General features: G+C 41.3%; 1 protein-coding gene across 5 annotated transcripts; it reads right to left on the minus strand.

The window, feature by feature from the left end:
* Positions 1-30,697: 30,697 nt before the first annotated feature.
* On the minus strand, positions 30,698-87,754 carry Rmdn2 (regulator of microtubule dynamics 2). Of its 5 annotated transcripts, none has more exons than XM_032908851.1 (12): positions 87,552-87,754; positions 81,473-81,943; positions 74,947-75,879; positions 54,902-55,076; positions 54,137-54,239; positions 48,301-48,361; positions 41,843-41,918; positions 40,716-40,793; positions 38,075-38,173; positions 36,169-36,222; positions 35,991-36,071; positions 30,698-31,214 (listed from the first exon to the last, which is right to left on the minus strand). In XM_032908851.1, the coding sequence occupies exons 2-12, from the start codon at positions 81,925-81,927 to the stop codon at positions 31,161-31,163; spliced, it is 2,169 nt and encodes a 722-aa protein (XP_032764742.1). In that variant the 5' UTR covers positions 81,928-81,943; positions 87,552-87,754; the 3' UTR covers positions 30,698-31,160. The 5 variants fall into 5 exon arrangements, with proteins under 5 accessions (XP_032764742.1, XP_032764739.1, XP_032764738.1 ...); XM_032908848.1 differs by lacking the exon at positions 74,947-75,879 and having other exon boundaries at positions 30,698-31,047; positions 31,165-31,214; positions 40,716-40,790; positions 87,552-87,743; XM_032908847.1 differs by lacking the exon at positions 74,947-75,879 and having other exon boundaries at positions 30,698-31,047; positions 31,165-31,214; positions 87,552-87,742.
* Positions 87,755-144,179: the final 56,425 nt, after the last annotated feature.

The following is a 144,179-nucleotide window of genomic DNA, read 5'->3' on the forward strand; positions in this document are numbered from 1 at the left end:
GAATCTGAAGATTGTCTTGGGAGGTTGTTTAGCGACTGCTTGGGGAGACAGCAGAGACGGCTAAAATCCGCTCTTATTTAGGATGAGCAGCCGCTTCCTGGTAGCTGAGAGAGGAGAAATATATGTATTTGGATTGTGTAAACAATCCGAAAGCCTGTTAAGAAGGGTTGGATGAGTGGAAAAGTAGGGACAGGGTGAGTGGGGGGGGGTTTCCCATTTCTATTTTCACTGCAATTTAGACGGAACAAAAGAAGCCCACGGCACTCAGAGAGCTTATGGTTGGCTCTGTTTCATTAAGCTTCTTGGAATTTTCCTATCAAAATTACAAAGGAAGGAGTGTGTGATATTCCTTGTGTGCAGAGGCCAGAAGCTGACAGACAGAGAGTGCATGAGCAGGAGAGAAATGTTTAAATGGTCCCCATTCACTCCAAATTAGTCTCTTGACCTGTAACATTTGAGGCATGGATGTTTAGAAAAAAAGGAGTTTCAAGGGTCAGGTCTTACCTTCAAGTGTCTCTTAAGACTGGCTGGAGACCAAGCCCTCACCCTCTTTCTCCCCCATCCACATCTATTTTGTAGTTGGAGATTGAATTATAAAAAATATAATGTAATCCTTATTTAAATTTCTCACAACAGAACCCCTTGAATGTGAAACACAGGCTGTGTCAGTATTTTCGAGGCCTTGATTTCAACTACAAAAATTAACTCTGTAAACATTTTTAAGTTTTTCAGACATTTTAAAAGCATGCACCTCAGTAAGGTCGGGACAGTGATTTGAGCTTCCATGGCCTCTTTACTATGAGAAATTTATAAGAGTGAAAAGTCTTCATGAACCAATCTGGACTCCTCATTAAGCCAACCAGACCCAGAAGTTTTGTGAATGTAGGGGTCATGTTCGTCTGATGCTTTCAGCAAAGGGGAAAGAAGGGGGCTACTTTGTATATATTTAGAACCCAGTGAAAGGAAGGAGGATACAAGTCAGGAAAGAGTAACAATTGTCATATTCGGAAGCTAATAGATTACTGGCTTAGTCGGAAAACCTGCCTTATTCTACTACAGAGGGATTTCTTTTGCTGGTCACCATCTTCATCAGAGTATCCACCTCCTGTCAGGGCAGCAAAAGTATGTTTTTATTAAATGTCTCCCTTGCACAGTAAAGCTTGGACTATGTCAGAACGTTGCTTTTTTTTTCAAAAACAAAAAAATATGCCTCAGGTGTGTTTTATGAATTACTCAAAAGAGTTCATGCCCCAGAACTTAGCCTGTACCTGTGAAATATTACCACGCCCTTATGTATTCGCACCAGGGCTGTGCTAGATTAAATAGAGATCATTACCGTGTATGCTAATTACTATGTTTTTAGCAGTGACACAGTTATGTAACAGAAGGTGTATGTTACCAGGTGATTATAACCCAGAAATAATTCCCTATTTAACCTCTTCTTGTACTTTTGTACTTTGTCACGTATGTTCTTAATCTGTATATAGCTGATACAGTGCACACAGATCCTCTGCACACAGAATTAACTAATGTGATATACCAACATTTAACATGTTCTGTCTTCACTGTCTATCATGAAACAGTGTCACCTAAACAATAAAAACCACTGTCATAAATCTGTGAAATTTCTTTTTATGTTGCAGGAAATACAGTCTAATTGGTCATTTATTTCTACTATTATTTTGTGCCTTGCATTGAAACACCGTGGTATACGGTTCTAGCAGTCCCTACACGTGTTAATTAAACTTTCACACCACTATGTGGTCTGTATATACATTCAACACTGTTATATATCAGTGCATTAATCCCTAATGGTAAAGAAAAAAGTGCATTACAACACGTTTTCTTTGATCAACCTGTACCTTAGCCTCTTTTCTCTTTTATTTTTTCTATTTTTTTAATTCAATAATTTTTCAGCATCCAGTTTTCTAGCAAATCCATGATCTTTACATTATTAAACAAAGAGTTAAACTTGCAATTTTGAAAGATTGCACTGTGTTCTTAACATGCTGACCTAACATTTCTGCTCCATCAGAAGAATTCGGGCTACATTTATTTCCATCAGCAGCACGCTGACCCTTTTTTTGAGAATGCGATTAATTCATTTTTAAGATTTGTGTGCCTTGATAGTAAGAGTAGCTGACACCCAGTAAAATAGAACGATGAGAAAATTCTCCCATGCGCCATGTGGAAACATCTTTCTGAGGACCTGTTTATTTCGTTAAGTGACTCGGTGTCACAGGACCCATAGCCAGGGCCTCACTGTTCTGAACACATAAGCAGAAGGGCCCTACAATGCCAGAGGTCCTCATTTCTTCCAGACAACCACTCCTGTTAGTAAGAAAACAGGAAAACAAGTAGAAAAGCCAAGACAGTGCTTCGTGCCACCGATTCTTTGGCTGGGGACATCAGTTTAACAGCCCCAAAGGGATGGCTGAGTTGGATTTAAGGAATAGTCAACTCATTTTTCAGAGAAATGATAAAAAGTTCTTGGAAAATGGTCATATCCATTCAGGACAAGTGAGAGAAATAATTAATTGGGGGGGGGCTAAAATCAACATGGGATCAAGTTTCTTGTTAGGGTGTGGGAAGGCGGGGTGTGTGTGTGGGGGGCGGGGAATAAACCCAATAAATCTAACAGAGTCCAGGTTTGGTGTGGGTGGGAAATGAGGGCAGCTCTGGGCTTCAGCTAGATGTGCTCCCTGAAAGCTCGCACGGCTTATTCTGAGGCACTCCGCCTTTCCACATACATGCTCCAGAAAGTAACTGGTTCTTAGCCCTCTCTTATTCTAGCTCAGTGAACCTTTGCCCTCTGCCTTGGTTCTCTTAGTTACCCCTGGGAAAGGAGGAAAAAGAAGGAAAAGCAAATATATTCAGTTACAAAACCAATTCTGTTTTAGTTTGGATTAAAATATTTGGGGAACGAGGGGATGGTTCACTATGCAAAGCGCAAGCGCGAAGACTTGCGTTTGGATCCCCAAATCCACACAAAAGCCAGGTGTGGCAGAGCCCATCTGGAACCTTGGTGCTAGGGCGTAGAGATCAGGGGCTCCTCGGGCCAGAGATCAGGGGCTCCTCAGGCCAGAGCAGCCAGAACGGTGAGCTCTGGGTTTAGTGAGAGACCCTGTCTCAAAAAGCAAGGTGGGACGGTGCCTGAAGACATCCCAATGCTGTCCTCTGGCCTCCAAACACAACCACGCCAGCGGTTATGCACACACAGGCACCTGTAACAAAACACATGAAAACTCCACGCACTCTCTGAGCATGCGCTTCTAACTCCTTTACCTGACAAGGCAAACACAGACTTTGAGAACATTGGTATTACTGCTTTTCAGCTTGTTTCAGGTAAGAGAGTAAGAAACAGATGGAAGGACCATGGGACATTTAGGCGTTTTGGATCAGGGTACTAAAATAAGCGTGAACACATCCAAGTACGGAGCTTTGCATGAGAGTACCAGCATAAGCTTAAACACACTCTAGCATGGCAGTCTTACGGACCGGTAATAGACAAATTAACTCAGAGGCATGCTCTTCTTGCCCATCCCTGAAGCTGACTGCCTTGCTTTGGTCCCATCCATCTCTTCCCAACTGGCCTATGATTGGAAGTACAAGGTCATTTGTCAGCCTTTGAGACTGTGATCCTTAGTTACAGCCGTTTCCTTCCTCTTGGGGGACACGCTATTGCTAATGTAGCCCCTCTAGTGGTTACATTTATTTATTTTTTTAAGCAAACAGACTGGCAGAAGTAGGCACCAGGGGAAGTGTGGAGCTCCCAGGATTCTCACCCAGTGCTGAGGGGCACACAGAGTCATGTGTGACCCTACTCCAAGGCATTTGTCCTACAGAGAGGAAACAGGTCCCTGCGGAAGCTATTCCTAATGTTTATGGTGGCTCTATTCGGAATTCACCCAAATTCGAAACGACTGTTCTTTCAAAGGTGATTAGCTAAGGTGAGTGTGGTACAGCCACACACGAGGATGGGACTCACCAATAAAACAGAATCGCTGCACAAACACAGCGTCTGGATGATTGCCAAGGAGTTATGCTGGTTAAAAAAAAGGTCAGCCTCAGATGCTTGTGGGGGAGCATGCCTTTAATCCCAGCACCCAGGAGGCAAACGCTTTGAGTTCAAGATCGGCCTGGTTTACAGGGTGAGTTCCGGGACAGCCAGGGCTACACAGAAACAGCAGCAGCAGCAGCAGCAGCAGCAGCAGCAGCAGCAGCAGCAGCAGCAGCAGCAGCAGCAGCAGCAACAACAACAACAAAAACAACAGCCTGAAAGGTTATCTATATGATTCCACTCATGCAATAGTTCAGTGAGGGAGAATGGTAGACTTGATTCTTACTTATGGAAATAGTTACATGGCCATATAATTTTATTTATAATAACAAACACGAAAGTTAAAATAATTTAAAAGGACAGTTGGTGTAAGTGAGCTTCCATGGACTTGAGGTAAAGTACCAGAGTACGTGAGTGTTATTTCTGCTTGAGCAACAAGATGGACGCTCTGACAGAGGAGGTCAAGGGTCAAGCCCAGGTGTGTGAAGAAGGGCCAAGGCCTGTGTTAACGTCCTTGCTGTATGGATGGTATGTGTGGGGTGTGTGTGTGTGTGTGTGTGTGTGTGTGTGTGTGTGTGTGTTTCTGTGTGTCTGTGTACACGGGCATGCATGCCAGATTCTCCAAATTCAAACGGGAAATGGACCACCAGCTTTTGAGGTAGAACCTCCTACAAGTCAAAGAGATTTTATTTTGATGCCATTAGGGTGTTAATTGTGTACAAACCAGGCACTGTTATGGGCAGGGCTCCTGGAGTCAATAATCTTAGTGGGATGAATGGGTGTGTGGAGGTAAATATAACATTTCCAGTTAGTATGTGATACAATCAATAAACAGAGTGGTGTGTGTGTGTGTGTGTGTGTGTGTGTGTGTGTGTGTGTGTGTATGTGTATGATGTATGCAGTTGTGTGTGTTCACATGTTGGGGGCTTGTTTACAATGAATAGTCAGGGAAGGCTCTATAGGAGGCAACAGCAAGGGGCAAGCATTAAGGGTGTCAGCCTCATCCTAAGTCGTCCTCATGAAGGAAATGCAGACCGGGAGTCGGCAGACAGCACGCTAATCACCCACAGCAGTAACAAAAAGGCTGGCTACACCCATTAAGTTGATTTCATAGTCACTTAAAATCTGGGCAATTGGAAGTAAAAGAGTGTGAGCACACCCTGTGACAGATGTTGTGGGCAAGCCCTTAATCCGTCTTGGCTTCTGTTTTTGCCAAATGGTGCTAGTGTGGTCCAGACCATCCCTTGACTTCACTGGCTCAATCCAGAAAGGAAGATCCAGACAGCAGGCATCAGAAGCCCGTCTCCTCTTCAACAGTGCCTTTAAAGTGACATGTTACGGAGGATCTGGGTACACGCCGCAATCCTAACCCTCAGAAGCAGAGGTCGGAGTCTATTAAGAGAGTGGCAGAGGCTACTACATACAGTGAGTTTGAGCCTGCGCTGCTCCAGATCCTCTCTCTGAAACAAAAACAAACAAAAAGTGTGTTCTAAGGATCTGTGGGATTTTTTTAATGCTGTATGTACCAAATGCTTCCAAATTGATTCTGTGACTCTTTTTTTTTTTTTTTTCTGGAATACTTGACATTCTGTCTCTGTGCCCTATGAACACACTTTTATGATGTCTGGCTGAATAGATGCCACCAAACCCCCCTGGTTTGCAGAGACTGGGTCTCACCCGGAGTAAGACCGCACAGGAGATCACAGGTCCTGCTGGTCAGCAGCCTGTGTGGAGGCTTCAGAGATTGACCTTTTTGTTTCACCCACACGGTTCCCTTGGGACACCAGGCATCGGGTTACATCCAGCTCAGAGAGGCCTCAGGGAAGGCTATGCTGAGGAAGTGCAGGATGTTCTGCTCCCCCTCAGAGGCCATCCATTCAGTTCTCTTGGCTCAGGTTTCCCTGCTGTGCTGATACAGTCAGGCTAAAGGGCCACCTTTGTTCTCTTCCCATCTCCCTGGGCATCTTCCTTTACATTAAGGCTCTCTGTCCTAGGATTCCACAGAGCCACAGCAAATCCTGCTGCTCTGAGTTTGGATTTGACGCTAAAAGGAAGCCTGGAGACAATGGACAAAACAGTAGAAGAAAGGGAATGATAACTCACTGTGTTTTGCAATGTGGCTTCCAGGAACCAGTTGCTATGGAAACAAAGTGAGCTTGTCTGCCTCTTCTTCTAACTTCAAACCTCTGGAAGGGGTTCTAGGAAGATCTACTGAGAGTTTGTTACCACCCCCAGTACATCTTAGAGTTCATTTTCTTTGAGACGGGTGTTGGGAGTTGGACGATCATATAGACCTGCCACTGGCTTTGCAGAGCTCAGCACTGAGCTCCTTCTACTCTGTCTGCTCTATCCACTCTGACTGGGGTATAGATCTCACCTCAGTGAAGCCCCTCCCTAGCATCCTGTTTAACACCTATTGGTTCCCTTTTCTAGGCTCTTTCAAAACCCCAACCCTGCTCTATTCTTTCCCTGTGGGCCAATCCCACTATGTATCTCGGGGCGGCCTAAAGTTAACGATTTTGTTTTGGGTTTGTTGTTTGTCTCCAGTTCCGTCCCACTCCTCAGAGTGTCAATCTGTGTGTCTGATGCCCCCACTAGAACAGAGCTTGGGAAAACAGATGGGGCCACCATCCTTCCGATCCTCCCCGCAACAGGCTGAGACGATGCCGTCGCAGGACTGATGTCTCTAAGGTGGCTTCTTCTTGCAGGGCTAAGCACGAAAGCCTTGACCTAAAGCCTCGTGAAAGGATAATGAGCAGTTGGCTGTGGTTTCTCATCTATTCGGGATGCCCTTCTCTGGAAACTTCCATCCCTTTCTCCTATGCCATATGGTCGACTCATTGTGATGTGGCCTTCACCCATAGGGAGACAAGCCAACATCCCCGGTGGAAAAATAGACTCAGGTCAAAAAGAACAAGGCATGAGGTAAACATAGCTATGTTTAAGTTGAATTTGCAAGAGCTAAAGTCTCTCAAATACTGCCATCATAAGTTGGATGCTTTCCTGAGTCGTTCCTTTGCTATGGTGGCTCCACTGGCTAGCACACATCTTAAATGACATCAGAGGTCAACAAACTCTGGTCCCTGAACCAAGTGTGGTCCAGCACCTGTGTTTATACAGCTTTCGAGCTAGGAGTCGTTTTACACTTTTAGATGGTTGAAAGGAAGCAAGAGACGAATAATATTTCACAGCACAAGAACATGTTATGAAATTCAAAATTTTATATCCGTGAATGAAACTAGCTGGAATGCAGCCACATTGATTTGCTCTCTTATGGTTGCTTTCATGGTACAACGGCAGAGTTCAGTAGCTATGACAGATACCATTTGGCTTGCAAAGCCTACAATATTTAGTATCTGGCCTTTTACAGAAAAATCTTGTCAACCCTGACCTACGCGATCAACTTCTCAGGGCTCTGACTAACAAGGATAACAACCTCTTCATGCTTGGAAGCATGTTTTGGTTGGCTCAGCATTTCCATGTGATTGTTTCTGCCTGGGTCTTGGCTGGCCTTGGAGTTGTGCTAGCATCCTGGCAAGCTGATGCTGCCTCAGAGAGAGACACCCACCTCCCCCCAAAGCCAAGATCCCCAAAGGAGGCACCAAGGAACAAAAAATACATCAAGCATGTTTTTCACAAAAGCAGTATTTCAGACTCTTTGAAAATGTCAGCACTGTATCAGAAACTGAGGAGTCTAACTGCTAGAGGGCAGAATTCAGACCCATGTGCAGGCATTGTGGGTATTTATCCAATGCCCACCATTCTTCCTGCTTGCTAATAGAGTCTTGGGTATAGACCGTATAGACTCTTTAACCTCTTGAAAAGTGTCAGTGACAGAAAAAGCAACGAATTAAGCTGAAGGAGGGCTTGTGGCTTGGACGTCTTAAAGGCCTATTTTCTTCTTGATTCTGACCTTCTGATATTTTTAGGGCTAAATTCTTACCGTATTCTATTTCTAACCAACAAATAATTTTATACATATGATGAAGTACAAGGCAATGATTTAGCACGTTGTTTATTGACTGGTGATCAACTCTGTAACTTGCACAGCCATCATCTTCAAACCTTCTTCATTTCTTTATGGGGAGAACATCCAAAGTCCTCTTTTTAAATCTACAGTAGTTGATGTTACTTGTAAAAACTGAGACTAGAGTAGTCATGAGGGGAGCTTCGGAGAGTAGCAGAGAGAGGGTGATGGGGAGAGGCCAGACAATAGACCCAACACTGAAACTAAGAGAAATAATTCACAGTATTCTATGGACTCCATGATTTTATAGCTTCTGTGGTGGGCTATAGCTTCAAATTCTTGTATGTAAATTAAGATGTTCGATGGTATCCATCAAATATGTTTCGTACTTTAATCGCGAGGAGTACTCTGAATTGTGTTTTGGAGAATTCTCATATGTTCTTACTGTTTACAAATACAGTATAATTTTACATGCAGCCAGGTTCATCCAGACCATCACTTCTTCAGAATCTAACTCATGTTTCTAGGTGTTATTCTAAAGTGCTATGAAACTAAATATTATAAAACAAGCAAATACATTGACTCAGAGGTGAGGTGCCTTTTCTGTTTGAAGACATGTATTTAAACATCCCTAACACAGTCTGATGAGTGTTTTAAGAGAGATTATGGATTGTTTGGGAACAATGACCAAAGAATACCACGAGCTTGTGAGGAGAGGCTCCAACAAGGAGGTGCCATGATGTCATTTGAGCGGAGGTAAAGAAGACAATTTGCAGTTGATCAGAGAAATATGATGTTGAGGTGAGAAGAAAGGTAGGAGGGTTGTGGACAGCCCTGGGGAAATTCAGTCTCACAATTCCAGAATCCCACTTCACACTGCAACACTGCCACCTTATGGTGTTCAGGAAAATAGCTGCAGGCCGAGTGACTTGGATGTGCTTGGGGTAGTAATGGTCTAGGTGTGGTAGGGGACCCATGCACGCGTTTCTATGGGCTGAAGGGTATTGTGGGTATTTCTTCGACCCCCACCATTCTTCCTTCTTGGTAGCAAAGTCTTGGGTATAGGCTGTATAGACGTTTCAAGGTTCTGGAAAAATGTCAGAGACCTAAGGCTAACTGTCACACATGACATGACCTGCTTTCTCTGGAATGTGAAAAGAACATTTTAAAAGCTGAGGCTCATGGGTCTATGGAATGGATTCATAGTTGAGATGTATTTTAATGGGTAATATTTAGGCACATGCCCATACCGATTCAATGGGGAGAGAAGAAAAGACGCATGAAATATTTGTCTGAGGAAAGCCCTTGGGGAGGAGGAAGACAGGATGTCTGATATATCAGGACATGAAACCAAATTCATGGGGCTTGTGCAGCATGGACTTAAGGGCTTTCTTCAGTTCCAGTTTTTAAATCCAGTCTTTTTCTTGTTTTGAAAATGTGTGAATTGGCTGTTAAGTTTAACCTTTTTTTTTTTTTTTAACCTTTTTAAGTGGGTATTTCCTCTTGGGTACAATGAACTTTATAAAGCCTTGAGTTTCTAGAGCACTAAGTTTTCTAGCAAGCGGTGCATGCTAAAGCCTTAGCTCAGTGGTTGCCGTGGAGAAGCATGGAACAAAACAGCAGCCACCACAGCTGGAGCAATAATTATTATTGGGAACTTTAGGCCTAGAGACTAGGGAAGCAAACAAACAAGATATGTAAGCATGGTTTGCCAATGGAGATTTCAAAATTCAACCTGTAAGAGAAATATGTGAACAGAATTGTTTAGTCTTTTTAAATAGAATTTTAATTCTGGAAAGATGGCTTAGTGGGTAAGAGTGCTTACTATGTAAGCATGAGGACTTTAAACCTCTAGCACCCATGTAAAATTAGACATGGAAGTACTCGTCTATAACTCCAGCATGTCATCACATTGGTCTTTGGCCTCTTTGAGTGAAGACCTGCATACATGCTCAGATTACACACACACAGACACAAGCACATACACACAGATACACACACACACATACACACACACACAAACACACACACACATGCACATACACACCCAGACACCCAGACACACACATGCATGCACACTACACACTCAATAGAAGTATACGTTTAGAAAATAGTGCTTTTTTTAGTATTTTTCCATAGTAAATTTTATAAACACACTTCAGTAATTGTATTGTTTAACACCCACTTTTAATAGTGAACAGATAAAGCAATTAGAGACTCAGTGTTGATACAGAAGATCACAACTGCTCTAGCAATGATCTGGGACTAACTGATACTTGTGGACCACGCTACACAACACAGCACAGTACGCTTTCTGTATAAGATCACATGGAACATTCACCAAGACAGACCACACTTCAGTTTAAAAAATATTTTAAAAATTATATAAGGAAGCCATATAATATAGGTTCAGCCTACAGAATAATCAAGAAAAAGATTTAAAAAAAAGAAAAAGATAGCTAAAACATAATAAAATAAAACAAAAACAACAAAACAAAACCAAATCTAAACTCTAAATGAGAGCCATCAAGTGAAGTTTAAAAAAATACTTTGCAACAAATGAAATTAAAATGCACCTTAAATAATGTGTGGGATGCAGTAGAAGATGATAGAGAAGGCCCAAGAGATGGCTCAGTTGTCAAGAGCACTTGACGTTCTATTAGGGAACATGGGCATGGAGTCCAGCACCTATATTTGGGTTGCTGACAGCTGTCCATAATTCCCATTCTAGTGAAGCCTTTGTGAGCACCAGGAAAGCATATGGATTCACAAATGTAGCTGGTCTTTTGCTACTTTTGTGTTCTTCTTTCTTCCATACTTCTCTATCCTTTCCCTACCCTTTCAACCCCCTAACACTAAATAGGAGAGCAAAAAGGATAGAGGGGAAAGGAAAGAGCTCCCTGAATAAAGTCAGGGGCCAGAAAGGGGGTGACATTACTGTTAGACTACTTCCTGCTGATTAGGGGCATCAAGTTCCTCTGGGCAAATTTCATTAGGATATCTAATCTTTTTCTTTTTTTTTTTTTTTTTTTTCCGAGCTGGGGACCCGAACCCAGGGCCTTAAACTTGCTAGGCAAGTGCTCTACCACTGAGCTAAATCCCCAACCCTTCTTTTTCTCTTTTTATATCTTCTTTGCACATGACTACTTAACAAATCACGACCAACAATGATCAGCAACAACTAAAACCCAACAACAACCAAACAACAACACCACCAACCAGCCAACACCAACCAACCAACAACAACAACCAGCAAACAAACAACCAACAACAACCACCAACCAACCAACAACAACCAACCAACAACCACCAAACAACAACCAACAAACAACAACCAACCAACAACAACCAACAACCAAACAACCAACAACCAACCAACAAACAACAACAACCAACACACACCAACACCCAACCAACCAACAACCAACAACAACCAACCAAAAACCAACCAACAACAACAAACAACCAACCAACAACCAACAACAAACAACCAACAAATAATAACAAACAACAACAACCAACCAACAATCAACAAACAACAACCAACAAACAACAATCAACAAACAACAACCAACCAACCAACAACCAACAAACAACCAACAACAACCAACAAACAATAACAAACAACAACAACCAACCAACAATCAACAAACAACAACCAACAAACAACAATCAACAAACAACAACCAACCAACCAACAACCAACCAACAACCAACAACAACCAACAAACAAAAACAAACAACAACAACCAACCAAAAACCAACAAACAACAACCAACAAACAACAATCAACAAACAACAACCAACCAACCAACAACCAAACCAACAACCAGCAACAACCAACAAACAATAACAAACAACAACAACCCACCAACAATCAACAAACAACAACCAACAAACCACCAACAACCAACAACCAACCAACCAACAACCAACCAACAACCTACAACAACCAACAAACAACAACACCCAACAACAACCAACAACCAACCAACCAACAAACAATAACACCCAACCAACAACAACCAACAACCAACAACAAACAACAAACAACCAACAAACAACAAACAACAAACAACAAACAACAACAAACAACCAACAACCAACAATAACCAACCAACCACAACCAACCAACAACAACCAACCAACAACCAACCAACAACCAACCAACAACCAACCAACCAACAACAACCAACCAACAAACAACCAACAACTAACCAACAACCAACCAACAACCAACCAACAACAACCAACCACAACCAAACAACAACAACACACCCCCTCCTCTTGGGGCCCTAGCATTTGTATACCCTCTGAAAAGTCCCCAGAATCCCAAACGTCACATAATTGCAGAAGCTATCTGCAGCTGGCAAAATCATGCCCCTGATAGTGCACGAGGCAAATCATAGTTAACTGCTGCAAAGCAGCCCCATATCCCCACGCCCAGGATTAAAATGAAAATATATTATAATATTTTTGTGTTTTTTTAAAGAAATCAAAATTCCAGAATTCTCACCACACACAAAGGCAAACATTTAGACCAAAAATAGATAAATCTTTAAAAAAATAGAAATTTACAAACTTCGATGCATTCATTAGAAAAGAATAAAGTCTCCCAAATCAATAACTAAGTTCTACTTATGGCCTTACAGAAAGGAACAGCAATAAACCTAAAGACAGAGGAAGCGACAGAAATTACCACAGAAATCAATAAAGTTTCCACTTTGTAAAATAAAGACAATTTCAAATGACTAAAGTCTTACAGGGCAATCTTAAAGTGAGGCTTTATCACTGTAGAGCAGGAATAAGGATTAAAATGGTATCTACAAAGTGCTCCATAGTACTTGGCTTATAAGTGTTGCTCAGAATTATTTGTCACTTGTCAAGCTCAAATTAGAGCACAAGCACACTTTGTTCGGCTATGGCCCAGTGAGACATGCTGGGCTGGAACAGTTATGAACAAGTGGAGGAAAACCTCTCAGGGTATCATTGTTTTGGGATGCTAAGAAGTGACACTGTGGCCCCCAGGTATGGAGTCTATAATCAGGTTTGATGAGACCAAGGCATCTCACCCCTCCCCATCACCACACATCCACCAGTGCCAAGCCCATGTTTGTGATAAATGCTTTTTATAATTAGCTCCCATTCTATGTTGATTCCCTGGTGCCTGCTCTGGGGCAGATTTTATTCTAGAGGTTTTGGATGCAAAAATTGAAGAGCTGTGTTTTCCATTTGGCTATAGACTACCTCAGAAGATGGAAGAATACAGCCTGATCCCAAACGCTGAGGTACTTGCTAAAAGGCACAGCCAACTCCAGGGGTTAGGTTGCAGACAGAGGTAACCAGCCATGAACCATACAGGAGACATTTCAGACTTTCCCAGAAAAGAACTCACTCTGCAACGGGTGTCAAGTTTCCCTTTGGCCCTCTCCCCTGAGCGCAAAGATAACTGAATCAGTAACACTCAGCTTATTAGATTGTTGGGAAAACCCAAAAACACCCTAAGGAAAGCAAAGCCAAAGTGGTGTGCACAGAAAGAATCACAATGAGCAGACTCCTCTCTGGGCTGGAGCCCTTGTGTCTCGGAGACCCTGGGCCGGCTTCCTCCAGGGGCTTCTATGTCCAAGGCAGAGACAGCCAGTGGAAAATCCGTATCGAGGCTTCACATTGCTGTGGGCTAAAATGGAGGCTTCCAAGGTCTATGTGGGCAAAGAATGGGAGAAATGAGGAGACTTAAGTGTTGTTGAAAATTGGGAAGGTGGGTGCCGATGAGGGTCCTGAGGGTCAGGCCTGTGTGAGTAAAGAGAAAGAACACCGGGTTCCACAGTTCTGCCAGGCCTCATCCCAACAGCTCCCTCTCACCATCTCATGCCAAACTATCAGCTCATGACTCTTGGCTCTGGTGGTCTCTAGCTCTCGTGGTTAGCGTGACTTATCTAACCACAATTTGTTTTTAATCAGCTAGACAATGGGATCATGGCCCATGGGGATTAAGAGAGCCAGAGTGTACAAAGTACTTTGGGGAGTTCCTTTCTTGAGCTTCTTACTCGTCCCCCGTAGCCGATGGGAAGCGGATAGTTCACACTAAGAATTCTGGGACTTAGTGATAAAAAAAAAAAAAAAAAACAACAAACAAAAAACTGGCATCAACTTACCAGCTAGGAGTGTGCGGCTCATTCCCTGTGCAGTGGTGAGGGGGACTTTAGGCTTTTCCAGAGCCCTGTGGTGTTACCAAGCCCTTCTGAGACACTGGGCAGTGAGCCCATGCTGAGCGTTGGTGTGTGGGATTGAGGAGAGCTCCTCTCCTGAGACTTGCGTGGAGCCCTTCTGAGACGCTGGGCGGTGAGCCCTTCGCTGACTCTTTCTGAAGACATCTCTTAAACAAGCAGGATCTAGGGGAACAGTCAATGTGTTTTGCTAAGTTCTTGTATGTGAGTCACTTTAGCAGGGAATCGGGGGTGCGTGGATGTAGAAAGCAAGCGGGGGCATCTGTGGAGGGTATAGGGTAACAGAGAAATGCCTGTCCCCCTGGGGGAAATGCTGGGAAGATGTCACCCATTTCAAGGTGCTAATTATTTTGTGCACACCTATCTACCCCTTTAACAAAATCTTTCACTGTGGAGATTTGGATTCCCACTTTTCAGAGAGCTTAGGAATCTCTTAGCCAAGTTCGTGCAGGTACCATGTACAAGTCCTGGATTGGAATCGGGCTCCAGGGTAATGTGCCCCTTTCTCCTTTATACCATGCTGCCTTTCCCTAAAAACCCGTGTTTCTAGATTGATAGACTCTCGTGATAAAGGAGACATGTTCCTGTGTTCTATGCTCTTGGTCCTAGTTACTCCCCACACCTTCACTGGACTGCTTACTTAGCAGACTTCAGCAGAGAACCCTGTGTTTGCCAGCTCAGTAGTGCTCAACCCTGGCCCAGCCCTGTTTGTCCCTAGCAGGAACCTAAGTATTTGTCTCAGACCTGCTAAAACAGTAGCTCTCGACCTTCCCAACGCTGCAACCCTTACGTACAATTACTCATGTTTGGTGACACCCCCCACCACTATAAATTATTTTTGCTGTTATGTCATAATTGTAATTTTGCTACTGGTATGAATCGTAATGTAAGTATCTGTGTTTTCCGATGGTTTTAGGTGACCCCTGTGAAAGAGTCTTTTGAGTCCCCAAAGGGGTTGAGAATCACAGTATTCCACATGTCAGCACAGGACAGCAGAGATTCAATGTGAATTCTATATCCAGGAACATCCTCACTGCTTCCTGTTCTGGTTTAACTCTATGCCTGTCATCACTGCCTGCTAGTATGATTGCAAATGGAGCAGAAGGCTTGCAGGCAAAGCTGCTTCCTCCATCGGTGCTAGCATAGAGCATCGTGAAGATGCTGACCAGTCTATGGCTCCCAGACTTAACTTTCATTGACAAATTATGGGGACTACTACTGGGTCTGTCTGGTCCAAGTCACCCAGGGCTCCTATGGAGGTAAAAGATAAGAGTGAAGTGAGTGCTTGTCACAAACAAGACTCATTGCTTGGGCACCTTCAGGGCTTGAAAAGTGTACTTCCATTTGTCACTTAAATGTCACATAATCCCTGTGAGCTGGATGCACACGGCTTGCTTGAGACCACATAGAGCCATGCCTATGGGTCCTGATGTTACGCTACTTCAAGGATGATGTATGTGTTCCTCTCTGATGACGCATTGAGCATCTCTGTGATGAGATCTCCATTATTCGCTCCTACAAGCATTCCTGTATGTTCACATGTTCACAGAAGGTTCCCGTGAGTGTGTCAAGCTAGGCTATTCTCTTCATTACACCCCCACCCCATTTCTCTTAAGCCTTGATCTTCTTCCTGGCTGGCATTTTTATGCTGCTGTGTTCAGAGTTACCATACACACCTGTCTCCTCTACTGATCAGCTACTGTGTCGTGATCCCTCATAACAGGTCATTGTTGCTGTGTCATTGTTCCATGTGCTTGGAATGTGGTGGCGAGGAAGACGCAGTTACTGCCCATCAGTAGACCTAGGAGCCTTGTGCTGCTAGGAGAGACTTCACCCCTTGAATAGTTCTTTGACATGCCACTCTTACCATGTGCTTTTTAGCCTATCGTGTCAACTTATCTACCCACGCACTACGTGTCTTTGAGGACTATAGTTTTACACATTTTATTTTTTAGTCTCTATAGCTCACCACATTCCTCTATGTGACGTTTTCAGTGCTTTTACCATTCTTCTTGTTACCTTTCCTCCTGGAACAGAAAACAAAAACAGTTTGGTCAGTCCTTGTATAGAAAGCACAGGCCATGCGTAGCCTACATGAAGAGTATTTGGTGATTTTAGAACGCTGTCTTTCTTATCAAAATATTGAATGTCTTTATGGTTGTTAAAACCTTTGGGGTCCTTCAGTTTTTGCTGGTTTATTGTTTATTCCAAGATATTTGATTTTGCTTAGGTTATGGAAAATGAGGTCCTTATTCTCCAGGCTTTCTTCTTTTTATTTATTTATTTATTTATTTATTTATTTATTTATTTATTTATCCAGGCTGTCTTCTAATTGGTTGGTCTGTTGCTGATGGTTACTATTTTTATACATTATTAATGAATCCTTTCATACCTGAAACTAGTTTTGTATTTAATCCCCCAGGTTTTCCCCATACATAAGTTTATCAGTATAAGAACAGCATTTATTGTATTCTCTGTAATGTTGTCCTCTACCTCATTAGTTGTTTTGCTCATTTCTCTAGGACATTGTCATTGTAGTGACTTCAATGTAAGTGCTTGTCAAGATTTGGTTCTTAAGCCTGGTGACTTATATTAAGCAAAAAACTATTTTCTCATGGGGAATTTTCAAAATAAAAAAAATTTATATTTATCCTATAAAATGTTCTCTCTCTCTGACCCTTTGTGTGTGCGTGTGTATGATGTACATACGTACACGTGGAGGCCAGAGGCCAATGTTGGGGGTCTTCCTCATGCTTTCCACATGTTTTAGAGCAAGCTCTATACTAAACCTGAATTCTTCCAGGCTAGCTGGGCAGAGAGCTCAGACCCAATTTTTCTCTGTCTCCCTAGTACAAGAATTATAGGTGTGCACTGCCGTGCCTGGATTTTTATGTGGGGGTTGGAGATTTGAACTCAGTTCCTCATGCTTACATAGCAAGCTCCTTCCCCATTGAGTTATTTTCCTGCCCCCTAATAACATGTTTTACATTTGTGCATGTTTTCTTATGAACATTTTAGTATGTTATTAATATTTGTAACTTACGAATTAATACATCTAAATGCATTAGGGAATGTCAATGTTTTAAATTTTACATCAATAGATGGAGGGCCAGCAAGATGGCTTATGCTGTACTGTCACTGCTCCAAAGGTGGTTGGATCTGGGAGAATGGAGACAATAAACGAGGCAGGCTAAGGTCTCATGGAGCAGCCAACTTTATTCAGGGCCTCGGACAATTTATACTCTGAGGGGGTAAGAACATTCACATGGGTAAAGTTCTCTAGAGTTCAGGAGATATACAATCACAGAGACAGGCAGCACATGGCAGAAACATGTTTTTCCATAGAGGCATATAAAGCATAGTTTAAATATTTAATTGACGAACACCTGCAAGCAATAATGGGTAACCTGAAGTAAACTCTGCTACTCCTGGGAGGAGCACAAAACACATTCCAAGAACCAGTCTGTGTTTTGAAGAAACTGAGCTTGCAAGACTTGTTTTCTTGGAGTGTTCTCACAAGCTCTCAGAATTCACAAGCTTCTCATGAGTCCAGTCCTAGACCATATTTTGACACTATATAAGCCCAAAGACTTAATTTTATCTCTGGAATCCATGTGAGACTGGAAAGAGAGAACCAGCTCCATAAAGTTTTATACACACACACACATACACACACACACACACACACACACACGTAAACACAGGAATAATAATAATAATAATAATAATAATAATAAAAATGAAAATTAAAAATATTTGGAAGCTGAGTATAGTAGCATGTGTCTACAAAGCCAGTAGTCAGGAGATCTAGATAAGAGAACTATGAGTTAAGAACTGTATTGTGTGACCTTGGCTCAAAACCAAAACAAAACAAGTCCCCAAAAATCCCCCCAAAACAAAAACAAACACCCAAAAATCAAAACCAAAACCAAAAACCAAACCGAAACACCAACCAACAAACTAAAACCATTGGAATAGAATGTCAGCATATCACCGTATTAAATATTTTAATTATCCTCTATAATTTAGTCTTTCTTTGACAATACAGGATGTCTTTTGGGATCTTGAGTGGTTCTTGATAATTTATGGCTATTGGCTATCTTATCGATTGGTAGAAAGTCTGTTGAGAATCGATCACTGGAGACCCAAAGTTCTCCTCTGAAAGAGTCTGGTTTTCATGCCTGAGCTTCCTTGATCTGGGATAGTTTCAAGGAAGCAGCTAGAACTAAGCTTGCCAGAACTCAGTACCCTTGCCATTTAGCCACCAAGCTATGGTGCTGTTAGGGGTACAGGGTTGGGTGGTCTAGCCTGGGTCCAGTCTCTGTGCATCATGTCTAGCACAAGTCAAGTGTCTGGCTGAAATAGACTCTTTTTTTTTTTTTTTTTTTTTTTTTTTGCAGTGACAGGGTAGGAGGGGACACATCTCCAGGCAGAGCAGGAAAAGAGTGGGAGACATCCAGACCTCATAAAGACCCAGTGCCTAGCTTCTGCACAGTGGTGGCTTCCTGTCGGGACCCTTGCCAGAGCATCCCCAAGGAGATTCTGAAAAGTAAAGAAAAGTCAGTATTTATCGTCATCGTTGTCATCATCATCATCATCATCATCATCATCATCATCATCATCATCATCATCATCATCAAAAGAAAAAGAGAACTGGAGGCATAAACATCTCATTAAAAATCCCTTTTATCTGGATTTCTGCATGTGTTCTTTTAAAATTACTAGCTGCAGTGAAGAACTTAAACCAGTGTGCTGACTCTTTCACAGAGATAACACCCAGGCCAGACGAGGTTTGTTTTACATTGTCAACAAGGGCGAGAGGTTGGGGGAGGAATCCCATATAGGGATGAAGTTTCGGGTTGCCACGAAATGACTGCTCTGACATGTAGAACACATTCTATCTTAGACCGAATCTCTCAAAAAGAAAAGGAGGAGAGCTTTAAACGTAGGTTTTGATCAGCATAAGAGCACAGATAAACGGAGTTATCTCTTGAATACCTAGGAAATGGGCGAGTGTCCTTACCAATGAGGTAACAATTCATCCAAAGCATGTCACTGAACGTCAAAGGAAGAGGTCAGACAGTGTTGTTTGAGGTCACAGGACAGACTGGCTGACGGGATTGAATTAGTGGAAGGTCCTGTGCACTTGACTAAACAGCAAGTTCACACTCCATCTCCTCACAGAAGACTTAAAGGTCACGTTTGGTGATCTCAACCTGAGGTGAGAGGGGAGGAAGAGCTGCCGGCTGAGTTACTGACAAGAATGAAATGTTTGGGGAGAAAAACCCATATAACAGTCTTCTAGCACCCAAAAGGACACCTTTGGTGGTTGTAGAGTTAATCACAGTTGGTGTCCTTGAACTAGTCAGTATCACGGAGTTAAGGAAGAAGATACTTAAAGGGACATCAGCAACCAGAACCATATCTACAAAAGCACTTGAGATACAGCTCCTAGGATGTGTGAAATTAAAGATGGAGGACGTCAAGAGCTGGCGAGCATGTGCAGCAACCAGGAAGGGGTACACATGTTTGAAAAGTAGTTTGGTGACGCTTATGACGTTAATACATGCTCATTATGAAACAACACTGCCAATCCCAGTCTTCTACATTTTTCTGCCTATACACTTAGCAAAAACATGTCTGAAAAAACAACCAACCAACCAACCAACTAACCAACTCACCAACCAACCAACTAACCAACCCACCAACTAACCAACCAACCAACCAACCAACCAACCAACCAACCAAACAAACAAACAACCAAACAAACAACCAAACAACCAAACAAATCTACAGAAAGATCTGTGCATGGAAATTCAAGTCAGCTTCTCATAATTCTAAGCCGCAAGTCACCCCACCCAGGTGAGACAAATTTGGTGTTTTCAAGCTAGAAATGCCACCGAAATGAAATAAAAATTTACATGTCTCTATGTCATATATGAATCTCAAAAATACGGTCAGCCAAAGAGCCATGTTTAGGAATTTACATGTGATTCCATTTTTTTTTTTTTTTTGTGGAGTTCTAGAAAACAGTGAACCCAGGTGCCGGAAGGCAGATCAGTAGTTAAATGGGTCTGGGATGAAGGTGGATGGGGGCTTAAGTGGGAGAGGGTGGAAGGAACTTTACAAACGATACAAGCAAGAGATCAGCATTTTTGTGTATGTAATCTACAGCTCAATACATTTCATGTGAAAATGAGACAGCTTTTGCATTTTGAGAAAATCAGAGATAGCCTTCACTCAAAAGAACTCCTGGAGATGCTGGTCACAGTACGCAACTGATCCCCAAAGCCACTATCAAAAACATTGAGTCACAGGTACAGCCATTGCAGTAGACACTTTGCTGGATGATCTGTCTAGGAACCGACCCAATTAATCAGTTCTCTCTCGGACCGGACCTTAAACAGAGGGATAGCTATTTATGGTCACTGCATTCCTCATAGGCCCCGTGCTTCCTGTAAAGGTTCCATTCTGAAACTATGTCCATCCTGGTGACCTGGAGGAAGGTCAGGAGACGATGTGGAGGATGTGGAGTTACTGGACACAAGTAAGTTGTCCTTTGTAAAGAAATGGGGTGCTGACAACACTTAGCCAAGCAAGTTTTGGGAAGCTCAGATGAACTTCTCCCTTGCTTCTAAGATTCTCTGGCCAATTCATGGCATATTCTGGTGGGGATTTGCAAGCATTAGACAAAACATAACACCAAACATGTTATGAAGTATAAATCACAGTTCTGCAGCAGTGAAAATGTACATGTTTTATGCAAAATAAAAAAGGGAGACAATGTATAACTGAGAAACATCTCATGGAGGCATCTCAGAGACAAGTATACTCCCTATGAGTTAGGCACCTTCTAGGCTATTCCCATGAATTCATGTCATATGGCTACCAAGCTCTCTTTTCAAAATTCCTCTGAAATTACTGTTTTCCTTCCCGGCGAACCACCTCCGCAGATCCTCCCTCTCCCATGGTCTTGTTACCATTCTACAGAGTTCATGTAGATTTTTGTCTTTTATTTTTTAACCGTTTTAATTATTAGGAAATAGAAACAAAGTAAAGGGAAGTCGAGTTAGTCCCTGAGGACATTAATCCTAAGTGATTTGAAGTTGAATATTCTGCTCCAATGCGGTTTATTCTAGTGCTGTCTAAAACAGTGTTGGAAACCAGGCCCCTGGGTCTAGTTTCCTGTTTGAATGAAGTAGGTTTATGTCAGCATCAAATCTATCTTTTGTTCCAGATATTTATTTCTATGATCCCTTTTTTAACCTATCCCAGGGACTAAACACTTTCACTTCATTATTAGATGTGATACGTTAAAAAACTGGCCTTCTCAGCACAGCAGCTTGCTGTCTCTTACTCGACCCACCTGCGGCTTGCTACTCCTCCCTGCTCTGCCCCTTTGCTTGCTTCTCCCTCTATGCCTGCACTCTGCCCCGTCCCCTGTCACACCACAGCCAAGGAGGGTGGTGGCTCTCAACTTTCCATTTTAGGATGCTGGCTTTGTTTTATTTGGTTTTACAAATGTCAAATGAGCACATATGGATAGGCGCTGTGAAGGTAAGTGACATACTTCTGTGTCACCTCACTGACATTGCCTGGGCTAAAAGAAGACACAGAAAAGTCTTCTGGCATTGTGAGGTGAATGGGATCACATCTGATGACACAGGTCCTGAGGTTTTGATGGGACCTTTCATGGAGGAACCAGGCTTTGACTTCAATGGGCAGTCATGGGGGGATGGGCAGTCATGGTGGGTATGACAGTCATGGGGGATGGGCAGTCATGGGGGATGGGCAGTCATGGGAGGATGGGCAGTCACGGGGGCATTCATTCCCATAGGGAATAAAGCCAAGCAGTTACCAGAAGTACCAGAAAGCTTTGAGCAATGACCAATCCAGTCTGTCTGGCATGCAGACAGCATATGCACGAGACAATTCTGGAGCTCTGTTAGAAGGACACAGCTGCTTCCATATTACCAGTAACAGCCCATTTCTGAGGGTGTGCATGGGGCTTCAGTTCCTGATTTTGACTTCTAAAGACAAGATCTTGCTTCCCTGCTGAGGCTCCACCATGACCTGGGTTTCAAGGATCACTGGGACCCACCATGGCTGCAGATGAGGTGGGTGTGCTCTGGAAGCAGAGAGGTCAGGCAGAGCTGGTCCCATCCCTGTGGCCCCATCCCTGTGGCCCCATTCCTGTGGTCCCATCCCTGTAGTCCCATCCCTGTGGTCCCATCCCTGTGGCAGCCTAAGGATTTTAAGGGACTGGAGAGGTCAGAGGGATCAATTTACAGAGAAGGGATGCCAAGCAGTTTTACCACGAACTGGGGCGGTGAGGAGCCTTTCTACACCATTTTCAATAAAACACAAATGTTATTCCATTTCCTGAGAGAGGCAAGATCAATGGCATTGAAAAATGTCCCGTTAAGAGAAGACATGAACAAAACATACATGGCCAAACATTGAAGTATAACAGAACTCTGCCAGCAGTTGATAATAATAAAGGTTCCCCCCCCTGGATTTTTATGATAACTATTGTATTTTTAGCTTTTGAAATTTTATAATTTGTTAGAACATCTCCTGCATTGTAAAACTCGTACTTGTGTTTCTTGTATTTTTCTACTGAAAGTTCCACAAATTATATATACTTTAGGTCCTCATAAAATCTGGATCAATGTTTGGCCTTTTAATATTACCTCAATAAATGTTTGGTTAATTGTAATGGCAAGAAATCCCGAGCTCCCAGAACTAAAGGAAACAAATACATTTCAAACAAAGAATGAAAACAATTCATGCTTGGCTATGAAATTGCTATCTTTACAACTGAGACCTTTAAAAAAGTATGGCAGTCAGCACTGTGGGCCAGATGCATTCTGCATCCAGCCCTGTAGGCCCAGTCTCCCTGGCCGGAAGGGACTGTCCAAGTAGGGCTCTGTGGGAGTCACAGCTGTGTGGCATTCATAAGGTCCAACGCAGTGATCCCAGCAGATTATTCTCCTGGTATTACATCTCTCAACTTTAAGCTGGTTTAAATGAAGCAACATGAAAAGCTCAAGGAGGGGGAAAATAAGACTTAACTCCTCATAAACAATTAATTTTATTGCCAAGAAAAGAGTGCTGTTTAAAAACCAAAGCTCAACTTCATAGGTGATTTAGTTGTTTTATTTTATAAAGTAGACATATTTGAAACATTATGAGCCATGTGACAAAGGCATGTGGCACTTTTGAGTTTGCCATGTATATCATAAAGTAATTGTGGAGAGTAGAAAGTCAACGAGTGTTTATATGCAGTGGAGCATCTTCACGAAGTCTACCGTGTGGCTTTCTGCACGGAGGGAACACAGGCAGAAATGGTTTTAAGATAATGTACAGAAGAGAAGGAAGAAAAAATTCCTGAGAGACGGCCACAGACAAACCCCACATCTGCTCCAGCTCACTGTCTTGAGGGTTTCGAGGCCTTGGGGTGGGAACCCAATTCTGCTGACTTGAGAAAGCAGTGGAGACCAAAAGAATTAAAAAACCTGACGACACTGTCATCCAACTTAACACAATTGATCTCTAAAAAATATCTTTTCTGCCAGCAATGGAGTTAATATTTATAGCCCTGGCTACTCAGGAAGCTGAGGTAGGAGGATGACAGAGTTTGAGACATTTTTCTCTCTCTCAAAAAGAACACACACACACACACAGACACGCACACACGCAGACACATACACACACACACACACACACACACACACACACACACACACACACACACACACACACACACACACACACACACACACACAGACACACACACATACACACACACAGACACACACACACATACACACAGACACACACACAGACACACACACAGACACGCACACACACAGACAGACAAACACACACACACACACACACACACACACAGACACAGACACACAAACACACACAGACACACACACACATACACACAGACATACACACACACATACACACACACACAGGTACACACACACAGACACACACACAGACACACACACACACACACACAGACACACACATACACAGACATACACACGTACGCACACACACACACAGACACACACAGACATACACACACACAGACACACACACAGACACACAGACACATACACACAGACACACACAGACACGCACACACAGACACACACACAGACACACACAGACACACACAGAGACACACACAGACACAGACACACACACACACATACACAGACACACACTCTCTCTCTCTCTCACACACACACACACACACGCACTCTCTCTCTCTCTCTCTCTCTCTCACACTCTCTCTCTCTCTCATACACACACACACACACATACACAGACACACACTGAGACACACATGCACACATACAGACTAAGACACACACACACACAGATATACGCTCACACACACACACTCTTACACCCACACCTACACACACACAGACACAGACACACACACACACACACACACACACACAGACACACACACAGACACACACACACAGACACACACACACAGACACACACACACACATACAGAGACACACAGACACACACACAGACACACACACACACAGACACACAGACACACACACAGACACACACACACAGACACACACACACACACACAGACACACACACACACACGCACACACAGACACACACAGACACACACACACACACAGACACACAGTGTATACTGACCACTAACCAAGTGAGACTCTTGCACCATAGTCTCAACAAGTTAAAGAGTTCGAGACACACAGAATGTTTTCTGATCACGATGGAATCAAAGCAAAAGCCAAGAGCAGGAAGATCTCTGCAAAACTCTTCAAGAGGAGGAAACCAGATTTCTAAATGACTCACGCATTAAAGGAGACAGCAAAACGGAAATTAAAAATTATTTTCTTCGAATGAAAGTGGAAAACTGTAGTCTATAAGACACTCAGAAAGGAAGGAAAAGCCCCAACTGTTAGGGTTTTCAAAGGCATTTGGAAGGACCCCTGCATGGGAGGACTTGGGTGTTCTCGGAGATGAGTTATTAAACGTGACTCTCAGTACCAGGCATGGGGCATCTCCAGGAAGTGACCGCTCAGGCCCAAAGGCCAGGTCCACTGCTCACTCATCAAGGCTAGATGATGAGCTCAGGGCTGAGGACTCTATGCATTTTGGTTGTAGGACATAGAAATCAGTCTTGAACTGAAGAGGGGTGGTGATGAGGAGGACAAATAGCATGTGGTTGGGAACAGGGACAGGATTTGACAGGAGGGACTTCCTCTGCACTGGCTGGCTTCCATTATGCCAGAAGGCGTCACTGTAAATTGAGCGCTGTAGAATTTTATGCAAACATGCATAGCGGAACTCTTTCTATCTGACTTCTTCAAGCATGACTATTTTGAGATTCACCCATTTGTGTAGCGTGTAGCAGTTCATTCCTTTTCTACTCTGAGTTTTTTTTATCCCAGGACTCAGTCTACAGCAATGGCAAGTGGGTCAGTGGTTGCCCGTGACTGCAGCAGGGAGCAAGAGGCAAAAGAAGAAGGGAAAGACAGACTCTCAAGGGCATGGCCTAGAGTTCGAGGTTACAGAAATGTTCTTGATTGAGCTGGAGATTTCACGGGCGTACGCATATGTCAACATTGGTCAAATGATGTGTGTCAAAATATATTTGATTATTTGTAGGTCATTAATATCTCAATAAAGCTATTTTAAAAAAGCCCCTCATCCTTTTGTGACTTGGCCGCAGGAGCCTAACACAAGTTATGTGCTGAGAGAGCCGAGATCACCGAACCTCGGGATAATAACTAAAGTCTACCTTGTCTTTGGGAAGGAAGCCAGTCTTGTTCATCACAATTAGGCTACAAAGTCTACAACGAGGCTCTTCCTATACACAATTGGTCGTGTTGCCCTTGCTAGGCCTCCCTACCCTCTTCTCTTATCTAGGGGAGGGAGCTAAGGTAAACATATGAGAAAAATTAACATTAGGAGATTATGCAGTAGGTTGTCAGAAATCTACAACACTAGAAAAATCCACAGCTAATATAATAAATATCTTCCTTTACTCTTCTTACTCTCCCACCCTTTTCCTTACCCTTCCTTCCTGTTTTAGTGCCTTCTTGCTACTTTCTATCCTTCTGCCCAGCCCCCTCTCCCCCATTTACGTGACAGAATGCAGCTCAGACCACAACCTGGATCCTGGAGCATTCCCTGCTACTGGTCTCCTGTTCAGGGCATCATAGTTTATATCTTGTGTTCTGGCGTCTACGACATAGACAGGACAAAATCAAGTGACCTTTTTGCATAGGGTTGGTGTGTAAGTAACAGTGGTTCTCAACCTGTGGGTCACGGCCCCTTTAGGGGGGTCACATATCAGATATCCTGTATATCAAATATGTACATTATGACTCATAACAATAGCTAAACTACAATTATGAAGGAGCAACATGATAATTTTATGGTTGTGGGTGGTTACCCCAATGTGAGGAGTGGGGTCAGAACATTAGGAAGGTTGAGATTCACTGGTATATAAAATAAGTTAATACAGGAAAAACAACTTGGGAGTAATTATTAATCACCGTGCAAGTTACTATTCTCAGAGCGTCCATTCTGTTAGGCATGTTGGACTCCAGTAATGACATGTAAACCGCCCTAGGCTCAAAGCGGGGTTGAGAATACCTGAGATTCCAAGGTCAGGATCCCAGTCCTGGCTTGGCCAGCGCAATTCTCTGGCCCCGACTATGTTCCTCTTGTATCGGAGCTTAAGCTATTTATTTAAAATGGAAGGTTTGGTGTAGAAGATGTATTGATGGTCCTGTTCAGCTTTAACCAATGCATTTTCTAACTCAAAGTATAAACACATTGCCAAATAAAAGCTTGAGCTGTAAGGTTGGGGCTCAAGTGACATGACTCCATTTTTATTACAGCGAAGGCCATTTGTCCTGAAGGAGGAGAGCTAACAACGCAGACTAAGGAACAACACAGCACCGAGATGTCAGAACACTGTTCACTTCTCTCGGGGGTTATGAGAAACTGTAATACATAGTTTTGATTGGTGTTTTCAAAGTATTGGAGTATCTTTGAGTCTTGGAGATACTCAGAGTTCTGGATTAGAACTCTCTTTGCCCAGTACTGTACGTGAAGTCTCCTGAGAAGTCAGACTCTCTGTCCTTCATCTTTAGGTGGAAGGGGTCTCGTTAGTCTGGCCTCAACACCTGCACGCTGACCATGTTCTGGTTTTTCCAAGGTCCGGTATTCTGAGTGGTGAGTGAAGCAACCACAGGAAATTGGCACTCAGAATGCCCTGGAGGGAATGTAATATTCTACTTGTAACGCAGTAGGCTATACAGAAAAATAGCTGTTACAAGGAAAAAAAAATGTAGGCGCTTGGGTTGGTCCTGTCACATGTGCCTTCTTGCTTACATGGTTTGGTGAGGACAGCAGCCACACTAGATGTGTGTGTGTGTGTGTGTGTGTGTGTGTGTGTGTGTGTGTGTGAGAGAGAGAGAGAGAGAGAGAGAGAGAGAGAGGAAGAGGTAGAGAGAACTCATGCTTGCATGACAAATAGATATAATAGTTTGTTTATAAAATAAAAGCTTTGAACAAATTAAATTTAGAGAGCTTAAATGAGCAAAGAACATTTTACAAATCAGTCAGCTCAAAACAGAGGCTCAGAGACGTGGGCTGGTGGTATGTGTACCCAGAAAACGGAAGTGACGTATAGAAATGGCAACTGTTACAGCTTCGTGCTTGCTTCCCTTGAACCTGTTTTGAATGCTGGTAATTTTAGGAGGTGTGACTACGGTGGGGTGGAATGGAGGACTTTCCTCCATTAACACTCTGTGAGAGAAACTGCCACATGGTCCGGAAACCGCCAATACTCTAAAGACTGAAGTGGGAGTATAACACTGCTACTAGACCAAGGACTTCTCACCCACAAACTGCCGCGTGAACTATCTATCTGACACATGAACTATATGACCAGTGGCTCCCAACCTGCCCATTGGAGATGCAGTGACGGCCGGGGCTAGAGTCTCAAGTCCTTTCTGTCTGTAAGGGCACTGTTTCTCTTTCCCATATTCCTTAGAGGAAGCCGGTGAACTTCAGCGTTCTGTGGAAGGAACTGTGGAGCTCTTTCCATAAAGCCTATGGTGTGCTAATGCCGGGCCGTTTACTGCTAGCCGGAGCAGCCTGCCTCAACTTGCATATTATTAGTAGTAGTGTTTATTATTTTTCAGCTTTTTAGAGATTGCCAGTCACTGTCAATAGCACTGTAGACACTGCCAGGCCAGGTGGTGCCCCTGCTTGCTTTCTCCCTGATCTAGCCTGTAGACCAGCTGTAGAGAAAAATGAATGATCTGCTACCTCAACTGGCCCCTTGATGAGAGAGAAGAAACAGTTCCATTTAAGGAACTGGCGTCTCTAAGTGAGGGCTTAGGAGTTTTGAGTGTGTGTGTAACTTAAATTTTTTCAATTTTTTAATGGTGGTTCTTAAATGCTGTAACCTCCCCTTTAGCCCACCACCTACCAGAGGTAGTGGGAAAGAGAGGATGCAGGGAAGTGGATCTGCTTCAAAAGGTTCTTTGGAGCAACTCCTATCTCTGTTGCCTGGAAATCAGCAGTTCAGTTCACAGGTTAGCAGGCAGTGGAGGCTCCATCCACTCAAAAACACTTTACAGATGCACCAGTAGTCCAGTTCTGTAGAGTGAGGTTAGCAACAGCAGTGACAGGACCTAGCAGAGACAGCCAGGCCTCAGCCTTGGCACGAGTCAGCAGGAGGGACACCAGGAGAAGTTCTAAGCTGTGTCTCTCTCAGGGAAGCAAACAGCAGTGAGGACGCGAGACCCACAATCGTCGCACAGTTAGCTGTACCAGCAAGCCAAGCTCTGTCTCCGTCACTCCATCGAGTCCTATTTATACCTCCAAAGGTCACGGGTCCTCCACATGCCTTGCCTCAGCATGGAGTCCATGGAGTTCTGACAAATGGAGCTCAACTATGCAGTGCAAGATGGACCAATACATGCATGTTGTTAGCAAAGACTTGATCATCTGTCCTGTCATGTGCTTGCTTTAGCAGGGCATCCCCTCTTCTGCGTCTGCTTCAGTGAAACATGAGTCTGCCTTAGCCTTTCACCTGTGTGCACATCAGGAAAACCTGTGTCCACTTCATGTGTCTGACGTTGCAAAAGACCATCCAACACAACCCACTCTCCAAAGAACCCTTAACTTTCCACCTCTCGTGTGTGTGTGTGTGTGTGTGTGTGTGTGTGTCTCTGTGTGTGTCTGTGTCTATGTGTGTCTCTGTGTGTGTGTGTGTCTGTGTGTGTGTGTCTCTCTGTGTGTGTGTGTGTGCGTCTGTGTGTCTGTGTGTCTGTGTGTCTATGTGTGTGTGTCTGTGTGTGTGTGTCTGTGTGTGTGTGTCTGTGTGTGTGTGTCTGTGTGTGTATATGTGTGTGTGTATGTGTGTGTGTGTGTCTGTGTGTCTGTGTGTGTGTGTCTGTGTGTGTGCGTGCGTGCGTGTGTGTGTGTGTGTGTGTGGGTGTGTGTGTGTTGGGGAGAGCAAACAGAAGATTCAAGTTTTCCTTTGATTTCTAGGATGGCCGAAGGATATATCAGAGAATCTTTATCAATCATTGATGAGTAAACTTGGTTTTTAAAAATTGTGTTAGTTTATCACTAAAAATTGGGAAATACAGCAAATAAAAGAATCACAGAAATAAAATTATTATTTTAGTTTATTTCTACTAATACTTTTCTGGCATATTTTCACACAGTTGACTTTACAGCTATATACCATTTTGTCTTGTTCACAAACATTTTCCTATAATACACACACACACACACACACTACACACACACACACACACACACACACACACACACACACACACACACAGAGACACACACACACACATGGCAGAATCTTGCTTTTTAGCCCATGTAGGATTCATGATCTTCCTGCTTTTCCCCGTATCATAGCATATCATAGGGTATCATACCATAATCATACTATCGTACATGTGTGTATAATTTTTGAGACAGGCTCTTGCTTTTTAACCCAGGCTAGATTAGGACCCATGATCATACTCCTCCTGTTTCCAAGTGATAGCATTTATGAATGTGCCACCATGATGAGCATATAATTATTTTCAATATTAAAGTATTTCTATTGTAGTGAAACTCTAGTATGACTGACTGTTCTTGTTAGGCATAATGTTGGAGTGCACGCCACTCGCATGTGCTCTCTCTTTAGGATTATTTGTATGATGACACATGGCAGGATTAGACTAAATATTATTTTTTAGGCTTTAGATATACTTTAACCAGAGGATTGTAGCAAAAACACTCTCATACTATCAACATATAAACACATTTTATCTTACGTTATACTACTAATATTAGCCACTTCCTAAAAATAGAAAAAAAACTTCCAAGTTTGATAGTAAAACAGTATTTTTATTGTAATTCTATTTACATTTCTCTGATTACTTGGTGTGCTTTCTTCTTTTGTTCTTCTTTTTCTAGCAACTGTGCCCATTGCTTACATTCTCGTCATGAATTAATTATTTTATGAAGTCTATTGAAACAATGGTAACATTCACTAGGGTGCGTTTTATTAAATAGGTTTAAGTCTTGGTTACACAAACACTCTTAAGGCTGTAGTTTATTGACATGAATAAAACGAAGTATCCAGAGATCATTATACGCTAACATTAGAGTAAGCACTGTCTTCAGAGAACATGATTTGTCTCATGGTGCAGTGGCTGTAGAAGGCAAGGCTAGACCTTCAAATCAAATGAGAATACATGATCTTTACATTAAGGAGAAAGCATTATAAAAGTACAATCTGTTAAAGTCTAGAAGACGTATTGGATTTGCTGAAGAATAAGCTCTTTATTTACCTCTTCAAAGAACCAATTATTTTCTTCACTTCCTTGTGTGCATCCTTGTCCTGTAAGAAAATCCAAATGTACAATGAGATGTCACACACTTGGACTGATAGTCTAAGTACTTTGAAATTAACCATTGTGCGATGTAGGAATCTTTCCTGAAAGGTTATTACAAATAGACTGTGTATTTCTTAGGAGCACACAGGTTGCAGATGTGTGAGAATGTAGTTAATGTGGGCACTGTTTCTCTATGAAATCTGGAGTGGGATTCTGGGGGGTGACAGTCTCCCACACAGCCTGACACATGGTTCGACCAGTGTCCTCGAAATAGTGCTGCCCCCCTTTCTAAGAGACATGAAGAAGCCATAGCCCAAGCTGCAGGATTTGATGTTACCTGAGATTACCCAGGAAGAGCCATACATACATAGACTGTGTGTATGTATGTATGTATGTATGTATGTATGTATATATCTTGCATTATATTTTCCAAATGTTATATATTTCATTATTGACTTTATCAAGTAGTTTATACTGAGATTACTCTCCCATGAGTGATTTACATCATCTGAAAATATAACAATTTAAAAGAAAGTTTAGTGTCTCTTTCACTGCAAACCAAAGTATAATTTCCCATCTGAGTCTTCTCAGTACATGCCAGGCTGCTGACCTTGGATGCTGCCCTTAGGGGAACAATGGTAAGGCTGTTGAAGTAATTATTTCATTCAGCAATCATGGCATGGTGCCTTAGACATAGGAATTCCTTTTATTTTCTGTTTTAAGACTGTTTCTTAGGGTCTGTGATTAGCTCCTTGAAGTGAAGAGACGCTCACATAAATACTGGAAATACTGCCCTTTCAAAGTCTTGGAATGTAAGCATGTTGGTACACATTCACTTGGGCTTCAGGGAGCAAATGGCTGACAGTCTCAGTAGCAACTGGATGTGTGGTAAGTTTAGAATGTTCTGGTGAGAGGCAACAGGCACAGCTACGAAACAACAGAGAGAGGTTACAGTGCCACAGAACTGAAGGATGTCATGAAGGTGCCCAGGCAGGGCTGGAGTGGAGGCAAGCCATCTTCATTGGAACTCTTGCTGCTGATAACTTAGCAGTGAATGAACTACTTAGAGAAATCACCAACTGGATCTATTTCAGACTGAAAAAACTTTCAGAGACAGGTGGGTCTAGGAATAAATCACTTCATCCTATATTCTTGACGAAGAGGAAACTGAGTTCCTAACCACACACCCGATTTAGAAAACAATTTAATAATACAAAGGAAGACTAGAAAAATAAAAAACATGGTGGTTATTTGTTCGTGTTCTTTCTTTCCTATAAAACTGTTTTCCTAATGTCCAGATTTTGAAGCTACAGTCACCCGTAGCACTGCTCACTGTCTCCGCTGACACTGTCCTTTTCTGTGAATGGGAGTTCTGCTTCTTCACACCAACGCTTCCTGAGTGCTATTGTGCTCGACAGTATCCTTGGCACTAGGAATACAGTGGCAAATAAGATAGACATTTGTATGGAATAATCATACAAATAACTGTATGGCCACAATCGTCCTACATGGTCTGAAGGGAAAATAAGAGAAGCTCTCTTGCCAAGGGACATTAGGTGGTCTGTTGGAAGACATGGGCATTTGGGGACCAGATGGAAGGGTCTCCTGATCTGTAGACGAGGAAGAAGCTGCTGGTGCTCTGCTCCGGCAGTGGAAGTGGAGGCAGTGCCAGCGCAGTGGCTCTAGACATGTTTTAGAAGAATTCAGAGATTTGGGTCACTAGGTGTATGCCTGTCTAGGTTTTGGGTACAGAGGGCAAATTAGGCATTAAAGATAGTTCAAGGTTCCCCAGCTTGTGTGCTGTTCATAATGAGGAGGAGTATGAATAGAGCCAAAGGTCTGGTGATGAATTGAATCTGCGATGTCTGAGAGACAGCTAAGCAGAGATGTCTGTTAAGTAGGAAGTTAGTCTAGAACTCAGGAAAGAGGTCTAGGGGTCAACCTTGAGGAGCCCTGGTACACAGATAATATTGAAGCCAGAGAGAAGATGCAGGATTATGGGTGGGAAGAAGCCTGGAGAAGAGACAAGAGACCTCCAGACTAATGCTAACCCTGAGGATCTTCAGTGTCTGACCTACCTGTGAAATCTCCGAAGTTTATGCTCAAACACTTGCATGTCAAACGGGCATCTCACCTTATTATCACCTTTATTTCTACTCTTACCTTCCAATAAGAATGCAACAGATTCTAATAAGAATCTAACAGATGTTGGTTTTAAATTACTGTGTATAATCCAAATTGTGCTAGAAGGCAATAGGGTCACCATTATGAACAGAGAGCAAGAAGCCAGAGGGACAAAATCCATTGTCAAGTGAGCCTTGTAGAGAAAGATTTCCAGGACCTGAGCGGCTCTGCATCTTCTGTTTTCTAAGAGGAATCTCTCTAAGGACTTGCCTTGTCCAGAACTCCCTCTGTAGACTGGGATGGCCTCAGACTTACCGTGATCTTCCTGTGTCTGCCTCCAGGGTGCTGACATTATGCCCCGCTAACTGGACCTCTTCTGTCTATTTTACTAACTGATGGAATCCACTAGCAATGTGTTAGGACAACAGACCCAGTGAGAATCCCAAACACCCAGAAGATACAGTGTAACCAAGCTCAGCCCAGGTGGCCGTGGAAGGGCCCCTGGGGTTGGGCTGGCTTTAAGCCCAGAGTTCCTCGGCGTCTTACTTAGCTCCCCTTTCAGTCTTACTTCAGTGACCGCGTCCTGCCTTCCTTCCTGTCCAGCTAACATCTTTGCTTTCTCATTCTGTGCTTATACTCACGACCTGAGGTGTCCTCTGCCCACACTTACACATTATACAGATATTTCAAACTCTGTCTCCGGTCTGTCCTGGTCTCTGCTAGAAGAAAATGATTTCTCCCTTTGAAGTCTTTAGTAAGTTCTCTGTACCTCTTAGCACTCTGTTCTCTGAACCTTGAGGCACCAGTATCTAGATATGCACTATGTGTTCTCTTGCAGTAGAAGCTCCCTGGGTTACAAGTACAAACCAAGGCATGTAAGAAACATGTTTTACTTTTTATTTCCCCACATCACAGCCCAGAATGGTGCTTTCCCCAGGGCATTTCCTTTCCTCTGAGAATGGAGGGTGACAATGTTTGGAGCAGAAAAACATTTATTTATTTCTATTCATTCAGAATATAGATGATGACTCACAGACACCCAGACTGGAATGCTAACCCCGAAGAATGCCTGAAGCTATAGCATTTCCAGAATTGTGAATTACTAAATAAATGGCAAGACACAACACAGGAGTGTCTTTTTAACTAACGAAGTCCCAGAAGCCCAATAAAATTTAACACACATTATTATTATTAGTTTCCTTGTCATGGAGGGTCACGCTCGGTTGTGCCCTAGGGACTGAGTATGATAACGCCTTGGATAGTCAATGTGCTTTTAATTGGCAATCTGACTAGCTTTTTTTCCCCTGACTGTTTGATCAACTTTCTCTTTTGTGAGCATGCATATGTGTTTGTTTTATGTGTATATGTATGTTATGTGTGAATATATGTGCATGCGTATCTATGCATGACTGTTATGGGTACATGTGTGTATATATATGTGCATATATATACTTGTTATATGTTATATGTGTGTATGTGTATATGTTTGCTATATGTATGTGTGTATGTTTGTTATATGTGTGTATGAATATATGTTTGTTATATGTGCATATATGTGTGTTATATGTGTGCACATATGTTTGTTATATGTGTGCATGTATATATATTTGTTATATGTGTGCATGTGTATATATTTGCTATATGTGCATATGTCTGTGTTATGTATGTGCACATATATGTTTGTTATATGTGTGTATGTGTATATATTTGTTATATGTGTGCATGTGTGTGTTATATGTGTGCATGTATATATGTTTGTTATCTGGTGCGTGCTGTGTATAAAACTGCAGGAAGAGATTAGGGAGATGTCTCAGTGGGTAAAGTGCTTAGTGTACAGCCAGGAGGACTTGAATTCAGACCCTCACACCACAGTAAACATAGTGCTCAGTGCTTCATGCCTGGGACCCTAACACCAGGGTGTTTTAAGTGGTAGTTCATGATTTGTGTCTGCCTTAAAGGTTTGGGTGATTTCCTAGTGACAAGTTATTCTACAGAGATTTAGCAACTTTTAAAACTTTAGTGGACACACAAAATCTGATTGATAAAATTGTATTATAAAAGAACATTTCATCACAGGGTAAGAGAATAGCCATGATTTTCAGTATTTTCCAATTCCCTTAAAGTGGTTAAAGGGTAAAAGCTTCATTTATGAGTAAGTTCTAGAAATGCCCAGCATGTTGACTATAGTTAGCAATTCTCCATCAAACACATAAAATAGGAAAGAGAGCACTCTTTGGTTGTTTCAACAATGAAACCAGTGGTGTGTGGTGAGGCATATACCCTTTCATTAGCTTGATTATAGTAATTGTCTTACAGTGCACGTGTATCTAGGAGCAGTCAAAGAGAGGTGGCTCAGCGGTTAAGAGCATGGATTGCTCTTCCAGAGGTCCTGAGTTCAATTTCCAGCAACCACATGGTAGCTCAGAACCATCTGTAATGAGATCTTATGTCCTTTTCTGATGTGTCTGAAGACAGCAACAGTATACTCATAAATAATTAATAAATCTTTAAAAATATGTATGTATTTGTTAAATATACTCTGATAAAGTGCAAATAATAAAATAAATAAATGTATTAATTGATAAAGAACACTGGTTGTCCATCACTGAACCTCAGTACCGGTGAGTGTCACACACCTCTTCACTGCCTAGACTTACCTCTTTGGTGACGATAGGCAATAACAATGCCAAGTTACAGAATTTCCAAGCCTCCCGAGATTCCCCAAGATCAACATAACACTAGAAATGAAAAGAAACATTGATATTAAAGGCAGTCCACATTTACTGCAATGTGTTCAGAGTGGTCTCTAAGCACTTTACGTGATCTCTGCCTTACCTTGGCCACATACATATAGTTGGACACAGAATACCCAGGTTGCAATTCTTCAGTCTGAAATAAGAGAAAGCAGACAAGGATAACAGCAATGTTACAACAAGAACACCAGTCGTAAAGAAAAGGGGCACTTCAACAAATCAGACCTAGTAACCAAACTGCCCCAACACTTGGCTGTTTCATGTTTGAATACTGTTCTTGGTTTAAGTATCTTTGTCTAGGAACAGCCTTTAAAGGAAGCTATTAAAGTGGATTGACATTTCTATTTATGGTCACCAAGCATCTACAGCAACTAGGTTATATCTGTCCTCATTTGTTTTTTTTTTTTTTTTTTTTTTTTTTTTTTTTTTTCGGAGCTGGGGACCGAACCCAGGGCCTTGTGCTTGCTGGGCAAGCGCTCTACCACTGAGCTAAATCCCCAGCCCCCTCATTTGTTTTTTAAGAACAAAAACAACAGGCAACATCCTTTCCTGAGACAGGTCCTACACATACCACAGTCTGTTTAGGAAAATGGGAGTAGGGCATGGCTCTCAGCCCATGGCAAGCATCTTCTACTAGATTAAGACTTGGTTGCTTATGGGCACATCACATGACTTCAATAACCCCCAGAATCTACCACATGCAGTGCTTTTAAAGGAAATATAGGATCCACGAGACTGCTGGTCCAAGGAGAAGGCACTATTAGTGTGTCCGTCTCTATTTGTTCACCCACAGTTCCTAATCTCTCAGGGATAAGAATTCCTGTACGGTTAGGGTGGCAAACTAGCGCTCTTCTAAGGACCCAAGTCAGTCTTTGCCTCTGAGCCACCTTTTGCTGAGGTGGTTGGACATGTAAGCTCCCAACCAAACTCCAGTCTCCAGCCTGGAGGAACGCACAACTTAAGGGAGGACTTTAAACAAAGAGAAAACTAGAGATTCAGTTATTTACAACATTTCAAAAGGCAACTTTCTCCTTTCTAATTTTATTCTCAGCTTCAGTCACATTCTCCAGGAGTGCCACCATCCACGGTCATCTTATCAGATGACTCATTGAATATAGAAACAGAAGCAATTAATATTTTGTAAGTAACACTTATAATGGGTTTTTTTTCTATACTTTTCCCCTTCCTAGAACCACAGATGAACCTTCATGTTAGTACACGTAGATCGACTGCACTGGTCCTGAAAGCTGTATTTCAAAGTATGGATTTACTATCATTAAATTAAGGCTTTCCATTAGACCTTTACATTGTTCTCAACTTTTACTGTCGAAGAACACCCTTGTGTATGTGTGTGACCATGTCTGTGGGAGAGCCTAAGACTGACAGTGAACAGTGTATAATAGCCTCGGCATGGGAGAGAGTACAGAGCAGAGGAACAGATCAGAGGAAGTTGTTTCCTCAGCCCTGGCTAGGGGTCTGGATGTGCTATTGAGCCTGTAGAGTGAAAGGGCCAGGTGAGGCACCCACGGTGCTGACGGGCTCTGGTTGACCAGATGTTTCTCCTCCCTAATCACTTCTACCTCAATATTTCTCATTTGGTAAGAATCTGTGAGTTATTCCAAGAATGACTCAGACTAGTCACTCAACTGCTCCCTTCTTGTCTTAGCTCTGAGAAAACCTCATCTGGATAACCTCCACTCATGTGCTCTTCTCCTTCATCCCCTGCTCCAAACAACAAGATAACTGGAATGTGTGTAAGGACCTTCACCGGCGGGGCATTTCTCATCTGGGAACTGGAAATCCCACATGTGTCAGGTTTGGGAGCTGACAGGAAGCATTGTTTAACTGGTTTCGGAGTAAGGCAGAGTCGAGGTGAATAGGAAGTAACACAGAAGGTGGATACACTACACGCTTAGCCATGTGCAATACTGCATTCAATTGTTCAAAGTTGTATCAGCAAAGCACTTACACATGACAGACAAACACACCTTAAGGAAGTTATGCAAAGCTTCATGAACCGTTGAAGATGGTATTTCCCCAAATAGAGTAGCAGCCATTTTTTTCTCAATCCAGCTGAGTTTTGAGACCTACACATGGAAAGGAATATTACTCTTAGAAATGGATGATGTCTCTCCAGTTAGTTACATGTGTAAGCACATATGTACTTATGTGCATATACATACAACAGATGTTGATGAACATACTTGTAAGAAAGATATCAGTATGTAGTGGCCAGCCTGCCTCTGCTACTCCCGCCTACTTCATGCTGTCCTCCCGAGTCAGCGCTTTCTTAGGTACGGCTACGTAGCATGATTCTTAGTGTGGAGGGAGTGCAGGGCTGAGCAGACTCATTCACTAGTCGGGCACCTGAGAAGCTCTCTGTAGACGGTCCTACACCCATGCACACACACACACAGCACTAAGGGAGCTCGGTGGGTTTAAAGAACAGGAGCATTTGAAGTTTGGAGGAAGAGTGGTAGGAAAGACAGAAGAGAAAGTGGAGAGGAAGGGATGGGGTGGATTTGAACAAAGCAAGCAGGTATGAGTTGCTCAGATAATAAATTATAGTAATCAAATCCAGTTTCATATTGCCATTTGCTTTATTTTTTTATTTTCCACAAATATGAATATTGGGCGTGTATCATATTTTAGAAATGCTCAAGGCACTCAAAGGCACTGTTGAAGGTCATGTTCTCTCAGAGAGTCAAGCATTTTCTCAACCTACTTTTAAATTTCTTTCTTTTTAAAAGAGAGAAAAACAACAAAACAAAACCCAAAAAAACCAACGAGCAAAAAGTGAAAGCAAACAAACCAATGGAACAGGACCGCTGGGCTAGAGGTGGCCCCGCGGTGGAGCACTTGTGAGTGTGCACAAGGCGACGGGCTTAGTCCTTGGTGCTGACTATGTGCCTTCCTACGCAGGTCTATTTATCAATTTGCTCAAGTTTGCTTTTTAAAAGCTTTGTAAAAAGTGTATCGCACCATTTATTTCCTTTTGTGATTTTTTTCACCTAACATTACTTTAATCTGGTTGATGACATAATTGAAGTTCTGTCACTCAAACACATTATTAAATGTGGAGTTTAATATGTTTATTATGTGCTTTACAATGAAGTTTTTGAATTCTTGATCCTTTAATTATCAAAAAAAAAAAAAAAGGCAGGTTAGGGGCTGGGAAGATGGTTTGCTATGCAAACATAAGACCCTGTGCCCAGTGACCAGCACTCAAGTAAAAGGTAAGGGGCTCGACCCTTGACTGAGCTCAGCAATGGGCTAAGGGTTTGGATGGGGTAAGACATTCCTGAACATTGCTGCCCAGCCAGCCTAGAATTGGTGAGCTCCAGAGAGAGAGAGAGAGAGAGAGAGAGAGAGAGAGAGAGAGAGAGAGAGAGAGATCTTGTCTCAAAAGATAAGGTGGTGAGTTACTGAGGAAGACATCTGATGTCAACCTCTGGTCCCACAAGCACATGCACACATATGCACACATATGCACACATACACTACCACTCACGCCCCGCTGAGAAGCATGTGAAGTCTACCAGGATCTTTTCAATTTGCAAATATATGCATATTTGCATATTTTGGTCAGTTTTTATTTTTATAGGTTTGAGGCTGCCATTAGGAGCATATTAAGTTACAAATTCTTTTATAGTTAATTAAGCTTTTAGTTTTATATAGCTACACTTTGTAGCTTTACAAATAATTGTACTTTAAAATAGATTTAATGGGTTTATATTTATATAATTCAAATTAAATTATATTTATATTTAAGAACTAAAACTCATAAAATGTACACGTGGCATACAGTGGGTCTCCAGTAGAGATAGCCTCTTCCTTCTCTTCAGTCCTAGCCCCTTAATGAGAAGGTGCCTGCTTTTGCTCGCTCTCATTTCCTTACAGACTGTAGCTAGCGGGGCTGCACCTTTTTCATGCACCTCTTCAGGCATGTTTTTCCATTCTGCAACTCTTCTGTAAGCTAATGTATTATTCAAGACACTGGGCCTTAGGCTGATCAGCTGCCTGTATCTGAGCTATTTCAATGTTTCGTATCCCATCAAGGTGGGTTCCAGTATCGTGTTTGAAGGTATTCTGGGGGACTGCAGGTCAGTGGTGAAGCACTTGCCTAGAATGTGGAAGGTGGTTCTGAGTTCGATCCCTAGTAGTATAGACTGGAATTTTAAAGAAGAAAAGAAAAGGAAGGGGGCGGGTATTTTACGGCCAAAACCAAAGTCATTGTCTGGCCAATAACTTAACACATAATTTATGCTCAATAATGCTGGTTAATAAAAATAGATATTTCCAAAGAACCATGGTTGGAATGCTTGGACACAAAACATGTGTGATAGCTGACTTCAACCTGCGGGAGCCCAAAGTATATTCTATGGAAAGACAAGAACTGCACACACACACACACACACACATACACACACACACACCTAAATACACAAAGTGTAAGCTTATAAATGATAGCATATTATAATTTAAAATTAATATTCAGTTTTAAAACATGTATCATACACTAAAAACTAACTTTACAATGCTCACTCTAGTGTGCAATAGGCTGTTGAAAATGTATCTAGTGCCCACGTGGCATTCAAGTAAGGGTTGTAAGCCAAGACAGTAACTTACAGTATAACAATATCTTCCCTTGAGGTAATATAAAACGGGTTCTTCAGGCAAAAGCTGGATGGCTATATCTAGATGCTTCTGAAAAAAAAATTTTACAGAAAAGTCACCTAGTTTCAGACACGGCTGAACAAAGCCCAGGGAACCCAGTTGTCTCCCACGGTCTCAGCGACTTCCCCATCCCACGCCATGAACACAGTTAAGCCTCAGCGATAATCCATCAAATCTCCTGCCCGTGGAACTGAAGCTGCGACTGAGCCTTCGCGAGGCCATGCTTAAGTGTGCTCAGTGCCTCAGAGAAACTAGCATACATTACATCAAATGTCTCTCGGTCCAAGACTTCCCCAGTGAAGATATAACCCAGAAGCAAGTTTCTTTACCAGATGGCATGAAGCGGGATTGAGTGTAAGGATACCAGCAGCTCGGAAGAGACCAGGGATCCACACCCACCTCAACCTCCCTCGGGCACTGTCACAGTGAATACCGGAAGCTGGGGTTTAGGGAAGAGCCGTTTTCTTCCACCACAATTACTGAGTCAGACTGATTTGTCAGTGGGTTACGAAAATTAACAGCAAAAGTACATGGTTGTGCAGGCAAGCTGCTGGGTTTGCTCATCCCCCGCGGTAACCTTGAACTTTAGGCTAGACCCTTTGTTTTTAATTTCTGGCCCCGAAGGCAGGCAGTGGTTCTCAACCTGTGGGTCACGATCCCAATAGGGGTTGCATACCCAATATCCTGCCTCTCAGATATTTACATTACAGTTAATGGCAGTATCAAAATGACAGGTCACCACTACATGATGAATGACCGTATTAAAGGATCGCAGCATTGAGAAGGTTGGGAAATACTGTAAGTAGAGACTGCTGATTCCTCTCAGTCGTATTTTATGATGCCAGTGAGCTCGTGACCAAAAGGCTAATCTTCCATCTTTGGAGGGAAAAAGGTCACACTCCTCTACGTGGGTACCATCTTGTACCATCTTGGATAATATTTACCCTCCTCCCCAAATGATTTGATTGCTTTTGTTACAGTATTAGCTATTTCATATTCTGTTGTCTAAACATCAAAATAAACCCCTGGTGTTCAACATGCTGAGTAATCTCATAGTTGTTAGTGAAATGAAGCTATACCTTGAATAGATGTCCACAGTTAATTTTATTTTGCAAGCCCTCAAACTCAGATACATAACCACACAAAACTGCATACCTGGAAAGAGAAAAAAAAAAAAACAAACAAAAAACAGTGTCTGTCATGTCAAATTTTCACCAAACGCCACTATCATATAACACTTAAAACATGTGTCTAAAGCACTTACTTAATGTTTAACGGAAGCATCAATAGAGATGCAAGGGCCCGACAAGTAGATATTCGACATTAATGTGAACCTGGCTTCTGGAAGCATTAACGGGGCATAGGAACACTGTCCGTGCCCTACCCATGGTGAGAGAAAACAAGTTACAGAATGTGATGTGATTTGAACAATGCCTGGCAGGTAGGGCTTAGCCAATGCCAGATGCCATAATTAGGTGCTGGGCTCTCAGAAAGAGTCGAATCTTGTACTAAATTAGGTAACAAAATGTTAACAGATTTATAAAATTTAAAGCATATTAAAACCAGTAGTTAAAGACCATTGCCACTTAAAAAATTTCCTGACTTCCTTAAATGTCACTGAAAAAACTATCACGATTAAAATCAAATAAAACTGAGGATAATCTTACAACACACTTCAAGAAAAATTCTCCATTTCTCTCAATTTTATCTGGAAAGAGCACATTAGTACAAGAGTGGATTCATCCTGCGGCTAACTGATACCCCCATCCCCACTGGTTATTTGACTGTAGATTTGACACAATGTTTCTTCAGCACCTGGCTTATTTACTTTAAAAGTTGAGGATACACTGTTTTTCACACCTGTTTCTGTCTGTGCACGTCTCCAGAGGATATCAGAATGCTGCTGCCTGAGGCAAAATACACACATTTAACTATGTTACCAGCGTGATGACAGTCTTATATTGTTATAAAAACCCAGCTCCGGGATATGGTTTTTGATGCTATTTTAATCATTTCCCTGAAAGAGCATACCTTCTAAGTACAAAAATGACTGGACAATTTCTTATTACTGTTACATGGGAGACAAAAGACAAGTGACAGAAGTCAGCCACTAACCACAATCAGTGAAACTCCTCTTTCAGCGGTGACTGCTCTTTACAGCCAATGAATGGAACCCACCGCAGTAGAGGCAGGAAGAACAATCAAGTCAGCCTATGAGAAATCACCCGAGAACCTAGAGCAAGGCAGATCACTACCCAAATGCTCTAAAGGAGCCTGGATTTTGTTCCTCTGAACCCAGAGGTTGGATATTAAAAGAGCAGAGCAGTCCTAACCCCTTCGTGGAATCTGTGCTTGTTGTCTGCAGGTCCCAGGGTCACTGCTGCATCCAGGTTGGTGCGAGTGCAGAGCCGACATGTTGCTTCTCAGTTTTACCTGCTCCTCTAACTCTGACTGGGTGTTTTTGTGTCTCTCTATAAAATGTGTTCATGATATCACAGATAAGCTGACAGGATTTTGGCTGGTAGTGTACTGACTCTTTGGACCATACTGGGAAAACGGACATCTTGACAGTTTTGGGCTATGCCCCTCCAGCAGGAACTAGCTCTCCATTTAGGTAGTTCTCAATATCACTATGAGTTTTGCGGCTTGTCTCATAGAGAACTTGTACATATTCTGTAGGTATTTTAAAACCTACATGTTGGCGTTGGGGGGGGGGTCATGTTAATGCCAATGGCAATGTATTTTAATTTCAAAGTTCAATTGCGTATTTCTAGTATATGTAAACGTGTCTGAGTTCTGTACACTAAATTGGTATCCTGCAACCTTGTGTTGATGTAAATTCTAGCAGTGTAAAGGCTGTCGCATCTTCAGCAAACGAGTTCTTCCTTCTTGGTCCGTCTCTCTCACATCCTTCTGAGCATTCTCCATAAGTCTCAGAAGAACTAGAAGGGCCGTGGTGTGAGGGGCGCCCCTACCCTGCCTCACCTCCCATGCTTGCATGGCAGGAAAGCAACTCTCTCACACCAGGAATGGTGTTAACCATAGCTGCTCTGGGCTTTGCCTCTGCTAAGCTGAGGACGTTCCCACTCTCCTAGCTTTTGAGAGGCTTGGTTTGCTTTACTTTCCACGAGTAATAGTTGTCTGCCCACTGTGCTTCTCTGCATCTATTGATGTCAGCACAGTCTTTCTCCCTCTTCAGTTTGTTAATGTTCTAACTGATTTTTAGCTGTCAAACCAGCCTCTCAAAAGCCCAGGAGAGAACCCACATGGTTACTGTTTTCCTACATTGCTGAGATTCAGTTTGCTACTACATTTTAAAATGAGTTCTATACCTACAGTCATGAAAGATACCATCCGGAAGGCTTCTAGTGACATTTTCATCTTGGTTTAGATGTACTATAGTGCTGGGACACATAGAGGAGTTCTGGGAGAGCATGCAGGAATGTGGTGTTTTCTTCCTTAAATATGTGATAGAATTACCTGTGGATCCTTGTATTTCCGACTATTATTTATCCCATGTCTTTAACAAACAAAGGCCTAAGTTGACTGCTTATTCAACAATTCAATATTTTTGAAATGCTAAAATTCTGCTGCATCATTCCCTCCAAAGACTTCTAGACTATGGGGTATTTTCAATCCTTCTATGTTACTGTGAGTGAAGAGAAAGGACAAAGAAATTCCATGGAGTATAAACATTAGAGGAAGTATTATTTTCCTTTCAAATAATATGTCCCTAGAGACTTAGGATATGCATGTTCTGTTCTGAAATCTGTCTTGAGTCTGAAACATTATTTGTTTTCCTGTGTCATAAACTCCAAGGCCACTTGTTCACTTTCTCCCAAAGGTTCATCACTTCTTATAATTAACTCTATGCTATTTTTACAGTGTTCATTTTAAAATGTAATTTAATATTTTATTTTCTTAATTTATTTTTATTTTTTTCTTAAATTTTATTTCTCAAACTCAAGCCTGATGGGAATCCTGAAGAAGTTACTTACACTATGGTGAATTACCTCCATCTAGAGGTTATTTGAAGTATTGTTGCTTTCACAAGACTTGATTTTATACACACACACACACACACACACACACACACGAACATGCACATACACACACATATACACACATACACACACATATACACTCACACACATATACACACACATAGACACACACAAACACATACATACACACACATGCACACACACATGTACACACACTCACACACACATGCACACACACTCACACACACATACACACAGTCACACACAGTCACACAGTCACACACACATACACAAACACACACATACACAAACACACACATACACAAACATGCACACACACATGCACACACAGTCACACACATACACAAACACACATACACACCCATGCACACACACTCACACACATACACACACAGTCACACACACTCACACACACATGCATTTGCATTGATGTTGAATATACTCTTAATAAGGGTCTGTCATATGATCTCAATGACGTCTAACACTACCCCACTCCTCTCTTGCCTATTTGTGATTCACACTACCACTGCACACAGTAGGGATCAGAGCAGCCTCTGAGAATAGAGCGATGGCTGAAAAGGTTGGATTGCAACATCTAAGTTCTGTTTCTGCTTTTCTACTCATTGTGGGGCTCTGCTTACTTATCAGCACACACACACATATGAACACACACTCTCACACACATATGCACACATGCACACACAAACACACATGCACACACATACACACACATACAGCTTTGTTTCTGTATTTAGACAACAGAAATAGACTGTTGTGTGACTCACATGCTATAAGGTGTGTAGTTATAACTCAAACAGTAGAGCGCGATAGAGGGTGACTCACGTGGAAGGTATTTTTATACCTCCAGCCAGACCTATTTGGCCGACATATTATGAATACATTTTATTCTCTTGATCCCAGAGTATTTTAGGTTGGTATGATGAGGGCAATCTTATAAAGTGCTCTGTAGCCTTGAAATTCCAGTAGGGAGGATCATTCCCAGCTGACCTGTGACCCCAGCTACCCAATAAACATCTGCTTTGCAAAAGTGATGGGTGGATTATCCTTCATACCAAAGTCCACCATTCTTGTTGACTGAATGAGAAAAGCTTTACTAATGCCTTGATTTACCCTGAGAGACTTCAGAAGAAAAAGATTTTCCCTCAACATTGGGAGGGCTAGCTATGAAGTCAGTTTACCTAAATCCACGAGTTGTTTCACAAGTCAAAGCTTAAGATTCTCTTTCATCATTGAATATTTGATTTAATGAAGGCCTTTCTAATGAGTAGATAGATTAAGAGGAAATGTTAAACTGACGTTAAAATTAATTAAATTTCCATCAATTGAATTGATCTTAACATTTTAAAGTTAAAAATTGATACTGAATAAAAAAATCACACAAAACAATTGGACTATTACTTTGTGATGATAAAACTTAGTCTGGGAATTGAGTCCTGATGTCATAATCAAGGCATTACATTTACAACAAAAAGGGAGAGGGTGGAGAGGAGGTTAAGGGAAGGCAGAGTTGGCAACATACTGAGGGAGATTTCAGCCCCGGCTACCTTAGCAAGCCAGGGCTCAGGTACTTACAGAGCCCTCAGAGAAGGTTCGATACTGTTTCTCTGAAAACTAAGAACTCACACTGATAAAAGTCCTCCCTGAGGACAGTGTATAATTTCTTCTAATGTGATTGATTCCTCATGGGTCCAGAGGACTGCGGGACAGAGGGAGAGCACAGAAAGGCGAAGAGGAGAAGGGAGGGGAAGAGGAAGGGAAGGAAAGGCCACGGAAGGAGGAGAGAAAGTCAGAGTGAAGGGGGACACAGTGCTTGTTTTGCACCCTGATCTGGGTAACCAGGTCCCACAGAACCCCAGTTTCAAAGGAGCTAAGAGAGGCTAGCTTTCTCAGTACAAACTCATGTCAAGTACTCCTCTATGTGAAGGAACAGAAGTGCTTTAACACGCATGTCAAGTTTAAAGGATACAAGGTGATCTAGGCAAAGTAAGTAGAGATATAAAATCCAAGACTCCTATACATTACAGTCATCTTTTAAGTCCGCAACCCCCTTTCGTCCGGGCTTAACTGAAGCACCAACGTGAGCACTGCCTTACCACTCACTCTGAGAGTCGCCTCTTCAAGGGGCTGCCAGAAGCATGCTGAGGAGTGAGTCACATGTTCTAGCTCCTAAAGTTCATCTCACATTTTGGCGTGTGTTTCTTAGAAATTGGAGTACACAAAAACTACTGTTTTTTTGTTCAAGAAGTTTAAGCAAGTCCTCGCGAATGGAGCGCCCCCTGCTGACGGCAGAATAAACAGACAGTTCTGCTCTGGGGGAGCATGGGGACAGCGAAAAGATAGCTGTTTCAGATAGATTTTGCCTAGGGATATTCCTAAAGAAACAAAATAACCCCAGAGAGGGTACATTTATGGAACGCTACTGTGGTGGCTTGATTATGCTTGGCCCAGGGAGTGGCACTATTTGGAGGTGTGGTCTTGTAGGCCTAGGTAGTCTTGTTGGAGGAAGTATGTCAAGTGGGCAGGCACTTTAAGACCCTCATCCTAGCTGCCTGGAAGCCAGGCTTCTGCTAGCAGTCTTCAGATGAAGATGTAGAATTCTCAGCTCCTCCTGCACCATGCCTGCTTGGATGCTGCCATGTTCCCACCTTGATGATGATGCACTGAACCTCTGAATCTATAAGCCAGCCCCAGTTAAATGTTGTCTTTATAAGAGTTGCCTTGGTCATATCACAGTGTCTGTTCACAGCAGTAAAACCATCTAAGACACCTACATTCAAGAAATGACCATAAGCTGATTTTCTGCTGTACCCAAGGTAACTGTATATTCACACAGCCGTGAGTGGTGGCAGCAACAACTAAGAATCTAAAAATGTAAAACCGAACACAAATAAAAAGACAGATAATTTAAAAACAATATGCTCCTTTTATTTTTCTTTTCTCTTTTTCAATGTAGAAGGGGACATCTCTATTTAAAAAAAAAGGAAAAGCAAACAGAACCATAAAGTGGTTTTCCACCTTTGCTCCAAAGTTCCCCATGCTACGCCCACCCAAGCCTTCCTTATTCGAAGACTGATTTCCCTTGACCTGTGGAATTGTTTCCCGTGACTCATCAGGGTAAAGAACACACCATCCACTCTTCCAAACTTTGGAGCATTTGTTCCACATTTTGCTTAGAAACATGTCATAACTTTTAATATATGTTTTCAAAAAACTGGTATATTTAATTAAAGTATAGTTTACCTTCAAAGACACGAGACTTGTTAGGTTCCCAGAACTACTCACATTTCAGACATAACCTAATGAGAAATCCGTGAGAACAAATGTAACAGTAACAGTTGCCGCACTATACCCACTATTGTTTTCTGTGAGCGAGCGTGGCTGGCCAGCTCAGTGCAGTAACTGTGTTCTTTAAAACTACTCCCCCTGGAGCAGAGAGATGACATGCATGTGTACCGGGAAGTTAGGGCTACAGGGGACCCCCACGTGCTTACCACAGATGGCAGTGTCCATTCATAGGCGCTCTGGTAATAGCTCTCTCTCCTAAAGTTTTTCCTGAAAGACAAAGAGACTCAAGTTTAGTGTCATAGGAGCGGGTTGGAAGCGGAGTCTCCAACCAAGCCAGTCGCTCCTAAGTAGGGTCCTGAGGTAGAAAGTGTCCTCCCCTCTTGTTCTTAGAGGAGGACACTTGCCCCTGGGGTCACTTAACTTACTCTGGGGGTCCGTCCTGATGATCTGCGTTTTACCAGCTTCCAAGGACTGTGTCATGCTCAAATTTAAGACCCACTGGATGAACTGATTTAAGCCAGGACAAAGAAAGTTTCTTACAAATAACGTAAACACATTATTTACTTGTAATCAATTCAAACATCGTTTTCTGAAAGCTTATTAGCTGTCATAGTGTGTGAACATCTGGGGAAGTCCATGACTTCTGGGGCCCACAGACTTCAGTGTACAGCAGATCCATAAGCAGGTAACTTGACTGAAAAGGATGATGTCAAAGGAGGACAGTGTGTGTGAGGGGGTGGGAGGGGCCAAGGAGCTTGGCCTGCTCATTCACAAGAACGGGTTCAGGGAATAAATGGAGCCCTTCCTTTATTATCCTCAGTTTATCAGCAAGGGTATCTTTATTGTTTGACACTACTAAAACATAGGAGATTGTTAAAGATTTTAAGTAAATTCGGACTGTCACTACAGTTCAAATTTGTTGTTTCCTGAATTAAAGAGTTACAGTGATTTGAAATTGAGGTGAATATTAACAGGGTGGTGGTGGCATATGCCTTTAGTCCCAGCACACAGGAGACAATCAGGCAGATGTCTGTAGATTTTAGGCCATCCTGGTCTACACAATGAAGTCAGGGCAGAACGTCTGCTGATGAGATAAAGCCAATCGCAAGGGCAGTCTAAATCCAAAATGACACATTGTTTTCCTTAAAGGTACTATGTAAGTTTCTGCTCAATAATAGGTAGAAATGTCCTTAGTAACTCAAAAGATAAAGTATTTCAATCTTAATTTTACATAAAGAGAAATGGGAATATAGGTATATTTATCCACATAAGATATATTTATAATTTCAGTTTAAAAGATAATGCTTTTTCTGTTGCCAAAAAAGCATTTCCCCCCTAGGAAAGATCTACTCTGCTAATCAATGTAGGGTCCCAGAGGTAGGGTTAGGGCAAGGCTGTTTGGTTTTATCTTCCCAGGAGAAGAAAAGCACCCAACTAAGGAATCCGAAGACCATTGGCGAGAACAAAAATAATACTGTTAAGCTTATTAACTGTATTGCATGTTAATTTTCAGCTTGGAAATACAGAACACAAGTGCCTTTTGTCTGAGGAGATAAATAAATCAAATAAATACTTGATCTATTATTATTAGAGACAATGTGATATGTTTTAAATGTAAAAAGACAGGGTTTAATGCCAACTAAGGTCTAAACGTGATATCACATCATTTTACACAACTAGATAGACAGACAATGATATAGTTTGAAAGTGTTTGGAATGGGGACTTGCTATCCATTGTTAAGTAGGGTGTCAGTGCTGCTCTAAACAGCCAGCCAGTCTCCTTGGAAAGTGGGGTTCCACGGGAGAACTGATGGCAACTCAGCCTAGCATGAAATACATAACCCAGGCCAAGCCCTCCGAGCGAGTACACTCTGCTTGAGGGTGTGCTAGGGCATGGAGGTAGAAAGGAGCTTAAATAACACTGGGAAGAATATTACATTAAAAGAGAAAAATGGAAGGCTAGACACATCCACATAAAGAGAAATCTCCAAAGAATGGAAGAGATAAAAATTGATATAAATGCTTTCAAGGGTACATAGGTACTAAATAAATAACTTCATGCCCTTGATTCCCATACTTGGGAAACAGACAGAGACAGACAGGCTCCTTGTGAGATTGAGGCCAGTCTGATCTGCAGAACAAATCAGAGTCACCCTAGGCTGCACAGAGAAACCCTTTTCATTAGGTAATAATAAATGCATGTCACTGTAAAGGAGGGTATTTGGATTCCAGACAATCATTTAGAATTATCAAAATGAAGAGGATTGTATGCTCAGTGTAATGGTGATATTACACATTTCTTTGAGAGGGGTCAAAATGGACAAAATGGAGTGGACCTGGCTAAAAACGGGGCTGCTAGATTGGATTGGAGACTTTAACATAAAAGGGGAAAGGCTTTGGAGTCCACCCAAACTGATAAAAATCAGATCGAGAGAAGGAGACCTCCGGAAGATCTTGGCAGCAGAAAGAAAGAAGAAAGTCAAAAGGACAAAATAAACCAGTAGTGTACAATGCTAAGCTCTCTAGTTGAAACAACTCTGAAACTGACTTCAGCTAGAGCTTCAGCTTAGCATGGCCACTAAATCTTGTTGGCTACAGTATTTTTATGACTTATTTATTACATGCCATCCTTTTGGATGGCATGAATGGAGTCTTATATTGCAGTGTGGTCCTCTAGTTCAACTAGTTCAGAAAGAAAGACAGACGGAGAGGAGAAAGTCATCTTTGGCTAAACTGTGTGCTTTGCACATCCCATACATTGTTGGTACTGAACTGTGCATTACTTGTAAGGAATTATGTTTTCAGAAAATGGCAACCAAGGAAACAGCATTAATAAGATCTACCCTGGAGAATGCTTGGACACCTGATCCTGCCTCAGATTGCATCGATGCCATTCCTCAAGAGACTTGCTTTCAAAACAGCTTCGGGGAGAGCTGCTGACCCCAGATGACCTTGGTTTGTCCAACCTTACAGACTGACCCATCCAGGACTTCACTTAAGCCTGAACTTTCTCAGCACAAAGAGACTGGACAACAAATGATGCCAGCTGCTTTCTTTTGACCATTTTTCCAGTTTCCTTTGAGCACACCCGAAGGAATTCTTTGCCCCAAGTCAGCAGGAAGCAACTTCGGGAAATCATGGTCCCATTCCCTTAAGATGGGGTGGATAGTTTGGGTCATTTTATGAGTTTTAGGTATATTCTCAATTAAGGGGATGGTTATACATAGTTATGGTCTTGGACAGGGAAGAAACAAAATAGAGAGCTTAGACTCAGGGATTTTTATCTTTCCTTTTCTCTGTCCTTTCTTTCTAAGGTAAAGGAAAGGGGATTGAGAAGAACAAGGGGAAACAGAATTATCATACTCAGATAATATTTATTCCTTTTCAGATCACTGATGGTGTTGGAGACTAGGGAGTCGCAGTCCTACTATGAGCATAGGATGTTTAGGATTTGAGAAGATGATGATTTTAGGATGGTAATACAAATTAGGATAGAAATTGATTTAGATACAACTTCTCATCAAGATAGGATAGATGGTAGAATACTTTACCTAAATTGTCAAATATAAACAGACTGGCTTTTAAATTTAACTTTTACCTAATAATTTTCATTATTGTTTTCTAATTGTTCCACTGTATGTTGCTAATTATTATAAGAGAAAGAGCCTTTTTATTTAGTCAAAAAGGGGGAATTGTTGAGGTTTGGTGTGTTGCTGTGTATCGTGATGCTAAATTCTGTATGTGAAGGTCTAGTTGCTTCAAGTCGACTGAATTCTCACATATGCTACCTTCTGTTGTGTAAACCTTGCTTGTTAATTTACAACTATTGGTTAATTAAGATGCCTACAGTCTGTAGCTGAACAGGAGAGGTAGGCAGGGCTTCAGTTCTTGGGCTTGGGTTCAGAAGAGAGACCAGAGGAGAGGAAGAAGAGGAGGAAGCAGGAAGGAGGAAGGCGCCATGGGGCAGGTGGATTGTGAGCGCACAGCCGTGAGGGCTGGCCTGTTAGAGTAGGAGGGGCTAAGGAGGAGCATGGAACTGACAGGGAAGTAAACAAACCAGCACACGGGGTGACACCTGCCTAGCTCTAATGCTTTAAGGCTTATTATAGATAAAAAGATTTTGTATTTTTTTTTAATTTGGGAACTAAATGATCTAAGGTTGGGTAGAAGTCCCCAAGTAATATTTACTGGAGAACTGAATTGTGTTGCTAGTCATTGGTCCTTTCTCTAGTGTGGCACTGTCCTACTCACGTGTCCCTTGTTGCACCTCTCTTCACACCTTGCCACACTTTATTTTAACACTGTTCCCCGACACTAACACGTTTAGTTAATTTCTTAAATGTACAAATAAGAGTGATCCTTTTTGCTTTACTTCAGTATGTGAATAAATTCCTTCTGTGTGAATGAAAATAGTGCCCTCTTCTTGTGATATGGTAAATTTTCTTTGTAAGTGTAAATCTCATTTTGACCCCATGCACCACTCTGGCTGCTAGATCTCCTTCCTGTTTCACCATCTCGTACACTGACTCCTGTTCTAGCTTCATTTTGTGGCTGGCTTGTAGGTGCATGCTTACCTAGCTTTCTTGTTCAGTCCTGAACTATCTGCCCAGGGATTGGCACTACCCATAGTGGGCTGGGCCCTCCTACACTGATTATCAACAAGGACAATCCCCACAGACAAGCTCACAAACCAACTGATCTAGTAAATCCCTCAGCTGAGATCCCTTCTCAGACAACTGTAAGCTTCGTCAAGTTGACAGTTAAAGCTAAGAAGGACAACTCACTTGAGTTCTTGTTCAATTTAAAAATCTCCAAGAAAATTTCCCTTCATGAGCCTCTAAGCTTCTGCTATGGACTCCTCTGTTTGAATCTTAAAATAACTCTTTGTCCCTTTATATGTTATGATGTGAACAGCATCACCTTCCCAACAACGTCAGAGGCTTCCCTCCTGATTATGCACTCTTAGTCCCATCTGCTAACAGAACACACAAGCGGAGTGCTAGAGAGAGATACATTTCTGCTGCTGAGTGTCAAACAGTTTTCACACCAATATGCTTTATTTTTTTCCAAACAGATATGAATATAAATCCTTTCAGGCTCTGGTTGAAATTTTCTTTTCTTTGAAATTAATCTCTCCTCTAGAACTGCACCATGGATAGTATCTGATAATTGGATTGCTACAGAAAACTGCTTTCCAGAAGATGCTGGAAGGTGGTGGGTAAATAGCACAGAACAAGGGGGGAGTCCCCCATCGTCTTCCAGTGAGGAACACAGAGGACACTCAGCAAGGAAATCTAGTGGCAAAAAGACCACCACAGGTTCTGGTCATATGTCCTTCGTGGAAATAAAAACAGCGGAACTGGAGGAGTTCTCACATGCTACTTCTTCCTTATACTACCCCAGGAAGGCCAGGAAAAGAGAAAGCTTTGCAACAAAAGGAGGATAAAACCTGAGGCTCAGAGAGATGGGTGCTCAGGAGCTTTGACGTGAAAGCGTCCTCATCCAAAGAAACACAAATACAACAACCAACAACCTGGTCTTCATTGTGGTTACTGTTGTTGTGAGAAATGTCAAACGTATGCAAAGTGTACACACCACAGTGTGAGGTGTGGCCATTTTGGAAATCCCTGACAACTGAGAGGTTACTTCTATGTGTTCCTGGCCTTCCATGCCATAGGAAGTGAGTTGGGGTTTAACTGATAGGGTACAGCTGGAGACCACAATCCTCCTTGGCTTATTATTGTGCTTCAAATGCTAGAACAAGTGTTTTAGTTTCCTGTGATATCATAAGCTCAAAAGGTGAAATCAGAGTTTTCCCCTGCAGTTCCCTGCCTTAGTACTGTTAGCTCAGTTGCTTTAAAGGAGCATACACTACTTTAGTCCCAGAAGACCACTTTGTTCTGAGGTTGTGTACAGTTGTTATCAGAATGTATTGAAATGGATTGAGCCTTTAACTTAGATGATTTTGCTTGTATTAAACCCATTGATGTTTTACTGCAAAACCTGGCACCTGAGAACCCCCAGTCCTGACAAAGTACTTACCAACATTAGCATAGTGTTTCTTTTCCTGCGTGTTTGTAGATAGGTCATACATGTCTCCATAGGCACGGACAAGCCGCCACAGAAACTCTATTTCTTCACTAAACTGGGAAGATAGCATTGAACATTAGAGTAATACATTAATGTGTCCACACTGACCATAATGGCTTTCATGGTACCTTAAAAAATTTAGGCAGGTACAGTGGTATTTATAGATGACTGAATTTATAAGTTTTTAAGTCCAAATATTTAAGGATAAGAAATATGACCAAATATAGTGTTACATTTAGACCTTAAAGCATTTAACATTGTACAGATATCATGACATATTCCCCCGGACCAGGCTTTCTCTCTTGTTATCCTTTGTAACTTATCTACTATCAGCGTAAGTAGCTTCCTGAGCATTTAAGTAGTACCTGTAAATTGAAGTGTAGATACTCAAAAAGACATTACAATTTTTTTACCTAAATGATGCAATTATAACTGTAAATATTTTAAGGTTTTATTGACAGATATTCCTTGCCCATCTTCATACACTGTAGTCCTATCTTTGGTATATTTGTATATTATGTGTTGATCAGTTTGGGCTCACCGGTTTTACACAGTTAACTCACACTTAATTTTAAACAGTGACTCATTTTGTAGGGGGGGCCTCCTTGTTCTCTCCCTATGAATTGTGACACAGTACTGTAGCTTCAATAGGAGCAGGGTGGTATTTTAATAAAAATTGAAAACTGTGTGAATACGATGCTGCCTCGCAATTCTTACCTTCTCTTTGTGGTCACAAAGTAGCTCGAAACTCTCCATTTTGTGAGCCTCGTTTAGCCGTAAGTGGTCTACCTTCTGAAGGAGGACATCCAACTTTAGATCCTCTATGTGTGTGTTAAGAGCCTTAGGGACCGGGAAACTCTGTTCTTCTGTGTCAGTGTTAGCTGTAATATACCTAAGACGGCAGAAACAATCACCAACTCCCTTTTAGACTTGCACATAATGACCAGAGCAATCCTTTGAAAAGGCAAGCTGAATTATTCCACGCTGTGCTAGAAAATGTCACGCAGAGAAAGGCCCAAGAGCTGGCTACTTTTAAGGACTCGGGCAATTTCTGACCAACCTTCTCAGCCACTGGCCCCTTCAGCCTCAAGGCATTTACCTGCTGTTCTCTCTGATGGGGTGTTCTTTTCCCTAGGCAGTAACATGGCGTCTACTTTTGACTAATGTCTACAGCAATGCACCTGTCTTAGTGTGGTCCACCCAGATCCTTCTACCAATTCTTCAACCCTGAATCTTTCTTCCTCTTCTTGATATGTTTACATTTTCCCCTCCATAGCACATATTCTTTTTAATGTGCTATTAATAATGACCCCACTGCATGTGTTTATAATCTACTTTTTCAGAATCAGCTCTGCTAGAATGCATGCTTCTTAGTGGTAAGGTTCACTAATGGAAGTATCCAGAGTACATTCATTAGATGCTGTTATAGATCATACCAAGCAGGGGGGATTGAGCGGCACTCAAAAATGTGTGCGTGCATATTTGCACATGTTCAGGTATTCTTCCATAGTTGAACATGATGTTCTGATTCTGTGTGTGTGTGGTGTATGTGTTCATGAATGTGTGCACATGTACAATGGGGTGCACACGAATGGTATGTGGAGGCCAGAAGTTGACACCAAGGATCTCTTAGTCACTCTCCACCTTGTTTTTTAAGACAGTGTTGATTATTTCACCTGAGGCTCACCTTGTAGCTACACTGGATGTACAGAGAGTGCCTGAGACCCTCCTGTCTCCATCCCCTCAGTGCTGGGATTACAGATGGCTGTGCCAGCATTTACATTGTGTATGGGGATCTGAACTCGGGCCCTCACATTTGTGTGGCAAGCACTTTTCTGACTGAGCCATTTTTGTAGCTCCCACGGTTTTAGTTTTTAAAAATTGATACCACCTGTTTATGCTGGCTAGTTTTATGTTAACATGACAAGCTGGAGTCATTTGTGGAGGGAACATTACTTGAGAAAGATCCCCACCAGAATGGCCTGTGAGGTTTTCTTGATTGATGATGAACATGGGAAGGCCAAGCTTACTGTGGGTGGTGGTGCCATCCTTAGGCTGGTGGTCCTGGATAGTATTATAAAGCAGGCTGAGCAAGCCATGGAGAGCAAGCCAGTAAGCAGCACTTAACTGGCCTCCTCAACAGCTCCTGCCTCCAGCTTCCTTCCCCGACTTCCTTTGCTGATGGACTGTGATGTGAAAGTGTAAGCCAAACAAACTCTTTCCTTCCCAAGTTGTTAATGGTGTTTCATCACAGCAAGAAAAACCTTAACTAAGGCAGAAATTGGTACCAGAGAGTAGATTATTTCTGTTCAGACCTGAACATATGCTTTTGGGGAGACAATGGGAGAACTCTGGAACTTTGGGCTGGGAAAGGTTGAAAGATGGTGTAAGCAGCAATGTGGCACAAAGAAGTGACAAGGGGACTGCAGACTCGTGGGTGCCTAGGAATGAGGGCAGTGGGCAGAGGAATGAAGCAGAATGTTTAAGCCTCTAAGAAGACTCGTAGAAAAATAAAGGTTGAGTGTATGGTTAAAAGTGGAAAACCTGTAAGTCCTGTAGACCTGTAAGAAACGCCTGCTCCAAAAGACTGGAAAAGCCCTGAACTTTAGCTCCACACATGGAGCCAGCCCACAAACATGAGTGTTCTTTCAAAATTTCAATTTTCAACAAAACCCGTGAGATGGTGAAAGGTAGTCAATTCAAAGAAAGAGAACACATCTCTAGACAAAGACGCAAAAGAGGTATGTGCTTTAGAGTTTAGTCAACGATTTTAAGACAATAACCTTAAATTTAATTAAAAAGCTAAGGAAAGAAGGAAGGAGTAAAAAGGATAAAAGAAAAAAAATCACACACAAACTGAAGTGTTAACAAAGAAACACACATTAGGGAAAAGAGCCAAACATAGGCTATGGGGCTAAGACTGTGAGAAAGGAACCGAAATCTGCTGGAAGCAAGCAACAGGAAAATGTGACACGAAAGCAAACAGGCAAACCTGAAGATGTTTTCTTTGAAAATGTTGTGAGGAGTGAAAAAGAATAAAGAATGAATGGAAATAGACAAAATCTGAAGGGCCTGAGACACCATTTTGTTGACCAAATGCATATGATAAGGGCACGGGAGAAAGCAAGAAGGGACAGTAGGGTTACTTGAAAAAAATAATTGCCAAAACCCCAGATCTGAAGGATAAGCACACAGAAAGCTCAGTTGAGTCCAAGTAGAATAAACCTAAGGAGGGACACCCAAGTCACCTTACACTTAAGCTGCTGATAGACGGAAAGAGCAGTTCTCAACTTCATATGGGGAAAGCAAAACAAAACAGGATATCTAAAACAATCCTGAGCAATAAAAGAAGTTCTGGAGGGATCGCCATCCCTGACCTCAAGCTGTACTATAGAGCAATAGTGATAAAACTGCATGGTGTTGGTATAGGAGCATACAGGTTGATCAGTGGAATTGAACTGATGACCCTGAAACAAACCCACACACCTATGGACACCTGATTTTTGACAAAGAAGCCCATATTATACAATAGAAAAAAAATGCACCTTAACAAATGATGCTGATCTAACAGGATGTCATCATGTAGAAAAAAAAACAAACACATCTTTACCACAACACTCAAGTCCAAGGGGATCAAAGACTTCAACATAAAATCAGATACACTAAATCTAGTAGAAGAGAAAGTGGAGAGCACCTTGAACTCATTGGTACAGGAGACAATTTCCTGAACAGAACACCAATGGCTCAGGCTCTAAGATCAACGATTGCAAAATGGGACTGCATGATACTGAAAAGCTTCTGTAAGGCAAAGGACACTGTCAATAGGGCGAAATGGCAGCCTAAAGATTGGGAAAGGATCTCGACCAAACCTACATCTGACAGAGGACTAATATCCAAAATTTATAAAGAACTCAAGAAATTAGAAACCAACAAACCAAATAACACAATTAAAAAGTGGGATACAGAGCTGCACAGAGAATTTTCAACAGAAGAATCTCGAACGGCCAAGAAACACTTAATGTTCAAAGTCCTTAGTCATCAGGGAAATGCAAATCAAAAAGACCCTGGAATTCCATCTTACATCCATCAGAATGGCTGAGATCAGAAACTCAAGTGACAGCACAGCTGGCGAGGATGTGGAGCAAGGGGACACCCCTCCATTGCTGGAGAGAGAGGAAACTTATACAGCCACTTTGGAAATCAAAGTTTCTCAAAACCTAGGAATTGCTCTACCTCTAGACCCATCTATACTCCTGGACAGATGCCCAAAAGATGCCCCACTATGCCACAGGGACACTTGCTCAACTATGCTCACAGCAGCTTTACTTGTAATAGTCAGAAACTGGAAACAACCTAGATGCTTCTCAACTGAAGAATGGATGGAGAAAATGTGGTACATCTATACAATGGAATGCTATTTAACTATTAAAAACAAAGACATCATGAATTTTGCAGGCAAATGGATGACACTGGAGAATATCATCCTAAGTGAGGTAACCCAGAGCCAGAAATACACATATGGGATGTACTCATTTACAAGTGGACATTAGTCATGAAGTGCAGGATAACCATGCTACAATCCACAGACCCAAAGAAACTGGGTAATAAGGAGGGCCCAAGGGAGAATGTGTGAATCTCACCCAGAAGGGGAAACTAAATAGTCATCGGGGGTGGAAGGAGAGAGGGAACTGGGTAGGAGAGGGGCTGAGGAGAGGAACAGGGGTGGTGATCAGGTATGGGGTTAAGGGGGTGAGAGAGGCCTGGGAGTGAGAATGGAAACAGGGGAGGGGTAACTCAGGTGACTAGCTGGAAAGCCAGGATGGGAGAGGATACAGAGAGTCTATGGTGGTGTACTCTAGCTTAGATCCCTACCAGCGGGGGATACAGAGACTAAAATGGCCACCTCATATAGCCAGGCAGGATTTCCAGAGGAGGGAAGGTGACAACAATCTACTCACAAAATCTTCAACCCAAAAGTTGTCTTGCCTACAAGATGTGCAGGGCTATAGATGGAGCAGAGACTGAGGGAACAACCAACCAATGGCTGGCCCAACTTGAGACCCATTCCATGTGAGAGAGCCAACCTCTGACACTACTAATGATATTCTGCTATGCTTGCAGACAGGCACCTAGCATAACTGTCTCCTGAAAGGCTTCACGCAGTGGTAGATAGAGGCAGACCCAGAGACCCACAGTCAAACACCAGGCAGAGCAGGGAGTCTTGTGGAAGACTGGGGGTAGAAGTGAGCAAGTCTGAGGGGTCAAGGACACCACAAAAAGACCCACGGTCAACTAACCTGGGACCATGGAGACTCACAAAGCCTGGGCCACCAACCAGGGAGCATGCAGGAGCTGGATCTAGACCCCCTACACATCAGGAGCAGATGCGCACCTAGGTACTCATATGCTTCCCCTAACAAGTGGATCTGGGGCTGTCTAAGTCTCTGTTCCCTGCCATTGGAGCTCTTTCCCTCCTACTTGGACTGGCTGATTGGGCCTCAGTTAGAGAGGTTGTGCCTATACCTGCTGGGACTAGGAGCTCCAGAGTGATGTGGTACCCGAGGGGGCTCTCCTTCTCTGAGGAGAAGAGGAAAGGGTAATGGGGGAGGGATTTGTGAGGATGGGACTGGGAAGAGAAGAAGGAGGGGGCTGTGATCAGGATGTAAAGTGTTTTTTTAAAGAAAGAAAGAAAGAAAGAAAGGAAGGAAAGAAGGAAGAAAGAAAGTGGCAAAAGAAACTCAGCATGTGTCAAGGCTCATCACCTTTAGCAGACTTCACAGCAGAAGCCTTGTTGACCAGTCAGCACTGGGGTGTTGCATTTTTAATACCATAAGAAAGAAAGAAATAACAAAATAATTCTACAACCAGCAAAAATGGTCCTTCAAAAATAACAGAAAGCTTGAATACTTATAGAAAAAAAAGCCAAGTTTATTGTCTGCTCTACAAGAAACTCTAAAAGGAGTCCTTCAGACTGGTTTCACATAAATAATCTGAAGCAAATAAAAATGTAAATTTCTCAGGCTGGGGATATTGTTCAGTTGGTACAGTACTTGTCTACCTCTCATGGAGTCCTGGGTTCAATTCCCTATTCTACGTAAACTGCTTGTGGCAACACATCCCTGTAATTCAGAGGAGGCAGAAACAGGAGGATCCTAGATGATGTAGTGCAAGGTCACACCTCACAGTCTAGGCTACAGAGCATTCTCAAAGCAACAGCAACAACAACAGCAACAATGGCAACAACAGCAATAACAGCAATAACAGCAATAACAGCAACAACAGCAACAACAACAACAACAGCAACAATAGCAACAGCAACAGCAGCAGCAACAACAACAGCAACAACAACAACAGCAACAACAACAGCAACAGCAACAACAGCAACAACAATAGCAACAACAACAACAGCAGCAGCAACAACGACGACAACAACAACTACATTAAAGAATGTTAAGTTTTTTTTTTAGTAAAGGTAAGTACATGAATAAATACTAAACCTAGTATTATTAAAATTCTGTTTACAAACTCTACTTTTTATTCAGGATTTTAAAAAAGTATAAAATTATGAAAATATATTAATGCTTATATAATACAGATATAAACTGTGACAACAACAGGAGAGTTAAGAAGGAATAGAATTTTTGCATGTAATTGAAATTTAGACAAGTTGAAAATCAATTGTTTTTTTATTGGAAACAACAGAGAACCATCCAAAGAATCTATTTAAAAAGAAATCTATTTAAAAAGAAATAACATATCATAATTGAAGAAATGAGTGTCAAAAATACTATAACACACAGAAAAAAAATAGCACCAATAAGTTCTTTCCTATTCATAATTATTGTATCAAAAGTAAGTAGATTTATTTCTCAATAAATATATATATATTGGCAAAATAGATTTAAAAATTCAGGATCCAATTATATGATGCTTACCAAACTCTATAGATAAAACAAGTTAAAGATCAAAGATGGAAAAAGATATTCCATGCGAATGGTGTCTAAAAAAATAGGTAAACGGTAACTATACTAATAGACTTAAAGTCAAAATCTGTGACAAAAACTAAATAACACTGGAACTGGGTTACTCAACTCTGCATTTTGATTAGTTATGGTTTTCTGTGATGGTCTCCATCTATTACAAGATGGCTCCTTGATGAGGGGTGAGGCTTATCCTTATCTACGAGCATGAGGACAAAGATTTAGAGTGTAGTTAAGGGTTATGCTGGCTTAGTAAAGAAATGGTGGTACGTTCTTCTCCAAGAGAAGATCCAAGACACATGACTTCACTAGCCCTGGGTGGTTGGAATGGTTTCCAATATTAGGCATGGTTTCCCTTTTATTGAATAGCACTTAATTCTAATTAGAGAGCTTCTGGTTACCATCAAGGTAGGAGTGAGTGCCACTACTGCCCAATGGATTCTTCTACAAAACAACTCCTGTACCTTAGGAACAGGGAATGTTGCAGAAGCGCTGAAAAGATTGTGAGAGCCAGAGGACTAGAGAATTTTCTGTACCCATCAAGTCTCACCAGCATGACTATCTAAACATGAGTTAACCAAGGACAACAACAACAGATATGCCAAAGTAGATGGGGAAAGACCACACAAAGACTACAGGCAACTAAGGAATGCTGAGAGTGGGACACAGTCTTGCCTAGGGATTGTCTAACACCAAAATGGTCACTCCTGAAACATACATGCACGTAACATCATATGGACTTAGCTGGTTATACATAGGAATAGATACGTGTATATGAATATGTACATACACATATATGCATATGAGAAAAATTAATGAAAAAAGAGGCCATGAATTTGAAGGAGAAATATATAGAAAGGTATGGAGGGAGGCACAGGAAGAGGGAAATGATGTAATCACATTATAATCTCAAAAATAAATAATTTAAGAAGATAAATAGCAATACATAGCAAAATGATCATTTATTAGGAATAAATTACAAGACATCAGAGCTTCTGAATATATAAAGCAACATTTGACAGAATTGAAGGAGAAAGTAACAGAAGAGTAGTAGAAAGAACATCAGTGTCCTTCATCTCTTCTTGTAGCACTAGGTGCTGAAACCAGGGCCCCACATGTGTCATGCAAATGCTCTTCCATCAAGCTATATCCCCAACCTTCATGTCCTACTTTTAGTAATGAATGAAACAATAGCATATCGGGAGGAAAATTGATTGAAAAATGATGTAGACATTACTGTAGACCATGGGCCAAATAAGGCCTCCATAAAATAACAGACTACACATGTTTCTCAGGATAAACATTCTTCAAGACAGATCATATGTTATACCACAAAATAAGTCTTAATGAATTTAAAAATATTTGCGGTGCATAAACTGTCTTTTCTGTCTCTTGGGATTCATACAAGTGCACCAGCATCATATCTGCAACAGACTCTCTTTCTGATCACAATAGAATGGAGTCAGAAACCAACAGAAAGAAGACTGAAAATCCAAGGATATTTAGAAATTTAACAATATATTTTTTGTGTATACATGAGTACGGAGGTGGGGCAGGGTATATTCATGGTATCCAGGTACATGTGTGTATGTACATACATGTGTATTCAGGTGCATGTGTGCATGTACATTCATGTGTATCTGGGTGCATTTGTGCACGTACATACAAGTGTATCCAGGTATATGTGTGTATGTACATACACTTGGAGCCCAAAAGACAGATTTGGGTGTCCTTCCTCAGGATGGCCCACCTTGGATTTTTTAGTTTATTAATTACAGTTATTATGTGTGTGCATGCAGAGGAAGTCGGAGGAAAGCTCTATGGACCTGGTGCCTTCCTTTCACAGTTAGGTAGCTCTGAACTCAGAATCGGGGTTGTTAAGCTTGGCGGCATGAGCTTCCGCTCAGAGTCGTCTTGCTGACACACCTTTTGCTGACAGAGGTCTCTCACTGGGACCTAGGGGTTCACTGATTAGGCTAGGCTAATGGCTAGCAAGCTCCCAGGAACTCTTTGTCTCTGCTTTGCCAGTGCTGGGATTGCAAGTGTGGGCTCACCACAACCAGCTTTTTACCTGGGTGCTGGGTGCTCATGTTTGTGTGGCAAGCACTTTACTTACTGAGCTATCTCCTTGTTCCATACTCTTAGACAACCAGTGGGCCAAATATGAGACCATAAGGACCACTTCAAGATATCAAGTTGAGTGCAAACGAAAGCATACCAAAGTCCATGAATGCAGCAGAGATAAAAGGAAATTTATCCTGGGCAATACATCACTAAGGCCAAGAAGGCTCACCAGACAGAGCTGGAAGTCTGGTACCACCGACCTTGACTTGAACTGATCTATCTGAATAAAAAATGAAACTCAAAGACAAAAAGGAAATTTATAGCTACAAACTCTTATATTAATAAAGAAGATCCGAAAAACAATCTAAATGCACGAAAGCATGGGAAATTAGAGAGAACAAACTCAATGGACAAAAACCCCAAAGTAACAAAAAACCAAAAATAAACAACCAAAAACACAATAGGGAGTAGAATGGAAATAAACAATAGAGACTAGAAAAATGACAGAAGAAAAATATCAACAGAAAAAGTATGTGTTCTTTAGAAAGATCCACAAAATTTGTAATTCTTTGGCTGACTGAAAACAAAAGGAAGAGTCAACTAAAATGAAGTGAGATATTATTTCTGGTGTTCTAGAAATGGGATTATAAGCAGAGTTGATGGGGACACATTAAATAACCTAGATGAAGTGGGCACATTTCTCAAAACACACAAGTGCTAGACTGAAGCAGGAAAACATAGAAACTCTTAACATTTAAAACAAACAAGCAGATTGTGAATTAGTCATCAGGAGTTTCCAGCAAGTCTAAAGTCTAGGGCCAGATGGCTTCCTTGCATGCTACCCAATGCTTTGTTTTGTTTGAGACAGGGTCTCACTGTCCATCCACAGTTGATCTGAAACTCCCTATAGACCAGGCTGGCCTTAATGAAATCACAGTGGTCCACCTGCCTCTACCTCTTGAGTTATGGGATCAAAAGCATGTGCAACCAGGCCTAGCTCTACCACACATTTAAAGCAGAATTAATAGCAGTATTCTTGAACCTGTCCACTGCCCCAACAATTGAAGTGAGAAAAACAACTCAGATGCATTCTATGAGGTCAGCATTGCCCTGACAGAAACATCAGACAAAGATTCTACCAGAAAAGAAAACTACAGACCAATATCTCTGATGAATATTTAGGCAAACATTCTCAAGTACCAGCAAACAGGATTTAACCACATATTACAAATGACCATAGCCCACAGCAGAGTAGGATCTATTATCTCGGATGCAAGGATAACTTAATACATGAAAATAAATCATCATAATATGCTATATATAATAAACAGTATAGGATATACTATATAATATATACTTTCTATACTCTATACTATATATAGTATACAATATACTATAGCAACAAAACACAGTATCATTTCCATCAATGCAAAGAAACAAAGTACTTGGCAAAATTTAGCATTTTATGATAAAAATGGAAGAAAATTGCTTCAATGTACTAAAGATTACATCTGAGACATGCAGTGGTACCATGCCCAGTGATGTAAGATTGAGAACTTTTCCTTTAGACCAGTTAGTGAGGATGAGACCGCCTGCTTTCACAAGTTCAGTTCAATGTCACTCTGTTGCCCAGAGCAATTAGGCAAGATGAAGAAATAAAAGGTATTGAAATGGAAACAAAATCCAATAAAACACACACACACACACACACACACACACACACACACACACACAAGAAGCATGGACACACATACACACAAGTACATATGCACATGCACACGTATCATAATATACATATATACATATGCTCACACACATGCACATATGCATATACAAGGGCACACACAAACACACAGGCATGGACCCTAGAATCTAATAAACAGTAAACAAGATTCAGTGGGCCTATGCATTGGTAATGATCTATATAAAAGGTAAACAGTAAAAACTGATTCTATTTCTAACAACATTTCAAAGAATAAAATAAAGATTTAGCAGTTTAATGACTTCTGTCTTAAGAGTTTGATCTGCTCTATTTCTGACTTAGGCTTGTTCCCTCCTCCTTAGGTAACCTCACTCATAAGAAGTCATCACATTTGATTTGCATGAAGCACCATGATTCCAAACTCTAGACTCCTCCTGCCTTAGCTTTCCAAGTAGCTGGAATTATAGGAATGAACTACTGCTGGTGAAACACAAATTCATACAGATATTATGCAAATCCGTTTGAAGGCTCCTCAAATTAAAGTTAGAACTGCTGTGTAACACAGCTACTCTACTGCTAGTCATACACCAAGACCATAGTGTTGGAGAAAGAACAGCATCATTAATAAGTAATGGTGGGAAAACTGTATTTCTACATGCAAAAGAATAGTTGTGATGACATGTCCTTTGCTGCTAGAGCGATGACCAGCAGTTAAGATGATCATCTTGCTATCTGATCATGAGGTCCAAAGTTCTGATGTCGGCACCCATCTAACAAGCTAGGTTTCATACACAAAGAAACTGGTAAATACATATTTAAAATACTGTATCCTGAGATCCTTAATCAGCATCATAGTCAAAAAATAACACCAAAACATACCAAAGACCTAATTGCAAAACTAAACTATATAACACTTAGAAGGAAACATAAGACAATAGCATCATGCCAGTGAATTAATAATTTCCTGGTTACAATACCCAAACACAACTAGGAAAGTAAAGATTCAACTCAGATATGTGGAGGAAATATTTGTGACTCATATCTCTGATAAGGGTTTAATATCCCCAATACACAAGAAACTCCTAAAAGAGCAACAATAACAGAATGGATAATCTGATTTTTTTAAAGAACAAGGGATTTGAATAAACTTTCTTCAAAGAAAATCACATCAAAAGGTGATCAAACTCAAATGAAATATCACTTACACCCATTAAACAAAACAAAACTAATAGATGATGACAAATCAAGGAAATAAAAAAATCCCATGCCTTTCTGGTATGAATGCAAAATTAGTGCGGATATTGCAGAAAACACTAAAATAGTTCCTTAAAATATTAAAAATCAGCTGTGCTCAGAGCTGGGACTGTTCCACAGCTCTTGGACCCAAAACCTGCCAGCAGAGAACTGGTCTGCCAGGAGAACTCTCACTCCAAAAATCACAGGCTCATAGGCTCACAGGCCCACAGGAGGGATAAGCTACATTTGGACAGCAAGACCAACTAACATCAGAGATAACCAGAAGGCAAGAGGCAACCACAACAACCTAAGCAACAGAAACCAAGGCTACTTGGCATCATCAGAACCCAGTTCTCCCACCAAAGCAAATACTGGATATCCCAACACACCAGAAAACAAGATTTGGACTTAAAATCACATCTTATGACAATGATAAAGGACTTAAGAAGGACATAAATAATTCCCTTAAAGAAATACAAGAGAACGCAGGTAAACACGTAGAAGCCCATAGAAAGGAAACACAAAAATCCCTTAAAGAATTACAGGAAAACACAACCAAACAAGTGAAGAAATTGAACAAAACCATCCAGGATCTAAAAATAGAAATAGAAACAATAAAGAAATCACAAAGGGAGACAACCCTGGAGATAGAAAACCTAGGAAAGAGATCAGGAGTCATAGACACAAGCATCTCCAACAGAATACAAGAGATAGAAGAGAGAACTTCAGGGGCAGAAGATACCATAGAAAAAACATTGACACGATAGTCAAAGAAAAATGCAAAATGCAAAAAGCTCCTAACCCAAAATGTCCAGGAAATCCAGGACACAATGGGAAGGCCAAATCTAAGAATAATAGGTATAGAAGAGAGTGAAGACTCCCAACTTAAAGGGGCAGTAAATATCTTTAACAAAATTATAGAAGAAAACTTCCCTAACCTAAAGAAAGAGATGACTATGAACATATAAGAAGCTTACAGAACTCCAAACAGATTGGACTAGAAATGAAATTCCTCCAGTCAAATAATGGTCAAAACACTAAATACACAAAACAAAAAAAGGATATTAAAAGCAATAAGGGAAAAAAGTCAAGTAACATATAAAGGCAGACCTATTAGAATTACATGGGATTTAGCTCAGTGGTAGAGCTCTTGCCTAGTAAGCGCAAGGCCCTGGGTTCGGTCCCCAGCTCCGAAAAAAAGAAAAAAAAAAAGAGTTTAGAATTACACCAGACTTCTCAACAGAGACTGTGAAAGCTAGAAGATCTGGACAGATGTCATACAGACCCTAAGAGAACATAAATGCCAGCCCAGGCTATTAGATCCAGCAAATCTCTCAATTACTATAGATGGAGAAATCAAGATATTCCATGACAAAACCAAATTTACCCAATATTTTTCCCCAAATCCAGCCCTACAAAGGATAATAGATAGAAAATTCCAATACAAGGAGAGAAACTACACCCTAGAAAAAGCAAGAAAGTAATCTTCTTGCAAAAAACTTAAAAGAAGAGAGCCACACAAATATAATTGTCTCTAACAACACAACAGGAAAAAAATCACTATTACTTAATATATGTTAACATCAATGGACTCAATTCCCAAATAAAAAGACATAGATGAACAGACTCAATGCACATTTTGCTGCATGCAAGAAACACACCTCAGTGACAAAGACAGACACTACCTACAAGTAAAAGGCTGGGAAAAAATTTTCCAAGCAAATGATTCCAAGAAATAAGCTGGAGTAGCCATTCTAATATTGAATAAAATCAACTTTCAACAAAAAGTTTTTGAAAAAGATAAGGAAGGACACTTCATACTCATCAAAGGAAAAATACAGCAAGATGAACTCTTAGTCCTGAATATGTATGCAAGAGCCCCTACATTCATAAATGAGACCTTACTAAAGCTCAAAGCACACATTGCACCTCACCCAATAATATTGGGAGACTTCAACACCCAACTCTCATCAATAAACAGATCATGGAAACAGACACTAAACAGACACAGAGAAGCTAACAGAAGTATGAACCAAATGGATTTAACAGACATCTATAGAAAATTTCATCCTAAAAGAAAAGAATATATCCTCTTCTCAGCACCTCCTGGTACCTTCTCAAAAATTGACCATATAATTGGTCACAAAACAGGCCTCAGTAGATAGATATAAGGAGATTGAAATAATCCCCTGCATTCTATCAGATCACCATGGTCTAAGATTGGTCTTCAATAAGAACAAAAATGACAGAAAGCCCACATACTCTTAGATGCTGAACAATGCTCTCTACTCAATGACAACTTGGTGAAAGAAGAAATAAAGAAAAAAATGAAAAACTTTTTAGAATTTAATGAAAATGAAGGCACAACATATCCAAACTTATGGGATACAAGGAAAGCAGTGCTAAGAGGAAATCTCACACCTCTGAATGCCTCCAAAAAGAAATTGGAGAGAGCATACACTAAGAGCTTGGCAGCACAGCTGAAAGCTCTAGAACAAAAAGAAACAAATTCATCCAAGAGGAGTAGATGGCAGGAAATAAACTCAGAGCTGATATCAACCAAGAAGAAACAAAAAGAACTATACACATAATCAACAAAGCCAGGAGCTGGTTCTTTGAGAAGTCAACAAGATAGATAAACCCTTAGCCAGCCTAACCAGAGGGCACAGAGACAGTATCCAAACTAAAAAAAATCAGAAACGAAAAGGGAATCATAACAACAGAAACTGAGGAAATTCAAAAAACCATCAGATTCTACTACAAAAGCCTATATTCAACAAAACTTGAAAATATAGAGGAAATTTAGAGAAATATAGAGACAATTTTCTAGGCAGATACCAGGTACCAAAGTTAAATCAGGGTCAGATAAATCATCTAAACAGTCCAATAACCCCTAAAGAAACAGAAGCAGTCATTGAAACTCTCCCAAACAAGAAAAGCCCAGGACCAGATGGGTTTAGTACAGCATTCTATCAGACCTTCAAAGAAGACCTAATACCAATACTGTTCAAACTATTCCACAAAATAGTAACAGAAGGAATACTAACCAATATGTTCTTTGAAGCCACAAGTATGCTTATACCTAAACCACACAAAGACCCTACAAAGAAAGAGAACTCAGACCAATTTTTCTTGTGAATATAGATGCAAAAATACTCAATAAAATTCTCGCAAACTGAATCCAAGAACATATCAAAATGATTGTTCACCATGAGCAAGTAGGCTTCATCTTAGGGATACAAGGATGGTTCAACAAAGAAAATCCACCAATGTAATCCATTATATAAACAAACTCAAGGTAAAAGCCACATAATCATCTCATTAGATGCTGGGAAAGCATTTGACAAAATTCAACACCCCTTCATGATAAAGGTCTTGGAAAGATCAGGAATTCAAGGCCCACACCTAAACATAGTAAGAGCCATATACAGCAAACCAGTCGCTAACATTAAACTAAATGGAGAAAAACTTGAAGCAATCCCACTAAAATCAGGGACTAGACAAGGCTGCCCACTCTCTACCTACTTATTCAATATAGTACTTGAAGTCCTAGCCAGAGCAATTAGACAACAAAAAAGAGGTCGAAGGGATACAAATTGGAAAGGAAGAATTCAAAATATCACTATTTGCAGATGATATGATGGTATACTTATGTGAGCGCAAAAATTCCATCAAGAACTCATACAACTGATAAACAACTTCAGCAAAGTGGCTGGATATAAAATTAATTCAAACAAATCAGTAGCCTTTCTTTACTTAAAGGATAAATGGGCTGAGAAAGAAATTAGGGAAATGATACCCTTCACAACAGTCACAAATAATATAAAATACCTCAGTGTGACTCTAACCAAGGAAATTAAAGATCTGAATGACAAGAACTTCAAGTATCTGAAGAAAGAAATCAAAAATCTCAGAAGACGGAAAGGTCTCCCATGCTCATGGATTGGCAGGATTAATATAGTAAAAATTGCCATCTTGCTGAAAGCAACTTACAGATTCACCAATCCCAATCAAAATTCCAATTCAATTCTTCATAGAATCAGAAAGAGCAATTTGCAGATTCATTTGGAAAAGCAAAAAAGCCCAAGATAGTGAAAACTATTCTCAACATTAAAAAGAACTTCTGGGGGAATCACCATCCCTGACCTTAAGCTGTATTAGAGAGCAATCATGATAAAAAAAAAAATAAAACTGCATGGTCTTGGTACAAAGACAGGCAGGTAGATCAGTGGGATAGAATTGAAGACCCAGGAATGAACCCACACATCTATGGTCTCTTGATCTTTGACAAAGTGGTTAAAACTATCCAATGGGGGGGGGGTCATTTTCAACAAATGCTGCTGGTTCAATTAGAGGTCAGCATTTAGAAGAATGTAAATCGACCCATTCTTATCTCCTTGCACAAAGATCAAGTCCAAGTGCATCAAAGACCTCCTCATAAAACCAGATACACTCAAACTAATAGAAGAAAAAGGGGGGAAGAGCCTCGAACACATAGGCACAGGGGAAAGTTTCCTGAACAGAACACCAATAACTTATGCTCTAAGATAAATAATAGACAAATGGGATCTCATAAAAATGCAAAGCTTCTGTAAGGCAAAGGACACTGTCATTAGGACAAAACGGCAACCAACAGATTGGGAAAATATCTTTACCAATCCTCCATCCAATAGAGGGCTAATATCTAATATATACAAAGAAATCAAGAAGTTAAACTCCAGAGAATCAAATAATCCTATTAGAAATGGGATACAGGGCTAAAGAAAGAATTCTCAACTGAGGAATCCTGAATGGCTGAGAAATACCTAATGAAGTGTTCAAGATCCTTAGTCATCAGGGAAATGCAAATCAAAACAACCCTGAAATACCACCTCACACCAAACAGAGGTTAAGATCAAAAACTCAGAGGACAACAAGTGCTGGCGAGGATGTGGAGAAAGAGGAACACTCCTCCATTGTTGGTGGGATTGCAGACTGGTACAACCACTCTGGAAATCAGTCTGGAGGTTCCTCAGAAAATTGGACATTGCACTACCTGAGGACCCAGCTATACCACTCCTGGGCATATACCCAAAAGATGCTCCAACATATAACAAGACACATGCTCTACTGTGTTCATAGCAGCCTTATTTATTATAGCCGAAGCTGGAAAGAACCCAGATGCCCTTCAACAGAGGAATGGATACAGAAAATGTGTTACATTTACACAATGCAGTACTACTCAGCTTTTAAAAACAATGACTACGTGAAATTCTTAGGCAAATGGGTGGAACTAGAAAATATCATCCTGAGTGAGGTAACCCAATCACAAAAGAACACACATGGTATGTACTCACAGATAAATGGATATTAGCCCAGAAGCTTGTTATTCCAAGGAATAAGGAAAAAAAAATCACAGATCATATGAAATCCAAGAAGAAGGAAGACCAAAATGTGGATGCTTCATTTCTTCTTAGAAGGGAGAACAAAATACTCATGGGAGGAAATACAGGGACAAATGGAGCAGGGACTGAGGAAAAGGTCATCCAGAGGCTGCCCCTCCTGGGAATCCATCCCATATGCTGCCACCAAAACCAGTCACTACGGCTGAGGTCAGGAAATGTTTGCTGAGTGTCTCCTGAGAGGCTCTGCCAGAGCCCTGCTGACATAGATAAGAATGGTTTCAGTTAACTATTGGACTGAACAAGGGGACTCTAAGGGAGGAGTTAGAGAAAGGACTAAGGGAGCTGAAGGGGTTTGCAACCCCATAGGAAGAACAACAATATCAACCAACCAGACCCCTCCCCCCCCACACACACACCCAGAGCTCCCAGGGACTAAACCACCAACCAATGAGTACACATGGAGGGACCCATGACTCCAGCCACATATTTGGCAGAGGACAGCATTGTCCAGCATCAATAGGAGGAAAAGCCCTTGGTCCTGTGAAGGTTTGCTTCCCCAATGTAGGGTAATGCCAGGGCATTGAGGTTGGAGTAGGTGGGTAGAAGTGGGAGCATCCTCATAGAAGGAGGGGGAAGGGGGATGACATTTGAAATGTAAATACATAAAATATCCAAGAAAAGTAAAATTTTTAAAAAATTAAAAATTAGATTTCACTAGGGTCTACACATTTGGTATAGACTCAAAAACAATTTAAAGTAACGTCTTGTCACACGCCCTGGACATATGACAAAGAAATCATTCTGGAACTGAGCTGGAAGCTTCCGATGGCCTGACTATCCCTCAAATTACTGGGAAGTGCTATACAGATGCTGGTAGACAAGTGCCATTCATAATTTTACACTGCTATGAACTCTTCAGTGCAATTGGCAAGATCTACCCACTAGTGCAATAATGACGGTAACTCTGTTAGGAAGTTAACCAACCAGCTTTCTAACTGGATTTGAAGCCTGCTCCACGGGAGGGAAGTCACATCTGGTACTATAAAGCCAGCCAAAAGCCCATGGTTGGGAAGGTCACAGTCCCTAGTGAGGAGGCTACTATTGTCATTTTGCTAACTGGATATGACATGGCTGTCAAACTACCCTCTGAATAACCATGTTTATGTCAATGGTTAGTGGTATTGTCAGCTTTGATCGTTTTGCAGAGGGCAGCAGCAACTTCAGAGACTCACAGCTGTTAAGAGTGTTGAGAATTAGTGATTGCTGACTGCTCATCAGTGAGCAGGGTGTCTGTATTATACCCTGCAATGTTCTGGAAATCTCACAAAAGGGGTTGAAAGAACGTTAGAGCTGAAGGTGGGCTGTACGGGGTAGAATTCTGACTGTCAGGCATGGCATGCTAGTGTACTCTCAAATTTACAGAAGCTATACAAGACCTATACCAGACCTGTGTCTGTACTGTGTGCCTGCCAATATCCTGTCACAGAGTAGGGAGGGGTTCTTGAGAACCTGTCCCTCTCTGAGAATCTATATAGTGTTAATGTTTCCTTCAGTGGGGTAGCCACTGGTACTGTGTCCATACTGCCGGAAAGAAATCTTCCTCATTTTCCTATACTAACCATGACGAAACTGACTGGGTCATTAGAATAAAAGAACATGAAATAGACTTGGGGAACTAGCTGAGAAAAAGGAATCAGAGAGATGAGAGGGAAATGAGAAGGTAAGGGTATAGGGTTGAAATACTCTGTGTACATATATAAAAGTGTCTCGATGAAACCCATTATTATGTATAATTGATATATGCTAATAAGATATTAAAAACTAGCATCTCAAAGAGGCATTCGCACCCATGTTCACAGTAGAGTTAAACACAGAAGCCAAAGTTATCCATCTGTAGATGAATGACTAGGTAAGATGTGACTCACACATAAAATGGGATGTTCTTCAGCCTTATGAAATAAGAAATGTTTTGATATATGCTACACAAACCTTTGGCAACATAATTCCAAGTGAAATGAGACAGTTGGAAGAGACAAATACTAACAATTCTACTTATGCGAGCCAGTCAAAACCGCAGACGGTTAAAGGCTAGTGGACAGGGAAACGGGGAAGAAAGAACTAGAGAGTTATTCCTTATTAGCTATAAAGCTTCAGTTTTCCAATCTGAAGAGAGCTGTGGAATGAAGGTGGTGTCAGCTCTGTGACAGTGTGGATACTTAATGTTTCTGAACTGCACACCTCAAAATACTTATAATGATGCCCTTCACGTTCTTTGCAAGTAATAAATTTAAAATTAAAAAGAATTTTAATATTTAAGATGAATAGAAAGCCTTGTATGTAAAAATAACATTACAGCCCAATGATGGGAATTAGGGTTTCATTTTAATATGATAAGCAACTGAAAATAACAGAAGTATCCTTTTATGAACAAAGTCTAATTACACTGAAATAAGTGCTTTTTAGTTGCTTACATTGTCTCTCCATCTTTTTTTTGAGAGTACTTATATAACTTTTGCCTACTGGAAAAGATTAAGAAAAATATTTTTTAAATATAGTTTTGAGAGGCCAATTATATATACTTTTTATTTGATTTCATGATTCCTTAACATACCAGATTTGTGCACATATAGGTATATAATTAAGTTATTAAGCAACATTTCTGGGTTATGGGCTATTGAGATGACTTGATAGATAAAGGCATTGGCCACCAAGCCTGACAACATGAATTTGATATCTGGAACCTACATGGTAGAGAGAACTATATCCTAGAGGTTGACGTCTGGCCTCCCCACACACACCATGGCATGCACCACATATGGATCCCCCAAATGAATAAATGTAACTTAAAAATCCAGGTTCTAAATAATCTACATTTCCCATTACATCGCTGTTTACTTCTTGTGTTAATGAAAACTCTGTCCATGTGTCTGAGTGGGAAATATGATGAGTAATCAGTGATACAAATGAAAATATATGAGCCAATCACAGTAACTATCGATTACATATATTCTATTACAATTTCTAGTGATCGGGAAGAAAGGAGGCACTGGTCTCTAAGGATGTATTACATTAAGGTAATTTACACAGAAAAAACTTGGTGTAATTTTTAGACCACAATATTTTATGATAATCACTTAGAAATTCAGGACTAGCCAACCTTTGAAACAGGAAATCATCTTTGGCATCTACATTCTAATAATGTCTACAAACTTTCAAAAGCAAACTATGACATCTAAACCCGCCATATAGAGATCTCTTCCCCATACTGTAGCAGAGCTGTGTAAAAACAGGTTTCAAGAGAATTGAATACTAGTTTCTATCGTCTTTGGAGAGTGATTGCTGGGGAATTTTCCAATTTGAGATGCCCTTCTCAGAGAAAGGAAAATCTGAGGTGACCTTATTTCAGCCATTTCAATCGGCGAAGGTATATCTTCATCTAGAGGTAAGGTAGCAAAGCTTTCTTCTCCATAGGAGCCCGAGTGAACGTCAACAGTTAAGCTATTGACAGTTTGGTACAGTGAAGAAAGTTCATCATGGAGGAGGCTGGTAGAAGCTCTATTCTGAGACAGATGCTGCTCCAAGCCAGCTGCAGAGTGATTTCTACTCTGACTCTGAGACCTGTGATGAAGGGCATCTTCCAGATCCTTATTTGGTTGGCCATGTTCTTGACTCTCAGCAACAGATACATTTACTTGACTGGAAGAAGAAATGACGGTTGGAAGAGAAAAGAGCGACGTCGTTAGACTTGGTGGGTAAGACGTTCTGTCAACAGTCCAGTGGCCTGAGGAAATGGGTTTTGTTTCCAGACTTGGAAAGCATCTACTGCCATGTACGGGATCAGAGAAGCTTATACGTTTTTGAGTATCCGTATTAGTTGACCTTCTAGGAAAGCCTTGAAGTTCATTTGCATGAGACAGGTTCAGACTACCTTGTGGGTTATCACAGCTAATGCTACCCCTGTGACAGGAAACTATACTCAGCTTGCGGGATGAAAAAGATTTTCGAGATTTAACGAGAGTAAAGTGATCCGAGGAGTTCGTGGTACTGGAAGTTACGTCTTCCTGAGAATCAAAGTTAACTCTGCTTTGCTGTCGCTTGCTCTTTCGGAATTTCTGCAGTAGAGTGTGTCTTCCTTTACACGGAAGTAAGTCATTAGCCACACTTGAGGAAGAGACTTTTCTACCCATTTTACATGTTGAAGAAGGACGACATGTTATGAGACCCAGAGCCACTTTTGGTTGTAAAGTACGAGAGCTTTCGTGATACACGTTCTGTGGAGTAACTTGATGTTCGCTATTTGGTTGGAAACACCGGTTCTTTTTCCAGCAGCTAGAAAGAAGGGGGGCCAAATGGAGAAGAAAAAGCAAACAAGGAGCTGAATGGAGACCTAGCAACCTTTCTAAAGAACAGTATCTACCGTACCAATGGGAAACAACGGTAATTAGAAAATGGTGTGGCTAAGCTTAATGGCCACACAGGGGTCTCCAAAAGAATGCAAAGGAAGGTTATCTCCTTACAAGAGCCCGCCCACTCCGCTGAAGCTCAGGGGTTGGGAAAGTGAAAGAATTACGGAAGTAGGCAGAAAGACAAAGAAAGAGAAACATAAAGTGACATCAGGCATAACCGGTGCCCAGAGAGTTAAAACCTCTCTCTCTCTGTCTCTGTCTCTGTCTCTCTCTCTGTCTCTCCCTCCCTCCCCACCTCCCCCCTCTCTTCCCCTACACACACAGACACACCACAGTATCTCTCTGAGACTATTAAACTTCCATTTTAAGGGAATTAACTAAAACAAACCTATATTCCACTGACTAATTGCATTTTAACATGTCTGCCATAGATGAAGCAAAAATCTCTCTGGGTTAGGAAGATGCTTCGACTAAACCCACAGATCTGCAGCTACTGTGGGAACTAAAGGCATCACTACCCGGGCTTTTTGGATACTTTCAACACTTTTTGGCACGCAAGACGTGACACGCGTGAAGTGCGTCTTGCTTTACTTTGCTTGTCTTTAAGGCATACCTTAAGCATTTTCCCATACTGAATTTAATCCAGAGTAAGTCTTTCCCTTCTAGGCCATCATTCATAAGACGTAAAATGCCCTGTGTAGGTGGAACAGGTCAGAAGACTGAATACTTAGGCTGCGCGTGGAGCTGCCATGGTAACAGCACAGAATGGAAGGACAGAGACTCTAGAACCTGCTGGCTTTGCTTTGGAGTAAAACCATTCTGTGGCCCCCCTTTCTGAAGAGCTGCAGGGTCTATGGCTATGGAATGTGTATTCTGATTTCATTATGTTCAAGGAGTCAGCTGACAGATTAAGAGCCGAAAATGCAGTTAAGTGAAGGAGACAATAGGATTTCTTCCAGTTCTTTCCTCGGGACGGCCTCTCGCCAGCAATCTTCTACATCCCTGGTCTCCTACTCCTCCCTTCTCCACTTGAATGTTCTTTGCCCGATGCCTTTACATCCAGTGAAGTGGTAAAGTGACTCTTAAAGAACTTGTACTGAAGATAGACGAACCAGGGAGGGGACATTTAAAAAGCAGCACCTGCTTTTACAAAACACGTTTTTTGAGTCACAGCCATGGACTTACTGTCGGCAGCCATTTTCACAATCAGGTAAAGCTGGGTAGATGAGGCAGACCCTGGATCTCTTCACTCCCTAAGTCTTTGTGGAAAAGAAACCTCCTGACCCCCTTCTAGTGCATTTGATACACTTGCCCCCCCCCCATGGTGCTGGGGATATAATCCGCAGGCTTGCAGCTAGGCAGGTGCCTCACAAACTCCAAGCTGCACCCTCAGAGCTGCTCCCTTCTAACTGATGAAACACCGATAGTTTACAGAACTCACCACAGACTAGACAGGGTGTGGAGCATCGTCCTGTATCATCTCGATTAAGACGTAAAACAGCAGGACACATATTATTTACCACATTTTAATTAAAATAGTTTTGTTTGTTGCTACTGAATGTCTGTCTGGGGTTGGGGTGTGGATACCATGTCATCCCGGCATGTAGGTGGAGGTCACAGGACCGCCTCAGGGGGTTGGTTGTCTCTTAAGTTGGGCTCCAGGGGTCGGGCACAGGTGGTCAGGCTTGTGTGGCAAAGGCCTTACCCTCTGAGCCATTTCACTGGCTCACTTTAAGGACAGAATTCAGGGTTGGGAAACTGGCATCATGTATGCAGGTAAGAAGGAGCCATGATGCATGCTTGTGTCCGCTGGACGAAAGCACAGGGCCTCACTGCTGCTCTTGAGAGCTTCCTGTCCCTTGGCTCCTCAGTCCTCTGCTGGTTTGCTCCGGGCTGGTCTCACCTGAGGACACACTTGTCCCAGCAGCTCTCAGTGTCCTGTGCTTCCATCCATCCCAGCAGCACTGGCCCCAGAGGCCGTGCGTGCAGCGCTTCTCTGCCCACACTGCACATTGCTTTATTAACAACACCCATTCCTACAGAATCCGGGCTTGGCAAGCATTCTGCTGGGATGCTCACCATGGGAAGAGCGTCTCTGCTCTGCAGCAGCCTCCTTTCACAGCTGCAGGTGAGTCAGTGTTCGCATGGGTGACACCTTCAGTCTCTCGGCAAGTCCTTGTCTTTGCCAGGTGGGTCAAGCGAGCACCTAATTACACGGGGTGCTAAGCACTGGGAATGCTTTGTGTGCTCCTTCACCTTTGGGGCCTCTCGTGTTAAAATGCCTGAGAGCATTCCTCTTCAGCATCCTGCTTCATCTTAAAGGAAAGTGGTTGAAGTTACGGGACTGATTTGTTCTCAGTTGTGTGTCCAGAGTTCAGACAGTGCCTGGCATGGAGTAGACACAGTCAGTGAATAAGAGGGACTTCAGCTGTGTTCTGTTTCTCTTTCCTAGCCCTTCCCCTCTCCTTCTCTTTCACTCCCCTCCCCATCACGAAAGGGAAGATCTATTTGCAAACAAAAAAATGTGTGGCAACCTGCTCATTGTAACTAAGGTTCAGGGGAATACAAATTTGAAAATTCACATTTCATCTTCATAGTTTTGACTACAGTTTAAAGTACAATACTCCTAAGTATTAATACAGAACAGTAAGCATTCTCAGAGTCACAGGTTTGTGAATGGGGTGTAAAGACTTTTTAATATACATTTAGTCAATGCACATAGTCTCTAGGTCAGCACTTTAAACCCATGCTTTACATTATCTCAGGAATTATAAGGGTATTCAGTGAAGCATTGTTTATAGGAGCAAGCAAATGACGATCCAAATATTCACCAATAACAGAGACTTTTATCCCATCGATGGGACGCAGGGCCACATTTCAAAAGAAACATGCTTACAAGCATCAAAAGGGGAAAGCCTCAAAACAGAGAAAAATTAATGCATAAACAGCTACAAAAACCAATGCATCACAAAATGTCATTTCTGTAAATTTTAGGAAGAAAATCCCAGTTATTCCTTGTGTATAGGAACCCAAGCATCCAGAGGAGACAGGGAAAGTGTCAAAGAGTGCATGCAGATTAAGACAAGGGGCGTCTCCTAAAGGAAGGATCTCACGTTGTTAATAGATCTGAAAAAAAATCATTTTCTAACTATAACAACTTTGAGGGATACAAAATCATCATTACAATTAGAGTCTGTTTGCCTGGAAGCCTAGACCTGAATTTCAACACCAAACTGACCTGACAGAAGTCAACAAACATAAGACAGAAATGTCAAAAACAACAACAACAACAAGAACAACATCAATAGCAACAACAACATCAACAGCAGCACACTCCCACCCCCACAAAGGCAAGGCCTGTTTTTCAGCTCACAGAGATCAAAGTTGAAGGAGTCGCCAGTAAACTCTGGCAAAGCTCGCACCAGTCAGAGGCTGGGCTTCTCTGTCAGCATAGTTCATTTTGTTATTCCTGAGTCAGCACAGTCTAAAGGTTGGTATATGCCTGTACTTAACAGTCTTCTCCTGGGGACTCTGAAATATTTGTGGTGGCTAAAGAGTCCCCTGTGGGAAGCTGGTTGAGATCAGGCAAGTTCCAAAGGGAGAAAGCCTAGGGACCTCCCTAGGTGACTAACTTACAGATATTTATCTAAAGAAACAGGATACCTCTTTTCGTATCTCATTAAAAATTAATTAAATTAAAATATGATTTTGGGGGGGGGCTTAAAAACTGTTCTAAAGCAGAGCTTGATAGGAAAGGCTTCTTCCCATTTATTTAGTCTAGTGCATTTACTAGTCTAGTCTGTTACTAGGACTGCGTTACACATATCCTTGTATGTTATTGCTAACAAAAACAACCATGATCAAGCAAGAGGAAGTACGGTTTCAGTGCCGGTGTCTTAAAAGTTTTGGTACATCCATACCAGCTATGTCACTCATAGTCTTCATAAATCTGCTTCTCTTTCTAGAATGTTAGCATTTCCTGAGCAAGCAGGCTTAAATCCATCGAGACAGGGTTTTAGGAATATAGGCCACTCACCGCTTTAACCCGTTTGCACTCCTATACCAGCTTTCAGGTCCCCTCCCAGGCTCCAGCTCCAAAGTGTCCTGTCTGTGAGGGGACCGCTCAGACCTCCAGCAGCATTCCCAATGAGAGACTGCCACAGGTTTCCATGTAGGCAGGGTAAGCACCCCAGACCTCTCAGCGATGCCCCACGTTGTGGTTGGTTTCTGTTCACAGCTAGAGTACTAAGCGGTTCCTGCCTATCCTCATGAAAATTCCCAGGGCTCTGTTCTGATTTACCTTTTCCGATATATCTTAAATGCTCTCTAAACATCCCACTTGCCTATTTTAAAACTAGTTCTGGACATTTTGCTACTGTGCAGGAACACCAAGTTCTTAGACATGATGACTGAATCTATTATCTGTGGCTTTTCCCTACCACAAAACTTCAGGGTCACTCCCCCAGCATACGAAAGGATGCGTACCAATCCTGCACTGAGCACTGTCGTCTGACACTTGACCAGCAAGTTACACCATCCCTACTCTTTGTCTTCTCCCTTCAGATGCCATCTCTCATGTCCACAGAAAGTGTGCGATCACCCGTCCAGCTAAGAAACTCTCATTGGTCCCTACTCTGAGAAGGCACAGAGGTAGATGTCGTGAAGAAAACAAGGTCCCTACTCTCCTATCCCTTTCAGTACAGAGCCTCAACAACAAACAACCCTGGCTATTTTGTTCTTAAAAGTCCCTGCCCAGGGCCAGTGTTGTAAAGCCGTGGAGCATTTGTTTCCAGACTAAGAGAGTGTCTGTTCTTAGTGCTAGGAATCAGGATATTAACCCATGTAGCGCTGAAACAGAACCGCGCCTATATCCTCTAATCCCTCTCGACAGGCAATAAAATTCAGTGGCTCCTACTTCCAAGCGGTACCTTTAAGTACATGAAATAAAACTATAATTACAATGAGTTAAAATTAAAAGTGCCGTTCCCCAGGCGTGCTGTCCACATTTGGAGTGTGTAAGAGTTTACACACTGGCTAGTGGCTACAAACCCGGGTGCAGCCAACGTCTAACACCACAGGAAGTTCAAGTGAGCCACACTGGTCCAGGACATTTGTACATGCAAGTCACAGAGTACTCATATTATACGATAGGTTACCTGTCTTGTCAAACAATGATGTCGTCCCAACTCTGACATGATGCTGCTAGATATTTATAGTCACCAAATTATAAAATAAGTTATCTATTCTGGAGAACAATGACTGTCTTTCTCAGCAGGATGTCATTATGTACACATGTATGTGTATGTGTAAATATGCTATATATATTACAAAGAAATATATAATTTAATTAATATACTATAATAAATATAATTATATTATATATATATGGAAATATGGACCGCAAACATTCCTTTCATTTCCTTTCACTAGCAGAGCAAATGACAGTGAACATCTATTTATGGAACGGTAATAGTGTGAGTGGTCATCAGTTTGCGGGAAACATTAAGGCCACTTACCCTCCTTCACTTTCTGCCTCCTCTGAACTATTGCTTGTAGCTGGACGTTGGACTGTCGTCGTCGTCTTCTTTTTTCTAGCTCTGTGCTGAGGACTGACCTGATGAACTGTTACCCTCACTCCAAGTTCATCTTGTATACATTCCTCCAGCTTTGGAATCGTCTCTTTAAGGAATTTAATCTCCTCCTTCAGTTCCTCCACATTGGTCAGTAACTCGTTTAACTTCTCCAGGATCTGGAGCTGCCCCCTTTGAAAGACCACTGATGTTCCTTGTTCACTGTAGCTTTTATCTTGCAAAGTGAGTGAATCGGATTTCTTACCCAGAGAAAGAAACTTGGGGAAAATCATTGTTGTCCTGGGCTTAAGGATCTTGTGGTACCATAGGACCAGCAAGCTGATCCCAGCAGTTCCCGCCATGATGCCAAGGAGCAGTTCTTTGTGCGTGGAATGGGGCATTTCTTGGCTTTTATTTCTAAAATTAAAAAAGTAAGAATGTAAATGAATTTTGTTTCTCTGTCCAGGAAAAAAAATCAATTCTTTTTCAATCAATAAAAGATAACCCTTTGTCATTAAAAAAAATACGACAAATCACAAGCCAGATCGCACTATGAATAAAAGTGCCATTTTAACTCCCACCTCAAGAGAAATATTTGCTTAGAGCTATTACTGAAGTCTACTTTAATATAGACTTTAATTCTGATTTTATTATTTTTCTATAGTCAACTTGAAGCATGCTCTTTAGTTAGTTATACTATAAAGGGCTTGAGAAATAGAAGCAAACGTATCGTCAGCTTGGAAAAATTTTTTAAGAATTCAAGATGTCCTTGTTTTCTCCACTATTTTGTGTGCAATTAACATGTGAGCTTTCATGGTCTTAGTTTATTATTAAAGGTAAGAGGAGGCTCTTCCTTACCTTGTAAGTACATAAACATACTTACAACTTCCCAAACTTGGTTTCACTTCAATTTCCTCTATTCGATGTATGTATTTGTGTTAACGTTTGCTAGTAACCTGGTTGAAATAGCTGTAAGCTATCCACCGTAGGAACGGATTATCAAAGCACTGCTATCTATAACCCCGATCAGACAGAAAGAAATACTTCCTGCAGGGACTCCTGGAGCTCAGTGGGAAGTAACTTCTAGAGTCTGGAGGAAGAAAAAAGAAAAGAGGACAGACATACAGGTAGGCAGTCTCACTCGACTGAATGGATAACTTTTGGGTCCACAGGAACTGAAGTATATAGAAGTTATGTGCCAGTATATAGAAGGTAAGAGAAGGATGTTCGGGAAATACACCGTCAGGTTCTAGGGATGGGAAAGAATAACTTCACGGGAATAGCAACCACATGGAAGGTATCAGTTAAACTGGTCCCAAGGGTCACATGGTACTGTGACACTTTCAAGATGCCAAGAAGGCTGACAGACTATGCAGGCGTTCAGCAGGGAGTTCAAAAGGTAGGGAGGCTGAAGGAACCTTGGAGTTAAAGCTGTTTAGACAGTGTCCAAAATAGATTAAAAATTTAAAAATAAGCCTCCAAACTATTAAAGTGATTCACAAGTGATTTATGTGTCAGAGGTAAAAGTGTCTAATAAAATGAAGAATTCAACAATGTACAACAAGAATGGCCCATACCTGGCAAGAATTTATCGGACTTGCACAGAAGCAGGAGAATGCCAGAGACAATCTAGTCAGCAAGCAAAGGCCTTAAAACAATTAGTTAAAACCACTTGCCACTTATTGTGAATAAAGTAAAATATGGCCACCATGGTAAAGATACACAGGATGAGGGGAGAAAAAGGAAGTTTTAAGCCATACTGTTTGGAATTTCTAGACATGGAAAATAAGATACCTGAAACAGGGCTTTCTGAAGTGAAACTGACAGCAATGAAAACACCGCGGAAGGACCAGGAGCAGTGGATGGGAAGACACAGCAGTAAAAGTTACCTGATGCAGCACTGTGGGGAGAACCTAACGAGCATGACAGTGGGACAGGAGCTTAGAGTGGGAAAAGGTGAGCAAACGATCCCTTACTTAGTCGAGCACAGTAAGAAACCCAAGTGGACTATTATTCTGCTGACAATGATGGGGGCGGGAGGGGGGAAGAGAGCCAGAAGGAGGAGGGAAGAGTGGGAAGAGGGGAGAAGGAGAAGGCTCACCTGACTTAAGTCTCAGGAGCCACTTAAACAGGAACACGATGGAGTGGCAGCGTCTTTAAAATGCTGGGGTTGTGTGGGTGGGGCACCTATCAACTGGAATGTCTATACCCCGTGAATATCTGTCGACATTAAAGGTTAAAACAAAAGAAGTGGGCTTTTCGTTGTTTAGCAAAAGCCGAGACTATTATTACCAAGTGACAAGTGCTAAGAGAGATGCTGAGGAAGTTCCTCAAGCAGAACAGTAGCCGTGAACGTGCATGGCGGGCACCACGCACCAGCGGTGACATGTATGGGCAGAGATAAAATCGGCATTCTCATTTTAGAGTTTACTTGTGAAATAGCTGCAATTGAGGCAGAGTGGCAGCAACACACCCTAGGTTTCTAATACGCCTAGAAAGCAAGAGGCAGAGTCCAAAGAAAGGAATGGCAAACTATAAAGGTATAGATAAACACGTGTGTGTGTGTGCGTGTATGTGTGTGTGTGTTGGCGTGGGGTGGGTGTATAAAAATGGAATGATAAAACGGAATGATAAAGATATTCACTTACCAAAGGAAGGCATGCTGGCCTGAGGGATGGCTAAATACAAAACAAGTAGGAGAAAAGATGCCGATTATATAGAAAAATGGTTCCCAAAAGGTCAAGAAAAGCATTACTTTTCCAATATGGAAGTTTAATTAAAAAGCAAAGTTGGTAAAGTAGAAGAAACAGTAGAAAATGATACAGATCCAAATAAGAGGACAAAGGAGATGGTCTCTAGAGCACGAGCACAAGGCTGACCTTTAGCCGGAACACAAACCACTCTTTGACAGGAATGAAAGAAAAGGCAGATTACGTTAGCAGAGACTCAGGTTAAGTGGGTGAGTGTAGGAGCTTACGAAAGTTCCTTTTGATTGTTTCTTGTACCGAACAGCCAGGCTTGAAAGCTGGGGCTGAAATACTAGGTGGACACAAATCCTGAATTAGGTCGTACACCTGAACTCTTGCATCCCACGGCTAGCGCCCTATTATTCTATGCATTCTTAGCCAGGCATTATTGTTTCCTGTATACTACATGGCCAGCTAAACATAGTAATCTAAATGACCTATGCAAGGGGGCTACAGAAAGAGAGCAGCAGGAATCTAGTTCCAAGAGCTGCTTAAAGGAATGTCTTTGCAGAATCCTACTGTAGTTGAGATGGTAAAGGCACTTGCTATCAAGTTCAACTACCCAAGTTCAATCCTCATTCCCCCACGGCTGAAGGAAAAAAGGCAATTCCTGCAAGTTGTACTATTGCACACGCACGCACGCACGCATGCATAGAGTAAAGTAAATAAAAGTAAAAAACAAAATTAGATTCTTAAGATTCTTATAATATTATAAGAATGGACATATTTGAATGTTCCACCTCATTAAAAAAAAGTCAGAAATTACCTCAGATTTTGATGACTGTTATCTCTAAGAGACTGATTTAAAATTACTCTCTTAAACCAATTCCAGAGAGGACCCTGGTGCTTAATCTAGCCTGTCTGATGGAAGAGCATTTGCTAGGTTTTTCTTTCTTTTTCTTTTTCTCTTTTAAACTTAAATATCCTCTGGACTAATCGATATATTTGGGAACTATGCATCTAACCAGTCGCTCCCCCCCACTCATCCAGGGAACACATCGAGAGCAGAATCTAATGCATTTGTAGCAGATGAGGTTGCGATGGCTCCATCAACATTATACTCTACCATAAAACTAAGTTACCTTGACAGATTACCACAAAAAGCAATAGAAATAAAAAGGCACCACACACTATGACACACATCTTATTACAGGCCAATCATGCAGCAAACTTGATCATCTCGAGGCTGGTTTTTGTTTCTGTCTTTTATTGATTAATACAAATACTAGGGCTGGGAACAGTTCGAAAGCACAGCTCTTGCTTGGCATATATCAGACCCAGCATTGGATCCCCACAACACTCATTCTCTACCCCTCTACTCTCTACTCCCAGCCCCATTCCGCCCTTGATGAAGAATGCCCACACGCCCATCTTGAAGGCTACCATAAGGAATTTTCCTATGCTGATTAGTTTTGGTCCAGTCCTACCAGGCAACCTTGAGCGTTACATTATGAAACACACACACACACACACACACACACACACACACACACACACACACAATCTGAAAGCTTTTTTTCATTTAACAAGTAAATAAACAAGTGAAAATCTGACCAGGAGAAAGACTTTATCCCCAAGACAGAACCAGGTTTAAACACATGAGAAACAGCCAAACTTTTACCTTTCTTTGGATTCTACACTGGCTGCAAATGATCTCTTTGAAGTAGTTCAAAACAGTAGCGCCATTATTATATTTCAGACAAACTGCTGTCATTTACCCAGACAGTTATGGGATTAAAGAAGTGAGAAAGGTTGCCCCTGGCTTCCTGTTTCCTAAATCCTAGAGACATTTAGCCAGCCGCATGCGGAATCAGAAAACAGGAAGCAAGGACACACAGGGACTGCTGACAGAGCAGAGATGGTAAGAGGTGAAATGAGACATCAAAACTACGAAAATTAACAGAGAACTAGACTCATTACGAATGGCATTAAAAAAAATCTCACCACTAGAAACATGTAGGTCAGAGTGTTTGAATTTATGCTACAATGTGCTTTTATGCCAGTGAATTGAAAAATAACACTGAATAAAAATAGTAAGGTACCACCAAGAAGTAAATCGGTGTGTGCTTTTGTGCCTATAACCTGAAATATGACACTGAGGAAAAGGAGGACGACAAAAGTTGGAAATAAGAATCTGCTTGCCTACAGTGTAATTTAAAAGGTTGTATAAAATTTCTTACGTTGTTTTTATACTTTTGCTTATAGGATACTCTTGTACTGAGTACAGATAAGGCTATTAAAATTTACAGAGCAGACTTTAGAACTCACTTTAAGGTGCAAAAGTTTGCATTTCAGATGCAAAACATTATCACTTCCAGTTGTAAATCACTTAAGATGGAAAGCGATAGTTATGTTTGTATAAGTTACCTTAAATTAATATGGCACACAGCCAAAGGTTATTAGCAGAAAGTCACCTTATAGTAAGACAATGAAATTTTGACTTCCAAGAAAACTAGGACATGAAATGCTTTTAAAAGAAAAATTTGCGTTCATGTCGTAGTTTTCATCTCTGGATGTTAATGTTCTTAAAGTTAACAAGAATGTTTAGAATGTGCTCCTAAAAAACATTCATATGAATTATCAGCTGGTCCTTGGAATAAGGGGAAGGTATAAAGTGCTATAACTCAAAAACCAGAGAGGAAGGAAAACTACCACGCGGGTCAAGACACATTATGCTTTACAAACCAGCTCTAAATTTCGAGTTCCCAAAAGAAATGTTCTGAGTTCTGGGGGCGGGGGGGGGGCGCGGATGGGGGTGGGGTGGGAGTTGGGGGGTTAGTGTATGCAGCGAGGCAGAAAACCCAGTATTTTCCCACTGAATTCTAACACTCGGATTTCATCAGATTTTCATGAGTTTCCTCGTCTATAATTTAAACTCGGAACCTCTTAGTATTCAGCTTATTTGCAAACGTTAGTAGTTATGTTAGTCTAGTTTCCATGTTTGCATAAAACAGGCAGCTAATACAATTGTTTTAGTGTGGGTAGCACGCAAAGAGAACAAGGTTGGCGCGAGGCTGAGGCAGGCGCAGAGGCGCGGGGGACCGCTCCGGTGGTCTCCTGGGCTCAGGGGGTCACGAAGCCACCTCTCCAGGGCGCAGGCTCCTGCAGGACTGCGCCAGCACAGCCGGCGGTCCCCGGGTCACCAGGCGTCAGGCCTCGAACCGGAAGTGAAGCAGCGGCCGGAAGTGCCGCTGCCTTCTTCCCCACGCCCCCCGCCGTCGGGTCCCGGCGATCCGGCCCAGCCCGCCCAGGTTCCCCTTCCTCGGCTAGGTACGCACCCGGGGTCGTTGCGCGGGCTTCTTTGTGGCTGGAGCCAGGTTATCGGGGCCCACGGGCGAGCGAACGAACAGGGAGAGCATAGGCGAGTGAACCCTGCAGCCCGCGGGTCCCAAGGTCCGTCGCGGCGGCCTTCTCGTCTGACCTAGATAGCGGAGGCGCCGGGGGAGGAGCCGCTAGCGGCCAGGGGCTCCCGCCTCCTCCCGCCGGCACTTCCCGGCCCGGGGCTGCGGGCCTGCTTTTCTCGTCCGCCCGCGGCTCAGAGGCAACCGTCCCCCTCCACCCGGTGCATCCGCTGGCTCATCACCGCCACCGATGGCTTCCAAGTCCTCCCTTCTCCCTTAGCTAACATCCGTCTATGGCACAACTTTTAACCTTCCGTCAGTCAACCGTAGACATCTTGCACTATTTTCTGGTTTTCCTGACTTCAGCTCACTTTGATTTTCTATGAGCAAAATTCTCAGTCTCTTTGTCCCCTGCTCTTTCGAGCTGCGTTTAGTTCAGAGGACTGTCGTTGAAGGTTTGCCCATCTTCACATTCTGCAGATCATATAATGACAATTCTGTCAAACTTTTAAAAACTGTTCACAAGTCCGTCTGTATAGCTCTCACTTGGAGCATGGTTGGTAAAATTTTTGACTTGTTGAGAACAGTCTTAATTACTAAAGCCCCCACCGATCTACTGAATAGAATTAAAAATGGATGCATTCCTGTTTGTAAAAACACAAGAACCAACTCGCTATAAAAAGAATCAGGGTTGACAGAGTGTACAATATACTATTATCTACTGAAGGGAATTGGAGAATTTTACAATTTTACATTATACAAATTTTATTTTATTTTTTTAGTGTGAAATCAAGTTCTTTAAAACCTAGCTGCTGACATTTTATTAAAAGAACGGCTTGCTGGAGGCTTGGCTCTAGTTAAGAGAGAGTACTGCTCTTGCAGAGGTCAGCACACCCTCATAGGGCTGGTCTTCACCAGTCATTATCCTCTGTAGACAAACCACCCCATCTTCTCTCCATAAGCAGTGTTCTTTTCATACGGAAACTATTCTTGCCACTTGCGTAAGGCAAATCCACGGACTTTGATCTCTTACCTTGAGAGGCTATTCGACACGCTCCTTGTCCCTAAGGATTCATTCACGCATTAAGACTCGTATGAAAGGATAAAGAGTTTAAGGGAATATAAAACTCCTTCTGTTGTCTTTCTGCATACTTCTGGTGCCTACTACATAATTACTGCCTGCCTGTGCCTGTTGTATTTCTTGCTGAGTTAGTTCTAATTCCTTAATCACCTGTAATATCCATTGAGGGAAACAAACTGGTTAGAGGATAATGAAGTGTCCTGCCTGTTTCCTTGGCCAGATATACTTTTCTGTTTGTAAAAATTTGATAGGAAGTTTACTATAAAGCTCAAGGATTGATAATAGTCAATTCTCTCTCTCTCTCTCTCTCTCTCTCTCTCTCTCTCTCTCTCTCTCTCTCTCTCCTCTCTTTCTCTCTCTCTCTCTCTCTCTCTCTCTCTCTCTCTCTCTCTCTCTCTCACACACACACACACACACAGCTTTTTAGTCTCAACTTCATCCTAAACATTACTGAAGTGTAACTATTTTAAGCACAGTTAAGAAGTCGCCAACACCTATTTCAAAACAGCAAACCCACCTTCATTTCTCAGCTAGCTTGATGAAAACGTTTCCCAGAAAGGGAAACCATCTGTTGAGTCTTACTTCTGACTTACTCTTTTGAAGGTTTATTGGTTTTTATTTAATGTTTATGGATGCTCTGCCTGCACGCATGGTTGTATGCAGCGTGTGTGTGTGTGTGTTGGCTACACAGGCTAGAAGGGGGTTGGATCACCTGGAGCTGGATGTACAGGTGGTTGTGAGCTGCCATGTGGATGCTGGGAGTTGGGTCTGGGTCCGATCGAAGAGTAGCCAGTGCTCCTAACTGCTAAGCTGTCTCTCAAGCTCCTCTGGCTTAATTCTTTAAACGTACTCTTATTCTGTCCTCTTAAAAATCTAGAGAGACAAATAACATTACTGGTGATAAAATTGAACTCTTTAAAGGGGAAGTGTGTGTGTGTGTGGGGGGGTACATCCAAGCCACACCACCAGCTCTAGGGGTAAAATCAAGCCAATCTTTGAAAAGCTTTTGTCTCCATCCCACACAAGCCCTGCTGGATAGACCACCTTTGACAAACACTGGACTCGTCCTACCTCAGCTGTTCTCAGCCGGTCAATCATGCATGACGCCTGTATTCATTTCCCACTTCAGCTCTTTCGGGTTCAGCCCTCACTGCTTTTGTTGGAAGAGAAACTGAACTCTGAGCCCTGAACACCTAGCTCATGAGGGCTAATCCTACGGGCTTAGCACTGTACACCACAGGATGTAAAACTGTCCTGCTCACCATGTTCAGAGTCAGTTTGGAGTGAGGCATGGGGGAAGGGGAGAGATGTAAAGGGTCCAATTAAATAATTGTTTTAACTTTTTTTAGGGATCTTTAAACACTAAGAAACTTCAAGAGAGAAATTCCTAAAACTGTAACTGTAGTTAATTTGGAACTTCAAGTTAATAGTTTGTTAAATATGCACAAGATTACAGTTCTTAAATTATTTTCATAAGGCTAATAGATGAATTTCAGAAATTATTATTTACTTAAATACAGCAAAGTGATTGCCCACTATTCCTGTAATGAAAAGAATACGAAACAGCATTTTAAATAAGAATGAGTGACAAGTTCCCAATCCATATATTACACACACACACACACACACACACACACATACTTATTTATACACTTACATACATGCATTACTTAAGCAACTGAAAACTAAGTCAATTTGTTGAAAATATAACTACCTTATTAATATATTGAATTCTTTTTAGAAATTTTCTATTTTCAGATGGAAAAATGGCTTTGTTCAATGAAAACAAGTTCTTAGAAAGCCCTAAACAGTGCCTTGCCTGACCGATACTAACCTTACCCGGAAGCTGTCAGTAGTTTTTTTTTAGGTTATTCCACGAAGCTTCTTCAGAAATTGCAGAAGAGTCTTTTAGTCATGGATTCAGAGAGCTCTAAAGGGGAATTAAACAAATCCCAAGAAGAGTAACTCAGCCCCTCCATCCTTTCAATGAGAGAGATAATGTCGAAGGGCGTCCTTGTGAGAGATCCTGTGAAGGGTGTCCTTGACAAGTCGAGGTCAGTTCATCATCCTTTGGCCAGAATCAAACACAGTTGAAGATTCATCAGCCAAACTAGCATTAGCAGTATATGTGGGTGAAAATGTACTTGCAGTAAGTGAACAGAGGATTTTTTTTTTCCAATTAAGTCTTGACTAGTGAGGGGGTTGTTCCACATTCTGCTGCAAAGCGGTTGGATCTCACAGTTTTCATAGCTCCCCTGTCCTCAGTTTATGCCAAGAAATGTGATTTCCCCTGTAGGAGTAGATTTTCTTCAAGAAATTGTTTAGGAGATGGGGGGAAACTTTGCTGTATAGATCAATGGTTAGAACAGATTTACTAAGGTTACAGTAGGGACTCATTAATTAACGAACCATCATTAAAGCTTGTACAGTATAACATGCCGAAAGGAGAACAAGAAAGGGGAAATAATAGGGGACACAGAAGGGCTGAACGCAGGTAATGGGCATGAATTATGAGAAAGGATTTAAAGCTAATTGTTTTTCCAGTTCTAATTCTGTCATGTATTTTTTGGTTTTGGTAGTGGATAAATAAGTACATAAAAATATGTTAGATAATGAAACAGTAAAAGCCAATGTAAAACTCCACAGAATCAGAATGACTGTTCTGTGTATTTAAATTTATTGCGATGTATAGACTTTGGATCTGGTTAATTTCAGTTATGTAATGTTTTTTTTTTATTTGCAAGGCTTTCTAAAAATAATAAAGTTAAGAACATTTTTAATTTATAAAATTTCATCTCTAGCATTATAATTATGTGCTTATTTGGACTGTCACCCAGAGATGTGAATCTAGAAAAAGATGAAAAATGAAGCTTACTAGTGCAACAATTTCAGAAGGAAGTCTGTCCCATAAATCCACAGTCCATGTGTATTCCAACCCAACACAACTGAAGTTTGTTTGTTTAGAATAGGAGATATAAATTATGAAAATTATGCCATGTGATGGCCATTTCCCTAAATAAGCCCGTCAAGCCTTTACGATCTGTATGGTAACATGCAGCACAGTTTGGGGCTGTATTCCAACAGGGAGTCACTTATCTGTGTGTAGTGACCTTGGTGGCCTTTCCCCTGCCAGCCACGGTGGCAGCTGTTAACTGTCCAGTGACCAAGATAAAGAAAGATGCATTCTGCATTTGTGGCATCTACTTACCGGCTAGTGCAGACCTAAGCTTTCCGTGTACCAGCCACAGGCTCTGCCTGGTTTCCAGCAAAGGAACTCCTTTCGCCAGATGGTGCTTTGACTTCCTCACATGCAGCAAAGCAGGCCTCGGCCCTCCTCAAAAACACAAAGGAAGCCGGCTCGGATAGGAACGCCTTCACATTCACCCCTTCACTTGTAAGCTGCTCATTTCCCCAGCTGAGTGCCTGGGCAAACCTTTGTAGACAGTGCATAGCCAGCCAGTCACTCCTAGAGCAGGAAGTGTAACTCCTAGAGCAGGAAGAGAACATGGATATTTACATTTAGAAGCCCAGTGAGTCTTTACGAAGCAAGTATTTTTTAGATGTTAAGATACTTTATTATTTTCCTTTGCTAAATGTTTACAATTATAAAATAGAACAATTTTTCTTCCCCTTGAAGATGCAGAAATGATCAACGCATACCATGTTACTATGACTTAGGTTGTCATGTCAACGGCATCATACATCTAAGTGAAAAATGAAAACTTCACTTAATACTTAACTACCATAATTTATCAAAATTTCCACTGGCCTTGCCTTTCCTGTTGAGCAATAACTTTGTTTAACATCCTTAATGATTAGAACTTGAAAAGTATTCTCTCTTAATCTTTACTCACTGCCCTCTCTCCACACCTCCCACAGAAACCACTAAAGCTGCCCTCAGCTGTGCAGGGCAAAGGCCTCCTCATGCCCCAAGCAAGTGGCTTTGATCTCTTTGGAACAAAGTTTCTCAATATCAGTGCTATTGACTTTCTGGGCCAGAGAATTACCCTAGGAGAAGTCTCCATTTTAGAATGTTCCTCAGTACTCCTGACTTCTGTACACCAATAGCTCAAAGAACTTTTGATTAATGTGTAAAATCATAGAATCAGATATTTTAATTAACAGCAAAATAGCACCAACATGGAATTAAGTGAAGTTCAGGTAGGGTGGTTAAACAATGCCCTAACTTTGACAGAATATGCTAGAAGTTCTTAATTTTTTAAGTTTTAAATGATTTTATCAAACTCATTTATCTACCCTAATTTTTAATACTTAGCAATACCACAACTTGAATGAATGAACCAATAAATGGGTAGAATGGCAGCCTTCAGATGGGGAAAGGATCATCACCAACCCTACTTATGACAGAGGGCTTATATACAAAATATATAAAGAACTCAGGAAGTTAGACATCACCAATCCAAACAACTCAATTAAAAAAATGGAGTACAGAGCTAAACGGAATTCTCAACAGAGGAATCTTGGATTGCTGAGAAGCACTCAAATGTTCAACATCCTTAGTCATTGGGGAAGTGCAAAACAAAATGACCCTGTGATTCCAACTTAGACCTGTCAGAATGGCTAAGACCAAAAACTCAAGTGATAGCACATGCTGGCGAGGATATAGAGCAGGGGGTACACTCCTCCATTGCTGGTGAGAGGGCAAACTTGTACAACCACTCTGGAAATCAATTTGGTGGTTTCTCCGAAAACTGGGAATGGTTCTACTTCAAGACCTATCTATACCTCTTCTGGGAATATACCTAAAGATGGCGCATTATACCATAGGGACATTTGTCCAAGTATGTTCACAGTGGCTTTATTTGTAATACTCAGAAACTTGAAACAACCTAGATGTCCCTTAACTGCAGAATGGATAAAAAATGTGGTACATCCACACAGTGGAATACTATTCAACTATTAAAAAATCAAGACATCATGAATTTTGAGAATATTCTGAGTGAGGTAACCTAGTCCCAAAAGGGCATGCATGTTAGGTACTCACTCGTAAGTGGGTATCAGCCACAAAGTACAGGATAGCCATGCTACACTTCACAGAGCCACGGAAGCTAAACAAAAAGGAAGGCCCAAGTGAGCATGCTTGGATCTCACTTAGAAAGGGGAATAAATAGTCATAGGACCCAGATAGAGGGAGGAAACTGGGTGAGCGGGGTTAGAGGGGGAAGGGAAGGTTCAGGTTCAGCTGTGGGGAGAGTCAGGACAGAGGGACAGAGGGATGGGAGGACGAGTGTAAATCTGCAGCTGGTGGGGGTGGGAGTGGGCATCCCTAGGATGTGTTGGCGATCTGGGATGGGACAGGATCTCAGGAGTCAATGGGGGTGACCTTAGCTGACACTCGTAGCTGCGGGGATGTGGAACTTGAAGTAACCTCTTGTAGCCAGGCAGGAACCTCAGTGGAGGGATAAGGTCACAGATCCACTCACAGAACTCTCAACCCAACATTTATCCTGTCTACAATAAATGCAGGGACAAAGATGGAGCAGAGACTGGGGCATGGCTGACACGCCCAACTTGAGACCCATTCATGGGAAAGCACCAATCCCTGACACTATTAGTGATACTTTATTATGCTTGCAGACAGGAGCCTAGCATAACTCTCCTGAGAGGCTCCACCCGTAGCTGATTGAAACAGATGCAGAGCTCCACAGCCAAACATTGGATCTGTCCAGTGTTTGGGGACTCGTAAGGAAGAGTTGGGGGAAGGATTGAGGACCCTAAAGGGGATAGGAACTCAACATGAAGACCTACAGAGTCAACTATCTAGAGCCTTTGGGGGCTCTCAGAGACTGAACCACCAACCAAAGAGCATACATAGTTTGGACCTAGGCCTCCTGCACATAGTAGCAGATATGCAGCTTGGTCTTCATGTGAGTCTCTCAACAGCTGGAGCAGGGCTGTCCCTAACGCTCTTGTCCGGCTGTGGAATATGTTCCCTAACTGGGCTGCCTTGTCTGGCCTCAGCGGGAGAGGATGCCACACCTAGCCCTGCAGAGACTTGATGTGCCAGGATGGGAGGATACCTGGGGGAGGGGTGCCACCACCCTTTCGGAGGGGAAGGGAGGGGGTATAGGAGGGGGAACTATGTGATAGGGTGACCCAGAGTGGGGGCAGTGATCAGAGTGTAGAATGAATGAATGAACAAATAAATAAGTGGGAAAAAAGAAATATCTATGTATTTAAAGTCTTTGCTTTTCAATTAAACGTCTTGGCAAGATTCTCATATCTGGGCAACACAAGCATATTTGCGCACGTGCATGCGCGCACACACACATACATACACACATCTAATGGAAGAATCTCATATCTGGCTAGTGCAGGTGCATGCATGAGACACACACACACACACACATCTAGTGGAAGAATCTCGTGTCTGGCTAGTGCAGGCGCATGCGTGACACACACACACACACACACACAAATTGTCTAATGGGGAGGGTAGAGTGGCTTTCAGAGGAGAAAGAACTGGTGATTTTGAAACATAGACTTATAGAAAAGCTAAAAAAGTAGAAATCAACTTCTAAAACAAAACAGCAGCGTTGGACCTTACATTAGAGCCAAAATTGGGTCTAAAGCTAGTTCTGTTTATCAAAGTAACTTTTCAGTAGGATTTGCTATCTAGTGCTTGAAAAATCTCCCTAATTTGTGTATTCTGATTTAAAAGTGCTTTGGTATCACCACTCGGCTTTGCCGGCCTACTTTTAGATGATATTTGTAATTAAGATGGCAAACTGAAAAATGGGGTACTTGAGAGTACTTTAGTAAAGCAGCTCTGAATTGGTTGTGGATTGCCAAAAACCCATTGACCACCATGCCTTTGGGTTCCTAGTTCTGACACGGAGCTCAAGAATTTTCAGTTTAAAGACTCCAGTTGATGTTGCTTGGACCACCCTTTCAAAAGCCTCATGTGCTTCTAGCTGGTAGTCACTAAGAAAGAGTTTAAGTGAAATAGACCAGACGTCGTCGTCGTCGTCGTCATCATCATCTGTAGGAGTCACCGTGGGCCTGTATGCATTTTTAGTCTTTTGTGAGAAGTGAGTTAAAAGGCAATATTGAGAGAAATAAATAAAATTTTACTTTGGAATTTTGCCTAGGAGAATGCTCCATGGCTTGAAGGTTCTCCCCAGTACTCACAAAGAAATTTAATCTCGTGGAAAAGTGTTAAACGCTGGTACCAGGTGAGAAACTTAAGAGGTGCTATGGATTAATCCATCCAAGATGTTCAATTAATTTCTGATATTCAAGGTGGCAAGCTCAGTCAGTGAGAGAACAGAGGGGAAAAATAATGTCAGTTGTTTTGATAAACAAAATGAGAAGTTATTTTTCAGTTGCTCCACTGTGCATTATTTATTTGATTTAGAAGACAAAAACTTTAAAATATTAAGAATGAGAATGCCACCGTTCATTAATAAATGATTGCCCACAGAGGTGCCAAGTTGGTTTGGAAATGTTCTTTACTTTTGACCTTAACAACTGCTAAAGTATTTTGATTATCTTCCAGTATTGATTTAAGTTACTTCCAAATTAGGTTTCTTCCAGCTCTTTTCTGGGAGTCACAGTTTGTTTATGTCTTTGCTGTAAGATTCTGTAGTGGGTTTATAAGTTCATGCACTTTGAAAGGTTCTGGGAAGGTCACTTACTTCAAACATTATAAGATGATATTTGGAGTATTTATAGGGTTCTGCAAACACAGCAAAAGGTTTTGTAGGGGGTGGAAGGGCTTGTGAACTCTTCTACTGAAACTTCTCGGGGGGGAACATGTTCTGCTTGCCCACAGCAAGAGAGAACATTTGCAGTTTCAAGTGAAAGCTGTGGCAGCTGGCAGTAAATTTACACGTTCAAATAGGGCACTTTTTGGCCTTGGCCAAACACTTGGGCAACTAGGAATTTACTAAAGATGGTGTTTCAATTTCTAACAATTAGCCTCCCCAAGAGTAAGAACCTCTTGGAGTACACCTTGAGAATAGAAGAATTGTAGGATTTGGCAGTGTTTAAACCTATTTCCCAATGAATTAAAATGTGAAAAGTCCACATTCGTTGCATGAGTTGCTGGAAAACATTCTACTCAAAGGGAATGTGCTTCTTCGCTGTTTACTCATCCAGGATACGAGAAAATGAGTGTTCTCCAGAGGCTATCAGGCAGAGTATTGAAGTAAATCACATTGGGAATAAGTTTTGAGAATTACGGTGGACAGAAACAAAATGTAGGGGAAATTACAGGGGCACAGATGCCATTTACATGTACAATTACAATCTCTAGGAACACAGAATACTAAATACGCCTTTTATATACTACGTCCTGGTACTGATCAACATCATGGTGAACACACAGGGTCAGAGTTAGAGGCAATCCGTGGAGAGGGTGGTACTGGGGAGACGAAGGGAAGGGACGGGCTCAGGAACCCTCAGAAAGAATAAAGGTGCCGAGTGTGATGGCTCTTGTTTCTCCTGGGATTGGCGATAAAGTCCTTAGCTGAAAACAAGAAGCACCTCTACTTAAGTGGAAGAAACGCAGCTTCCATTAGAAGTGGAACACGTGAAGAAGGCAGTGCTCCACTGTCCACCTTAGCTCTGGGTCCTCTTCAGGAAAAAGTAATCTCTGCAAGAGTGCGTGCTGGTAAAGTGGCTGGGTGCTTCGCCAACTTCCTGTGCACGAGGGCCATGAGGATGGGTGGGACGTCACCAAGGGAATCACCTATAACGCACAACAGCCTAGGATATGGCCCTTTCATCTCCAGATGTAGGGCAACTTGAGTTAAGGGTCATTGTTAGGCTCCAATTTGGCCGTTCAGTCCTCAGCGTCCTCACTCCTCGGCAACAGCAAAATCAAATAGAGAGTAACATTCCCAAGACATATTAAAGACGTGGCCTAGTCAACGGTAGATGTGAAGGAAGCTGCTGACATTGTGAGCATCACTACAGAGAAGCAGAGAAGGCATGCACATCACAAAACTGTGGTATTTTGTCTTCATGGGTTGTAACTGAGATTGAAACTACCCAAGGAAGCCATTTTGGACTGTACCCCTACAGGCAGGGTCACTTGTACTCTTTACCTACCCATGCCCAGGAATTGAATCAGCTGCAGTGACTAAGAAAGGGGACCCTTAATGACAACTTTCCCCACGAGCTGTGCCAGTGGAAGAAACATCACAACCAAATCAGAAAGAGGGGACACAGCCTTGTGAGGAAGCCTTGTTTTACCCTCTTATATGTTCTGCTGTCAGATAATTGGGAGGGGAAGTACAGGTTAAGAGAATGTGATGGGAGAAAGAGAGCAAGTCCTGTCTTCTGTAGGTTGAGGGAGAGATACGAATGCAGGCTGAAGCATTGATGGCTACTTTTCCACAGAGCGTTGGAAGACCAGGGACCCACAATACAGTAGAAAAGAGAATTCAGTGGAGCAGAGTTGATGGACGATGGACGATTAGGGAAATAAGTTCACTCCATATGTAAATGCAGTGAATAGCTATCAGAAAAACCTGTTCAGTTAACCGCTGTGGAAGACAGACAGGCACCTTTAGGGCCAAACCCCTATGTTGATACATTTTCAAACTGCTTTTCATCTTTAACTAAACGTCTGTTTTTAAGCTAAGCACGCTAACACTCTTACTCCTCTCTCCAGTATTTTGAACATGTGCCTCATGATATTGAGATCAGCATACCACAAGATGTAGCTATACTTTTTTTTCTTAAACCACAGCTTAAAACTGAGCATGCTTGAGAAAGTACTTCTTGATCAAGTCTGCTGGAATGGCCAGCCCTTGCATGAGTATAAATGGGATCCCTGAATGAAACCCCTATGCTGCTTCTGTTCAAAGAGGGTGTCATTTTGGAAATAATTCCTGCAACTTCCTTCTATGGTGTAGGCACTAAGCCCATCTCTGCACTCTATGTTTGGGGCTGTGCTCTTTTAGATCTTCACCTGCTAACCTGACCCCACTGTGTTCATTGTGCAGCTGAGCTACTTAGAAGTTACGACATGAGCTGACTCTTCTTACTCTTGATTCAGTGCCGGATAAAAACCTTAATGTCTTTATTTTCATCCCATAGGACTACTGCTAGTCCTTCATATAGGAGGAACCAATGGATTCTCATTCAAACTGAATGTAGTCCAATAGCAATCACTCACCTTAATGATCCTTAGACACTCTAATGCTAATATTCTAATAAGTAAAGGGAATATGAGAGACATTATTGCTCAGTAGACATTCTCTGATAAGTAGTATTTGAGTCAACTATTTGCTGGAGGAATTGGCAAATTAAATTACTTTATCTTTTACAATGTAATCGCTTTAGTGGGCAAGCTCTGGGGTAGCTTCCATTTCTAATGAGGTCAAGCATTATTGAAAATTGCAGACAACCTTATTTGCATTCTAATTAAAGTCATTTCATTAACGATTGAACATTGAAATACTTAGACACACAGAGGTTTATTAAGAATGGCTTGTTTTTTCTAGACCATCTCACTCTTCAGAAGTAAGATATAGTTTGCGATACACATGTCTGAATATTTCGGGCATGCATGTGTGTTATATGTACCACATAGAACATGCATAATAATGTATTATATAAAATTTCATTTCTGTGTTTTGTTGTGAGATGTCTAACTAGGCTCTGAACTAATATCTAGGCTTCATTATTTTCTATGAAAATATTATTCAGTGGAAATGTATTATACAATAGTGTGATGGTTAATATTGTCAACTCCTCAATATTGAAATCACCTGAGAGTTACCCCATGAGGGATAACCTGAGTAGGTTCATTTAGGTTGGGAGACCCATGCTAAAGAAGAGAGGCGCCATGCCTGACTTGACTGTGTAAATGGAGAGTTCGAGCTGGACATGATACTTCACTGTTCTTGCTTTCTTGGCTACAGAGGTCATGTGACCAGTTACCACCTTAAGTGCTTACCACTGATTCCCTTGCCATAATGGGCTGGACTCTTGAACTGAGAGCTAAAATAAACCCTTTCCTTGAGGTGGCTTTTGTCAAGACTTTTTTTAAAAAAAATCACAGCAACAAGAAAAATGTATGGAGAACGAAATCATGCCCTGTCCAGGGACAGATCTGAAACCCGAGACATCGATAGTTTTACGAACTGGTTCCATGGTCACAGCCAATCCATACTGTTTTCTATAAACAACCCAAAGAACATCCAGTTCAAACAAGAATACTGTGCAGGCCCGAGGATCTGCTTGCCTTGCTAAACGACTGCACACCAGTTATTTAGCAGGCACAGCATTGCCCCAGCTGTGCTCTATCGTACCCACGCGTAAGATTTAGTGAGAGAAGCAATTGTAGAATTTCTGCCTCTTCCTGACAGCGTGCAGCACAAAGCATAACTCTCCAAACTGTGCACCACAAATTAAATCCCGCATTATGCTCATTCTGGTGTCTCTTCCAGGTAATATATCTACAGCTGGAATTCCTGGGTTAAGGGGCTAAACGAACAAAAGGAATAGCACTGCCTTCCAAGTACTGTGCAATTGAAAACTGCTCACCAACAGTTTTCCTGTTGGTGGCTAGCCTTTGGTTATGGCCATGATGTGCTTCCTCTTTGTAATGATCACATTGACTACAATGACCTGGCCTCCTCCTCTTCCTTTCCTCTTGCTTGCTTGTTTGTTTGTTTGAGATGGTCTCCCTGTGTAGCTCAGAATGACCTTGAATCCAAGACCCTTTTGTCTCAGCTTCTAGAGTTCAAGGCTCCGTGTTACGCCACGCCTGGCTCAAACCAAGCACTTTAAAAAGCAATTCCATAAATAGTCTTTTAGAATCTTCACCAGCAACCCGGTTAACCCTCATAGCAATGCTGTAATGTAAATTATGTCACTTATATTTTAATTAACTAAAATGAACCTAGGTCTTGCACGTGACAAGCAAGGACTCTGCGGACTGGGCTATATCCCCTAACCACCATTTCCATTGTAGAGATTAACAACTGAAGCGATTAGAGAGATCGTTTGTGTAGTCACGTGGCCAGAAAGTACTGGGGACGATGTTTGAACAACCTGGCTCCAGAGCCCTTGTTTTTAAACATGTCACCACGGTGTCTCATTGCCATGATCGAGATGTTCAAGGTCTACATGCCAAGAAGAAAAATAAAATAAAAACTCTATTCACAGGTATAGAAGACGGCTGGACTAAATGAAAAGTCACACTGTGTTCTTACACACAAAGATTTACTGTTTAAAAGCTACTGTGTTTGCATAAAAGAATTCACAAGATTTCTGCCCTAACCAGGTCTTTTTCAGACTTGATGTTAACATTCAAGTAGAATGACAGAATCAGGAGACAATGATAGTACAATTGATTAGCTTTATTAGAAAACGCATTGGCTGCTTACGGTCCCTAAGAATCCCAAATGAGATAAAAATTAACCATAAAAAGTTATATCCTCTATCTCGGGAAAATTTTATCGTATCTGGCTTTCCTCATCTAACAAGAATTTCGAGGTTCATCTTTCTCACAGCATATATTAATATCTCAGTACTTCATTTTTACGCTTAGATACAGTAGATTTTATTGATTCATTTATTAGTTGATGGACATTTCGGCTGTCTCTACTTTTTTGAGTCACAAGTAAAGCTACTCCAAATTTCATTTTTATGTGAATGAACATGGTTTTTCCTTGATAGGTCTGTTTTTATTTTAAGACACAGTTAAACAGAGAAATTATTAAGGTACAAGTTTTATATCTTAAAACTCAGCCACTTAAGTTTAAAAGTCAATAATTTTTATTAAATGTATAGAGTTGGGGCTGGCAAGGCAGCTCAGTGAGTAGAGACTCTTACCACCACCTCTTCTGACCTGAGTTCAATTCCTGGCTTCCACGTGTGAAAAGGAGAGAACTGATTCACACAAATAGTCTTTTGACCTCCACATGCATGTTGTAGCACGTCTATGCCTCACCCACAATAAATAAATACATTTAATACACATCACACAAGTATATTAATAGAGTTGTATAACAATCAAGACAACTCTTCATAGGTGAACTCTTATTGTTACTAGAAAGGTAAACCTCTCAACCATTATGCAAAGCAGTATGGAGATAGGAATATGGCTACCATATGATCTAGCAATATCCCTACTATTTGCATACTCATGACTGCAGCACTCCCTGACATAGCCAGGATATGGAATCAGGATTGGTGTCTGTGGATGGGTGAGTGAATCATGACAAGTGAGGCGTATGTATACGACCCAATATTATTCAGCCAGAAAAAGAGTCAAACCCCGATATCAGTATCAACAGATGACCCTAGACTATTTATTATGTCAGATGGGATAAATCAGGCACAGCAAGGCAAACGCAGCACGTGATTCCTTAAAACAGTTGACCTCGGAGAAATACCACCCGGAGAACTGATTACCAGAGGGTAGGAGAGGGGAAGAAATCATGGAGAGAAGCTGCTTAATGTATACGGGGGTGGGGCTGGCAAGGAGTGGTAAATTCCAATGTTCCATAGCATAGTAGCTTAATGGATTGGTAGACAGGATTTTGGGTGTTCCTAGCACAAAAATAGCAAACATTTGTGCTTATGTTTGAACACTTGCTCCTGGGCTGATAGCTGTTAGGATGTTTGTGGAGCCTTTAAGAAGTGGGGCATAGCTGGTAGGGTAGGGGAGGCCTTGGATGGTTTAACCCGTTCCCGGCCCTTCCTGGTTCCCTCAGCTTCCTGGCTCATGCCACGTGAGCTGGTGCCCACCATATGCTCCCACCGTCATGAACTCCGCTCGCCTTGTCTGCCATGAAGGACTGAAATAACCTGTGAAACCATGAGCTGGAAAGACTTTCCTTCCAGAACCTCCTACTATGAGATAGTCGCTATACTGGCTAGTTTTGTATCAGCCTGACACAACCTAGAGTCATCAGCAAGGAGGTAGTCGCAACGGAGAAAATACCTCCATAAGATCTGGCTGTAAGGCATTTTTTAAATTAGAGATTAGTAGGGGAGGGCCCCACCCACCGTGAATGGTACCGTCCCAGGGCTGGTGGTCCTGAGTTCTATAAGAAAGCAAGCCGAGCAAGCCGTGTAAGCGGTACCCCTCTGTAGACTCTGCATCAAGTCTTGCCTCCAGGTCGCTTCCCTGTGTGAATTTCTGCCCTTAATTCTTTTGATGGTGAACTGTTATATGGAAGTGTGAGCAAAGTAAATTCTTCCCTCCTCAAGTTGCCTTCGGTCATGGTGTTTCATCACTGCAATAGTAATCCTAACCAAGATTAGTCACAGTGACTCAAAAGTAAGTCACACATTGATGGGTATGCAAATCACCCTGATGAGGTCATTACACGGTGTGTTGAAATGTCACACAGTACTCTACTAAACATGCAATGGGTTTATTAAAAATGATAGAATGTTCAACATATATTCTTTTCTACGCAGTTTCTTTTTAAACTTTAAATATTATTGCTTTCCTCGTCAAAAAATTCAACTGTTAATATTTTTCCTTCCTGAGATAGGGTATGGCTCAGACCAGAAAAGAAAAACGATGTGGAGAGAAGTGAAGCCAGGCTCTGTAATTCACTGAACACTCTTCTGAACTTTAGGATGTGAAATATCTCTCCCTGATCCTCGGGGACAGTCTCTTTTATTTAACTTCTCACATTGTGTTTATCTCAGCTGTCTGAGGATTAATTTGTCTTGTGCTAGGTGTCAGAAGACTAATTATGAATTATTTCAAGATTAATGAACTGAGAAGAGACAAAGAAAATGTAGTGGGTGGGAGAACTGAAGTTGAGCTGAAATCAAGTTTCTCAATGGTTTATGTTTAATTAGTGTCACAGTGTTGTCCTGTCCTCTGTCTCACATTTTGCTTTGTCATCTAGGGATGACAAGGAAATTCCTGCCTGTAGAGCAGAGCATTCCAGACAAATCACACACTGCACTGTTAGGAACCCTGACCCCAATGCCTGCATCTGCTCTTTCCTGCCTAAGAGCTAGAACTTAACTTGGCCTAAGCCATTCCTGTTCTAAAAACTAGACTGAATTTTTTCTTTAACTTCGTGTAGGACTTCAGAATAGCAGGACATCTCTTGAAATCACAAAATAGAGTGTTGATTTTCATTTCTTTAACAACATTAAGTTTTGAACTTTATGAAGATTACTAAAATAAATGTTATCAACTGTATGGGAAGGAAAAAGGAAGACACTTGATCCATTGGGATTCTTAAAATCCACCTTATGAAAACACTATAGAACGTCCCCCAACTTGCCAAAAGAGATCTGGATTCTCTTTTCAGTCTTTATGCTCATGGTAGTCCTCTGACTCACTGATGTCTGACCTCTGGGACAGACATGTCCAGCTTTCTCTCACCTCCCTCTTACCTTCCTGACCCTGGACTTCCTCCTACGGTGCTCTCCACTGCATGTTTATCTATTTATTTGGCTCCCCATGTAAGGGAAGCTCTTGAGAACAAGCCCCCTGTGTCCTCCGAGTGTTCTCCACACTTATACTGAATATTGTGTGTGCTATTTGTGGAGTAATTAGTTGTTGAATAAATTAACAAAGCAAATCAAAATCCCTTGGAGTAGTAGAAATTTTTTTTTTAACATCTTTGTGATTGAAGCTTTAATAAACCTTAGGTGTGGTTCTTAACCCAGTGACATTTTTTTCCCTTACCCCTAAGGGAAATTTCAAAATTTCTAGAGGTGTATTTAGTTGCCATAATAGAAGAGGTCTACTAATATCACCAAGTAGAGGTCAGGCATGCTGCCAAACAGATTCTGATGTCTAGGGAAGCCATTGTGAAGCCATGAATTATCTGGCTTCGAATGTTGATTGTGTTAATATCAAGAAAACACATCCTAGCAGTTTAAAAGGAGACAAGGTAACATAACTGCTGAAATGTATTTTAGTTTCTTATTTTAAGTCACTCTCACTTTTAGAGTTATATTGTTATGGTTTGTTTGCCCCCCAAATGCTCATGATTTGCACACTTGGCGCTCAGCTGGTGGCACAATTTTTGGGGCAGTGGACATCTTAGCAGGCGGAATTAGTTGGGAAAGTGGTTCTCAGGGGCATGTAATCTTAGGACACTCTCTCCCTGTGTCTGTCTCTAGTCCACCATCAAATGAAGAAACTTGTATCATACAGCCCTGTAATCATGATATTCCATCTTACCACATGCCCAGCATCAACAAAGCCAAGGACTGAACAAACCAGTGAAATGATAGGCCAAGCAAATCCTCCCAGTTTTAAACTGTTTTTAGTCAGGCATTTTCTTACGCTGATGAGAGAGGGTTGAAAACCCATTTACATTCTATCAAATGGCATTCATCACAATACTTTCTGGTTTTTAAATGAAAAAAAATTTATATGACATAATGTGATTTCTGGGACCTTCACTGAGTACATGATAAAGAACGATACACACAATTTAAACAAGTTTGTTGCTAATCTAATTAACCGTGGTTGTATGCCATTTACCTAGGCTGCATTCAATTATCCACCAAACACTTTCCATGTACTTACCACAGTACTTTACAACTCTGAGGGAGACTGTGATGTCTGCTGATATATATATTTAACAAAGAATCTTTTGTCACATGTTCTTTCATATGTTTGTTTTAACAGAACATCTCTTCTCCTACCTCTGCTTTAGCTCAACGTTCCTTCATGTGTTTGCCCTAACAAAACACTGTCTGACTGATTTTCCAAAGAACCCTTGAGTGTCCACTTCAGTGCTATTCTTTCCTTATTCTCTCTGTGCTCCCCAGTCCAGTGGGGACTAATAGCCAGTAACAACCCAGTAATAGCCTTCTGGGAAGCACAAAAATAACATATCTCCTGGAGTCAGCAATGTGACTCAGTTTCTATAATCCTGTTGTTCCAGTCCTTTGCTCTACTGGCTTCTGACTAGAAATGGGAGAGAGTTCAACTTTAAGGCCTCCACGTTCTGTACTATCTGACTAGCTGCCTACCTCCACCCCATGCTTAAGAGTTGAGACTCTAAGTTAAGTCAGGAAATGGGGATTTCAGATCTTATAGAGAATGCCTCTTACATCCATCTGAGTATCAGTAAAGACCTGTATTTAAATCTCTGACAATGTGGCACTTATATAAACTTTGTTTGCCAATCTTGAGCAGGGTATGGCCCATGTCACTAAACCGGAGTCAGTAACAGAGGAGATGTTTAGATTCTTAGGGATTAGTACCAGCGCAGAGAGCACTGGTCTTTAAATGTGATCAATTTTATAAAATTCTTTGCTACACAACACCCGTTGACAAATTTAGTACAATCTGTATTGGCTTAGACGGCAGAGATCAAGTAATTTCTAACTGGTTTTCTGTAGATTAGGGGAGGACAAAGGTTTTCTGATTGAAGTCACCCATCAATCTGGTTCTTATTTACACCCTTAGGATAAGGCCCAGGTAATTTCTTGTGGTGTATAGGTTGGACAAGGAAGCTGAGATGGGAATTAATGTAACATGAACAAACCAGGAGACGTACTTGCCCATTTGGCCGTCGTATCTATTCTCTTGTTTCCTCATGCGCCCCTGTTTCTTAGCACCTACAATGGACTATTGCTGTTGCAGCTGGCAAATGTATTGCATTCAATAAGGCTAGAGCCAGAGGCTTACCTCTGACGGACATGTTAACATTAAGGCAGTGTCTCTCTTAGAGGACATGCTAAGTGTCAAAGCATGAGTAAGGCTATTAACTCAATCAACTGTTTTGAGGTTTTGGGGGCGGGGAGGGGCAGAGATTAGGCCTCTAGTATGTTCTTAAGGGAAATGGCTCATGGTCCCCAAGTTTCCACATAGGAATGGCCACCAATGAGCCAAGTACATTTGATTTATCAAAAAAAAAATCTTGTAAGTCTTCTTCACTATAATGAACTAAATTAGTAACATGGAGGCAGTTGTGGATGGGCTTCCCCAGAGTGTCCTCTGAGCTCTGTATACAGTTCGTTGAGGTAGGGAAAGCAAGTATCAGTGTTGATGTTAGACTGTCAACATAAAGATAGTTCAGCACTGTCAAGTAACAAGGCTTGGGGAAGTAAACAAAGAACATCTCTAAATTAGTTGATCCTTTGGGTTCTAACAGGTGTTATGTGGTGTGGAGAATGAACAAGCAAAGGGGAACCCAGAATTAATTTGTGAGATTCTTTCATGACAGATCTGAAACTGCTATTGTCCTTGTGTAATTTGGCTATTCTTGGGCCACCAGGTCAGCTGTTTTGATAATGATCAAAAATGGGCTAAGGATGAGCTCGACTCAAAGTCTACATGAGGAGTCCCAGGGCTGTGCCCTGATGTTTAGTAACATACAATGTAGGAAGCCTGTCTGGTGTAGTAGCTCTGAAGTTGGAGCCTATTGTTCAAGAGGGCTCTGTTGGGTTTGGTCATTACAAACAGAGGCTTAGCCATAAGGCAGCCTCTGGGAATGTAAAGCCAACATTAAGTTGGTAGTTCCAAAAAAGCTGTTTTACAGCGCTAGGTGCTAGAAGGGTCTGCAGAACTTGAATTTGAACAGCCAAAGAATTGTATGCCCCAGAGTTAACATGAATTCCAGATAAAATAAATGCCTCTGGGTTAACAATTGGGCCTTGGGCTTAGATGGGAAACTTAAAACTTGTTACAGGTGATGCAGGGCTTTCTTAAATGAAGATTATCTATACATTGTAAAATTACTGCATTTTCTAAAGTTAAGTTATTTAGATCCATGGATAAGGTCTGTCTGAAAATATAAGGTTTTCCCTAAACCCTTGGAAAAGACGAGTTCAGCCTTTACGCACTAGCCCATTAAAAGGCAGAGAAATTGAGATTCAGGGGCTACTGGGATACAAAAATGTCATCTAGTCATCTTAAGATCTAGTGAAAGAATAAAGATTTTAAACTATCCCCCACTGACCCTGCTGTGAGGACAAGTGCACCTCACAGCAAAGAATAACATAACATGTTTTGGGGATGTAGCCTGGCTATAGCCACCACAAACCATCTGGCCTCGATAAGGCCTGACTCAACAGTCCTGAGAAAAATGAGAATTAGGGTCAGCTTGCCCCAGAAGGAGGGTGGCCTAGAGTTGAACTGAGCCCAAGTTACAAACCAATGAAATTGCTTTGTGTGACTGTTGCCAACTACCTATGTAGTTTTCCCTATAAATCCCTTCCGCTAATTGGGCTCGGGGTGGACTCCTCTGTCTCCTGTGTGAGATACGTGTCATCCCCAGAGCTCTGGTTCCTCAAATACACCTCTTATTTATTACATCAAGATCGGTTTCTCATGAGTTCTTGGGGGTTGCGTCATCTCAAGATTTGAGTGGGGGTCTTCCCCACCCCGGTGGTCTTTCACTAGAATCATGAGTCGTTGAGTGTTAGATAGAATTGACAGAAGACCGTAATAAGGTCAGGGCTTGATCACTGAATGTATGAGACCAGCTGCATTGTTCATAATGTGAAAGCCTTGTACCAACTGATGGCCTCTGTTAGACATTTTGATAGCCATCACTGGGGCATTACAAAGTGATTGGTAAAGTGCTAAAACCTGTGACAGAAGCACTTATTGATTAGGGGTGGATGTTCTGCCCAAGGCTCGAGATGAAGAAGATACTATTTAAAAGTAGAAAACCATGGAAATACTTTAACTTAATGGTATCTGGGGTGACTGTGACTGTCCTGTTGACATGTCAGCAATCTGTACCTGGTGATTAATAGGGAGGCCCATAAGGAATTGAGTCACTGCTTGCTCCTTCAGGAGAGGTGCCCATCATCATTACAGTGGGATTATTTAGCAGACTGGAAGTAATGTAGGCCCTGGGTTTATTAATAGGTCTCTGCCTAATAAAGGGAGTAGACATTCAGGCATCACTAGGAAAGCACAGATGAAATGTAAACTATTCCATAGTCAACATTAGGCAGAATGAAACATTTGGTCATAGGAGTCTCACTGATGCTGTAACCAGTCAGAAGCCAATGCTCTGGAATACATATATGGTAAACACAGTTGGGGGCCCCACTATCAAGGGGAAGAATAGATATAGTTCTATGTTGGGAGCGATGCCCTTGAAACCCTCCATTAATGTTATTATTATGGTTAGAATTAAATATGACTGGGTTCATGGAAAATCCCCAGCCAGCTACAGAAGACTAATACAAACCTGGTGGTCAGGATGAATAATGATATGATAAAGCTCTGACCTTGCTCAGAAATACATCTGACGTCAAGATGCCCAATGTGATGACCTGTGACCTTTCTGAGAAACCAACATCCTGCTGACTAATAGATATGACAAACCTGTGACCTTTCTGACATCCTGTCAACATCAGCCGATTCCCTGACCACACGAATATTGTGTCCTTGGCCTGTGTAAATGTTTCACACTTCCCCCCTCCCTCTGTGACCCCGGTTATGGTATAAATTCAACCTTGGGGAAAAATAAAATTGTCGCTTTGATCAGACTCTTGTCTTGGCGTCCTTCTTCGCGTCTCTTGTCCCCCATTCTCTTCCAGGTACCCCCAGCCCCGTTGTTGACAGTTCTACCTGTAACTTTCAGATTTACCTGAGACTTTGTCCCATTGATGGTGGTGGTTGAGTTGGAGGCCAACTGGAATCATGGACTTCTTCATCCTTGAGACATATTTGGCATTCTGGTCTAGGAGTCCTTTGACTGTTGGAGTGAAGAGTCCTCCTCTGTACTGTTTTACCACACTCAGTGAAAAGATTCTTAGGAAAATGTCTGATATTTCGGCAATCTCTCTTCTGTGACCAGCCTACCAAATCCTATGGCATTTGTCTGTCAGTTTATTTCTTCCAGAATTAGCAACCTCCAATGGGAATCTTGGGCCATATGATAAGGCTATCTTTCATCTCATTTTATTTTCTCTCTTTTTGGTAGTTTTATTCTCCATTTGTGGTCTGCTCCTTCTGTACACCCTGACTGCAGAAACATTATTTTCTACGTCTAGTAGGTCATCAGTAGGAGGGGTCTTGAACCCCAGTGACAATTTCTTCATGGTATCAGGGCAGGTTGAGTAAGAAATGTGCAACAGGGTAGGATTTTCCCTCCCCCGAGGTAGGTGGGAACAATTACATATACTTTTGAATAGACTCTCTGAGGCACTGTAAAGTGGCAGTCTGATTTTTTTCTTAGGCCTCTGGTCAATGGCTGTCAGTTTTGCATGAGTCACTGCTTTTACTTTAGTGTTTTTAAAGTCCTTAAAGCATAGGCCACTCCTGTATTGGTTGTTGTAATTCCCCATCAGGGATATTCTGGTACTGTTTCAGGTCCTATTGGGAATATATAATAGTATATATATAGTATAGACCCGAGTCACACCCTGTAATAGCAGTGACATCCTTCCAAATAGCTAACAATTCTGTGAGGGATGTAAGAAACACTAAAACTCTTCATTTTTCTCAGAATCGTCAGAGAAGCTGTGTGAGTCCCACTTGATTTGTTTACATTCTTGAATAATGGCTGTGGGAGCAATAGTTTCATGTTCCTAATAACTTCTTGAAGGAAGCATGTCCAAGTGTTATAAAGAAATATGGAGATGTTGGGCCTAAACCATAAGTGGCAATGGCTGAAGGTGTCACTTCTTTTGACTTATCAGGAGGGGGTTTAGAGAGGGTACAGTCTCTTAAATGAAGCGTTTTCATTTATGAGAATTATTGTTACTTGATCTAATTTTGAACCTTCTCTTAAGGCAAAGAAAGTTTGGACACAGGGTGTTACTAACGATTTGCCCAGTCACTCACACAATAAATCTAGTTGTAACTGATAGTTCCTTTCTCAGGCCAATTCTTCTGTCCTGCACAGAGGTCACATGGTTTATTTCTAAAGTTAGGGATAAAATCTGTCCCCGATGTAAAGAATACGCCAAGAGATAAATCAGGAAGAACTGAAGGGGGAGTTATTCACATAGAAGAGGAAGACTATAAGGAGCCTATAGAAAATCTGTCATTTCTTGAGCCTTATGCAACCACCATTGAATGAACCCCGTTCACTCTCCAGGCTAGAAATCAAGAGTGGCACGCATTGCCTTTGCTGGTGGGAGTCAAGTTCTCCATTTTCTCTACTTTTCTCTCTGACCCATGGTATAGGAATGAATGGCTCCTTTTGATATTACTCTTGATTCTTTCCTATAAGGATATGGAGAGGTTGAATTGACTCCTGGGACGGTATCCAGGAGAAGGAGCTGCACACAGATCTTAAAATGGACTGAAGGTTAACTGTCATTAGGGGACCTCCAAGTTCTCCTTCTGGTGTACCATGTAAAACAAGCGACTCAAAACAAAGAAAGCCCCTATTAGTGTCTGGCATCACCTCAGTCTTGCATAGAAAATGAACTTATCTCACTATATGACAGCAGCTAATCAAATTATAAGCCAGAGATGTATAAGAATACAGTATTGTGTAGTTAAAAGGAGGAAGCATGAACAAAATGGTTACGGTAAATAACAGTGTGCAGCCTTCTGATTAGGCCTGGTAATCAAATTGGAAGAAGCCACCAAAACATAAGCAAAGCTATCTCTTTCTCAAAACTGTATTTCAAGTAGTACAGAGGTGACAGGAGGCAGGGTATAAGTTGAGCAAGAACAAGTGACCCAAGACATGTAGTCTCAGAAACTAGGAGCGTGGGGGTGATCCCACAGCCTGGTAGTGTGCATATCTCAGGGGAGCTCCTGATTACAGAGGAACAGAGGACGCTGTGCTCTCCACACAGAAAGGAGTCTCATGCTGAAGATGAAGGAAACCCAGTAGAGCTAAATACAAACACCAACGATGTCGCCAGGACCCTAATCCAGACTCCCCTCATTGTCTTCCTCCTTGTGACCTCCGTAAAAGAATCTGTGTGATGCCAAAAATGTACAGAGCAGAAGATAAACGATGCACAGGCTATTGCAGGGCAAAGCAGCATTCTTAAGAGGTGAAACGAGACTTTGACCAGAGGGACCATTGCCTTAGTCTATATCCCCATAGGCTATAGGCAGTGTTCTATTACCTCTAGAGGCAATAGCTTCCTTCACCTTAGGATCTTTGTCCATTTTGGGTGATTTAAATAGTTCTGATGGAAACGGCTCTTTCTAGACTACCTCAGTGATGCGTGTCATAAAACGATTTCTCGTTGTTCTCATCAGAAAGCCTCCCGATCTACAGCAATCTCATGCTGTTAGGGCTCTGTGGAGTCCTATTTGGATAGTTATTCATTAACAACTTCCAGGCAGCCTGGGATTCACTTCTCCTTCCAGAGGCAGAAATATGACGGAGGCCGCATTCTTCTGAGTAATTAAAAATCCAGTCGTTCCAGTTCTTTGTTCTATAGGCTGCTGACTATGATGGAGGGAATCTAGTTTCAAGGTCCCCTAAGCCCATTAGTGTCAAGCTAGCTATCTAACAATGCTTGGAGGAATGAGCTTTTTTTTTTTTTTTATTGGATATTTTTTATTTACATTTCAAATGTTATTCCCTTTCCCAGTTTCCCTGCCATAAGCCTCCTATCCTATCCCCCTCCCATTCTATAAGGATGGTCCCCCTCCCCAACCACCTCCCTTCCCACCTCCCCCCTGACATTCCTCTACTCTGGGGGGTCCAGCCTTGGCAGGACCAAGGGCTTCTCCTCCCATTGGTGCTCAACAAGGCCATCCTCTGCTACATATGCAACTGGAGCCATGGGTCTGTCCATGTTTACTCTTTGGGTAGTGGTTTAGTCCCTGGGAGCTCTGGTTGGTTGGTATTGTTGTTCTTATGGGGTTGCAAACCCCTTCAGCTCTTTCAATCCTTTCTCTAACTCCTCCAATGGGGACCCTGTTCTCAGTTCAGTGATTGGCTGTGAGCATTTGCCTCTGTATTTGTCAAGCTCTGGCTAAGCCTCTCAGGAGACAGGTTTGTGTCAACATGAAATTCTTGGTTTGATCAATATTATCTAGTTTTGGTGAATATATATATATATATATGTATATATATATATATATTTATATCCCCAGGTGGGGAAGCTCTGAATGGCCGTTCCTTCAGTCTTTGCTCCAAACTTTCTCTCTATATCCCCTTCTATGAATATTTTTGTTCTCCCCTTTTAAGAAGGACTGAAGCATCTGCACTTTGGTCATCCTTCTTCTTGAGCTTCCTGTGGTCTGTGGATTGTATCTTGGGTAATTCTAGATTTTGGACTAATATCCACTTATCAGTGACTGTATACTATATGTGTATTTTTGTGATTGGGTTACTTCATTCAGGATGATGTTTTCTAGTTCCATCCATTTGCCTATGAATTTCATGAAGTCATTGTTTTTGATAGCTGAGTCATATTCCATTGTGTAGATGTACCACATTTTCTGTATCCATTCTTCTGTTGAAGGGCATCTGGGTTCTTTCCAGCTTCTGGTTATTATAAATAAGGCTGCTATGAACCTAGTGGAGCATGTGACTTTGTTATATGTTGGGGCATCTTTTGGGTATATGCCCAAGAGAGGAATACCTGGGTCCTCAGGTAGTTCACTGTCCAACTTTCTGAGGAACCTCCAGACTGATTTCCAGAGTGGTTGTACAAGTTTGCAATCACACCAACAATGAAGGAGTGTTCCTCTTTCTCCACATCCTCGCCAGCATCTGCTGTCACCTGAGTTTTTGATCTTAACCATTCTGACTGGTGTGAGGTGGGATCTCAGGGTTGTTTTGATTTGCATTTCCCTGGTGACTAAGGATGTTGAACATTTCTTTAGGTACTTCTCAGCCATTTGATATTACTCAGCAGAGAATTCTTTGTTTAGTTCTGTACCCTATTTTTTAATAGGGTTATTTGACTCTCTGGAGTCTAATTTCTTGAGTTCTTTGTATATTTTGGATATTAGCCCTCTATAGGATGTAGGATTGGTAAATATCTTTTCCCAATCTGTTGTTTGCCATTTTGTTCTAATGACAGTGTCCTTTGCAGTTTTATGAGATTCCATTTGTCGATTCTTGATCTTAGAGCATAAGCCATTGGTGTTTTGTTCAGGAAAATTTCCCCAGTGCCTATGTGTTTGAGGCTCTTCCCCACTTTTTCTTCTTTAGTTTGAGTGTATCTGGTTTGATGTGGAGGTCCTTGATCCACTTGGACTTAAGCTTTGTACATGGTGATAAGACTGAATCGATTTGCATTCTTCTACATGCTGACCTCCAGTTGAACCAGCACCATTTGTTGAAAATGCTATCTTTTTTCCACTGGATGGGTTTAGCTCCCTTTTCAAATATCAAGTGACCATATATGTGGGTTCATTTCTGGGTCTTCAATTATATTGCATTGATTAGGATTACCTATCTGTCTCTGTACCAATACCATACAGTTTTTATCACTATTTCCCTGTAATACTGCTTGAGGTCAGGGATGGTGATTTCCCCCAGAAGTTCTTTTATTGTTGAAGATAGTTTTCACTATCCTGCATTTTTTGTTATTCCAAATGAATTTTCAAATTGCTCTTTCTAACTCTATGAAGAATCGAGTTGGAATTTTGATGGAATTGCATTGAACCTGTAGATTGCTTTTTGGCAGAATGGCAATTTTTACTATATTAATCCTGCCAGTCCATGAGCATGGGAGGTCTTTCCATCTTCTGAGATCTTCTTCAATTTCTTTCTTCAGAAACTTGAAGTTCTTTTCATACAGATCTTTCACTTGCTTGGTTGGGAATGGGCTTCTTAAGAAGCACTTGGCCAAGGTTGATAGTGAAGAATCTACTCTGTGTGTCTCTTAAGTTTATTTGGCTACATGCTCTCAAAATGGATGAGCTCTGAACATTTTTGCCTGGAGGAGAAAAAAAACCACAACTGATATACCAACAAGGAATATTTTCAATGAATCAAAACAAATTAGTCGTTTTAAGAAGGAGGCAGGATGGATTGGGGAGGTGGTTCTGTAGGTAAAATTGTTGCTATGCAATCCATTGTCCCTGAGTTTTATCCCTAGCACCTATATTAAACGTTAGGTTAACATTTAAAAGGCTGAGCATGGCGACATGACCCTGGAGTCCGAGCACTGAGATGGGAGAAGGGGCAGATTCATCCCTGGGGCTTCCTGGCCAGGCAATCTAGTCATACATGCGAGCTCCAGGCTCACTGAGAGATGCTAAGGAGAGGGATGTATCAACCTTTGACTGCCGCATGCACACACATACATCTATACATGTCACATGCCCAACGTCTCGCCAGCAAGAACGACGCGTGGCCACAGGATTCTTCTGCGAACAAGCCTTTATTGTACAGCTCTCTTGAACAGGGGACCTCGAGCAGCAAAAGCGCTCGCCTTATATACACAGCAGGCTGGAGCTATGCTACTTGTCCTCCAGGGATTGGCGGAGCATGAATCGCCTCATTAGCATAGTATCGCCCCGGCCGGACTGATGCCAGGTGCAAAACCCTCGAATGCGCAGTACTGCTGTGTCTTAGGGCGCCAGATCACCTCAATATCCTACAGCTGCCCTGGCAAGAGGACAAGCCTGCGCATGCGCGATAAGTTGTTTACACAGGTGGGACTGGATGTCGGCGCCATCTTTGCTCCACCGCACTGCTCCCCACGTATACACACAGAGAGACACAGAGAGAGGCTATTGGCATTTGTTCATGACACTATTTAAAGGGTAGATTGTTTCCTTCTCTAAATTCTCTTTGTTGGCCTTTGTCTATTACTTGTTCTGCTCAAACAACAGGGAGAAGGAATGTGGGGCCAGTTGTCAAGAAAGAGAAGATGCTTCAGAAAATACTGTAAGATTTATGCCTCTAACACTTCGATCAGAAGTAGACTGTCTAGCCATTTGCAGCACAAGAGAAGCTTGGGAACCAGGCATCTGGCTTTCTGACTTCAAGGGTAGCAATGTTGTGCCATGAAGCATTAATCCCAAAAAGACCACCAAGAAGCTGATTCCAATGTGGTTACATTAGGGTCTCTTCATTCAAGCTACAGATTGGGCCACACCATCATCTCTGACTCAGGAGAACGAGAGGGAGTCCCAAGCTCAGTTTCAGGCAAGCATTTATAGAGGCAAGAAGGGGATACCTAGCCTGGCACACATCTGATTGGGGGCCATTATGGCCTTTAACATAATTGGCTGGTGCTGGGAGCCAACCCATAACCTTAGCATCTGCTTCTCTTCCGATTGGTGGTTGTTAGGAAGCGAAGTGTCAGGGGCAGGCTTGTAGCCTGGAGGTGCAGATTTGTTGGGGAAACTTAACTTGGAAACTGGTGCTAGATGTAGGTTTTGTAGGGGGCTAACCTGGAAACTGGTGCTAGGTGTCCGTTTGTTGGTTAACTCGAGTTCAACCTTAGGTCCAGTTCTCTAAGATGGAGTCTGAACCCAAAAGATTTGGTCTCTCAGCAAAATGAACAAGGCCGTTGGGGATGGATTGGGTTAATTAGCCAGCAACCTCTGTCATAGTGACCAAGTGGGGTTTGGCAACCCCAAGTGGAATGAACAAGATCCATCCAGATGTGGATCTCAGAAGTAAACAACAGTGAATTGAAAGTATACAATGGCTGTGTTATCAATTTACAACAATGTCTTTTAACTTTCATGCTTTATTTTAACACATAATAGCAACTGCCTCAAGAGACCTCCTGCACTGAGGGATTTTAAAGCAATATTATGGCCAATAATATCAACCTAACTTTTAGTTTCAGTCTAATGCGTATTTTTTATGTATTGGCTATCTAGATAGAAAAATTCATGCAAAGTATTTGTATTTTATACTCTTATACAGAACTTCTCATACAGTGTGTGGTTTGTGTTAAAATGTCTGGCTTGAAAAGCCCTTTAGCAGGGTTAGAGGAGTGGATTAGTGGTAAGAACGGTGGAGAAGAGAGTAAGCCAGTGAGAGAGTGCTTCCAGAGCACAGAACCTCAGGATGCTAAGGCCATTATACAAAGTATTCTTGATAATGCTGTAGGAAAAGACCTACAAAGTCAAAACATTGTAAGTTGCTTCATACATATGTCCAAGTTCTTTAATTTTTTAAAAGCTTAATGTGTGTGTGTGTGTGTGTGTGTGTGTGTGTGTGCGTACATATGAATGCAATGATGTGTACATGTAGGTGAGAAGGCAATTTGTGGGGCTAATTTGCTCCTTCTAACATGTGGGTCCTGGGCATTGAATCAGGTTGTCAGGCTTGGTGCTAAGTGCCTTTAATGCAACGGAGCCATCTCACCAGCCCCCTTATGTTAAGTTCTAATCCAGTGTGATGATGACATTGGGATGTTGAATCTTTGACAGATATGATGATTAATTTTGTAAAGTAGATGGGATTTAGAATCAACAAACCTTTGGCCATATTTGTGAAGGATTATCTAGACTAGGTTATCTGAATTAGGAATACCCACACTTAATATGGGAGGCACAAGTCCATGGGCTGAGGTCCCAAACAAATAGAAGGGTGAAAGCAAACAGTACAAGCTTCTATGTCTGCTTGCTGACTGACAATGCCATGGGACTAACTGCCTCAGGCTCCTGCCACCATGACCACCCACTGTGATGGACTGTAGCCTCAAACTGTGAACCAAACAAATAGTTCCTCTCCTGTTTTTATCAGGTATTTTATACAACATTGAGACAACATTAATTTAGCAGGTGATTAGATTAGGAGGTGAGTTTCCAAATGGTTATTACGGAGTCGTACATCTTCACTCATGTGGCCATCTGTCAATCTTGACAGTACTTTCTTTCCCATTCTGTACTGTTGCTTCACTTTGAATGATGTTTCCTTGCTACACTTATGAGTTTGTTAGCCTTCATTTCAATTCTTCGATTAAGAGGCCAAGAACTTGGGAACACCAGCCCTAGACCCTTGACCACCTATAGCAAAATGACTTCTATCTCTAGAAGCAGGCAATTAGGGGAAGGCAGATGAAGACAAGTTAGTAAAGCTCGCTCTTGTGGGTTCCTCTGGTGCCTGCCCAGAAGGAGGGGCTGAGAGGCTGTCTTCAGTGGTTAACTTTTGTCAGGGATTACAAAAGTGGGAGGGAAGTGGAATATCTTTTGGTTGTAAATCAATGTCCTGCCCTTAACCAGAAGAAGAACAGACAGGAGTGTCTTCTTACCATCAGCTCCAATAAGCCTTGTGCAAAAGAGGGATATATGGGGTAATCTATCTGCCCTCGATATCACCAAGATTTTATCAAAGCTAGATTACTGTATACTTATTTTATCCTTAGAGACATATCAAAACAGCCTTCAACAAAACAAAATAGTGCATGTAGCACAAGATGAACCTTTAGATTAGTAACAGTATCCAGCTACTGATATATCCAGCGGTCACCGTACATCTTTATTAATTTTTAAGCAAATGTCATGGAAACCATAAGCCTTCACAGCTAAATAATAGAGGATATTAACCAGCCATCAGAAATAGCTGAAGGATTTGCAGGTTTGTAGTTCTCTCTGTTGGTGTGAGGGCTTATATATGTTCTGTCCAAGGAGTAACACTATTAGAAGGTGTGGCCCTGCTGGAGTAGGGGTGTCACTGGGGCTCATCCTAGCTGCCCAGAAGCCAGTACTCCATCAGCAGCCTTCAGATGAAGATGTAGAACTCTCAGCTCCTCCTGGACCATGCTTGCCTGGATGTTGCAATGTTTCCACCTTGATGATAATGGTCTGAACATCTGAAGCTATAAGCCAGACCCAATTAAATGTTGTACTGGGGGATGATGTCACAGGTGAAGCCGGTACGAGATAGAAGGAGGCATGTCATTGGATGAGAAGGAAAGTGGGCGGGAGAAAAGTTTGAAGGAAGAGGAGGAGATTGGAACGGAAAGGAGGAAGGGACAGGAGGGAGAGGGAGAGAAGCTGTGGCAGGACGATATGGCAGGTGCCATTAAGATTCCTCGCTGTAACTTAACAGGTTGTTATGAATGGTTTTAAGGGATGGATGTGTATTGGGCTTTGTATGTTTAGGTGTGCAATTATATCTTATCAATTGGGCAAAAGGTTATTCTGTTGTGTGTTCTTTCATGTAGTGATTTAAGTGTAGGAAAGGATGCGGCAGCTAGAAAGTCTGGGCTGCTACAGAGTTGGGATGTGTGTTTCTGGCATGGAAACCTGCCTTGGGAAGTAGATAGGTAGAGAGATTGCTGCTAGGCTCAGAGAGAGGCCTTTGGCAGTATTAGGGGATGGAGCAAAGCAGGTGAGACGCTTTGATGACTGAGAATTAAGGTATCCAGCAGATATCTTGGGGCACTCTGGTGTAGACCTAGTGGGGATAAAACACAGTCCTTTTTACTTTTGTATATTTTTATAACAACCGATGGTGAACTAATGTGGTGGGCAAGAATCCACCAGCAATCCTAAGAGTTAAGAAAAAGTTTTATTTTCTAAGTAAGAGGAGGCCAGCGCCATGGTCAGTCATGTGATATCTCAAGCATGGGAATTTAAACAAACAAACAAACAAAAAATGGGTAGCAGCCTGGGCTGGCAGGCTCTAGGTCCCCTGCTGTGTGATAAGTAATGGCAGATCAGAGAGTTATAGATTAAAAGCCACTTTTTTTTTTTATTAACTTGAATATTTCTTATATACATTTCGAGTATTATTCCCTTTCCCGGTTTCCGACAAACATCCCCCCTCCCTTCCTTATGGGTTTCCCCTCCCGACCCTCCCCATTGCCCCCCCCCACAGTCTAGTTCCTCTGGGTTCAGTATTAACAGGACCCAGGGCTTCCCTTCCACTGGTGCTCTTACTAGGATATTCATTGCTACCTATGAGGTCAGAGTCCAGGGTCCAGTCCATGTATAGTCTTTAGGTAGTGGCTTAGTCCTGGAAGCTCTGGTGGCTTGCATTGTTGTACATATAGGGTCTCGAGCCCCTTCAAGCTCTTCCAGTTCTTTCTCTGATTCCTTCAACGGGGGTCCTATTCTCAGTTCAGAGGTTTGCTGCTGACATTCGCCTCTGTATTTGCTGTATTCTGGCTGTGTCTCTCAGGAGCGATCTACACTTCTGCACTTCTTTACTTCATCCATCTTGTCTAATTGGGTGGCTGTATATATATGGGCCACATGTGGGGCAGGCTCTGAATGGATGTTCCTTCAGTCTCTGTTTTAATCTTTGCCTCTCTCTTCCCTGCCAAGGGTATTCTTGTTCCCCTTTTAAAGAAGGAGTGAAGCATTCACATTTTGATCCTCCGTCTTGAGTTTCATTTGTTCTAGACATCTGAGGGTAATTCAAACATTTGGGCTATAGCCACTTATCAATGAAGTGCATACCATGTCTTTCTGTGATTAATTAGCTCACTCAGGATAATGTTTTCCGAGTTCAACCATTTGCCTACAAATTTCATGACTCATACTCAGCTCTGAGAGATCAGAGGGTTTAAATAGTTTGTTAATCATATGGGCAAAAAGTGATAAGAACAACCCAGGATTCAAATGTAAATGGGATAATTTAAAATGGACTGGAATCACTTGCTTACGAGTTCTCCTGACTATATAGGTAGCATTATTAACTAGACAATGTTCATCTGTATCAGTGACTGTGGTTTTGTTTGTTTGGTGCTTGGTTTGGCTTCCTTCTCCTAAAAAGGTGAACTGAGTGATTACAAATCTGTTATCTGCTTTGAGGACATAACCCCATGGCAATAGAAGTCAGGAGTAGACTTGTTTTTGTAGGTTGCTCTTGAACCATTATTGGTCATTTGTAAAGCATAAAGGATTAATGACGAAATTCTCTTGTGAGTTTGTTTTTGACTGAGTGTTAACATATAGGTGTGTGTATATATGTGTGTGTGTGTGTGTGTTTGTGTGTGTGTGTGTGTGTGTGTATGTATGTGTGTATAATGCTTGATTGCTTTTAAAAAGCTTACAAATGATATATAGTAAGTGACATATGTATATATACATAATTTAAAATCTAAATTATGTACTTTTTGGATTTTTGTTTTGTTTTTATTTTTTGTATTGGATATGTTTTCATTTACATTTCAAATGTTATTCCTTCCTGGTTTCCCATTCATATGTCCCCCTATCTTATCCCCCTCCTTAACCTATAAAGGGTGTTCCCCTCCTTAACTTCATCCCCCTTCCGCCTCCCCATCCTGATGATAAACTATTCTAAGACAACACCAAATTTACACAATATCTTTCTATAAATCCAGTCCTACAAGATAATAGACCAGCACCAACACAAGGAGGAACACACCCCTGGAAAAAGCAAGAAATAATTTCCTTGCAACAAAAACCAAGAGAGAACCTTACAACATAGTTCACACTCTAACAACAAAATAACGAAAACAACAATCCACTGTTTCATAACCTCTTTAAAATCTAATGGACTCAATTCCCCCAATAAAAGACATAGATAACAGACTGGATACTGAAGGGACCCAGTATTTTGCTGCATACAGGAAACACACCTCAGAGACAAAGACAGACACTATCTCAGAGTGAAAGGCTGAAACTTAACTTTCAGCAAATGCTTCCAATATATAAAAGCTGGGGCGTATTCTAATATCTAATAAATCGACTTTTCAACCAAAAGTTATCAACAGGGCAAGAATGAATATGATATATTCATCCTGAGAAAATTCACTAAGATGAACTCTGGTCCCTGATATCCTTAAGCTTCAAATGCAAGGGGCACCTACATTCATAAAGAGAATTTACTAAAGCTCAAGCACATTGGACCTCACGGCATGGTGGGGAGATTTTAACTCTCCACTCTCATCAATGGACAAATCAGATCATAGAAATAGAAACTAAACAGAGACATAGAGAAACTAACAAAAGTTATAAACCAAAATGGATTTAACGAGATATACTAAAACATTTCATCTAAAATCAAAAGACACACCTCTTCTTAAGCACCTCATGGTGCACCTTCTCAAAGCGAGCCAAATAATCTTCTGTCCTAAAACAGGCCTCAACAGATACAGGAAGATAGAAAATTTCCTGTCTTATCAGATCACAATGGACAAGAGCTGGTCTTCAATAACAATTAGAAAATAATAAGCACACTTATACATGAATGGTGTTGCTCCTACTCAATGATAACTTAATTCAAGGAAAATAAAAATTAAAGGCACGTTCTTAATGAAAATATGAAGGCACAATATACAACCTTGTGGGACACACAATGAGGAAGACTGCTAAGAAGAAAACGCTCACAATACAATTGCCTCAAAAAGAAATTGGAAAGGCAGCCATTAGCAGTTTGACAACACACAGCCTAGAACAAAAAACAAATATATACAAGAGGGTAGAAAGCAGGAAAGCCGTCAGGGCTGTAATCCGATAAGTAGAAACAAAAGAACTACCTGGTGAAAACAAAACCAGAGTGGTTCTTTGAGGAAAATCAACGAATAAATAAACCCTTAAGCCAGACCTTCTAAAAAAGGGGCACAGAGACAGTATCCAGAATTAACAAAATCAATGAAAAAGGGAGACATAACAACCAGAATCTGGAAATTCAAAAATCATCGATCCTACTACAAAAGCCTGTTAACAAATTAAAATCTGGATAAATAGATTTTCTAGACAGATATGCCAGGTACCAAAATCAGTATCAGATAAACCATTTAACAACCTAACTCCTAAAGAAATGAAGCAGTCATTAAAGGTCTTACAACCAAAAAAGAGCCCAGGACAGATGGGTTTGATGCAAATTCTATCAGACCTTCATAGAAGAATACCAGCCCTATTCAAACGCTATTCACAAAATAGAAATTAATATTACTTTAAACTCTTAAGAATAATTAGCTTAAAAAGCATTGTTTTTAGATTTTCATAACATTTTTCCTCATATGAATACATACTTGGCCTCCTTGATAAATGTAAGAAGCATTCCATTTTCTTCTTTGCATAATTGAAACACTGAAATCATGAATCATAACTGCACCATTTCATTGGCTGTGACTCACAATGATATCCAAAGTATATGAAATCATATATTTTTTTTACGCATTATAATGCTTTATTCGAGGAAAGCTTTAAATCATAGTGTTTAAATCATAGGACAAAAATAAGAAGGAAAATCATGGGGACAGAAAAAAGCTAAGTCTTGACTTCAGAATCCCAGAGAAGATGACTCAAGTCCTGATATCCAAACTTGACCAGAGTCACTTGCAAAGCGCTGGACTTCCTTGTGCATAAAGTTTACAGTATCTGTCAGCCAGGCCTCTCTGGCTGGGTCTTGGGACTTTAGTTGTTAGACAAAGCCCTCTATGCATTACTCTATTTGGATAGTCTGGAGGTGAATGATCCTTTACCTTCTGGGATCAAGTCAACCAACGGAAGCCCTGTATATTTTTTATAGCACTGCAAGCACATAGACTATGTCACCAGATATTTGCTGAATCAGCACAGAGCAGACAGATCAGAGTGGGCACTCTGGTGGCTAGAAGAATCCAAGATGAAAACTAACCCACTGACTCAATGAACCAAGGAAGAAGATCGTATTAGGAGGAGCCGAAAGCCTTGCTCTGTTGTTCCCATCGTGTGTGTTATTATTGTGTGTGTGTGGGTTTCACGTGTGCTACATGGGGCTGAGGAGGAGAGTGGGGAGGCTGCTCAGATATACTGAGCCTTCCTGTGGAGAAGCAGAGGAACCCAGAGCTGGCCAGGACAGACATTCTGCAGGGAATGAAGCATACAATGGCTGGCGCTCTGTTAGCACAGCGTACTGGAAAGGAGGCACAGAAGGATTCTGAGCTTTGAAGGATTTTAGTAAAAGGCTTCGAACTCTGTTCAATAAACCCAGTTCTAATTCAGACTGGCACTTCTTAGCCAATGTTTTCTTGACAACACAGCTGGACACGCATGGCGCAGTGGAAAAAGTGTTGCCTGGGAGTCAAGGGAGGAACTGTGGAATGTAGGGTCTGTTTCTGGACCTGCCGTTGAGCCAGCGTGGCAGGCCTAAGCTTCTGTCAACCTGGCTCTTTCCAACGCTTCTGAGATACTACCTTTTATTTTTGCTTTGCTGATTCTTGTCTGATACTCCCTCAGGGTTAAAACACGAAAATGGAATTAAGAATAAAATCTTCAGGAAGCAGGTGTCTTGTCTGCTATTAATTCTTTCCTCCAACTTTGTTATAATCTTCCTTGGCTGGCCACGGCATCTCAGCTTGGTGTGCTGGACCAGAAGCACATGATTACATTTAAAGTAACCGTTTCCTGTCCTGACTCATCTTTGTGGCTTTTTTCCCTAGCAAATGACAATTTCTATTTCATACTTCTTCACCCTACTGTTTCAAAATACTTTCAGTCTCTGCAAAAATAAGCACATCTTCTCCTGCTGAGGCCAGGCTCAAAAGGCTAGACCCATGTTATATTGAGGCATTCCTAGCTTGCTCTTTAGTTATTAGCTCAGTCTCCTACTGGGGCTGCAGGGTTTCTAGGAGTGAGTTGACACTGTTATTGGTCTTCCTGTGGGGTTACCATCTCCTTGAGGGCGATACTTCCCTGCTTCACAGGGAATTCCCCAACCTCCATCCAATCTGTCTGTGGGTGTCGAAACTGTCTCAGTCAGGCCTTAGTGGGAAGTCTCTCAGAGGGGGCACCTGCTCTTAGGCTCCTGTTTGCAAGCACAACATAGCATTAATATAATATGAAGAAGTTGAGCCTGCCATGGGATGGGCTTCAAAATAGACCAATAACCGATTATGGCCATTCCTTCAATCTCTGACTTTATAGCAGCAAGGAACTTCCTTGTGGCCTCAATGGGAAGGATGGGCCTAATCCTGCAGAGACTTGCTTGGGAAAGATGGGCTAATCATGTGAAGACTTGGGAAAAAGTGGGCTAATCCTGCAAGAACTTGATATACCAAGGCTGGGGGGCCCTTTTAGAGGTAAAAAGGGATGGAAATTCTTCCAGGGGACTCTGGGATGGGGGGCAGCATTTGTTATGCTCGTAAACAAGCAAATAAACTTTCAATCTTTTAAGTAGAGAGGTTTGAAAATCATTTTCAGTCTCTTCAAAGTTTATATTAAAGACTTACATTTGAAGCCATAACTTGAATTTTAATTTTACAGCTATCATGAGATTTTCATATTGATTTATTTTCTGACAATCCCTTATTGGCAGTGATGTCTCCTCCTCCCTTCCATCCCTTCCCTTTCCGCTATCTTAAGTCAGGAAAACAAAACCGGTAGCTAACTCTGTTTCTCAAAACTGTAATGACACTGGCATTTTCACATTTTCTTTGACATTTATCTCAACTGCTGGGGTGTGTCAGAAACTCACTGCAGACATCCATACAAGTTGAACAATATTGTTAAATATACACCTACTTTGACTCAGAGCACACCAAGGATACAGAGCAGGAGAGACTCAGAGAAGACAGCTCTGAGAAACAACAGTGCATAAAGGCGCACTTCTATAGAGAATTTTAATCCAACAAGGCTGTTCTACCAGGGATTACATCCAAAAACCTTGTAGTACCGCCACTAATACTCTGGTTGGAATACAAACATGCCTTAGTACACACCTTTAATCCTCAATATGAAGGTAAAAGTTAGTTTGTGAAACAAAGCAGCCACATGTTTAGTGATATTTAATAGAGGGGCAGGCCAGTGATACATCAGAAAGATCTCTGGGAATAGATCAGAGATAAGAACACCCAATTCTCTTGAGAACAGCCTAGGAAAGGGAGGCTACTTAAGTGCAGAAGAAGAAAGTTGGTGAACTGATAGAGCAGAGAACAGAGGATTTGGGCGGAATCTAAAAACAATGGCTGGGAGAATAGATGTATAGAGGCTAGAGCTTCCGGTTCTAGAGCTAGGGATGATGGGTACAGAGAAGAATATTCTGGGCTCAGCTCAAAAAGGCGTAGCATTCTTACAACAGGTACAGCTTCCGATCTCATCCACTTCACCTGAAATAAAAGTAACATATATACACTTACGATAGATTTTTTTGTATTACAGGCAATCATTCGATTAAAACTGCATGGTATTATTGGCACAGAGACGGGCAGGTGATGGGTCAATGGAATAGAGATTGAAAGGCATGAAGTAGTCAATTTTATGGTCACTTGATCTTTGACAAAGATAAAACCATCGGTGGAAAAACGTGTTTCTACAAATGGTGCTGGTTCAGCTAGAGGTCAACGTGAAGAATTTCTGGGTGACCCATTCTTATCTCTCCTTGTGCAAAGCTCAAGTCAAGTGAATCAAGGAACCTCCACACACAAAGCCAGATGCACTTAAACTAATAGAAGAGAGAGAGGTAGGGAAGAACCTTAACCTTGTAGACCGCATGGGCACAGAGGGCTTTTCCTGAAGAGACATCGATGGCTTATGCTCTAAGATCAGGTAGACAAATGGGACCTCATAAGGTACGAGAGACAAGGCCAAGACTTTTATCAATAGGACATAATAGCAGCCAACAGATTGGGGAAGGAATATTTTACCAGTTCTACACAACCAATAGAGGCTTCAATAGCTAATGTATACAAAGACTCAAGAAATTAAATCCAGAAATCAAAAATGAATTTGTATTAAAAATGGGGTAGGCTAAACAAAAGAATTCTTAGTTGAAGGCACTGGACTGGAAACACAAAGGAATAGTAGCAAGAAGATTTACTCATTACTTTGGGCTTACTTTTGTGTATGTGTTTCAGAGATTAATTTGAGGAGGAAGGGAAAGTAGGCATCCCCTAGGCTGAAGTTCTGTACAAAAATTTTATAAAAAGAAAGGAAAACTAGAAAGAATGATAGCATTACTCCATCTCTGTTTCTCTGATCTTAACTTAGATGGGAGCAAACATCTACCATAGTGGACCAAGTCCTGTTGTCATGTCTTTGTATGAGAACTTAAGCTTCACTGAATCACAAGTAAATAAAACCTTGCCCTTTTGACTGTTTCTTTTAGGCATTGGCTCAGAGCAAGGACAGCAAAATACCAGTACAGTATGCAATTGGAGTGGCAATAGTCATGAGGTGAGTGGTATGAATGGCTCCTGGAGGAGTCAAGTTAAAGGCTGCACTTTCTCATACTTACATATTTTTATACTTAAGTTATAAGTTGAAAAGAGTTTATTTCTATGTACCTTTTATTGTAGAAATGCTTTGGAATATTCTATGTCTAGATAAATGGTGTTTATCAATGAACAATTTGATATTCTTGTAAGCAAATGGAGAATATAATGCCCTTAGCGAATTTGAATCTATAAACATATATAGCCCAACTTTGGATTTATGTGAAATCGGATAAAGGCCCATAAAGGATATCATATAAATTCAAGGAGTATACAAGAGTAATATTATGGGTATTCAGATGCTGCTTGTTACCCAGAGCCAATGTATTATAATCTACAATAACTGGCGATTAGCTCGCTCTGACAAACAATATAGAATCATTTACTTGCGTGCAGCCCCAGGGCAGAGCCTGAACATACAATTGGAGATAATACACAGAGAATATAAGGTTAGGTAACGTGAAGGCGCCAAATCTCTATCATCATATACAGAATAGATGTAACTGATAGCTGAGTCAGTGGATGATTAAGGGTTGGTGCTATAACTGATTAAAGATTTGACCATCGGGAGCTACTACTAAGGAACATGATCATTATTAAAGCTGTGCTGCCACTGCCTCACTGGATGGGGGTGTTATGTTGAGCCATGTGACTATAAACAAAAGGCTCTTGGGAATTTATTTAACTCTATCTCACAAGACAACATTGATGCACAGACCACACAGATTATAGGGGTACAAGCTTGCAAGATGCTGGACACAAAATTTTTTCATTCCATTAATCTGTCATCTATCTATCTATCTATCCTGTCTATCTATCTATCTATCCATTCTTGTTCATTCACTTTGCATGCTGACCATAGTCCCCTTCCCCTTTCCTACAGTCCACTTCTCTCATCCTCCTTCCCATCCCCTACCTTCTCCTTGGAAAAGGAAAAGCCCAACCAAAAGAACACACATGGTCTGGACCTAGACCCCTTATACATACGTAGCAAATGTGCAGCTTAGCAGTGTATGTAAATACTGAACAACCTTGGACCTGGAAAAGTCTCTAGCTGGGACTCATTGCCTGCCTTTGGATCCCTTTCCCCTAGCTGGGCTGCCTTGTCTGGCACTCAGTACAGGAAGAGGATAATGCTTTAGTCGGATGCAACTTGATGTGCCAGGGGTGGATTCTGACCACCCACGATATTTATTTTAGAACCCAACCCCACACCAGAGGCGAAAATGAAAATTCCTTATCTGGCAGATTCACTTGAAGTAAGGCAAATGGAAGTGGGTGGTAATTTGTCAGGACGTTACTGTCGATTATCTATAGAAACATTAAAAGCTTTATTTTGTGGGAGCTCCATTATTTTTCCGTTTTCCCTTTCTCAGTTTGCTTACTTGTCTAGCTTCAGGCAGGAATATGATCCTTCTCTGCACTGTTGTGAAGTATTAGATTCATCATTTATTGACTGAGGGTGCAGCTTCACCCAGGTAGAGGCTTGGCTGTGAGTGGAGGTGTTTGGGCTTTCTGTTTTGGTGACACTATGACCAAGACAAAGCTGAGGAAAGGCTTCCTTTGGATCACTCTTTAGGCAGTCCTTCATTGCAGGAGCCAGGATGGAAGGCAGAACAGGACAGGAACCTGGAGGTAGGAGCTGCCAGAGGCATAACCAGGGTGCTGTTTCTGTTCCGCTCCCCAGAGGCCTTGCTCAGTCTCGCTTTGTTACTGCAACACTCAGGACCACCAGCCAGGACAGCACCATCACAGTAGTCTGGGGACCCTCCATCAATTGCTGGGTAGAAATGCCCTACATGTTTGCATGCAGTCTGTGAAATTTTGAAACATTTTCTTAACTCAGGTTTCCTCCTCCCAAATGAGTTTGCTTATGTCAAGTTGACACCAAAACTATTCAGCACAGAGGGGGACAGCAGCTGTTTATCTACAAAACAAAATACCTTCTATGCCCAAGCCTTCTAGGGAGGGAAACCAGCAGGTGAAAAGAATGACACTAGCAGGCTTATCCTGTGAAACACAAAGGCATTCCTCTAGTGCAAGTTACCTGGGGCTGGCTTTTGCAAAATGCTCTATTCTCTGATCTCCGTTTTCTACTCTCCCTTCCCTCTGCAATCAGGTAGGAAAGGAGAAAGATCTCTCTATTTCTGCTAGTGCCCGGGTTCACACAGTATTCTAGTCAGCTTCCCTAGAATTCCATTCACCTCTTGGCCATTTGTCTCTTTGTAGGCCAAGCCCTCCTTGAGTTCTCCTGAGTGCCTGGACCATCTGTTTCCCGTGAGGAAGGTCTCCCACTGACATTTAGATGGCTGATGCTGCAGACAATGCCAAAAACCAACTTTAGAACATGCGAGAGCCAACTTGGCAGCTTCATCCAGTTAGGTTCACGAAGAATTTTCCTTTATTGTGCCTCTTTTTGTAGAGAAAAGATGTCACTGGGTCCTCTAAGAGGACATAGGCTTTGGCCTCCTAGTCATTTTAGCAAGAATGGCGTGAGTGCTACTGCTGAGCGTTTCGTGGCGCTGCTTCAAAGCAGCCCAGCTGTGTGGATGGAACAGAGCAGCGCTTTAGCAAAGAAACGAACCGGCGCCTCCAACTTCTTTCAAACTGTCAGCACACCATGTATACAATGAAGACAACAAAACAGTAAAAGACCCAACTGAACCATTGGCAGTCAATTGCAAAACCACTTATCAGAATAACCGACCTTTCAAGTTCCTCTTCTCTTCTTGTCTATACACTCGCTTTAATCAAGCCTGACATTTTTGTAAATCGCATATCCTTTGAGAATCTTCAAATAATGGGTGGACTTTTTACTAGATCCAGACTCATGGCTGTTCTTTTTCTGGTGACAAGGAATAGAGCATGTAAATCGCATAATTAAACATTTCTATCTGGCTACCTATCTACTTGCCTGTAGCGCTCTACCAAAGTCTGAAACCTAGATTGAAAACAGAAACAGTATAATCACAATACTGGGTTCACGGCTCTTGCCAAACCCGAGACAAACAAAGCAAAAATAAAAGTTACTCATGTTTACATCGATCTTGTAGCTTTACTATTGCCTGATACTTTTATTAATTTTGTCAATATGGCGATATTCACAGAAGTCTTAAATATAGGCACCGGGGGCTGAAAATAAAAAATATAAATGGAGGTCGGCATAAATCTTTCCTTCTGAAGGTTCCTAGTCAGTTGGGGGAGAAAGTATGATAGAAGGTGCCAATACTATGGCAAAAAGGTGAGCTGTGTCGCATGGAGGAAGTGTCTGAACTGATGATGCTTGTGCTGAAGATCTTGGGATATCAGGTAGGAGGACAGTTTTGGAGATATAAATAGGAGGTGGTAGGCCAATAGTGTGAATGGGAATTAAGTGTTAGGAACAGACAAAAGTCCAAAAAAATGGGGGTCTAAGTGGTTGAACCCTGCTAGGGGAACTCCGCATGTGGAGGAGAGAAGCATGGGAAGGTACAGTCAGAGATCGGAATTCACAGGAATCCATCTGATCCACGAGCCTGAAGCAGGCTAAGACCTTACAGTTATAAAGGGACTGTGGCATTGGGATGGCGCTGGTTGGGTGGAGCACAGCTAAGGACTTAGAAAGAAGTGTGATGCTTGGTACAGTTCAAAATCTATAGTGGTTTCGGTTTTTACTGAACTAAACATTTGGCATTTCTTGATTTCCCTGGAGCGCTTTTCTGTCTGCTCTGCCCCAGTCTGGGTTTCAAAATACCACAGGTGGAAAAGTAAAGGGTCATACAGCCTTCAGACTCCATTGATTACCACAAGGTCTAGAGAGAAAAAGAAACTTGTTTCTGATGAAGATGGCCTTTTATAATCAAGAGCATTCCTGTTTTCAGAAGATCCAGCTTCAATTCCCCAGAACCCACACTGTGGCTCACTACATCAGTTCTAGTAGATCAAACCCCTTCTGGACTCCTGAGCACGAGGCATGCGTGATTCTGAACATACTTTCAGAAAAACAACCATATACATAGGTGAATAATTTTCAAAAATATAATTTTCTGTTTACAGGGGACTAGAGGCAAGACTTGTGAGATTTATTCTAATCAAAACTTTGGGCTCCTTCACTAGCTCACATTTAATCAAATGACTTTCCCTCTGCATGGTAAAATTTCCCATCAACATATATTCAATTCTTAAAAGCTTAAAATTTAGAGTAAAACAATTTGCTCCACTTCTGTATTCTCTCCTGCACTTCACCTGAAAACAAATCGTTATTCTTTAAGGGGGGTTGCTTGCTTCCACTGTAGCGCAACTTCACCATCTCCAGATGATATGGGTGATGAGGAAGGGCAATGCACTGTGAATTAGGTAAATCTCATTGTCGCATGTTCCCCAATGGGCTGATGTAAGCCTTGGGTCCTCTATAGCACAGTTAAATTCAAGTTGGCTTCCAGAAAATCTGCGTCAATTCACGATCTGTTGGCACTTTCTTATCATTTTTAAACATGTAAAATAAGGAAAATACCCTTAGTCTGAACACATTACAAAATCCTTAGACTCAGGAAGCAGTAACTGTACTACTTTATTTGGAATTTTGTCTACCAAACCTTCTCTACCCCAATTTCTTCCAACCCCCACTAGGTAAGAAGAAAAGAATGTTAGAGGAAAAGTGGGCATTGATCCTTGAGACTTTTCCTACTAATTAGGGACATGGAGGTTCATAGAGCAAATCAATCTTCATTGTGTCGGAATGTAAAAATCCCCTTACTATAATCATTTTCATTAGAAAACATACAATGGTCCAAAGACTATACAAGTAATCTCTTGCCACGATCTGACTTTAAAAGCAGAAGAGTCCAGGGTGTGATTTAAAAAATGAAAATAGTCTTGTTTTTACAAATGTCATCTACAAAACAACCCTTGAAAGGGTGTCAGGTGTTTGCTTTCTGCTGCCTTTTCATGTTCGTCAAGTAAACAAATTCAAATTTGAAATAAAATTTTAGGGCTGTGTAAAATGGCTCAGCAAGTCAAAGCGTTTGTCATGAGCCTAACAACCTAGAGTTAAACCTGAACCCTACAAGTTACAGAGAGAATCAATTCTTGAAGAGTGTTTCTGATCTCATGGCATATAGTCCTTTTTACACACATACACACACACACACACACACAAAACACACACACACACAAACACACACACACACAAACACACCACCTGCAGCACACACACACCTAGGCACACACACAACCATGACACATACACACACCCAAACACACACACACAAACACACACACACACACACACACACACACCACGCACACACTTTGTTTGCGAAAATTAGAAAATACTGGTAAAACTTACAAACACAGATTTAATTATTTAATAGTTTTCATTAAATATTCATTATCAGCATGAGAGCTAAATATGCCTGCTCTTCCTATCCTTCCATACCATTTTACTCTTTTCTCTCCTCCTCTCTCCTCACCTGTTTGGACAGGGCATGTCATCATACATCAGCCCGGCAGAGAACTTGAGCCTGGCTTTATCTTCCTGGATGCCGGGTTACAGATAATAATACTTCCATGTATGGTGACAAGTCCCTTTTTTTCCTAAATTCACATTGATGCATCACTCTGATGTCACATTGATTCATTTTGGGAAAAAAAGTATTAAACACAAAAGAAAGTCTGGGAAGATAACACAAAAAAATATAGGAAGAGAGTAACATGTAGTCATGTCATGTATTTTACACAATGTTGTTTTGCAGGCTTTTATATTTACCTACTAAATAATTTTTCAAAATATCTACACTGATATTTTTGAGATTACTTCACTATTTATTAATAATAATAGATACTCTTCCTTTTTTTAGTGTCATTTAGATTGAGGTCTTTAATGCTGCTCTGCCTCTAATCAGTAATGACTAACCTCTTTGCTTGATGCTCTAATTTCTAAGATTATTTTGGGCCAACTATTCATTGATCATACATTGTATATTATTTTCTACATTAAATGATAGGTTCTTAGCCCAACATTAGGGTTTTCCTTCTCAATTACTTTTTGAGACTACTAGACCCAATGTGTAACTGAAAATAAGATGTGCTTTTAAAATCAATTGAAAGATATCTTAACCTTTTCTTTGGCTATATGAATAATAAACTAACTTATCAAAAGGTGAACTATTAGTTAAATTTTTTGGGTCTACTATTTTTCCTATATTTTTTTCTTTATCAACTATATGGATTGTCCTACATAGATGAGATTATTGGCTAAAGATAATTTTTAAGTTTGTGGGAGGAAAAAATACTGACCTAGATAGACTAAACTAGTATTGCTGACGAAAGATTATAAAAAGCTAATGGAATTTATTAGGCGCCCACAAGTATACAGAAGGGCTGCTAAAGGATACAAACCACCAAAAAATTTTGTGCCAAAATGACCTAGCATAAAAAAATAATAAATTTAGATATCAATAATAAACCATACCATTCAATATGTTTCTCATGTAACCGTCTTGATTTTCTTACATTCTATCATGTTGGGGTTTTTAATGAAGCTTGTATTGCCTGAGTAATACCCTGAATAATTTATTGGGACATCAATCTAGCAACTATTGCATTAACTAACTCATACACTGGACACTCCATACTCTGAGCTGACCTTGTCTTGCCCTTAATTTGGATGGCTCTGATGGATTTGTAAATTTTTCTGAAGGTCTTTATTATTTTGTTGTTTTAGAATCCTTCTATTATCTTGTTTAAAAGAGGGTTTTTTAAAAGCAGCGTGAAGCTGTGGTATATTTCTTCTGCCATCTTGGAATCCGATGGGGAATTTTGGTCTATATTTTGCAGTGATTTGGCTTTTGTGTGACATTACCTTTATAAAGAGACTTTATTTTTATTGTTCTCTCTTCAGGGCGGCCGATCCACGGTTTACATATTCACAGTCGCGTCTCTGACAAAGCAAGACAAACTCCTAAAAGAGAAATTTGAGCCCAAGTTTGGGAATTGAGATGGACCAGGTCTTAAATACCACAGACAATAAGCTACCCCCACCGCCAGTTATCAGTCACACGCGTGGCCCAGCTTACCAGCATTAGGAGGAGCGTGTAGAGTATGTGATATCAATAATGGTTTTGTTTTTCACCTGCTTATGACCATCCGTGCCCAAATGGTTTGGATTCCTGTTTTTTCTTCAGACTCTTTGCAGAACCTGCACGTTCTGCAGAACTGTTTTTTATTGCTGAGCATCCGATAACGATTTCCAAGGGTGCTGTCTCTACCACGCTAACCCATTCGGAGAGAATTTACCACTGACTTGTTTCTAGGTCTTCTAGCATTACTTTGCCATGTCCCTGGGAGCAGGTTAGTAGCACTTGGCTTCCTTTTCAAAAACTAATCATTTCTTTGCTTTCTATTCACTCTGAGAAAGCCTCACCCCACCCCAGCCCGCCTTCCACATACACCATCCCCACCCCTCCCAGGTCCATGTGTTTTGCAGGTTGATCTTTTGGCAGGGAGGTGTGAATGTAAGTCATAAAATAGGTGATCCCAGAAAAGAACCCAACCAGGCCCACCTGGAGGAATGGAGACTAGGCGGGCACAAGCTGCACTGCTCTGTTTGACCTGGCAGGCCTTCAAATTTGAGGGGGCTGAACTGAGTCTTCTTTTGTTTGAGGCGAGCCTGGAAGAAAGGAACTTGTTATAAGAGGCGGAGGAGAGAAGGGGAAGGACAAGTTAAGCCCTCAGCATCAGTATCTTTAAGAGTGCCTTTTTCTTTTCTCACTCCCTTTTCAAATGAGCGCACCACGTTGAATATGTGGAAAATCAGTCTCTTTGAATTGGGAAAACGAACTGGCAAGCAACAAGACGGATAAGGAAGACTGGATGCCCTTTGGCTTCCTTGGCTTGTCAGGGAGGAACACCGGAGAGGATCAGTGTTTTAAGATCGTTTTACCAGCTTGCCCCCCCGGCAAAACTTCTGCTCTCTAGACTTTGTGTGGTGGGGTTCTTTGGGCTTGATGTTTCTGGGCCATTAAACGAAAGGAAGACTTAAAAGTAATGGAAAAACAACTTTGTTCAAGTGTTCCACTTCAGAACATTTTAGTCACTTTTGGAGTTTTATTCAGGATTGGGGTTGGGGGGGTAGGCGGGGGAGACTTAAAAAAAAACTGACAACACATTTCTCTGTTTTGAGCTCTTATAGCCTTTGAAGTTGAGTGCGATTCTATTCTGTGTTTTTTCCCAAAAAGACACTTATCCTTTAGAAAAGAAAAAAGATCTTTTAAGTGTTAAATACTTTTTTACTCATGTCCAGTGGTTTGTACAGCATACTGTATGGACTTAAAGTGTTTCAAACTATAACTCCAGTGCATTGAGCATATGTAAAAGTAATCATTGAGCAATACTGCTCTAAAATGATGGATTTTAGAAGAATCAATACCAGTCTCCTAGCTGTTTTGTTATCTGTCTTTGGAACAGATATCCAAATGTAACACAAATACAATGTAACCTCATTTTAAATCAGTGTTCCTCCACACACGGAACATAAGGCCTTTTCCGTAATTCTAACATGTCTTTTTAATTGGAGCAAAAGTTTTAGAATTAGAGAGGATATGAGGTCCAATTTGACAGATCGACTTCAAGTAAAATCTATCTCTGCTAAAAGATTGTTCCAAAGCTTAGATTTTGGTAAAGGACCAATATCACCACATATCTGAAATCAAGACCTTTTCCAGCAGCTTTTCCACCATTCTTAGACTATGGTCTTCAACCACTAATTACACTTTAGTGTTTAACACAAAACAATTGTACATTGACTTCATAGAGTTGTGTGCAGTGAAGAAAAATGACTTATATATAATACTCTTCAGTAAGATAGCTTTTATCAGGTTATACACGTCAAAGAAAAAGAACATTGAATCATAAATTAATTGAGCTGTGCCAGGATTCTGTTATGTTATACAACTCCTCTATCTTATTGATAAAGAAATTGGGTCCAAACATAATGAATAACTTCACAGAAACTGGAGGCAGTCTTGGCAAGACTCATTTTCCTGATTCCCCCAATTCTAGACATTGAGCACTATGTTGGACAAACATTTTTATGAACAAAGTACATCTCATATTAGATTCCCCTAGCCTCTAGAACTCAAAGAAGGTGGCTCCTTAAGATGTGGGCTGAGAGGCCATTGGAGGATACCAATCACTGTGAGGGTACAGAGGCCATGCTTATTCTGAGCCTGGACACAACTGTTCTTTATAAGCACAGAATGAAAAATACTCCTTTGCTCTCTCTGACACATGAAGCAACATTCCACTCCTAAGAAAGAAATGACAGACCTTCCCCAAGTGAGTTTTCCATAGGAAATCCCAGTGCCTTGCCTGAGGGCAGATTTTCCTAGGACCAAGCAATAAAAAACTACTTTTTGTATTTCTTCTGGGTCTCTTTCATTTCTTCAAAATCTCTCTCTCTCTCTCTCTCTCTCTCCTTCCTTCCTTCCCCTTATGCACATACAATCAAATGCTATCTTGGGAGTACTTTAAAAGAATTTAGATCATGGTTAAAAAAAAAAATCAAAAAGTTCCTTGCATCTATACAAGCCAAAATACTTATTGTGTAATTTTTGAATACTTATTATATATTTTGTATGTATTTGTACATTTATTATGTATAATTGAGATTTTTTTTTGACTATGATTCTGTTTTGATTTTGGTTTTAAGGGGACAACATTTGAAAATATGTATCCCATTATGTTTAATGGAACCAAGAGTTAATGGTGGTAGAAACAGGTGATTATGAAGGCTCTAAAACTCCTTTTGCATACTCTAAATCACTCCTCATCTGAATCAGTCCAAAACATTTTAACTTTCAGAGAGCAGTTTAAAAGCACTGCCAGTTCTGCTTGGCATTCTAAGAAACCGTCAAATCTTTTTGACCATGCTCCTCCCTTTACCCCCGTCTTTTTTTTATTTCTGTTCTTTCTTCTGTTTTGCTGCTATAGATTCTCAGATATTTGCAAACTGAGACAACATAATTACTAAAAGTAGGAGGTGATGCTTCCAGGATGGAAGTCTTTGATGCTGATTCTCAAAGACTAGTGTTCTATTTTGAACATTTCCAGTCGATTTTGAGACCAAACATACCATGTTTTCACTCCCATTTCTTGAAAAGCCTTCGTGTCACTAACATTTGAGCCTGCACTATAGACCACAATAAAACTTCCCAGGACACTCAGTTGAAAGGTTTACCTTCAGCAACCCCCACCCTGCCAAAAAGAACAAAGTCCCCTGCTTTCTCTTTCTCTCTCTTAATGGCCTTGTTATTAAAGTTAAAAGACGTATGTTTGATTTACTTTGCCATCTGAAACATATGTACCAAATCCAGAACAGTTGCAAAAATATATCCCTTTCAAAACCTGCTCTGTATCCTCAGGAGTCCTTAAAAAAGGACCAGTTAGCTATTTCCTTTCACTCTAACCCAACAGCAGCCAGGTGTGAGCTTCAACACTGTGTCTGACAATCTCTTTATGGGGACTACCAATTCCGCTCTCCACTCTAATTAGTGGTAAAGATGTTGCTAAGTTTCTGCCACTGGATAACAAAAAGGTCCCTTTCTTTTCCACCCAGTATTCCTTCCCTCCCTTCAAGCTCCCCTGGCAGCCTCCTCAAAAGGTAGCCGGAGGCTTCCTACCTAAAAGTCTTCTCAAAATCTTTCTGCTTTCATTCGCTCTCCTCTCCACGGAAGCCCCCTAAGTGTTTCTGTGTATTCTCCCCCAAAGGCACTGATCCATTTGCCACTGGTTGTGGCTTGCCAACCTTCCAAGCTGAAGAAATTTTGCAACGATTATGCATTATTGTTTAAGCAATCACCACAGAAACCTAGTGACACAGAAGGCTAGGAACATGGCTCAGTGGGGGCTGCTTACTGAACATCCACCCAGGACTAGTTTGGATGTTCCAAACCCCACTACAAGCCAGGCCTGGCAGGTAAAACCATCCTGGATCATAAGTGCTTGGACAGGATGGGGCATAGCAAGCATCAGTTTCAGTAAAAACCCTGAATCAAAAACAAAAAAACGGTCCAGAAACTACTATTGCCTGTTCATAATTTTTGTGGGTCAAAACTTTGGAGAAAATTTCTTTGATGGCCGAGGTGCTACCCTAGTAAATGGTATGGCTAGGAAATTCATCATCTGAATAGGTAACCAGGGCTTTTGGTTGCCTCACACCTGCCAGGCAGGACTGTCAGCTTTGGAAGAAAGGTCTCAGGAAAGCCAATTTTCTGTGGTCTCTCATCCCATTATTTTTTTGTTCCAATAACCTTTCCAAAGGGTTTGTTTGCATATGCAAATGGGTTTTAGTAATAGGAATGATCCCTTTCCAGAGATAGTCCCCCTCCAAGGGCAAAAGCAAGGTTTCTCTTGTATCTCTGATATAAAAATAAAACTCCTGAGGTCAGACCTACAGTCCTCTACTCTCCCAACTGAGCCTCAAGGGAGTTAATGACTCATAAAATGAAGATAGACTCAGTTTATAACCCATATGAACAACAACAACAACAACAACAACAACAACCTTATATGACAACAAAAACAAATTTCTAGACTTGAAGTTGCCTCCTTTGATACAAATACCCCAGGGCAGGCTTCCATCAGCCTTCTTTTCTCTGGGCTGTAAGGAAAGGTTTTAAAACAAGTAGCATTTGCTTTATTCTAGGTTTTCTTTTTATCAGTATTTTCAATAATAATTTTGACTTTTTGCTGCAATGTCCCTGTCCTCTGTTACTCATCCATGATCTAGAGCAGGGTAGCTTTCGGTTTATGTAAGATCAAATTTTAAGTTTTCACAGTTCTTGACAGGCGTTGACAGGAACTCCTCCAATGGGACTACCCCTCAGAAGGGGTGATCCCAACAACCAAGCTGTAAGTTCTCCAAAATGAGTTTGATTAGCCAGGTTTACAACCTCTCAAAAGATTGTGGTGTTTCCCGGCAGCCTTGATGTAGTACAAATAGGGAAGACACAGGAGGTTGGGAACAACAAGATGGACTAAAATACATCTCAAAGCAGGTTAACACAAACCTTTCAAGACTACAGCAAAAACTGACCATTGGGGATGGAACAGTACTCTGGTTCATGTTCTCTTTGTGTGATAAACACCATGAACAAAAGCAACTTGACTTGAGGAACCAGTTTATTTCACAATACAGTTTGGAGCACCTGCCATAAAGGGTTAACAGGGCAGGAACTCATGGCAAGGATTTTGAGGCAGAACAAGAAGTTAGGCTATGAGAAGGACTACTCATTGGCTTGTTCTCCACAGTATATCTATCCACCCTTTTACAGGCCCAAAACCACCACTGCTCAGGGTGTCAGGCAAAATTAAACTGGATCCTCCAACAATCTTTTTTTCTTTAATTTTATTGGATATTTTTTGTTTACATTTTCAAATGTTATCCCCTCTCCTGGTTTCCCATCCATCATCCCCCTCCCCCCTTCTTCTGAAATTGTTCCCCCTCCCCAACCACTCACCCCCTTCTGCCTCCCGGCCATTTCCCCCTACACTGGGAGGTAGAGCCTTGGCAGGACCCCAAGGCTTCTCCTCCCATTGCTGCCCAACAGGCCATCCTCTGCCACATGCAGCTGGAACCATGGTCTGTCCATATGTATTCTTTGGGTATGGTTTAGTCCCTAGGAGCTCTGGTTGATTGGTATTGTTGTTTCTTATGGGATTGCAAGCCTTCAGTTCTTCAATCCTTTTCTCCAAACTCCTCAATAGGGACCCCCATTCTCAGTTCAGGTTTGCTGCTAGCATTTTACTCTGTATTTGTCATGGTCTGGCCAGAGCCTCTCAGGACAGCTATAACAGGCTTCTGTCAAACGCTACACTATTTGGCTTCATTAATATTGTCTAGTTTGGTATCTTACATTTAATTGTCCTTCTTGACCTTCATGTGGTCTATGGATTATATCTTAGGTAATTTGTTGAAACATGGAGGCTAGTATCCACTTATCCAGTGAATGTATACCATGTGTGCTTTTTTTTTTGTGTGTGTGATTGGGTTACCTCACTCAGGATGATATTTTCTAGTTTCATCCATTTTATTGTCTGGGCTCATGAATCCTGGAAGTAGTATTCATTGTGTAGATGTACCCGATTTTCTGTATGCATTCCTCTGTTGAAGGGCATCTGGAGTTCTTTCTCCAAATTCTGGCTATTAAAAATAAGGCTGCTATGAGACATGGGCGCCTTGTCTTTGTTGTATGTTGGGCATCTTTTGGGTATATGCAGGATTGGTATAGCTGAGGTCCTTAGGTCCAATTTTTGAGAAACTCAGACTGATTTCCAGGTGGTTGTACCAGCTTGCAAGTCCACTAACATTGGCAAATTATTCCTCTTTCTCTACATCCTCTAGCATCTGTTGTCTAGGGAGTTTTTTGATCTTAGCCATTCTGACTGGTGTAGGTTGGAATCAAGGTTGCTTTTGATTTGCATTTCCCCTGATAGCTAAGGTTGTTGAACATGTTTTTAGGTTCTTCTCAGCCATTCGATATTCCTCAGCTGAGGAATTCTTTGTTTAGCTCTATACTCCATTTTTAATATGGTTATTTGACTCTCTGAATTCTAACATCTTGAAACTCTTTATATATTAATATTAATCCTCTATTGGATGTAGGATAGTAAACATCTTTTTCCCAATTTGTTAGTTGCTGTTTGTCCTAATATTGGTATCCTTTTGCCTTACAGAAGCTTTGCAATTTATTGGAGCAAATGAGCACCCTTCACAACAATCACAAATAACATGAAATACATTGATGTGTGACTCTAACCAAGCAAGTAAAGAAGATATGTATGATAAGAACTTCAGAAAACCTCTGAAAAGAAATTGAAGAAGATCTTGGAAGATGCTGTGGATTGGCAGGATTAATATAGTAAAATGACCATTTTAAAAGCGTTCTATAGATTCAATGCAATCCCATCAAAATTCAACTCAATTCTTCATAGAGTTAGAAAAAGCAATTTACAAATTCATTGTAATAACATAAAAAAACCCAGGATAGCAAAATTATCCTCAACCCCATTAAAAGAACTATGAGGGGGTTGGGGATTTAGCTCCTTCAGTAAAATTAACGCCTAAGCAAAGTATAGCCTGGGTTAAATCTGACTCCGGAAAAAAAAAGAAAAAAAAAAAAAAAAAAAAAAGAACTTCTCTTGGGAATCACCATCCCTGATTTCAAAGCTGTATTACAAACAATAGTGGTAAAAATGATTTGCACTAATCTTTGGATTTAACTTTGTTCCATTTATAAAGTTAATTGGTTTGTAATAACGTGAAAGTGTATGAGAATTCATAAAAAGCTTTTTTATTTTAAATAAAAGAACTGAACAATGGGGTGAAAGATCCAGAAATGAACCCATACCTATGGTCACTTGACCTTTGACAAAAGGGGATTTAAAATCATCCAATGGAAAAAAAAGACAGCATCTTCAACAAATGGTGCTGGTTCAACTGGAGGTCAGCAGAAGAATACGATCAGTCAAATCCATTCTTATCACCTGTTCAAGCTTCGGTCCAAGTGGATCAAGGACAGCTAAGCATGTAAAACCAGATACAATCAAACTAATAGAAGAAAAAAGTGGGAAGAATGCCTTGAACATATATGGGCACTGGGGAAGAATTTCTGAACAGAACACCAATGACTTATGCTCAAAATCGACAAATGGGACCCTATACATTTAATTTAGAGGTGAAGTTTTACCCAAATATTTTAAGATAACATGACTTAAAATGGTTGCATAATCTTTGGATTATTTGGTACCATCTATACTAAACTAATTGGTTTTGTGTATGTGAAAAGAGTATGAAATTAGAAATGCTTTATTTTTCGTAAAAGAACTAGGTTTAACATTTCATTTTCATCCATATTTAAATTTATAAGATCCATGATAAATGAAGGGAGGGAAAATGGTTTCCACAAAACAAGTTCCTAACCATAAGCACTTTCCTTCCCTCTGATGTAACCTACAGGTATAATCTGTTTACAATGGAAGTAGCTGATATACTGGCATGTACCTGTTGAGAAAACATGCATTATTACACTACTGCACTATGTAAAGAACATTTGAATGAACTACTTTGATACAATATTATTCCTTGAATATATTTAAAACCACTAAGCACCCCAGTTTTGAAGTATTAAGACCAAAAGAAAGCGGTGGGGAATGCTGGGGGTGCCTCCCACCTGCCATATTGCCCTGAACTATATTACAAGTCCTACTGCTTGGTTTCTGTCAGAAATTAACAAGTACACAGAAGCGTCTTTTTGATTAAGTGACTGAAATTCATCAGTCAATTAATTAATCAAGCAATCAATCAAACAAAAATATCACCAGAAATATTCCAAATTCACCTTCTTGATTGTGTATTTCCTGGCCTGAGAACATAACGAGATTAAAGCGATAGTGGGGTGCATTGCATCCTTTTTACACTCCCACCCAGATTTAAACTGTTTTAATTAAAGGCCTTGAAGCCTTCTGGGGAAAAACAGTCAGCACCTTGGTCCTGATCCAATCCTCTCATTCTCTCACAGCTTTGTGGCCTTCTTCAGTGTGGAATGTAATTTGTTTGTTCCGGAGGTTTTGGCACAACCCCACTTTGTAGCAATGGGCTTTCAAGTTGATAGTAATACTAGTTTTAGATCATGGAGAGATAGCTTTCTGATGCATGTGGACGACCATTCCGCAAACACTGTTTGCTGGAGTGGTGCCAAGGTTCATATTAATTTTCTGGGTGTTTAGAAACAGGAGGATCTACTTTTACAGGAACAAAAGTGTTCATGAAGAAAATCATTTGGAACAGGGACATCCAATCTATCCCGCAAACAATACAAAAGCAAAAATACAACAAAAAAAAACAAAAACATAGAGATATGGTGAGACCTTTGAAAACATCACATAGTGAAAGAGAGATTGGGCGAGCCACAAACCAGAAATAATTTGGCCAGCAGAATGCTAGTCAATGGTTTTAACATGCTTTTGTTTTGTTTTGTTTTATTTTATTTTGTTTGTTTTGTTGTTAACTTTTCATAGTTTTCACCTTTGGAAGTTTTTAGTATTTTGATTTTGTTTTTGTTTTGAATGAAAGAATATGAGATGGGTGGACCGGGAGGGTGGGGAGGGCTGGAGAGGAACTTGCAGGGAAGGAAAGAATATCAAGTCTGAGGAAACATTTAAGCCAATAAATACAGAAAATAGAACAAACAAATATATATACTTACCATGCAATGTTCCCTATTTATTCATCAAGCAAATGTGTATTGTCAGCAATTAGAGTGTTGAGCTGATTAAATAAATCAATTTTTAAGGAAAACAATGCAGATTCAAAGAAGATTTACTCTTAATGGAAAAAATAAATTTGGCAGATGGTATGAAACCTTGAGAATTATACTTTAAAAGGGTCAGATATACTGGTTGGGATAAAATTGCAAGGAAACAAAGGTATGAGAGACTGGGAGTGTGAAGTAATAACAGAGTTCATTATTAGTGAAGATGACTTAGGAAACTGGATTTCAAATTCTACAGGTAGGAAGGCTTTTCATTTGGTTTGTTTTTAAGCAGTTTTCTGATGGTACCTCCAAGGACTGCAATGTGGCAAGAGTGGAGACAGTAAATTTGCTAATCATGAGGGTTTTGTAAGTCTTACAATGCTTTTATCCCAAGACAACAAAGACATTACCGAGGATTCAGTGCAAGGTGTGTTAGAAAACTTCTATTTTTGACCAACTATACTCAGTCTAGAAACAAAGTACAGGTCAGAGATAGAAGATGCAAGAGGAAGGTAAGAGGTCATTTGAAAGCCATTCTTAGCAATGACAGTTTACTTTGTCTCCTTTCTCATTGGTAATCCGATACAGAGAAAGAGGCAGCCTTGTCTTCTTGAATCCAACAACACTAACATCCAACATCCTTTGAAGTTGATTTACTAGAAACCAGTTCCTTGTGAGCTAGACAGACAGCAGCCCTCCAGCACTGCAAACAAAGATGGTTTGAGTGATGGAACAGTGGCACTATGATTTGTAGATATTTTCCAGTGTCTGTAGACAACTTGCAGCAATGTGTGTGTGTGTGTCTCACGTGTGTATATGTGTGTGTGTATGTGTGCGTGTGTTTTGTTTGTGTCTGTATGTATCTTTCATATACACCTTTATGTGTGTATGTATATTTGTGTGTGTGTTTGTCTCTCTCTGTGTGTAGGTGTGTATCTTTCCATGTGTGTCTGTGTATGTATATATGTATATATATGTATGTATATATGTGTGTGTATGTGTGTATATTTATGTGTGAGGGTGTGTGTCTGTATATGAGTGACTGTGTGTGTAGTATTTGTGTATGTGTCTTTGTGTGGGACTGTGTGTGTGTGTGTGTGTGTGTGTGTGTGTGTGTGTATGGCACATGGCATAATAAGCCCATTTCAGTACTAGGTACAGCAGAGCTGAGACTGAGCATACAGGACAATCAGATTGGCCCTTGACTGCAGGGAAGAGACAAAGAGATGGAGATTGGTTTAGATTTGCATAACATAATAATGGGCTTTGAAACTTTTTGCATCTATGGGAAAGAGGGGT

Source organism: Rattus rattus, chromosome 7 (genome assembly GCF_011064425.1).
Source record: "Rattus rattus isolate New Zealand chromosome 7, Rrattus_CSIRO_v1, whole genome shotgun sequence".
In the NCBI taxonomy this organism is placed as follows: Eukaryota; Metazoa; Chordata; class Mammalia; order Rodentia; family Muridae; genus Rattus; species Rattus rattus.

Coding starts and splice junctions, on each gene's coding strand:
- Rmdn2 (XM_032908851.1), bottom strand. CDS start 81,927: ATGCCCCATTCCACGCACAAAGAACTGCTCCTTGGCATCATGGCGGGA. Junction 55,077..74,946: donor ATTGAAATGGCTGAAATAAG/GTCACCTCAGAT, acceptor CTGCCGTCTTAG/GTATATTACAGCTAACACTG. Junction 41,919..48,300: donor AATGGACACTGCCATCTGTG/GTAAGCACGTGG, acceptor TTCTCTTTCCAG/GTATGCAGTTTTGTGTGGTT.